Genomic DNA, 123,624 nt, shown 5'->3' with positions numbered 1-123,624 from the left:
TTGAAGTTTGAATAAAATTTCTAGTTTGCAGAATGTATTACTAAATAAATGGGTTGTCATCTTGTACCTCTCATTTCATCACTCTTAATCTGTCGGGGCCGTTTGTCCAAGTGTCGCTCTCCGCGACGGGTAAAATGCAGCTTGACAGAGAAAGCTATATCATCGTGGGAGGCGTCTCCTGACGGGAATATGAGGAGCAGCAGAGATCTGCAGGAAATGCCTTCATCTGTAGAGGCGTTGATAACTCATGCAAGGGAAAAGGCTCTGCCAAAACTTAAAAATGTCAGTTTGCAGAAGAATGAAAGAGACAAACTTATGTCTGTGTCAATTTATATGTGATAGTAAAATTCAGACACAGATTCACAGTATTATTACTTACCCATGTTAGCTCTTTGGAAATTTAGGGGACTTTTTTTCCCCATTTTCAAGTAAGTATAACTTTAAAAAATGCGTAAAAACTCATGTAATGACTTGCTGAGGGAGAAGCCACATTCTAAACCCTATTGAAGAAAATCTAAAGGATTTTGGAGATTTATAGAATGGCAGTGTTTTTTGGGGGGGATAAAAAGATACTCAAAAAGCCTCTGAATTCAGAGTTGTATCCAATTTATATTCAGTATGTGTTTTAAATAGTATTCAGCTTTGCATTGAATTTTAGAGACTCTTCATCCTCTCTCATTGCTATTACATAAAAAAAACAAACTTCTTGCTTTTTAGTTGTCATTTTTATGGCTTCAGGTTAAAAATACAACCATCTTCTAGAATCTTCAAATATTTTGAGATACTGTGGTCATGGTACAAACTCAAATTCTGATTCACAAAAAAAGGGCTTGAGATATTGGCAGCTGTGTGTGTTGCACGTTCAAATACAGTGAACTCATAAACCTTGTCCATTGTCAGTTTGTTTGATCCTGTGCTTCCGTAAAGACCTTGTTTCATCCTTCAGTCAAAGTCTGACTCCAAGCTCTGATGATTATTCAGCCGTATTTTGCATATTTAGTCTCAGTGGATGAATTAATGCTTCAGTTTGTGGATGATAATTAACAAGCCCTTTCATCGCTGCATGTTTGGAGCCGAACCCGCTCTTTAAAAACACAAGTGTGCTGTTGACTGATCTGAGTATCAGAGATGTGTGTGTGTGCGCGTCTTTTCTGCCAGTGTGTGTGTGTGTGTTGAGAGGATGGGTCGGGGCAGTCCACGGCCACTGGGATTAAGAACCGTGGGAGGGATTACTTTAAATGTCAACATAATGTCATGAGCTGTGCTAGAAGGTCAAACGTTCAAATGGTGCTCAGTGGCGAGCAGTTAATAGATCAGGTACGATTTGGATTGTTGTGGCGTCTGCGATGAATTGATGAGCAAACTGACTGATAATCACAGATAATAATGCAATCTTGGACTGTCAGTGCAGCGTGAAGAGGCTGAGGGCTGATGTTTTGTTGCTATAATTACTCATTGTTATTATTTTTTTAAACGGAGAATGTGTTATTAGTCAGCCCAAATTTTATAGATTAGTCTCTGCACTCAATTTCGAGCTGATCAATGCAGAAAAGCTCATTTCCAATCAGGCAGACAGGCAGCCAGAGGGGGGCACTGTTAATAGAGGAGGGTGATTAAAACACCAGCTCCAGCTTCCTCACTGACACTGCTGGAAGTTCATCAGTGGAAAAAAAACAAAAAAAACAGCTAGAATCTATTTGATTTGGTGCCTCTCATTAACCACATTCAAAACTTCTGGCTTTAACGTCGAACATGTCACAAAGCGTTACCGCAGCAGAATCGACGTGGAGGAACCCGGTGTGGTTTGGGAACATCTTCCCTAGCTAACCATTTGATTCCAGAAAAAAAAAAAAAAAAGAAACAAAAACTGTGGATGAGAGAATCACCAGTGTTATTAAAAAGAAAAAGAAAAAAAGAAAACCCGGCCGTTTCCAGGCATGTGCATCCCTCTCAGAGCCATTTGCACATTAGAGCTGCACTAAATGTGACTCATTAGATCTCGGGCCACCTGTGCACCCATAATGAATCATGCTTGCCCTCCTATTCCTCCACATGAAAAAAGAGGCCGCGGCGGCAGAGGCCATCATCAAATGGAGCCGGCTCGTCATCTGCCTGCCATTGTTGGGCGCATGTTATGCTCTGCTTCTCATGGCGGAAAAAAACCCATTTGAGCTTCACTAATGCAGCCGAGCAGACGCAGCGGCGGGGTGGGGGTGGTCCCCACACTGAGGTCACGCCGAGATCCACGTTTGCTAATTTCTTTCAGCGGAATCTGTTTTTTTTTTTTTTTTCTGGTTTTTTCAGGGTTGCTCGCTTTAAAGGGAAATAAAAAGAAGGAATTTTTCTTTTTTTTTTTTTTTTAATCTTGAGTCAAACACACACACCAAATAAAAAAAGCATTTGCAGGTTTGGGTTTAGATGTGTTTTGCATGGATGCAGCTTCAGTTTTTTATTTTTTTTTTTCCCAGTCAGGATTGAATCCATCAGCATTAAGCGTTTGTCCTCTGGTCCTCCTCCTCCCCCCACCCGCCATGCTTTCCTTCTCCATTTCCTCTTTCTGTGAGTGCTCTTGTTGCCCGAGGTCAGTTTGTCACAGAGAACACAAGCTTTTCTCACTTGGACGCAGCGATTCAATGATTGGTGTGTACAAACAATCATATCAAGCAGGGATGACATGCACCCCCCTCCCCCTCTCCCCCGTCCCTCCTCCCTCCTCCTGCTCACTGGGAATATGTCCTTCCTGTTCCTCCCCGTCTCGCTGTCCGTCTCTCACCCGGAGAGCGTCCCCTGCATGAGGCGGGTTACACAAGCGATTCCCGGTCCGGCTCATTATCCCGCGCCCCTGAGACACGGCTCGCCTCCACCGAGGACAGCGAGCCGCGCGGCTAACCTCGTCGCAGAGCCACAGATCCTCTCATTAGCATCAGCACCTTTCCTCGTTAGAGCCTCCCGTCAGTCTCGAGCTGTCATTCCTCTGCTCCGACTGCGAGCTTTAGGATTAATGTCACTTCCCGCCGGCGGGCCGCCGCCGATGCGGTTCAGATACGGGACTGATTGATCGGCGGTGGCGGGAAGCCGTGGAGTTTGTTGACAGCTGCCCACTATCCCCACCACTCTTATCCATATTTCATTGTGTGGAAAGGAGGCTGTCTCAGAATAACTCCCGTCTGGCAAGTGGCTGACGAGCTGTTTGTCACAGCTGCAGGGGCCTGACAAAACAAGTGTGACGCCTCTCAATACAACGCCGCCGTCCGCTGAGAGCTGTTTCTGTTAACTTCACAAGTTTCAAACAGGATTTATTGGCGCTTTTTTTGTTTAAAATTTTATTTACGTCTTTGCTGTTTGGGTTTCCCTCAACTCGCCTTCGTTTTGACCGACCTGTAACAAAGAGACGCTGAACTGCTGCGAGCGCCGATGTTTTCGCTCCTGTATGAATTCCCGCTCGCCCTTGAGGATGCGCTTCAACGTGCCGTTTGCCGCTGGCACACAAGTGGAGCTCAATACATCTGAGAGTGAATGCAAACAGCATTTTGGTTTTCGGCGTTCGCCCAAGACGGGGTCAAATCCAGGATGACCTCGCAAAATTAGAACTGAACAAAGAAAACATTAACTGCTTTTTTTTTTTTTTTTAAAGCAGAGTATAAAGTGATCCGTCCTGGTCATGGATGATCAGAAACATATGGAGATCTATTGAGTGAGTTCTGATTAAATATTTCACGATTAAAAAGGCAGTTTTGAAACCCTCCTGGTGACGATAACCAGCCTGACTGCTGCGGCTCAGTTAGCAGAGTGGAAAGTCCTTCAGTCCAAGGCTGGCACACCGATCCCCCTTCGCGCCACCTCCACGTGTCAAAGTGTCCTTGGGCAAAACGCCGAACCCCGAGCCGGTGCCGTCGGTGTGTGAGCACCGTGCACGGCAGCTGTCACCAGGAATGTGTGAACGGATGTGTTCATGTAAAGCATGTTGAGAACCGGTCAAGCAGTAGAGACCATTCAGACGGATGGTTCATACTCATCTTAATTGACTTAATTGCTTTGGTTTCTATATTTGTGGAGTTTAGAAATGAATAAATGATATTTAAGGTAAAGTTGAGCAGTCTGTAAACGAGCTGCCGCTTCGCTTTGCTCCTCCGGCTCGATTCACCACGTCGGAAGCTGCGAGCGGCTCTTCTCTCGCTCAGAGTGGATTTAACAGGAGTGTTTAACAGAACTAACAGCAGGAGCATAATCCTGCTAATAACTGACAGCTAACTCTGAATTTAGGAGCTCCTACCTGCTCCAGGAAACACACACACACACACACCCAAGTCGGCTGCTCACACTCTGAGCCAGCAGGTTTATGACATCTGACCAGTTCTAACTTCTCTTTTTCACTTAACTCATCCAGTAAACCTGGTTTGCTCACAGTTAGCTCTCCATGTTCACAACTATTTACTACGCCGTCATCAGCATACGTGGAGACGCATTTCATACATACAGAAGATACTGAGTGGGTTTTTTCCAGGAAGGGCGCTAAAAACAATTTCAGTCTTTATCTGTTTGAGTGGTCACATTATGAAAAACACCAACTAGTGGCCTGGCATGCAAACTACAACTTTTCATAGTTGGTAAACTCCTCGTGTACAGCGATCATTATCAAAACTTTTCCATCTGCTTCTGCAACTTTTTGAAATTAAAATGGAAACACGATGCAGTGTCTTGTGTAAAGAGGGCCATCATTGATAATTGTGCACTCAGCTGTGTGATGATCAAGTTTGAAACACTGGTTTAAGTTACAGTTGGTGGTAAACACTCTTTATTGTGGTCTGTTTGAATCGGTATGACATTATTAAAGTAGTAACATTGAGGATGATGCACTTGTTGGCATTAGTGCAGGATCCTGTATGTGAAACGAACAATTTATGAAGAAATGACGAGAAGAAGCAGCGACGAATCAAAGCAACCACCGACATGTAGACAGCGGCAGACAGGACTTTAGAGAGGTAAGTTTAGTTCTGCCAGGACTGCAAATCACAGCTGCTGTAGATATTTTCTGTCATACACAGAAAGTTTGGGATATTTAGCTTTCAGGTGAAAATGATGTCTGCTGAAGCATCGTTCTCTCCTGGAAGCCTTCAGCCCATTGAGGCTCTGTGTTCAGAGCTACTGGCCTCAGCATGGCCGCTCAGCTGATCCCACTGGTTCTTCAGGGATTCAGGTCTGGAGACAGTGCAGGTCACTCCGGCAGAGGCCTGCTGTGTTCATGCAGGGTGACGACGGCTGCATTAACGCTGTTCTTCACCTTCCAATCTTCTGAAGTAACGCTTTGAGCCTCTCACCTTCCTTCCGTATGCCTGGAGTTGAGTGTCCTTCATCATCCGGTTCCACAGAGCTCTGTTCACGATGGAGTGGATCAGTGTGGGATGTGGACAAAGGACGTCCACTTCTCTGTCTTTCTGTGACTCCTCCAGTCTCTCTGCATCTCTGTTCAGCCTGCCGAGCTCTCTCAGCTCAGTGGACTCTTTGTCGTTGTCTTAGAAGTCACATTAAGCTTATCTGTGAAGGTCAGAGTGCATCAACAAGCTCTTTACTGACTGTTACTGTCACTGCCACAGGTATAACATGCAATTCCCAGCACTGTCACACCATCCAAAGTCCAAACTTCCAACAGTTCCATCTCATATTGAAACCACCAGTCCTTCATTGGACCTTTCATATCAGCTCACATGTAGTATTAAATCCTTCTCAGACCAGCATTAAAGCGGCGGGTAAGACAGTCCATGAGCACACGGTTCATCATCTGTTTCCACTTTAAATCCAACTAGTGCAACAAGAAAATCATTGTGAGACACGTTCCCTCGGAGCCGCCAAATCTCCATTTCCATGCGTTGCTGCTTACTTGATTGTGAATTATGCCTAAATTGCAGCTTCGTTGGGTATAAATGCAGTGAAATTATGTTCCGTGGCAAAGTGGAGGTCTTAAAATACACGTGTGCATCTGGGAGAAAGAGAAAAGGTAAGTGTGGTGGAAAGGAAGAAAAATAGGCAGAAGCAGATCTCAACACATGACTGGAACTCTTTATGTTCTATTTACCACAAAGTCTTAAAAATGATTATTGATGTCTTGAGAAGCCGTTGCAGAATTCGATGCTCGTCTATAGACATAAAAAACAGAGGGAGTTCCATTATAACATAGGTTAAATACCCAATTATAAAGATTTCTTAGGTGTTATTTGTGAATGCTTAGACACAGCCAAAGGCGTACTGTATTCTTTTTTTTTTTTTTTCTCCATACATTCATTGCTGTTTTCTGTCGATCCACACTGGTAATTTTCTTCATTACTCCACTCATCTACGACCAACTAATGGTCTTTACGGTGAAAATATATCGCTGTGACTCGTAGCAAATTGTTTTCTTTTTGTACCTGTGCAGCCTTTTGTCCTGTGCAACATGCTTTCTCGTCAGACACTGGGCTGTGGTGGGATTGAATCGGCGGACCGTAGGGGTCTTGTCCTCGTGCTGTCTCAGTGGGCCCTCAACCAATAATGGCTTGGAAAAAAAAAAATCATAATGTGGCAAGCTTTTCTTTTTTTACCCCCCCTCTAACCGATCCTTTTCATCCTCTCTGCATGGCGCCTGACCTCTGGGAGCATGCAGTCAGGCTGTGATTGAGTCGCTCGTCATGCATGCCGTCACTTCGCTCCATCTGTAAACTTCAGCTCATCTTCATCCTGCTCTCCTCCTCCTCCTCCTCCTCCTCTCAGGATCCAGCATTCCTCTTCTTCCGTGGTTTCAGCTAAAACAAGAATTAATCAGGAGGCCGCCCCAGCATTTCTGTCACCATAACCAGGAAATCACTCTCACCCCATCGTTTATGAAAGAAATGACATTATTAGAGGTTGGAATGATGTGTGAAATACAGATAAAGAGGATTCCAAATTCTATTAATTCCAGGGTTTTTTCAAATCATTGACGATAAGCATCAAACTGAAAGTGAGACTTAATAATTTTAAGTTTTTTTGGAAATGTGTTGATGCCATCTAAAATGAGCAAACACAGAATTAGTAAAGAAAAAAATACGCTAAACTCCCTCACTTTCTGCATCTGGCCTGTTCGATTGAGAATAAAACGTGCCTGGTCAGGCTTGCATGATGTCTTCTTTAAAATTTGACACATCGTCCCAACTGCTTTGGAACTGAATATGTTTTCCATCCACAGACTCGACTCACACACTCATCTCTCAGACATCACGTCATTCCAAACACTGACTGAAGCACTAAAATGAATACTCTGCAAGATTGAAAAAAATCGTGTTGTACAGGTGTTAAGAGCAAGGGTGTCAAACATAAGGACCGTGGGCCAAAACCGGCTCTTCAAATGATCCAGTTAAACTCAGACGACTTTCGAAGTGGAAAAAAAAAATAAAATTGCAAACATAACTTTAAAGTAACACTAAGGAACTTTCAGTTTCCGTTGATTTTGGTGGTGCCAGTGGACAAAAGCGGTAGTGTTTTGCCTAAAGGAATACTACAGTTCCCATGAGGACTAGTGCGTGACGTCGTAAAATGCTGCTCCCGGTGGCATGCTGTCAGACTGAACTCGCCTACATTTGTTTCCAGTGGCTGTGTGAAGGACGGATAGCGACGAGGTAATGAATCTAATGGTGGCTAAACAATATTATATTATAATGTGACGCATGCCGTGTGCTGGGTTCCTACCACCCTCCTCACAGTTTCTTAGTCCAAGTGAAAGCAATACTGACGCCCTCAGCCCGTGACAGAGGGATCATTCAACCCGTTGTAAGTCGATGTGTCATCACAAAAGATATTAAAATGTTTTATTAAGGTTGAAAAGTTCCTTAGTGTCGCTTTAAGTTTGATTTTTGAAATGAAGCTAAAGTTGTGCCGTGGGATTAATTCCAGATTTGTAGATGCTGAATGCTGCAGAAATCTCCACTATAAAGGACAATTCACTGTATTTTACATTGTAAAAAAATTACAATGTGTGAATGAAATTACTTTTTTCTTGCTAAAATTTGCACCTTGATCAAGATTTTTGGCAATAAATTTTAACTGTTCATTACCTCTTTGAACTGAAACAAAGAGAAAATATTTGAATTGTCCTAAAATTTGAATCTAAATGACTAAACTACAGTTGAACTGGACGGATCTCCTGAGTTTGACACCTGTGGTCTAATCAGAGGCCTTTTACAATGGAATTACTTTTCCTAGAATGACTATTTCTCTCTCATTTTCAATGAAAAATGCAGTTTCAAAACAGAATTCATTGGAAGTTTAATGAAATCTGAAATAAGCATCAGAACAAAACACTGGCAGATTATCTTTAAAGTTAAAAACATCCAACTTGAACATGAAAAGTGATGTTTTTTTTATTACCTATTAAACATCAGCCCTCACAGTAACACCTTACGGAGTGAAAAATGTAAAGGAAAATCACACAAAGCCGAAACATGAGGGACGTTTCCTCCCCAGCTGGAATTAGAGCCGTTAAAGGTTGTGCTGCTAGGTGCCGGTGCAGAGATAAGTGAGGACAGAGCCGAGGCCCGGGGCTCACACGGAGAGCGCCCAGCACTACGAACTTGTGAAATTCATTTCACAGGTTGGGAGGAAATTACAGAAGACAGCATCAGCCCTGAATGAGGGGAACGACACCCACACGGGCTTAATTGTCTCTTCTTTCTTCTCTATCCCTGCACCAGTTAAGCGAAGTGCCATTAAATACATGTAAAACAGTTCTCAGAGGGTTTATCACGTTTGTGTAAATGCATTTCCAGTGTATGGAGAAGCACAGGTGGGATTTTCACGTCTTTCATATCTGTATTCGACTCTATCACGACTCAAAAAACCAGCTCGCACTTCGCCCATCACCAGAGCTCCAAGCTGGGAAATGTTTTCGCCTGCAGCAAAAACCATATTATAAATGATTTTTTTTTTTTTTTTCTTTTTCGCAAGATTTGTGTCTTAGTCAGGCAGAAAAAAAACCTGCTTTTCTCTTTACACTATTCTCTAGAAGCAGTAAATTGCACCTGCAGAAATCGAGCGAGTAGATGTAGCTGTAATGGTTATATTTCTCTCCTAACGATTGCAGCTACAGTCTTTTTTTTCTCTCTCTGGACCACTGCTATGAAGAAGAAACAGTGTATTCGATATGAGAATGAAGGGAACCGTGTGCTTTATGTTAAATGTGTGTGTGGAGTTTGTGAAGCAGAGGTGGACACTCCTCCAGGTCCTGCAGGGAAACACTTCTGCACCTTTTAGCGTTTCCTCTGTGCACGGCGGAGAGAAGAATCGAACCACATGGTAACTTCCACATTTCCTCCTGTTGTCCCGACACCGACCATGCTCAGCTAATTAAAATGGACATAAACTCTTTATGAGTTAAAAGAAGAATTTCAAATTTTGTAGATTCTATTTTCGATTTGACAGGAAGCCAGTGAAGAGAAGCTGATATTGGAGTGATGTGATCTCTTCCCAGATGCCATGTAAAACTCTTTCAAACTAGACAGATGTATTGCTATTGCAGTATTAACATGTGCAATATAAATTCTGCATAAGACTGACCAAAGTATGAAGAATCATATTTCCATGTAATGTGCATTCATGCTCTGGAAATTTAAAAAAAATGCAAATTTCATATTAAATACGAAAGAGAAAAATTAGATCAATTGTGATAAATTCACATAAAATGTGGGATTAACTAATTAAACATTATAATCCACTGACGGCCCTGATTATTTCATACCTGCTGGCCACACGGCAGAGGCCAGGAGCGGAAAAATCAAGGAAAAATGACAGAAAACACAACATGAACAAACCTCTTCAGTGTTTGAATTGACTGCAGTCCATTTCACTGTTGCATGTTTATATAATAGTGAAGCAAACCGAAGCCCAGTGCATTCAAAAAGCCATTCAGGCCACATAATATTGGACCACAGCAGCTCTCATTAATGTTAAAATAGGAAAGTATAACCTTTACCAGATCTCCAAAGAGTGTTTTTTTCCCTTTAGAAACATTTTAACAGTAAAAAACATGACATGCATTTGAATTTGGTGAAGTTACATCCAGTTTTCTCCTCACACGGCCGCTTCAAGCTTCTCACATTTTCACAAAAACACTGATGAGTTTCGTCCGTGTCTTTTTAGCACAAGGTCACATGATTTTTCAGACACCATATTTAATCACAGAAACCCAGGCCAGTTTATTAACCCCTTCCATAAATTACACATCACATGCAGCGTGTCCTAATTTTTGAACAAATAACACACACTGAGAAAGATTTGTTCCTTTAAGACGCCTCATGAAGTGCCAGCTTTTTTTTTTCTCTTTCTCTCTTTTTTTTTTGAACTGTCGATGTAATATCGCTCAGTGAATGTGAAACCCTGTAAAGGGTTGATAAGTTAACTAACACATCAGCCGCTGGAACCTCTCAGAACCAGGAAACCAAGAAAGGAGACCAACAGCAACAACTCTCCAAGGACTTCAGGTCTTTGTACTGTTGTTTGGGCCTGAATAACATTTTCCATTGCTTATATATTCATCTATACAACAGTCGGTTTAAACAGAAGAATCTAATTGAATGGAGACTTTTCATGAGAGCTGATATTCAAGTAAATCGCACTGAGACACTTTTTTTTTTTCTTTCTATGGCTCGTGGACTATTGAGGAACAAATAAATGTAGGTGCATGAGTCATTCAAATGCACAGATGAAGAAATGTTCGGGAAACACGGTTTAGAGGCGGCGAGCGCGTCTAAAGAAGTAAATCATAGTTTTTAATTTTATTGCTGATAAATACTATTATAAATAGCATTATGTGTGTGTTGTGTGTATTGAATGCCATCACTACTGGAATTATTCCCTCGTATTTACCACAACGTCAGGAGAGCGTGACCTCTGGGAGCTCAGAGAGCGCCGATCGCTCTCAACCTTCTCTTTATCGAGAAGCAGCAAACCGGCGTGCGTCTTCTCAGAGAGAAGAAGAACCCCTAAAACAGATCCAGAATGAATGTTAAAGTGAAGCCTGGATATTTAGCATGACCTGGATCATTAAAAACAGATTCAAATAGGCTTTTTAAAGTCATCCAGGATCGTTCGAACTTGATCAGATCTCTTAAACACAAACCCACATTCCTTAAAAAAACAATAAAAAAGAAAAAAACAGAAGCAGACTCTTTAAAAGAGACTTAAATTCCTCACAGCAGACTTAAAGTGACTTCAGAATCTCAAAAATAAACCTGAATTTTTTTGCTTTGGATCATTTAAACAGATGAATTTGTCCGAACAAACATAAAATTTGTTCTGATAAACGGTTGAGCAGCTTCTTGAAGGGCTGACAGGCTTTTCCTGCTGTGGAAGGAAACTGCTGTTCACTTCTTCTCTTCAGCCCACATTTCTATTAAAATCAGCTCCCTGCAGTTAATTACTATAGAAAGACAATAATTGTACAGAGAAGCCCGAGAGTCCACCTCTGTCTTCCAGGGATCCAGTCAGTCATCTGTTTTTTCTTGACACTGCGGTGAACCAGCCGCTGGTCTGAACCCTGAATCTGTACCAAGCGAGGACGGCCTGCCTGGTGTTTCGCCAGAGTGTTGGACCAGCTGCTGAAAGTGAAGGAGTTAACACGGAGCTGTACTGTACACCTTCGGGTCGAGGCCCGGAGGACCGCGAGGAACAACCGCTGGTGTGTGACTCACATGTAACGCTGCTCTGTGTGTAAATTTGTGTTCCGTGAATAAAAGCCCGAGCTGTCACTCTAGTGCCTGTTCTGTCACGTGAAGGTCAATGAAAGCTCTCTTGTCGTAGGTCATCGTGGAATTATACTATGTTATATTATGTGACACGGCAGTGATAAAAGTGCCTTAAGTCCCAGTTTTTTATCTCCCTCTGCGTCTCTCGGCCGACCTCCAGCGTCACTGCAGCCGATCTCGCTCTGCTCCGGCCGGAGTGGACAAAAGGCAAAGGTCAGGAGGCGTGAGCTCTGGAGACACGTCTCAGCGTCCTCAGTCGCCGCGTTTCAGTGGGAACTGGTTCAACAAAGCAGGACGTCAGACTGAAGGCAGTCTGCCTGCAGATGAACCAGATAAACTGTTTGCTAGTTTTTTTCTTTTAGCTGAAATTTTCCTCATTTGTCGTCAGAGAACCCTGAGCTCCACCCGCACAGGCGAGCAGTCCGTCGCACTCGGAACTGCTCTGCTCTATGTTTCTGTGCAAACATGGAAAACGCAACTTTCCTGAAACCCTTGGCTGCTGCTCCTGTGAGCCACGTCAGCGGAGAAGAGATTTTCGGTAACGATGGAGGAATTCATCGTGTTTCTGCTGCACTTTCTTTCAAATTTAACGGCGCTCCTCCAACATTTACTACGTCTGCTTCCTCAGATGCTGAATGAGCCACAGTCACATGGCTGGTGTGTTCAGAGAGAAAGCCATGCATGCACAGGAAGAACATGCAAACTCCAGACAGAAAGGTTTGCTCCTGGCTGGAAGCCACAGCATCCTCTCCAAGAGGCGAGATACAGCTCTGGTTTATTCCATTCTCTAGTCCATTTCAGACACTCAACACGTTTCTTTTTTATTTCAAACCAAAAATGTCCATAATTTTCTCATCAAGCTCCAGATGGGATTTTTAATACTTAAAAAACGAAAAGAAAAAAAAAATCTGTTCATTTGTCGAGCTTAATTAGCTTCATAGTGCAAGAACAAAGGCGAAGTCACACGCTGAAGAAATTGCTGAATAACCCACAACTATTCCAGTTCGTAGAGTTTTCTTTATCGGAAGGCTGCGTGCGTATCAGTATGGCTTCATTGTGAAGAGTAAGGTCACAGCGTACTTGTAGTTTCACGCCGTAGTACTTTTCAGCCTTGTAATGACAATTACATGTAATTGGAACTGCAGACAGCATCAGCAAGAGGCGCGTTTCATTCAGCACAAACCCCTGCCTCCTCGCTCCTGTTGTCTTTTCTTTGGTCCACATATCATCCTGGATGATGCGTCCTCAAGGCAGCGTTTGATATAGAGTGAAAAAAAGGGCAGTTTTAAATAAAACACCATTGATTTTCTTTCACAGGTGTGTGTGTGTGTGTGTGTGTGTGTGTGTGTATGTGTGTGTCGGTCCTCACATATCAACAGTGTGTATGTTTTGGAGATGCGGGGGGAACTTCAGGAGTTTGGCAGCGGGTGTGAAAGCGCCGGGCCGGCGGAGGGAAACCTGCCTTCCTGAGCTGCTCCTCTATATTGTGACGATAATAAAACTGCGTGGGTTCACGGCTGAGGGGGCAGCCGGTGCTGGCAGGGGATTGGGCACCATTCACACACCAGCCACAAAGCACAAGCAGCCTCTTTTTCCCCCCTCGGCCGTCATTAAGCCATCTTATGACTTTCCTGCCCTAACTGCGAATTATTTTCTGTTTGTCAATGACCATTACTCTAATTTGGCCTCAAACCTCTTTGCTGTGTGTGTTTTTTTTTTTGGTGAAAAGGGTTTCCCTATTCACCAGCATCCATGTGAGGAAACTACTATTTTGGTCCTGTGCGGCTGTATAAAGAGTGTGTTATCGCCCCGTCTGAGCCTCACACACACACACACACACACACAATTCATCAACAGGTGTGGGAGGAAACGTTCCTTCCAGTCTGCAGAGGGATGCTGCGTTTTGGAGTGTGTGGGAGAACAAAAGTGGCCAGTGAGGGACCTTTCCAGAGGAGAGCCGTGGTACAGCTGGCCCTGCGCGAGCATTTACACATCTCAATCAAACTGCACATCTCTGCTTTAATAAACATTAACATCTGACAGCGATCAGTCGCCTGAGGCTTCAATTCTGGGAGCGGGATGAATTTAAATGAACTTAAATTCACCTTTACAGGCAATATTTTTTCATGTTAGCTGCAGGATAATGTAATTCTCTCCGGACTTTCTCCAAACAGCACTTAACCTATTGTAAGCTTCTTCTAAGTGACTACAAAACTTGTCTTTTTACAATGAACAGCATTTAGAAAGGCGGAAAATGTTAAAGTACAGCATATGCACTGATCACCATTCATGCAAAAATGTTGAAATGTACTTTGAGAAAATATTAAAGTTGCAGCTCTGCCTTGCTGGTGTGACTTGAATTGGGAAGGAAGATAATAAGGCAGAAGCAGGCATATTAGCGGTATGTTGATTTGTAATGGTTTTTCTTTAATCTCTTTGATACCTTTCATTTGAGAGTTGGGATGCTTGGCCTTGCCATCAGCAATATTTTATATATTTTTCCAACATCATGCTTTAATCCCCTTGAAGGATGTTTTATGTAAAACATGCTTTTTGTGCCCTGGAAAGACATTTAATCAAGATTAACCTTGGTATTTTAGTAGCCAATGGTCTAGCTTTGTGCGGTTTCATAATGGAAGACAATTATAGCCCTACTTTCAGTGCTGAGGATCTGCTCTTATGGAGGGAAAAAAACACAACATTTATTTATAGCTAGATTTTTTTTTGTTGGGGGGGTTGAAACGAACCTGTGAAGATACATTTATTTATTTATTTACTGTTGTTGCTTTTCTTCAAAACATAAATTCCGCCTTTTATTTGCTGAATTTAAAAGTGAAAAGTCTTAATTTGTATGCATAAAATGGGAATATTACTCAGTAAATTTATTAAACTGCAGACATTTTGTGAAACCCTTGATAGTCTTAAAAAGCATAAATCCACACCTTTTTTTTCCCCCTCCTAAGATTGATGGATTTTGTATTAATCCCAAAGTCAGTGGGTATTAATGGGTTAATTGCGTTTTCATTTTTTTTTTTTTTTTTTTTACGCATGTGGAGCCTGGAAGTTTCTCCACCTCCGCCTAACTTCATCCCACAAAATGATCTGTTTTTGTCCGGAATACTTCACCTTTCTGTGAGCTCCTCTAATCAGTACTTCTGGCGGCCATTGGCCCGCCGGAGCCGTGGCAGCGGGGGAGCACTGCTCTTGTGAGGGTCCATTCATGCCTTTCAGAGCATGGCACACTCGAGGATCCGCGCATTGTGGCGCTCAGAAAGTGCGGAGGGGCGAGTTTTCCTGGGTGGTCCGACTCATTAATACACTCTGCACTTCTTGATTTACGGCTCGCAGTTCAACTGCTGCCAATTAACATGAAAACACACAACAACAGAGGAATGAATCAGGAAAACAGGAGGAGGAGGAGGAGGAGGCCGCACTCTCCTCCTGTTGGCACCATGCTGAGAGATGAACCTGTCCTCCACATCCAGGTAGGACACATGAAACTATTAACACCTGCATTGATTTCTGTCCGCCTCTTTTCATCTTCTGCTGAATTAAGTGATTATTGGCGCCTGGCATAACGCAAAATAACAGAAGACACGATTTCAAACTAATTTATAGTCTATAAAATGTTGTAGAAAATGCTTTAGTTGGTCGATTTGTATTTTTTTTTTCTCCAAAAAGGTTTCCTTTCATTTGTGTTCATATTTCGTTTGATTTGATCTGTTGAAACGCTGCAACCTGTCAGGTTTTTTTTTTTTTCAAACAAAATAATCCGACTTTCGTTCCTTTCATAAAGGTCACAAGAACTAAATATTCAAACTATTAACTAAGTGAAGTCATTGAAAATAAAAAGTAAATACAAGTTATAACTTTACTTAATCCATTCAAATTGTTTAATTCAACCGGAACTGAAGGTTAATGTCAAACTTTTACAATAAATTACAGAATCAGAATAAAAGAAACACTTTACTTTAAAAAAAAAAAACAGGCATTCCAAATAATTCATATATATTGATAATAGTTGCAAAATAAAGAAGACAAAAAGATATAAAGAGGTGTAAATGAATGAAGGAGTTTGGAGTCTCGACAGCTCAGAAACACTCCTGTATGAATCACCTCAAACTGACTTCAGCCTTTTTCTGGTCGGATTGTTTCTGAGGGTCAACATCCGTCAGTCTGAGCGCCATGCAGACCCGTCACCTCCCCGAGGGGTTTCAGCAGCATGACCCCAGAGGTCAGGCCCCCGTGACCCCTGCCACAGGCCGCTGAGCGCCGCCGCGGCCCCCCCTCATCTCAACACCTAATCTGTTTAATTGGGGTCAGAGTTTGAGTCCTCGCCGTCCCGGACGCTCACTTGTTGACACTTTGGAAAACAATATGAAGAAAGTTGTTGGTGTTCGTCACGAGAGGAGTGAGTGCCGACCCTCCACTCAACCCCCCAACTCACACACACACACACACACACACACACACACACACACACACACACACACACACACACACACACACACACACACACACACACACACACACACACACACCTGCACGGCCCCTCCACCCAGGAGCCCTCAGACCTGTAAGGAGGACATCTATCTCATGGCAGGCTGTCACTCTGAGGGTCACAAATTTAAAACTTTCCAGCTTAATTCAGACAAAATAAGATTATTATGTTATTAATTTATGCCTTTTATAGGAATATTCTTTATTTCAAACTACAAGAACATCCAGAATCTGAGGAGTATTAGCGAATCACACGAGTTCATCAGGTGACAGTATTTAGTTTTTAATGAACATCCTGTCAAAAGAAGCAATTGATGTTAAAAATATAGATTTCTAAATCCACATCTGAGCTCCCTGAACTCGTCCAGAACTACAGAATCCTCTCAGTTCTTCAAGGCAGACCTGGACTCTTATTCTCTGACCTGGAATATTAAACTACTCTTTAGTCTTTAGTCATCCTGGCTTTTTTTAAACCCGGCTCCTCAGACGTATCTGGCTCTTTACAGACCCGGGCTGTTTAATTCTTAAAACCATATTTGAAATTACAAAGGAAAACAAGTTAATTTTCATCATTCTGACAGTTTTAATGAGGTTTAACTGAAAAATATTGAAGAAAAAAAATCGTATCATCAATTCAGAGCAAAATAAATGCAACTAATGACCAGACTTTGTATTTTTTTTAGCTCCAAATCTGCAGAAAGGTGTAAATCTTCTTTATAGCAGTATTTCCATTCAGGTTAATTTTGTGAAGAGAGGATTTCTGCAGCCTTCGGCGTGTTTTTGTTAAATTTCACCCTCTCAGTGTGCTGCTGCTGCTTCCTATCAGCAAGCTCTGCATAGCGTTTACTGTTTGTTTGTTTTTGTCAAGGTCATCTCTGCGGCCAGATTGAAGCATCGAGCGGCCAGTATTTGGCCCACGGTCCAGATGTTTGACACCGCTGCTTTGAACATATTTATCAATGATAAAGATGAATTGTAGAAACGTTCAGTTTACCAACATGTGAAATGGTTAAAAAGAAAAAAGCACTTATTTTGTGTATATATGTTAGTCGAAGTGTCTTTAATCACTGAGCTGAGATGAATTCTAAACCTCTCTGTGCTTTAAATCATTTATCAGAAAGGGGAGGGGGGGCTACACCTCCCATCTGTAATTCACTCTCATCACTTCATGTTCCATTCATTTATTTATCGGTTTGCTTCACGGAGTGGTGGAAAACTCCAACACATTTCAGCACATTTCTGAGGATTGTTCCATCCTGACCGGCCGCCTGGAGCTCAAGGTTATCCAGCCGAACGATTCACAGCAGCGCGAAGCAGCCGGGCCTCGCAATTCATCACACTGCCCTGAAATATTACAATAATCAAAGTGATCGGAGCGTTTTTGTGCTTGTTAGGAGAGTCAGTGACTGAAGCTGTGGCGCTGGACAGATTTCTGTAGTGATATTTAGAAGTCATTCCAGGTAAAGCAGCAGCGCTTCACCGAGAAGGACTGCTTTACAGTAATATTACATTTGCAGGATTTTCCCATGAAGTACTAGCGGCTGTTTAATTCACTGCATTAGGTGAGCGGGGACTTCCTCCTCTGCTTTACATGTACACGTTCATCATTGTGTGCAGCTGGAACACAGTAGCCCTCGTCGTTTACACCGAAGAGTGACTCTCTTCAAACTTTACGGTCATTTTTTAAAAGCCTCTGCAAATCGCTCACACTTCAATTAAACGTGCTTCGCTGTTTTAATTCTCTGTCACATTTAAAATGTTTTTCCAGTGTAAATATTTGAGATGGCACGTGCGCCTGCTCGTCAGCCACCTCGGCTGGCTTTTCAGCCTTTTTTTTTAATCATAAATATGCAGGTTCATTAACATTTGAATTCTGAGTCCCTGCAGCCAAGCCTTCGTACATTTCCCCCCCCTATACGTCTTCCTGCAGCTGACTGAGTCAACTCCGTGATGGCAGACGGATTTCATGCCTCCCAGACCTGACCCCGCGCTGTTCTAACTGGTTCCTGTGTCACATTTTAATGCTGGAACAATGGTAAAAAGGATTTTTTTTAAACCTGTAAATCAATTTGTAATGTTTCCCGGAAATTAAATTGAATAATTTATCCACTGGCTCTATTTTAGCCAAATTAAAAAAATGTCCAACACACTGTAAAATTACCACAAAGCTAACATAAAGAACATATTTTCACTCAATAACCAGATTCAGTGTTGTTAAATGAGATTATTTTAGTTTTAAACTAAACTGGCAGCCAGGCGTTGCATGAGAAACTGTGCAATCCACTGAGTGAAGGTTTGAACCATATCATCGTTTAAATATACGACGATCCTCCAAGCGGCAGTGAAAGGAAGGTGAGCGTCTGTGTGAAAATGATGCTGAGAGATAAATACATAATTCTATAAATTCTATAAATGCCGGGAGATTTAATAACACGAGTCAGGACCATGAATGCCTCTCATGGTGCACCTGTAGAAAAAAAAAAAAGGTGTTCACCATTACCATCAGGGACACACAAGCCAACCTTCATCCAGTGAGGCCTCGCGGAGAGAAACCTACAGCTCCGCCTGAATATCAGTGAGCAGAGGTCAGCCGCGCTCCTGCGTACCTGTGACCTCTCGGCGGAGTCACGCTTTATGATTCCATTTCCTGGGGACAAGTGAAAACGGGACCCCAACTTAAACCAATTAAAGCGGTGAAAAGATGTCCATACGAGGGCTGAATGGGAACCTTGAGGGATTCAAAGACGCGTCAGCGGCTGACATAAATCATATGTAACGTGATGGAACATAAATATGATCTGGAGAAGGTGATGGAAAGCTTTTCTTTCTCACGGGACAGAAGCTACCGCGCAGGGCAGACTCATAACGCCACAATTAAAGCAAAAAGAGTGTTTTAAATGTTCTCCGCTCCGGGCCGAGACACTCACCTGAATGCGGTTCACCTTTGCCACGGCGGCGCCGTGAGCAGGGAAGGGGGGGGGAAGCCAGATGAATGTGGAAAACACACGTTAATAAAACAGGAAATTGGGGGCTAAAAAGTGCAAATAATCACTGGATGTGAATGTGTCCATTGAAGCACTCTTTTGGGTGCGAGCCCGATGCTCCCGCTAATGGTCTGCTTTACTGAAGTAGGAGCAGGAATGCTAACCTTCTCAATGCTTCACAACTCAGGGCAAGCATGGCTGCGCTCCCATTTGTGTGTGTGTGTGTGTGTGTGTGTGTGTGTGTGTGTGTGTCGTGCTGTCATTATCCTTTCTCTGTAAAAAAAAAAAAAAAAAAAAAAAAACAAGGCAGAGAGAAACTCATTCTAGCATACTCTCCCATCCTGTAATGAACAGAGTCTACATATTTATGTTTTTACCAGCGAACACTTGAAACACAAGAGGGGTTAAAGTAAAGAGTGGGGAGGTCTTTGGACCATTTTCAATATTTCCCCCTCCTGCGCCCCATAGGGCAAGTGAGGGGTTGGTTCTTTACAATAATCGGGTGACCAGAGGAAAATAGTGTGGCCTTAACAAGCCCAAATTAAAAAAGAACATCATTTTCATTATGCAGTCAAACACAATTACAAGCAAATGTTTTCTCTGTGGAGCTGCCCCTGCTTTCAGGGTCTTTGTCCGCCGCTCCTCAGTGTGTGCAGAGAAAGGCCCCGCTGGTCAATGGGCAGCTGAGTGGCGTGTTCAGCGGAGGCCCACATCCTCAGCCCCTCGTGCAGAATGCGTTTTGTTAGAGGAGCAGCCATACATCGGGAGCAGATTTGTTGAATTAGAGAGCGCTGCGGGAGCCGGGGAAGTGGGGGGTAAGTGATGGGGAGGACTCGTTGCTAGGTGACTGACATACAACTGCAGCATGCCAGTTTTCAGAGCCTGGCACTCCTTGTCTGCTTTCCTTTTTGTTTTGTTTTCTTCTTTATCACCTCCTCCTCCTCCTCCTCCTCCTCCTCCGCCTCCTCCTCCATCCTCCCATCAATTCACTTTTCCAGCTCCCCTTATTGCTGAAGTGTAGTTAATAAAATGAAGGGAAAACAGACAAAACAGGGTGAATCCTGGAGGATTCTCCACTACACCTCTAGTACCCGGCGAGAAGCTTGTCGTCAGCTCTTCAGCTGCGTCGAGGCTTCAGAACCTCGCTGTAGCAAACGGAAATTAAAAAAATGCTTTTATGGGCAAAGTAAAGGTGGGCCCTCGCTTTCTGATGTGCCAGTTAGTATAGAATCTGACATAAGGCATTAACCTCATGGAGACACTTTGCGCTATCAGCAAAAAAAAAAAAAAAAAAAAAAAAAAAAAAAGGGGGGGGGAAACTCTTTTCCCGTGGCTGGTAAGTGACACACAAGGACAGGCAGGATTTCTCTGAGCCCCCGGCGCTCCACAGGCTGCGCTGCTCGGGAGATTTGCCATTTGAAACTCAGATATTCTGGAGCATAATCCCACAGATGTGATAATGTACTGAGCTGTGTGTATATAAAGGTCTCATCCTTTCCTTTTAGACCAAGGTTATTATTGGGATTTTTTTTTTTTTTTTCCCCAGCAGGCTGGTTGAATTTTCCTGACCTGCAGTCTGTGGACCATCTCAGGCTCCTTTCAACGGACCAAATGCAGGTGAAGGGAGTCTGAGGCGATCCGCATTATCTCTGTTTGGAGTCAAAAGCGCCGTCTGTGTGCGAAGGAGTCGTTTTCCGCTCCTTGCTGCCATGAATTATTCATGTTTCGTAAAGGATTATTTAGGACAGAAGGCATCTTTACATCCGCAGGACACACATGCGGGCGTTCAGTCCTGACAGGCAAACAGCCCATTGCTTATGTATTTTTTATTGTCATTTATAGGTATATGTAGGCAGCACTTCTGTCTTCAAGGGTACGAGCGCATAAAGAGAAGTGACTGCGGCTGCTGGTGCTGCCGATTGTGGAGAGGCCTCACCGGCACACTCCGTCTGATAAATGTATTACACTGTTTTTTTCTCTCTCTCTCTCTCTCTCTCTCCATCAGTTATATTCATTCCAAGCCAGCATAGGGTGTAGAGATTCAGGGTCATCGGGATTTTTGATTTCCCCCTCGGTGTCGCATTTATTTGAAGCTCTGTCTGAAGGTCAAAACCAAATACACCTAAACAAAGGAGCCATTGTTGATCTGTTTCTCCACCTTGTGCATCCCGATTCCTTTTCACCAAGAAAGCATCTTCCTTTCTTTGTGCTGCCCGGGGCTTATGAGACTATCAGAGCACACCTGTGCCCTGAGGAAAATTCCCTTGCTCTCTCTAAAGCTGTATTATTCAGCACAAGGCCGTGACAGTCAGTGTTTCTAAAAGCATTTGGAACATTGTAAATGGTGATGCTAAAAACTGTCAGGAGCCCACCCAGGTACAAAAAGAGGGAAGATACTCTATACAATAGCATCCGCTTTATATGTGAGAGGCTTGCAAATCGTCAGGGAGGAGATCGAGTTCCCAGCTGATGGAGGAGGAGCGCCTTATATAGTTTCTATAAGAAAATGAAGCGTGTGTGTGCGTTGTGTGTGTGTGACCCACCTGTGAATGAACAGGTGTGTTGGATCGGGCCTCATCGATCGGCCGGCCGTGGCCTTGTGTTTCAGCCGATGGGACGAGCGTCGGCGCCTCGTTGGCCGGACTCCACGCGCCTCCTGAGATGAGGCTGGTGTTTTCCCGCCTCAGCCTCGCCGCCGCCGCCGCCGCCGGAGCCGCTGCGCCTCGGCGTGCCAGACGATTTGGCAGGACGTTAATGAAACTGCAGGCTGACGAGACCACAAACAAACTTGTCTCACATTCTTTAACACATACTTGACTGGCACACTCAAGCTTTATGCTGCGTTTATCTCCCTCTCAGGAGCAAATCTAACCTTTACATCTATTGAAAATCTAGATTCTTCTTTTCTCAAATGAAATGTTAATGGCACTAAACTCTGCTTGCTTTGCTTTCAGCGGGATCATTGTTTTGCCACATGCACAGGCTGCGAGCCAGGCTTTTTATTGATCACGTCATCCTCTCTCCGGTGATATGATGATTTTTGCCTTGTTAGAAAATCCACTGCTGAGTTTTCTGTCTTATATCTCGCTGATTTACATTGACCCCAATCCTCAGCATGCCTGTTAAATAGACTGATTTAATCTTCCCTGGCAGGAGCACCCAGAGCACCCCTCTGCTTACCCTCGAAACATGCATTTTTAATCAGTATATTAAGATGTCACATAACAGTCTGAGCTCATCAGCAGTGCCGCTGGCCATCGCAAATATGGATTCAGCTGTTTAGAGCAGTATTAGACTCCAGGCTGCCGGCTATCAGAGAGTAATCACTGAATGATGATTTGTAAAGTGCATTTTTCCTATATGAGCGCTATACAAAGAGTGACAGTCGAGCTACAAATTTAATCTTTCTAAAAGGTATTGGAAGAAGTTATATTTACTGTGCAGTGAAGAGCCGGATTGAGTGAGGAAATCATTTGACTCATCTTCTCAAGGTCTCTGGAGTCTCTGCAGGGCCTTGTCCTTGCAGCTCAAGACTGCTGATGCCACATAGTGCACCGAGCGGGCTGCGCACGGATAAATATTTGAGTATGTGTGAGTGGCGAAAGCGAGATGACTCTCGGCCTGTCAGTTGTGTTTGGAGTCGCGGCGCCGAGCGGGGACCTGCTCAGTGACACCCAGCAGCGCAGCGACGACACACACACGTACGCTTTCCCCCGTGCACCCCCATGTCCCCCAACCTCAGCCTGCCTCACACACACACACTCACACACACACTCCACGGGCTCGTCGGCGAACTGCTGTCAGAGTCGTCACCCTCGAGGTACGGCGCCGGGCTCCGTGCACGTTGTGACCAGGCGGCTCTGCCTTCTCCTGCCTCTACCTAGACGGCTGCCTTCATCCTAATGAGCTCTGTCAGATTGGCATTTGACATAATCCATCAATAAAGCACATCTGACAGACATTAAGAGTCCAGAAATGCAGGATATCCACCCGACTCCTGAGCCGCCTCCCGAGTTAGCGGCCGACTTCCCAGACACACCGTGTGTCGTCTAAATCTGGAAGCTGATCAGGTTTCTGCAAAAATGCACACGTTCCTTTACTGTTTGAAGATTGCTGCTCATCTATTAAATACCCCCCAAAAAATGTTTTTTTATGGGAAGTACTTACAAAAGTGTTTTTGAGGATTATACTTCAGCCACTTTTAGCACAATGACGAGTGCATCATCAGGAAAACATGAGTCTGACCTCAGGGAGGCGTCACGGCGTCTGAATGGCTCCCTCCAGCTAATGGACACGATCCCAGACTCTCTTCTCCGTTAAATCCCCTGAATGCAAGAACCTATATCAAAAATAAAGGCACAAAGATAATCCTTCCTATTATGTTCACAACTAAAGATCTTTGCTGCTGTTTTTTTTTTTCCTTCTTACGAGCTTCTTTTGACTCACATGCGACACGTTACAGCGCACGCATTCTGAAGAGATATGTGTAAAGGTCACTGTTGAAAAAGCCGTGATAGTGCAGACAAAAGAGCAAAGTATGTTGCTGGAAGAGACATTTATTGACAGTCAGTGTGTTTGTGTGTGTGTGGGTGCGTGCGTAATGTGTGTGTATTAGTGTACGTGTGTGTTTGGAGGCTCTCAGACAATGTGAAGTGGAGGTGAGGCCCGGGCGGCGCCGTGACCTGTGGCCTGACTCACGCATCGTGTAGCTCCCTGGTGCCAGAGGACCTCCTGACCGTGATGAGTTTTGACTCCTGTCACCTTTGGGTGTCGTCAAGATCCTCTGACATGGACAGTATTTTTATTTTTTCCTCTTACTTTTCTATTCGGGAGAGGCAGACCGCCTCCCCCCCCCTCCTCACCACACGCCACCCATTGGGAAGCCTCACCAGACAAAGTCAAGACTCCGAACAACGGCGCCTGCATTCACGCACAAAATCTGAATAACTGAAAAAGAAACTATTCAAACAGTTAAAAAACTTTTTTTTTTTTTTTTTTAAACCTTATGCTGGCTGTAATTATAGTCCAGCTTCTGTCGGAAACTTTCAATATAGGAAATCATAATGGACTGCGATATTATTTAAAATCCAGGTGCTCATTCTATTCTGTTGCAGGTCTGTATGTTGTAGAGTGTATTGGTGAATGAAGCAGATAAAGGGAGACAGGGATAGCGTGTGGGTGGCTGCAGAGGAAGGTCTAAAGACCAAGCATTCAATCAACCCACCTGTTTTGATAGCTTGTCCGTAGCTGTGGTAGTACAGTGAAAAGTGAGGTTTTTTTTTTTTTTCTTTCTTTATTGCAAAATATCTTTTCATAGAGATCCCAGTCTGAAGCTGGACCTATGCCGGGCACTTTACAACCGCCGAGTACACTTTGGACCGCTTTCTTTCATTCAACCATTATTTCTGATGGCTGTGGCTGAAAACAGGGAAGTGGCAGCAGAGAAACCCACACCACTGGATGCCAATTTTCATGTATGTTCTGTATGCGGAAAGTCACTTAGTGCTGTGTTCAATTTCAGTTTCACACGCAAACATACACACACACACACACACACACACACACACGTGTACGACTGTATAAGCAAAGGATTTACTGTTCATAATTACCAGGTTGGCGTTTTAGCTCTAACAGCGAAATGCTGCCTCATACAATCACTTTGTTGTACAAGTGCTATAGGTGATGCATCCATTTGTTCATTTGCAATTTCTGCTCTCCATTGCTCTGCCTCTTACACAAACACTAACAAACACAGGTTATATAAAGCGGTGCGCTGTGCACCGTGCACTCTCCCAGGTTTCATTTAGCCCTTTATCTGGCCAGAAATTGGCTGTATTCAGGTGTGGAATGGATGTAATAATTGCATGCACTCTATAACATGCTCTGTAAATGTGTTTTCGGAAAAAAAAAAAAAAAAAGGGTAGGTTTCAAGGTATTCCTAATGGCTTTCTACCAAGGATTTGAGGTTCACTCTCACTGTATTGTTTGTTTGCAGCAGCCAAATGTGGTCCCTTCACTCACATCTCCAACCTGTGAGGCAGATAAAACGCCGAGCTGCAGGAGGACCTTCGATACGCTGGAGGGTCAGACTTTTCTTCTGCATGACAATAGCAGGACTCGGTAACGTTACATGAACGAGCTTGTCTACGCTCGAGATTTAAACCTCTGAAAATCTCTTTGCCGGAGGTGCAACGCTTTTTTTTTTTTTCCATGCTTGTTCTGTTAGTAAAATGATTTCTTTTCTATTAGCATTAAGAATGTAGAGTCCCGTATGAATATTCAGGGCTGCTGTCATGTCCCTGCTCCAACACAGGCATTATGGAATTATATATTCCACATACCATGCTAGTGTGAATTGGCTTAGTGGTTATAAGGTCAAATATCATGTGTGCTGATTATAATAACAGTGGCCTGGCTGAGCTGCGTAGTGGATGCCCTGTGAAACAAAAGCTTGAGGGAAAAGTATGTGTGTCAGGGCAGGGCTGGCCATGTGTGTGTGTGTGTGTGTGTGTGTGTGTGTGTGTGTGTGTGTGTGTGTGTGTGTGTGTGTGTGTGTGTGTGCGCGCCCCCACTCTGCCTGCTGCAGTGTTCTGTCCCTCCTCTATCCGTGTCAGCAGGGCTGTGTGACTGAAAGGCGCTGTGGATTACGTACACTGGGGGGGCAATGGGTCAGCGGCTAAGAAGTCTTCTCTGTTACCACAAATCCACAGATTAAACGCAGCGTCGAGAGCCAGTGCTGCCCAGAGGGCAAATGGGTCTGAAAACACAACTCGGAGAGAGCTTTGGCTTAACCCCTCTGTCACCGCCGAGCCACGAGGCAACATATGAGCGAAGTGACTTCCCTTTAAGTCGACGCTGCACGAGGCAAGGCCGGTTAAATACATCCGGGTCACCCAGAGGTTATTGGTAGTGTTGCTGACATGATATCTTAATTGGAAAGTTAATCCTGTGCTGGGACAGCTGACTCCGAGTTAAAACAGTCTGCCGTGCAGAGGCGAGTCAACAGAACCACTACAACTGTGTGTGTCTGTGTGTGTGTGTGTGTGTGTGTGTGAGCACACACTGTATAATGTCTGCATCCTCATGCTCTGCCAAAAACATGTGCCTGCCCGCCTCCGGCAATTCACAATATACATTAGCGCTGTTTTACTTCGCTGCCTGCTTTCTCTCTCCAAGCTGTTTAAGTGCGTTGAAAACACACAATCACGATACAGACGGATCAGAGGAGCGTTACAGCGGCGGCGCATGTGAAGACCGTGGCGATACGATGGCGCTTCAGACTCAGATTTACCGGTAGCGCTCTGTGTGAGCAAACTCCCTTGGTCTGCTTTTATGCGTGTTTGCACACACCTCAGTGAGCTGCTGGATATGCAGAACAACAACAGTGGCGCTGCGAGGAGCAGATGGAGGGGGAAAGGTAGTGTGGGTCCGGATGAGATAGTTGCAGGATGGCTGTTGGTGACGGGCTCTTGTAGCGTCTCGTCTGCTCCACTGATCCCGGGGAATCTGGGTCATTTCCAGCCTGTTCGCGTGGAGCCATACCCCGCTCCTTCCTCCTCTCCGCCCGGGGCGAAACTACAGCCCGGCTCCATGCTAACGATGATGACACAAAGTAAATGCACTGGCCTCTCGCAGCGAGCTGGGGGGAGGCTGAGCGTTGGTGTGCAGCAGGGTGCACCACACCTCCCCGCTGTATCACTCCTCTCTTCACCTTGTCTTCCTCTTTATGCGTTGCTGCAATTCCACCCATTCACTTTAATTCACTTTTATTTGTATGAAGCCAATTACGACGTGGACATCCCATGGCACTCCACATTCAGAGAAAACACAAAGAAAACAGTTTCACATGAGCAGCAGGAGATAAAAAAACTTGTTTTACAAGGAGGAAACCTGGAGCAGATGCAGACTCGGGGTGGAATCAGAGGACGAAGAAAAGGACAGAAAACACATCAGGCAGTGAGATTTGATGGGAGAAGGGAGAACGGATCACAGTCTGAAACTCCACATTAAGATCCTGCAGGAGGGTTGAGAGGAGAAAGTTAATGACGGCTGCTCTGTTTACAGACAAGCATGAAACCTGGATGCAAAAATAATTCATCTGCAAATTTTACTTCATTAAAAAAAATACTTTTCAGTCATAAACTTCATCCTTGATCTCAGACACAGTGGTTTCACAGTCAGATTCCCTGCACACATCAAACACTTGAATTAGTTTTTATATTTTCATATAACTTATCTAATTAAAGTTAGTATACTGCCCTCTCATGCCTGCATAGAAGTGACAAATAGTCACAATAACAAGAACACACCGGAGTTGAATTGCACTCAATTTAACTCGTAATTTGAGTTTTGAATGACACTGTTGTAATTCTTTTTTTTAACCACTCAAATAATTTGAAATAGAAATAATAACAAAGCTTTTGTTGTCACATTATGCATGAGAAGAAAAAAGCATATGGAGGAGAAGGACGTGGAAGTCAAGCAGTAAATCCATGCATTAACATGTGTTAATAATGAAATGTTGGGATTTGTTGCAGCAGCTCAGGGATCGGGCTATGACACACTTGAACGAAAGAAGGAAAGAAAAGTGTTTGAATGAGATCCACTGTGTGGCTGAATGTGTGGAGATCTTGGTGTCAGGAGGCCAACAGTATATCTCCTGACTCTGCGCCGCGCAGGCCTGAACTCATTACTGAGGGGTCTGTGTCACTTCACTGGCGCTTTGAATACAATTCATACCCAAAGAATAATGGAGAAAAAAATAGTGCCAAAATCATTTAAAAAATGAGAGAGACTCCAAACATCAAACACCCAAAAAGGTAGATTATAGCGGGATTTTAACGCACATGACGCAGTTTATGTGCGCAATGTCGCCAAAGCAACAAAAAAAAAAAGAAAAAGGAAAAAGGTTCCAGACATTTTTTTTTCTCTCCAAGTTATGAATGTTTCAGGCGGACCAATAAACCAGACGTGTTGCTTACACAGCATGGCCTACAATTGTTATTTCCAGCCCTCCGTTTAAGAGATCCAAAACTCGCTGATGTTTTATTGATGCGCGCTTCCTCGAAAAAGTAATGCAGCCCTTGTAAATTTAGGTTGGGGGTGAAAAGCCTGCAGGAATGAAATATTTACAGGCAGCTGAATATTTCAGAGCGGCACCTTGTCGGTCGCCCTCACAATTTACTTCCACTGCTTCATGTGATGGAGATCTTATCCTTTATTTACCACGCTTGGTGTTATCTGGGTGAATGATGGGCGACCCCGACGCACCAAAGTTAAACCTCCTCCCTCGTTATCATAGGAAACAAAGTGGCATTTTAATAACGGGGGGAAAAAAATCATTTCTTTCTTTTTGTGAACGCGTGGATATTTCAAACAATTCATATTAAAATGTCATTTTAAGATCGGGTTTTATTTTTTTCTGTCTGCGGTAAAGCAGCAGGAACGAGCAGCTTCCTGTGCAGAAGGCATTTCATAACATCCACGGTCTATAATTCATGCAAAAGGATCCCGAAGGGGCTTCGGGGCTGAGTGTGTGCGGCGTGCGTGCCTGCGTGCGCGTGCATGGGAGCGAGAGAGAGAGAGAGAGGGAGGGAGGGAGAGAAAGGTTTTGTGTGTGCGCGCGCGCACGCGGGGTATCAGTGAAAATAATATCAGGCTTTTCCGTCAGAATGAACTTTACTACTGTACCCAGCCATGAAATAATCTGACCCGACACTTCAAACCATCTGCGCTATCTATCCGCCCTCTTATTTACCAAATCAGCCCGCGCACAAAACGGAGTGTGTCTGATACTAAACCCGAGCCGCCTGGCGGGGCCATCATAATCCTATATACACAAATATTTCTCCCCCCGCGTTGTTTTACAGCCTCCACACACCGGACGCACGCACGCCGCCGCGCATCCCTGGAACTGCGGCTGTACCGTGAAAGGGAAGGCGCGTAAAAAAGAGACTTGTCAACACACACAAGCGCACACTCACACACACACACAGAAACTATTTAACTTATTTTATTTTGAGGGGAATGCGTATATATTGTATATGACGGCTCGTGCGTCAAACTGACTTGCGCACTGATAAAATTTATTATGATGAATAAAATAGAGACGAGGTGGTGAAGCTGTGTTGGCTGTAATTTCATACCCAGGTAGAAATGCTGAATTAAACTCTACACCGTTTTTAAAAATCATTTCTGCAGTGAAGTGGTGGCATTAAATTCTCCAGTTACAAAAATATCCGCCGAGACACAAACGTGTGTAATGTTTATTTTTTTTATTTTTTTTATTTTTTTTGTAGTAGTAGTAGTGATAAAGGCGCAGTTTAGATTCAGATTTCGTAGAGGCTTCCCACAGGCCTCAGATATCATAAAATCAGACGAATTGAACACAATGCATCAGCCAATTAAAAAGTGAGGCTTCCTGAGGTGTGGTGCGTCCTGCGGGAGCCCCGGGCAGGACGGGCTGGCCTGCAGTCAGCGGGGATGTGTCATTTTGCCGCTCGAGAAGCTGTGAAGGGAAACTGGGCTGAGCCTTGTTTGTGCGCTCCGACACTCCACTATATAGACTGAAGAGTCTTTATTTAACACAAAGGCGAGAGGCTGCTCGGGAAGCACGGCGGGGCAGATCACCGTCTGAAGACGCCAAAGCAAAAAGGTCAAAATGTTTATATTATTTTTGAAAAGGGAGGTGCTGAGATCTCCTTTCCGCCTGATTGGCCGAACTTGACAGTGATTGACGTGCCTCCATGGCAACCGGGCAGCCAATCTGCCAAGTCCAATAGGAAATCATCGGAGGGGGCTTGACTGTCTTTTTCTCCCCCCTTAAAAATACATCTCAGCTCCGGCTTTAATTCTTTCCTATTCCCAGCCTACCTTGAAAAATACATCGGCGCTCCGGCTTCTCGTCGCTCCCCGCACCTTTCAGCCCTTTGCCTGCCAACTTCTCCCAGCCGGAGGATGCGGTAGCCGGCCCCCGCGCGCAGCATCGGCCCTCCTCCGCGACGTTTGGCGTTTGGTCAGACGCTGCTCAGACGATTGGCTCGGTAACTTTGGGATTGCCTTGTGTTTCTTTTTTTTTTCCTTTTTTTTTTTTAACCTTTTTCTTTTTGTGGGTGTCTTGGATTGCCTTGACGCACGGAACGAAGACGCGGAGGATCGACGCGGAGGAGAGGAGAGGAGAGGAGAGAGAGAGGAGAAAGGAGGGGGAGAGGGAAACACAGGAGAAGCCTCCATGTTTCAGCTGCCCATCTTGAATTTCAGCCCCCAGCAGGTCGCCGGGGTCTGCGAGACTCTGGAGGAGAGCGGGGACGTGGAGCGCCTGGGCCGCTTCCTCTGGTCGCTGCCCGTCGCGCCCGCGGCCTGCGAGGTCCTCAACAAGAACGAGTCGGTGCTGAGGGCCCGCGCCGTCGTCGCCTTCCACACCGGCAATTTCCGTGAACTCTACCACATCCTGGAGAACCACAAGTTCACCAAAGAGTCGCACACGAAGCTGCAGGCGCTGTGGCTGGAGGCGCACTACCAGGAGGCGGAGAAGCTGCGGGGCCGTCCGCTGGGCCCGGTGGACAAATACAGGGTGCGCAAGAAGTTCCCCCTGCCCCGAACCATCTGGGACGGAGAGCAGAAAACCCACTGCTTCAAGGAGAGAACCAGGCACTTGCTAAGAGAATGGTACTTGCAGGATCCCTACCCGAACCCCAGTAAAAAGCGGGAGCTTGCACAGGCGACTGGACTTACACCCACACAAGTAGGAAACTGGTTCAAAAACCGCAGACAAAGAGACAGAGCGGCGGCTGCAAAGAACAGGTGAGCCTGTCTGGAGATGCGCTCCGCACGGAACGCCTTCAGTATTATCATAAAAAATATTATTAATAGGAATAATAATTTGAGAATACAATGGAACAGTCGTCCTGCGGTGCATTGTGATATAATATTCGGCGGGTTTAATGGAGCAAAACAGGCCACAGAGCTGCAGTCAGTCCTGACATCACTTCTCTTCTTATTTAATCCATTTTTCTCCTCTATGTCTCTTTTCCTTTTCCTTTTTTAAAAATTTAAATAACAGACCTAAATTCCGCTGCCAGAATCTGCGTGATGGTATTTTAAAGAGGTTAAATGTCATGTGAGCCATGGGAGACGATAAGAAAAAAAAAGTCTCACAAATAACCTTGCAAAATCTTTTTAAAATTGTTGTGAATCTTGTTAACATTGGAGAACGCAAGTCGATTGTTGTGTTTTATTCCTATTTGTCGATTGGCTCCGTGTTAACTTTAACATCAGTGATAATATTCGTCGTTAATTCAGATGTGAAATCATTTTAAATATTGGTTAATTAATTATGAGATATTCAAAATAATCATAATGGTTTTAAAAAGGCCAAATATAGTGTTGGCCGCTATTGGTCATTTTTAATCAAGCTTAAGTATTATTAAGCTTTTAAATTATCCTCTAATAATACATGTGTAAATCGCCCCATTTTCTAGTTGAAATTGTGTTTTTATTATAAGGCTTTGTAAATGTTTTGTTTTTTTAATTATTTGAAACGTGGAAACAGAAGCAATTCAGTCAAAAAAGTGTTTGGTAAAGCAATTTTTAAAATATTATGTAATGATTCCAGGAGGTCTTTGTTTTGCTAATGCTTGCAGCTTTTTGTTTTTTAAACTTCAAATGGTTGAACTACTGCGTCTGACTGTCCGCGCGTCCTGTGCCCCGCAGGCTCCAGCAGCAGGTCCTGTCCGGCGGCTCGGTTCGCTCCCTGGCCGACGAGGACGGCACCGTGGACCGCCTGGGGAACTCGTCCAGTCCGGAGGCCAGTCTGTCCAGCAAGGCGGCCGCCTCGGCCATCTCCATCACCTCCAGCGACAGTGAATGTGACATCTGACGGCCGCGGCCAGGGTGTGAACCGATTCCAGACAGGGGAGCGAGTGAAAGACAATCTAATAAAACAAGTCATAGTGCCTGCGTTGAGTTACACACACACACACACACACACACACACACACACACACACACACACACACACACACACACACACACAGATCCACTGATATTTGACGGCTGCCAAAACACGAGGGGGATCTGTGATCTGCGGCGTCCTTCTCCTCTTAGGCCTATACTTCTGTTTTTGCTTTTTACCCACGCGTGGATAACTGAACTTAATACGGACGAGACGCGTTTCACGGACTAATAAACCGACGCTTCGAGATGAGATGTGAAAAAAAGAAGAAAAAAATGAAACAAGAAAAAAAAAAAAAAAGGAAAAGGGATGAAGGGCATCCAAACGCGCCTAACCTGCTGTTCTCTGTGGGTATTTCATGTTGAAAAGAACTGTGATATTTTTACTTTACTTTCAAAGTTTTATAAATAATGTTTATTTGCCTATTTAAAACGATCTGCTCTGTCTCTTTGAATTTCATATTCATTTGCTTGGTGTTTTTAATACTTACCTTGTACACAGGTAAACCTGTTGAGCATGCGCGCTTTAGTGACCATGTGTTTCAGTAAAAGAAAAAAAAAGTAAAGATAACTTAATAAAATAATTGTTGATCAAGATATTTGATAGTTTTAGTGTTATTTATTTTTGAACTGCCTGATGGGAACAGAAAGAAAAGCGATGAAATGTGAATTTTATAACATTTTTTTTATTATTCTTAAAGAAGAGAGCGTTTCATGGTTCTGATGGCTCAGCGCTGTGTTCTCTGACACGTTTTCGAGCGGGGCCTAATTGGCCAACATGCTTTGCGTCCTGTAATGCAGGGTGACAGCGAGAGGTCACGGTGAGGCCGGCTCACTAACCCGGATGATCTGCGAGAGAGATCATAGAGATCAAAACACAGCAGATTGGAGAGTCGGGCTTTACGCATGCAGCGCACGGAGGCGCAAACAGCGTGCAAGTGCTCATTTTCCCAAGACAACACTAATCTCAGCGCGCATGAATCTTTTAATTGCTATGAAAAAAAAAATAGAAGAAGGGTGGCAACATTTCTGATCACACTCAGATTATACAGCCTGAATTTATGCTGCGCGTTTTGCCCTTTCCCACTGTTCACTGCGTAAATGTGTTTGTTCTATTTATTTATTTTGGTTGAAAGAGAGAGAAAGAAAAAAGAAAAGTGCACAGAGATCATCCTCTTCTGCTGTTTTATCCTCTTCGACAGATATTTTTGCAGCATCTCTGCAGACGCCACTGTTCATTTCCATGTTGAACAGTGGTTTTATTAACCCTTTACCAACCCGTGGCATTAATTCTAACAGTGACAGAATATTTAAATGATTCTGCAACACTGGGAAAAGACGCAGCTTCTCCAGATTTATCAACATCAACACAGTTGTTGACTGTTTCGCTCCATTGACGCCATAAATAATATGTGCTGCACCAATTGAGCCCGTAAAAGTTTATTTCTTCTCAATTTTTAAACATTCATCCGACGAGTTAAAAAAAATCGTATTGTTTTTATTTCTTTTAAATACAGATCAAATAATATATTAGGACTCAGACTCATTTGTGCATTAAATGAGGAAAAAATGTTTGCCATTTAAAGACATTTGTCAGATATAAGGTGTGATTTTCGTATGAAATATAAATGTCACATGAAATGCCACAAAAAATGACCAAAAAAAAAATCCCTGGTGTTTTTACACGGTAAATATGAGTGCCAAAAATAAATGACTACTTTTCATGCAGCATTTCCATAAAATCGCTTTAATTCCGTTTTCATAAACAGGGCAGAAGTAAAGTGAGCAAGAGAAGACCAAACTAGAATTTAAAGTTCATTTTTTTCCACTTGATTGAGCAACCACCTGGTTTCCCCCCACTCTGCAATCAATTAGGCTACAGTAACTTATGAAGCAGACAAAAGGCTTTCAGTGCCAACAAAACAGAAGCTACAAGTCTGAGTTTGGAGGTGGAGAGAGGAAACAAGTGACGGGAAATCAATGGGATTTATTTGGAGGGGGCTTCTTTTCCTATTTCTGCTGCTCTTCTTTCAATCTGCGGCCACAAAATAGCTAAATATTTCCGTTTCTATTGAGCAGGAGTTGGGCCGAGGGGGGGCTGGATGAAAAGTCTTTCTGGCAGTCAATAAGGTTGTCAAACTGGTCAGCGGTAATCAGCGCTAATGATGGTCCGGGGGTCCCGGCGCGGACAAAAGGGGCCCTGCCGGTGTTTTGTGCGGGGAAGCGACCGCGGGTCCCTCTGCAAAGAAAAGACAAGCACAACTTCTGCAGGGTGTGTGTGTGAGAGAGTGTCAGGGTGTGTGTGTGTGTGTGTGTGTGTGTGTGTGTGTGTGTGTGTGTGTGTGTGTTCACGGCTTGGCCTATTAAACGGACTTAATCACCAGTTGATTGTTTTGTGACTTGCAGTATAGACTGCTCACAGGATCATTGATTATGCTTCAGCAGTTCTTTTAAAATAAACAATTTCACGCATTTTATTTTATTTTATTTTATTAATTTTTTTTCTGTCGGTTAAGGAAACAGGATGTGAGCTGGAAAAGCGTTTAATCTGGAGAAGTGGTGGCAGGGCTGTAGTGTGATGTGTGTGATGTGGAAAGCTGCAGCCTTCTCCTCTTTACGTCCTCATTGTGTTTGGATCCGTGCGCGTCCTTCAGGCGCAGCGCAGCGCACTTTGTCTTCATGAAAGACTCGCTGCACATCCAAGTCACCAGAATTCCCTTCCACCTCTCTGGCTGAATGCGGGTGTTTTCCCCCACACGCACATAATTTTTTAACCGTTTTATTTCATGTTCAGTTGTTTAAAACATGATCTTGAAAAAAAAAACAACAACACCAAAACCATAAATGCTGAATGATTACTACTAATATTGACCTCAATTATACCTGTATTTGAAATGGGGATTTTATATAAAACAGAATAGCGCACAGGAATATAAATTTACACCAGATTACCTGAAACTAGTGCTCTCCGGGCAGCTTGGATAACTGTGCACCACGATCTGTTTATCAGTAAATTTTCTCTTTTGTAGGTTTTGTTGTGCAACAGAAAGGTGGTGGTGAAGACAGAGTGGGACCAAATCCCTCCTTGGATAAACTTTGAAGGCACTTTTACGCAACAGTTGGGTAAAAGAGCTTCTGAGTGCTGAGAGACGCGAGTCTGTCTTTAAAATGTGCCAAACAGGCTTCTGTGTTTGGAACCAGCCAAGCTACAGATTTGATGAAAACCTGCTCATTTAGATGTGTGCATCACGATGGTCATTATGAAAAGACCAGAGAATTGCTCTGACATAGTATTAGGAGTCGTTTAGCTGCGATTAGTATTAAGAATATATTCAGATGATATTTAGAGAATAAAAAGATGTTTCCTTGTGTCTGAATTCCATTAAATCAGAGTTTCAGCTGTTTGAGACGAATCCAAACCAATCTTTTCTCAGTGGAAACAATAACATAACATAGGGACTCTCCTTTTTATGGTTTATTAAAACGACAGGTTTTTTTCTCAGTGTTGAACTTTTCAGATTAGTGTTGTTCTTCTTGTTCAGTCCTTTGGCTTTACAGGTAGGTTGGGTATGTTTCTTCAGTATTTGTGGATCGATGGGATCTTCTTGGACAATGTTCCAGTTTTCTGCAGATCACAGCTCTTTAACAAACTGCAACCTGTGGTCTCAACGAAAATGTAATCAGTAACTTGATCTAACGACCACAAAATTAAAGTAATGTAAGATTACCTTCAGTTACTGGGATTAACTCCAAACATATAAATAAAGACAAGAGAGTGAAGGAGATTCGTCACTTTCAGAGTATTTCTTTGAAGAAACAGTTCACTTAAACAGAGATACTAAAAAAAACAAAGTATTCATAAACCAGGTGTCACTATATTGATTTAAAAAAAGAGACAAATTTAACCATGAGCTTCTAAATGAGCTTTTTGAGTGAAGGACGAAGGACTGAAGCTCATCGTTCACATATTCAAATATCAGTCTGTCTACAAAACCCTGGGAGGGTCTGGTCCTGGTCCACATTCAGGGACCCTGTTCTGGTCCAATTTCAGGTTCTCTGGTCCCTATTCAGGGTCTCTGGTCCATGTTCAAGGCCGTGGTCCTGGTCCCGGTCGGGATCCTGGTCCTGGTCCTGGTCCTGGTCCTGGTCCTGGTCCAGGCTCGAGCTACTCGCTCTTCTTCAGCTGAGCGTCTTCATCCGTCAGAAGCAGGAAACTCTGATGTTTCCTCTCCAGAAAATACACGACACTAAATTACCCATCATTTAAACTGAAATATTGAACTGTTTTCATGAAACACGTGCCAGTTTGTAAAGATAATAATCATCTTTATGTCACAAACCCTCTATAAACCAGCTGGTTCAGCTTGAGATGGAGGATAAACAGTTTATACCTGTGGTAAGATTTACTGGTTAGTGCAGGTCAACCCCAGAAAAAGGACTGTCAAAAACTGAGAGGAAGGGATTTTTATCACTAGAAATGAGGCAATCTAACCTTGTAATGTTGCAGAATTGAAACTAAAAATGTAATTTCAAACATTAAGAATTAAGAGTGGCAAAATAGAAAACAGAAAAAGCAGAGCATGTATTAAGTTATTGAATGAATAAATAAGTGTAGAATACCATCGTGTTGCAGTGTCGGCCTCTGATTACTAATAGTTTCTTCTCTAACCAGGTATATATGTCAAGTTATTCAAGCAATGTGGCTAAAATAACCAGGAAGTGTCACATATTTGCGGTCCTTTTATCTCCCACTTTTCTTTAAAGGTCCCATATTTTCCAAAGTTCACTTCCTCTAACAGTCATCTGTGTCTGAGGCCCCAGAAGTGAAGACAGTCTGTCTCACTGGCTCCAATTTTTACAAAAGGTGTGCTCATACAGGCAAATCTGAGATTTTTCCCTGCATGACATTCACTGGGGAAATGACCCCGCCCTCTGGAAGTGACCCCTCCCTCTGGAAGTGACCCCTCCCTCTGGTAGTGGATACCCCCTTTGACCCTCCCACAGGTAGATCTAGCAGGCTCCATTTTTTTCTCTTTGCATATGTTTCAGGAAAACAGACATGTTAAAGGTAAAACGCTGTGTTGTTGGTGGCATCAGTGAGTGGGCGTGGCCAGACACAGCTCATTAGCATTTAAAGGTACAGGCACAGAAACTGCCTGTTCTCAGATCAAATCACCACAGGGACGTTTAGAGTCTAAACTTTAGACCATGCCTGATTTTAAGAAACACACTTTGAATACATTGTTTATGGACAAATGACACTTTGAAATGACCAAAAAAGCTATAATATGGGAGCTTTAAGTTTGGGATCTTGACAGTAGTTTGACTGTGATGTTGGACCCCGGTCCAGATTTGAAGTGGCTTTATTATTATCCAGTCCTGAAAGTGATGGAGGAGTGTCTGTCAGGTGTTGCACTGCCCACTGGATTTCTGTGTGGAGGATCGATTTGGATTTTAAAATGTATTCCCAGTAAGTAACACTTGTTTTCATGAAATAAGAAAAAAATGCCTGCAGTGGGATTACCTTGCACTGTAATGGATTACTTTTACATTTTCTTGTGTTCTAATTATGTAATGCTGTTCCATGTGATCCATTACACCCCAAGCCTTATTCTCCCTAACATTTTGGAGTCAGACCATGTTATATTATAATTCGCATGGATTAAATAGTTTTTCTTGTTATAATTTGGCTGAGCTTTAGCGGCACATAAACCAGGTTTATTCGTACCTATCCTATCAAATGTCTCCCATTAAAGCACAGTACTGGTGTAATGTACTGTCTTTACGTTTTATGAATGATTGCATTATTTAACCCTGAGAAAAAAAATTAAAAGGAAATGTATAGTAGCGTGTCCATATGTTGCTAGAAAACTCCAGTCCGGGTGTAAACTGTGTCTCCGGTTCCAGGCTCCTTGGTTTCCATCTTCCCTGCCCTGATGTCTCTCACCTGTACCTGAGTGTGATCGTCGTCACCTGGTGGCTTTCGCAGATGAAGGGGTTGTCTCATGTGCTCTGGTTGGTCAACATGTCTGTGTTCCCAGTGTCCTCCATGTATCTACACCTCACTGCGTTCCTGCATGTGTGTCTCTGCCCTCCTGAGCGGCAGCTTCTGTGTTTTTGTGAACTTGAACCTTGAGTTTTCGGATTTTTGTCTCAGCTTCGGGCAATGAGTTTTATGGAACAGTGACTCAGACATAAAGAAAATGTCTTTTGCTATTTTAATATATGTATTGGTGCAAATACTGGTAATACTAATATTAATAATGGAGTATATAGTTGGACTGTACAGAGTAGGTGGACGTCCTCCTCCAGAATTGATGGAGGCCACTCAGAGCCTTTTCCTACCCCCCTCCCTCCACCCCACCCCCTCAACACTCTAGCAACTTTCTTTTTTTAACCCCTCGATGGTTTGTTGTTTACAAGGTCAGCTCCTGCGATCTGTTGGGGGGAAGCGGCACCAAAATAGCTTAATCGGATGAAAAAAAAAAAAAATCCTGGAAAAGAAGGAAAAAAAAATCTGTCAGCTCATTGTGCAAAAGGCCATGAATTTATATGAAAAATAATTTGTTTAAAGCCACTCCTTCCCTGCCATCAGTGTTTCCCAACCTTGGGCAAATAACAGTTGGGAGGTGTTTGTGTTTGGTCGGTGAGATGTTTTCTTTCTCAGACAATAAAGGATGTTCAGCCTGGAAGCGTCAGCCCGTCTGGAGGAAAACTGTGGCTCTGTCTCCCCCTGCTGGTCATGTCTCACACGCGCATGAGCAGCTGAGGCGGTCAAAACATTTTCTGTAAAAAACAAAATGAGGAAATAAAAAACATTTCTGTAGAAAATGATGCGATATCTGCTGCATTTAAAAATGCACATTTTAGAATAAGTGTGAGAGACCCTGAAAACTGACATGTATGCTTCACATCTCTCATAACATAAAATGTTGCCCATTTACTCCATAATCGATGATGTGCACGGTACCCAGGGTACAGTATGCCTACTATCAAATATTTTCCAAATGTATTTAATGAAAATCTGATTTTGGTTGATTATTTCCAAAATCACACTATTTGTGGCTCAATGCAGTAAAATAAACTACAGTGGCAGTGATTTTAATGAAATATTGTGAGTGTGTGTGAAGGGTGACTGATTTCATGAATTTTCAACCTTTCATACATTCTTGGAGAACTCAGCTGTTTTGAGCCAGAAGTCCGGAAGTATCTGTATTTTAGGAGGAAACAATTCAACAGATTTAAGATCACTCAGAACATTTCCCCTCATCACACTGCACTTTTATCTCGTTTGTGTGTTTGTGTTTTCTTTAAACTAGCACACACACACACACACACACACACACACACACACACACACACACACACACACACACACATCTGTCTTACATGAATTCCTTATAGATCATTTCCTTATAAAACAGAAATATGATTTTTCCCAACAACCTCTCTTGAGATTAATGTTTGTTTAACTTAAATCAAAACCATGACTGAGAAACGTTTTTGGTGTCTTTGACCCATGAACGACCTTGTAGAGGTTTGAAGCAGATCATGAAATCAGAACATTTGTTTTCTCTGATTGATCTTTTGATCTGGATCCAGTCTCTGTGTTGAGGTTTTTATAATTTCAGTTAAATAAAGCATTAGTGTTTCAGAACCATGGACAGAGAAAAAACACCTGCATTCTACACAAACTAGTCAAATACATTGATAAAGTAACTGTTTTGCCTGTCTCATTAATCAGTATTCTTTAAACATATACATTTACTCATAGTTGAGTACAGTTAAAAATCGTAAGTTGATGATTTTTACCTCCTCAATTGTAATCATAAGATAAACATTTTCAATTAGCATGTTTGTAACCAAACAATTATGATATAAATGTAGATATTTTATTCTTGTAAAATAAATTAATGACTGGATGAATGTGGATATTAATGTATAATGAAGTTCTTACTATTTAAAATGCAATTTTAATCATAGTTCATGAGACTTATTGACTTTATACTTTCACCTGCATATTTTTGAGAAAAAAAAAACAGTGTTTGTTTTTTTCTAATAGTTGATTGCTAATAATTGATAATGTTTTACAGATTATAGACAAGTTCATCTTAAATAAACCTGCTTTGAATGAATATTTGGATCAGTCACTCACTAACACTGCACATTGTTTTGAGCCAAACACTGGAAATGAGACAACAAACAGCAGTGGTGCATTGTGGGAGCAAAAAACAGCTTTGATGACTGTCTCTCAGAAAAAAACTCTTCAGAAAACTTTTCTTTGTTTTGTTATTTTTTAGAAAACTCATTTACATGAGGCTGATGGAGCTTTGGTGTGCTCTATGGTGAAATGCTTGCGTTCGTCATATTTTTCCTATCATGCAGATGAAAGATTTGAAGGCCATAAGAACAGTAAATGCCCGTTTACCTCCTGATTAATTAATTAATTAATTATTAAAAAAAAAGGTTTTATTTGGGGTGAAATATGTTAAATTTTTGCTGAAATGCATAAAATGATCTAAAATAATTGACAGAAAAACTGTTAGAAAGAAAAAAATGGAACTGTGAAGATAAGAATGGCAAAGTTTGAGGTGCTGAAGAGGAAGAACAACCAAAACTGAGGACAGACTGGACGGTACAGTGATTCATTACACTGCAGTATTTGACTTTATCTCAGAGACATATGTGCATTTATCTCAAGAAATACAGTTGTAATACTGTATTGTGCCACAAGATGGTGTTTTGAGTCAATCTAATGTCTAGTCTATCTCTGTAGTCTTATAGATGAGTCTCTGTAGCAGCTAGTCTGTCCTTGAATCAACAAGAAAAGAAGAGACAAAATGTGGAAATGGAGAATGAGTGAGATTTCAGCAAGTACAGAGCGATGCTGTCGTCTCTGACTCTGTTGATAGTAGTGTGAATATCATCTGTGGCAACATTAAGTCAACAAGAACGCTACAGAAACATCCATCATCAAATATTCCAGCCCTGCTCCAAAGATCCCCAAAAACTTCATTCACAGAAATCAGCAAAAAAATCTAATAATGGAACAAAAACAGTAGTGACATGCAAAAAATTAAATGTTCCTGGTAGCTGGATTGAAGAGTGCTTCACCCATATGATTCAAAATTAGAGTAACCTTATTAATTATTAAATCTTTTAATTAATTAATTCAAAGATATCTTACATTTTACATTCTAGGAAACAACAACTATATCTACAGAACCCAAAATACAAATACAAGCAAACAAACTCTTATTCATTTGACATGAAGATCTGAAGTATTTTAATGTTTTAAAAATATTGTAAAAAAAAAAAAAAAAACCTCAATGAAGTTCTATTTTCAACCACTAGATGGAGCCAATGACCACAAAACAACACAATTTATCCCCAACGTTTAGTTTCACTGGCCACAAGCAGAGTAACAGTCGGATATGAATTACTCAAATAAAAACATATTAAACCTTTAGATAACCATTTCAAATGAGTTCTTGAAAAGAGAAACTATAACATTATGAAAAAGGTCTCCTCAAATTAAAATTTGAGCATTTATTTATTTATTTATTTATTTATTTATTTATTTATTTATTTATTAACAAAGGAAACTAAAGGCAAGATCAATATCACACAGTTTTAAAAATAATGAATCCAGGTGCAAAGAATATTACAATGTCCAAAGATAAAACAAAGCAATCCACAATAAGTTAGAGCCAATAAATTAAATTAACCTCACATCTATTTTATATATATGTGAAAGTATTGTAAATGTATTTTTGGACTGTGAAAGGAAGCTGGAGAGTTCAGAGTAAGATTGGGAAGACTAGTCATAATAGTCTACTGGTTAGTACCCGATTAGTCGGCTAATTTTCTACAAATCAACTCGTTGGGTAATTTGATTAGAATGATCTTTCAACACTTTAAGGTCAAGTAATAATAAAAAAAAAACCCTGTCGAAACTCTTCAGGTGCTGGATGTTTATGGCTTCCATGTTTATTTCTCAGAGAGAAGCTAATTTTTATATTTCCATCATGATTTGCAATTTATTCCTGCTGAATGCAGTAAAATTGATTTGCATTTCAGTGTCTTGCTTGATGTCTTGTTGTGCCACAAACATTGTCATTGCAATAGTATCATGTTCTCAGATTGCACATACTGTACGATTTTACTCCTAAATAAAATCAAATTTTCATTCTGAGTGGAGTTTGCAGAACATGCAAACTCCACTCAGAAAGGCCCTGCCAGGATTTGACCCTATGACCTTCTCACTGTGAAGTGACAGTGCGAACCACTGATGCACCATGTAGCCCTGTATTTCAATAGTAACATCTATTAACTGAAAACATAACAGCTTTCAAACACATTATCACTCTTTTGAAATGTAATTTTCCTTATTTATAGTTATTGTTTTAAAGATAAATTATTTTAGTTTTTATTTTCTGGTAATATTTTAGCCTTTTCTCTACAATTTGCATAATCTCTGTGGGTCTGTAAGACAATATTTTCTATTTAAAGAAAGATTTCCCAAAGAAAACTAGTCAGTAAAAGTTATTTTCCTGGTTACAAGAGAAAGAAGTCTGTAGTTGTAGTATCAGTTTTTAGCCACATGATGTCGCACATGAGTCACCATGGAGAAATACCACGACCTGTTTCAATACACCCAGAAAATAGACATGCTTAATAAACTGAACCGCTCTAAGAACCAAAAAGAAGAACAAGCTTGTTTTACTAGACAGCTGGGGGAAAAAATTTACATTTTCAGACACAAGATGAACATTTTTCAACCACACTTTAATTTTTTTTGTTTTAAATTTCAGTCCTCCTGTTCAAAACTATTCATGAATTTAATCCACAACATGACAGCAGGTCAGGTTTGTGTTTTGTAGACTATATTTACCCAGTGAGCTGCAGTCACACTGAAACACGGGGCTGCAGGTTCAGGAGTTCAGGCCGGAGTGTAAATGAGAGGACAGCGTTTAGTGACGGAGGCTGCCAGCCTACATGTGTAAGAAAGTGTCGAGGCAGAGTAAGGGCAGCAGTTGGGGGTTTAGGGGGGGTCTATATTTAAACTATCTGGTCTCCAGTTTCTGCAGCTGTCGCCAAGTTGAAGTTCAGCACCTTGGGCCTTTCTCAGCCATGCTCCTGGGTCAGAGTTATAAACCTGCCAAAGCCCGAGACGGAGAGGGAGGCCGACTCCGCTCCTCTCCTCCAGGCCTGGACGTGCACGTCGTCACAGCGCGTATCGGATGCACAGAAAACCTTCTCAGGACGGGTTTTTGGAGGGGTTCACATATTGGGAGGGGGCATTAATCTGTTTTTCCAAGGAAGTGGAGCCGCAGAGCCTCCTGTTACCCCTGATGTCAGCCTCTGCATTTACTCTCCCATGACTTTACAATTACCACACTCTCTGTCAGCTACCCTGAAACTACGACTCTGAACGTCTTCATCTGACCAAAAACAACAACAACAACAGAGTTTTCACAGTGCTTCCCTTTTCTAGAAATACTTGGGATCCAGTTTTACTCCTCTTATTTCTTTCAAACATGAATGCAAAAGGAAAGAGCTGCTGGGATACGTCTCCCCCCCGACCCCTGACCCCTGACCCCCAGACTCCGGTCCGTCTGCGCAGCACCTTCAAAACTGCTGATTAAAAGTCAATATGTTTCAACCGGAAGTTTATTTTTGTTCACACATACATCATGATGAATCAGTATCTGATTTTTTCATCACTTTCCAAACCTTTTGTTTATTTTTACAAAAAATATTAAAAGTATCTCGAAAAACCCTGAAATTATTGTGACCGAGTGAAAAAAACAGTTACATTTATCATATTTGTTTGTTTTCCAGTCATTCTCAATAAGCATGTGACACCCTGCCCTGCTGTTTGAGTGTGTGTGTGTGTTGAGTGTTGGTTTTGAGCGTAAACCTGGAGGCCGGGCAGTCTGACTGCAGACGGCAGAGCGTTGATGACAGGGACTCTTGTTTTACGTCCCCGAAACGTTCCACACTGTTCAATACAGCCTGAATGAAGATCTCTGGGTAGTTCTGCCACACGGCGAGACGACATCTCTCCCCTGCAGAATTACAGCCGCCGCATATAATAAACATGTTTCCTACATATGATGAAGATCCCACTAATTCGGCCCTTCAGCCTGTACTTTGTAGGACGATCAGTCATCCTGCTGACGGGCCGGACGGACGGAGAGTGCGACTGTGAGTCTGCTGGAGTCGGGCCTCCTGTCCGGTGGCAGCTCCGAGCCTAATAACAGAGCTTAGCTGGCATTCCAGAGCCGGTGGCACGTCGGTGTAGCAGTAACCCGGAGAGAGCCTGGTAATTACCGCCGCCGACTGACACCATGCTGCAAATGCACCAGGCGGCAGTGAGAGGACCAGCGGGGCTTTTTCCCCAGCTCCCGCTGCCGGGGCGGCCCGGTGGGGCAGTGGGTCGGGGCTTCGCTGTGGAGTTCAGGGGTCACGAACCGCCCGATTTCATCTGCAGTGGCCCTCAACGGTAAAGTATTGTGTCACGATAACCTTTGAATTTAAACTCTAAAGTTTAATTTTTGGTTGTGGTCTGGACCGGAGCCTCTTGAGGTCTGATCGCACAGCTGATGTGCTGTGAATTACATTTATCAGCTTCTGATGGTTGTACTGTAAGTGCATCTTAAAATCTGCAGTATAATATCAAATTGTTTCCAAAAGTTCTTTACAGAAACATCATTTTTCCAAACCTTTCATTCGATCCGTCCGTCCTCTTGTCTGCTTTAATGCTTTATCATCCTCATCGTCCCGGTACAGTGGAGTCAGTCCATCATAGGGCAAGCACAGACACACACACACACACACACACACACACACACACACACACACACACACACACACTTCCTCCTTCATTTTCCATTTAATTGAAATAAAAACAAAACATATATGCACAGGTAAAAGGTGCAAACTCCACCCAGAAGCCACAACGTGGTACACTGTTGTGTAAGTCTAATATTTTACCTACTAACTTCTGCTTTTCTGTCTGATTTCCTTGGTTTTGATCTGATCTCAAGTCGTCCAGATCCAAACATTTATTGTTCAGTTCTAGTGTTGCATTAAAAACAAAACAGTAACTCATTTAAAGAAACGTAATTGAACAAAACAAAACAATCACCCAGTGTTGTGGGCAGAGTTCTGTAGAGAACTCTGGACCCTCTGGTGTCCTGGATTTGGTCCTCGAGCCTTATGTTTGACAGCCCTGCCTGGAGCTGAGAAAAGTGATTTGAGTCATTAATGGCTGTCGGGGCCTCTGTGCTGCTGAAAGTCAGAAGTCGACATGCTTCCCCTGGTCCTGGACACACTTGACTGTTCCACAAGTAGTGAGCGCGGCGTCGTAAAGGCTCTCCCCGAGGAGAGGCCCTCCGAAAAACACGCTGCAGGGCCGGAATGGGAAGTTTATTTTGCTTGGTGCATGCATATCTGTGGGCTGCGGGGCTCTGCAGGAGCGCTCCATCGCTGCAGCAGCCTGGCCTCCTCCTGAAAGGCTGAGGAAAGAATCAAAGTTCACTTCCAGTCCGTCCTCCTGCGCTCTCATTCCTCTCCCGTCTTGATTTTACATCGTCCCGCCGTCTCTGTCGTCTGCAGGCCAGAACCGAGCCGGCAGCTTTTGTCCCTGCTCAGGGAGACGTTTGGCACACAGAGGATCCAGTTACAACTTTCATTTCCTGAATGTTTTCCTTTTTTTCTTCTGCTTCTTTTTTTTTTTTTTTTTTTTTTCACTCTCTCTCTACTTGGAACCAGGAAGGGTATTTCATCCTGCTCTGGAGTTTGAGGATGAAGGGGGGGTCGGGGGGGGGGGGGGGGGGGGGCAAGATGGCAGCTCAGATTCAGGCTGCTGTCACTCCAGCGTCACCAAACGGCTGCTGGCTGCAGGGCCTCGGGGCTGCTGTGGTGTGTGTGTGTGTGTGTGTGTGTGTGTGTGTGTGTGTGTGTGTGTGGGGAGGGTGGATCGTGTGTGTGTGAAGTCGGGGGGGCGGCTGGTTACCCGAGCTATCCGTGAGCCCCGGGATAGGTGAGGTGATGCCCCTCGGGAGTGTGAGCTAGATTTCATTATCCAGTATCCCACACACACCACTTCCTCTTGTTGTGTCTGCCACCCCGACCCCGCCCAGAAAACCCCCTGAGCCCGAGTGTGTGTGTGTGTGTGTGTGTGCGCGTGTGCAGTGGTAACAATCTGCAGAATAGTCAATTATTAATTCCACGGTGAAATCATCCTCCTGAAGCGCACTGGGTTCCGTCTGGCTCCCTCCAGGATGCAATCAGGCCCGGTCGGGTCCAGAATCTGTCTCCTCTGTGATGATAATTACAACTGGACTGAATCCCGGCGGGGAGAAGAATGACCGAGTTGTTTCTTTAACAATTTGTCTTTCACAATCGTCACGGGTCAACAAATGCCCAAACAGTACCAGAGCTAACTGTTTATGCTTTCCGCTCGTCTGCTGCTCATAGCGTAAAGTCACAGAGGGCTTTTTGAAACATGAATTCAGAATCCAAACATTCAGAACAGTCAGATCCCACTAGATATGATTTCAGGGAACACATACCGAGAGCAGCAAAAAGTTAACATGATGACCTATAAATAAAGATCACTGAACGTCTTGACCAGGAATCTGGGGTCGAGGCAGCCGAGGACGGGAGGGGGGAGGCTGTTTTCTACGAGACAGAGTGTAACATTAAAATGACAATATGCTGCTCGGAGCAAAACCATCAGTTTTGACAAAGTGTTTAGTCAAAAAATACTTCAGATTTTTCTGTCAATGAGTCCCAATAACTGTTATCAAAGCATCAGGAAGTCTGGAATATGAACAGAACGTTCTTACTATCAGATGACTGGTGTGTAACGTGAGAGTTGTGGTCGACACATGTTTAGGTGCATTTTATGAAATACCACCACCACACAGCTCAATCTGACGTCTCTGGCCTGCTTTTCTGATAATCCAGACACTTTCTGGTTCAGTCTTGTCAGGCCGATGCCAAGCAATCGCAGCGAGCTTTCACTGCTTCATTACTCTCGTTTCAGTGATTATTTTCTCTGTAACTTTAACGTTTTGTGAGTTTCGTCCTGCGGGCTGCTCCGGACCGCCTTGGGCCCGTTTTGCTCTGCGTGCCGTAAGTTTGACACCCCTCATTTGAAACTGGCTCTGTCAGGCTCTGGACACTGAAATAATAATTGTGGCTTAAATAAGTACATTATTTCTCGTCCTTATGATTTCATTTGTTGACACAAAAAGTACAGAGCTGCCTTTTGATTTAATCTGATTCCACTGACTGACGGAACCCTTGAATTCTGCAACTTCTCCATAAACATCAGTAAATGAAGCGGTGCATTTATAGTAAACAGTCCTTTAAAGTGACAAAAGTGACCTGGTTTGACGTTTTATTGGCCAGGTTTTAAAACCGTGCTTCAGATTCTGCTGGCCTGCATTATCTGCTCCGTCTCGATGGTATCTGCTGGGAGGTTTATGACAGGATCCCGTCTCCCTCGTCCCTGACGGCGACTTGAAACAGGCTGTTTTTGGACGTCCAGAAGACTCTTTATCTTCACCATCAGACAGTCAAACTGTCTTGCTTCTGAACATGGTAAAAGCAAAAAGATTTATTCTCAAAATCTGGAAAACATCAAGTCCAGCGTGCTTCCAAAACAGGCAACATGAACTTGTTTCTGTCATTCGGTCGAAGAAAATTAGTCTCACTGTCAGAGTGGGAGAGTTTTTATTGGAATATTTAGTTCCAGTTTGTTTTTTTGATGTCGATCAGACCAGTTTGTTGTTTTTTTAAACATATGGATGATATCCATCCTACATGAGCTACATTTGTGTTTTAATCTTGTTTGTTACAGTTTATGCTGCTGAAACTGTTTGAAAAATGAGTTTACTTAACAGATGCGATCATCAAAAGGTTCAACTACAGACTTATGAAGGAAATGTAGTGAGAAATTTCACAAAAGCACAGAAAGAAAATACGAGTTCCACACAGAAAGAGTCAAACCTGTTAACTTGTGCAAAACTTACCACTGCTCCACCATGCCGCCACACATTTAAAACACCTTAAAACACTAAAAAAAGGCTTTGGTGTTTCATTGAAGTTTTTTTTATTGAGAAATAAATGGACGAACAGAGCATGAATCAAAAATCCAGCTGTTAACTTTGAATAGGATGTTTTTAATGATGTGGCCGTCTGGGAGGATGAGCTGCTGCACGCAGCTTCTTCACATTAATGGATGTTATTATGGACTGTTTTTGGATTCAGAAGCAATAAAAATATTCCCACCTGCTAGTTTGACGGTTTTATTATCTCATAAATCTTCACATTTGAAATTGTTGCAGTTTTTGTCTTATTGCTTTGCTGCTTTCCCGACGGTATTTTTCCAGCAGTCAGATCAGTTCAGCCCTCATTCGTCCTTTTCCCTTAATATCATCCATCAAACCTGCATTGAAGGGATGAGTTTTGACCTGAAAGGTGTTCCAGAAATGTCCCAGACTGCAGCCAAACCTGCGACACCGACGCCACGATCGCCTTTCTCTCCCAGCTCCAAAAATACACATATCTGATTCTGAGCAACCAGAGCTGGCTTTGTCTCAGGAAGGGTTTGTTACATGAGCTCATGCCTCCTGGCCACTCTTCTTTTATACCAGTCCTGTTTTTTTCTCCATATTTTTTGCACGTCTCGTCTTGTCTTGTGCTGTTTTCCCTCCTTGTAACGTATTAGAAACCCCCCCCCCGTCCTCTTCCTTCTGTAATGTATATGATGCTGTCCTTCATTCGACACACAACATGCTATTTAACACCTTAATAGTCTGGGACTGTCAGCGGCGTCTCCTCCTCCTCCTCCTCCTGCAGTCTGAAGCCGGGTCATGCATCACTCAGACAACTGAAGGGAAGAGATAAATGTTTCTTTCAGCTCCGTCACATGGCCGCTTCCTGAACGGCTCCCTGCGCCTTGAGAGGAGGCTGTCTTCGGCTCGCCGCCGCTTCATCACCGATCATCACCATTAACATGCCTCAAACACGCTAATGTCTCCGTGCACGCTGGACGGACTGTAATCCTAATAGTCTGAAGCAAACTGTGGGTTCCTCAGCGTGGAACACCAGCGGCCGACCGCAGAGCTGTTTCCATCGCTCGCATCGAGCTACGTTTATTTCTTCAGTTCTTACTCTGTCATGAACCATGATTACACTTTTCTAGCTTCTAAACGTAAAACATGTCAACACCTCTAAATGCCCCATGATGACAAAACATTAACCTGCAGTCATTTTCCTGCAGAGTTACTGTAAACTCAACTGTAACAACCACTTGCTTAACCTTTAACCTTTAACCTTTAACCTTTAGAGGTGATGCAAATTGAAATGTTGTCCAAGGATATTTAAAGAGGTTAAAGTCAATGTAAAACACCCTGCATCCAGTATGGTGAAGACGGTGATAAAAATCATACATATTTCACTACTTCCTGCTTTAAAAGCTCTAAATTATCTACATTTGTTATTGAATTTCAGTAAAACATTCACAACATGCTGTTAAAAATCCCTGGTTTACAGTCTAATATACATCATTTTCAGAAGGATTACTATGAAGAAAAATCTCACTAGAAGCACTGGATATGTTAAAACATTCACTAGTTCTTTGTTTTTTATAAAGTTTTGCTCAGTATTTCGTCGTTTCTGATGTTTTTATGGATGAGGGGAATGACTGAAAGGAAAAGATGTTTCTCCAGCTCAAAAACGGGAAAACTAAACATCGATGTCAGTGTTTGGACTCAGTTCTATGAGGCGCTATGAGACGGCCATCAGCCTGCAGTGAGACAGGAATAGATCCTGGAGTTATCCACACACGCTCGCTCGGGGTTAACTTAAGCCTGACTCAACTGGAAGCGGAGAAACATGCAGGTACGAGAATATTTATAGATTTACTTTATGAGCGCGTTCATTAGTGTCCCCATGCTGACCCTGGTGTGCCGTCAGGGTGAGGCCTACACACACACACACACACACACACACACACACACACACACATGCTGGCACACTGCTGCTGGCTCCACCAGCCAGGAACATTGTCAGATCTATGCATCATTGGTAAGAAAATCTGTCTGCCCCCCTCCTCCTCCCCCCTCCTCCCCCCTCTGAGAGCAGACCTAAAAAGATCCTTTTGTCCCTCATCACCCGCCTCACCCCGTCCCCCTGCTCTGACACACACACACACACACACACCTCTCTGTGGTTATGGATACCTGGGACGCTCTCTGCCTTGCAGGCAGAAACACTTTTCCCAGCTTTTTGCTTTCCGTCCTCAGACGAGACGCTGGCTCTCTCCGGCCGACGCCAGAGAAAACACGAGGCCAGCTGAGGCCCGGGCGGCGCAGCCTCATGCGGGCTACTCTCCATGTTTATTTGCACACGTCAGGGCCCTTCCTGCTGCTGATTTAGAGCCGCTGCCACTTACGCCTTATGACAAATGAAACGGCCTTTTGATGATGGGGACTCTGTTTGCCATCAGCAGCTGTTGCTCCTGGCAGCGGCCGGCCCCCGGGCCGACGCTGCCTCCAGCCTTCAGGCCGAGCACGCCTTCACTCTGACACTTGTTGCGTGGCGGACGCAGCGAGGAGAGGAGCGGCCTCGTGAATGCAGGCTCTGTCCCCCCGGCCGGTCGGGAAGCCGGGGATCGCAGCCTGATTAGAAGCACTTTCCCAGTTTCCGTGTGGGATTGATTTTAGTCTGCTGCACATCCTGAAGGTGACTCCGATGGCCCGGCGCCGTCATGTGGCACAAGGCCTGTTTAATCCCGGCTGCGTCCGTACGCTGCCCGACATGTTGTTGTTAGATTAACAGGTATGAGGAGTCTCTTTACTGGCTTTGTGATCACCTGTTTGTTAATTTGTGAATATTTAGACGCACTGTGTGCCAAGAGTGAAGGACATTCACTGCAATCAGAATTCTACCTCTGCTCTCCGCTGACCTCAGATCAGCCACACAGATGATCAATAATCTGGATTAGACGCTGTTTTTTAAGGATGGAATTACCAATACATCACTAGGGTTCAGTCTTTTAATATTTGTCCATTTCTGAGTTTATTTGTTCAAAGTACTTCTTTATTAATACAGTTCACATAATAAATCTACATAACTATGATTAGATTCATAAGATCAATCATCAGTGTGCACAGTTTCAGTAAAGGTTTGATAACGTTTATCAGCATTTTTAAAGCTTCTAAGTTTATTATTTTATTTGAAAAAATTCCTGTTATCTGTCTGCAGTCGTTCACTTTTTCTGAGAACTGTGTGTAAAAGTTAATAATTCACACAGCTACACTGAATTACAGATTTATTATTGGCAGCAGTATTGAATTTGGTTTAAAAAAATAACCAGCTTTTAACACTTTTTGCTTCTATCTAAGTAGTCTGGGATCAATAAAATATTTTGAATTTCCATTGTATTGTGTCAAGTCCAGTGTACTTTTGCACAAACTCAAGTTCAGTCTAATGTAACAGCAAATATTTCAGCACCAAATATATTTTTTTCTGGGGCTATAAGACAACATACTGTACTGGAGACAAAAAAAACATTTTAAGGGCTTAAAATGAGATTTCAGTATAGAAATGGACTTATAGCACAGAGAATCAGCAGTCTGTCCACATACATCTATTGGTACCAATGTGCGGCTTCATTTTTCACTTTCATGTCAGAAATCAGCTCATTTTGAAAAGAACATTTTCCCAGTTGTTTGCACTTTCTGATCTTTTTCCTCTGCCTGTGTTCTCTCTCTTTCATTCTGGACTTTTCCTTATTTCACTGTCACCTAATGTCCAGTTTAAATGACATTTTGTATTCAGGTGTGTTAATTTGCAACCTCGTTACTCGACATTTACACACCTGCAGTTAAGATTCTGGAAACTACTGATGATCTGTTGGAAGAATCAGCTGCATTGTTTGGTTTTAAAACCAAACACTGGACAGAAGAGTTGGTCGCTGTTAAGGAAACCCGGCCTGAGGCTCCTCAGGAGTGTATTTTGGTTTTTGTGCGTGAATGACCAGAGTTTATCGTCTGACTGATTATAATGTAAAGAGAAAAATAACTGACCAAGCCCTGGTGGATGGAGAGTCTGCTGAGGACGCCACACACACCGCACACACCACACACACCCCCACACTCAGCCATCCCCAGGAGGCCGGAGGGGTGGAGGTCTTTCAGCAGAGGTGATGAGCTGAGTGGAGGACCAGGACTGGACTGAGGCCTAGGGGATGCTCAGCAGTCCCTCCAGGTCCCTCCAGGTCCCTCCAGGTCCCTCCAGGTCCCTCCAGGTCCCCCCGGGTCCTCCCAGGTCCCTCCAGGTCCCCCCAGGTCCCTCCGCCGACGCCGCAGCCCCTGCAGCGCCAATCTTCGCAATCAGGCAGTAATGCAGCCAGCGACTGTTTCAGATTATGCTCAGGAAATCCTCGGTGCTCTCTGCTCAAAACAATTTACCCTGACATGAGCCCAGAGCCCAGAGAGTGTGTGGGGCAGGGGGGGCAAGGGTGAGGGGCTGCCTCCAACAGATTCCTGCTCAGGGGCCAACAAACTCTGAGAAACACACACACACTATTATTATTATTATTATTATTATTATTATTATTATTATTATTATATTTCTGGTTTTATTATATTTTTAAGCTTTTGTACTAATTAAAAAAATGTGTAATTGTTGTTTTTTCAGTTTTTGTTTGTTGTTTTGTTTTGTTCTTTCAGTAGAATGAAATATCATCTCTCTATAAACTGCTTTTCCCCCCTATATGGGATGTTTGCTTATATTTTTCCTTGAAGATGCGGAGTTGGGCTGAGTGGAGCCTCTTTCCCATGGCCCGGAACCGACAGAACAAACTGAGAGAGAGCAAAGAAAACACGGCAACAAAAAGCCAATGATCCGCAGCAGTATGCCGGAAAAAAGTGGGAAAATTCCCTTTTCTCTCTCCCTCTCTCTCTCTCCCTCTTTCCCTCTCTCTCTCTCTCTCTCTCTCCTCCAGTCAGACATGGATCCTGAATCAGAGGGTTTGCAGGCTGTGTACACAGCAGCCTCCTGACAGACAGCAGCTGCTGTTGACTCACGTTCGTATAATTAAATTTCCCTTTATGCTAAAAACCAAAACGAGCTGCAGAGAAGGATTAAATAACTGCTGCAAAGTGACTCATTATGATTCACGTCCCACCAACGCAGTCACCGGACTTCATTTTTAAAGCCATTCAAATCATCTGCAATAAAAAAAAAATAAGAATGATGGCAAAATATTAGTGATTAATTTGCTTTAAGCGTGCACGCTAGAATATTTTAATTTGTGTATATTTTTCCTTTAATTGCACAAATAACACAGAGACGCATCCACTATTCCTTTTGTTTTATTGGAAACTAATTATCATGACTCTAATGAAAACGTTACCTCTTAGTTTCCATCGCAGGAAGTTGCTATAATTCTTTTTTTTTTTAATCTTAACAAAATATCATAAATTAAGCACGTGGGCAGTCCGGTTATTAAGTGTCTCGTTGAGTTAAGAGTTTCAAAAAAGGTCCTGTTTGGGTGTTTTCGTGCAGGAGCTGAGGAGCGCTCCTGCAGAGGGGATACACAGGCTAAGCGCGTGAAGGAGTTTTGTTCTAAACCAAATTTAACGACAGACAAGTCAGTCTATATTATAAGGTAGGCTACTATAGTGTTATTCCATACATGTTTTCAATCCGATACACTCGTCAGTCCTCTCCGGTCCCCCCCCCCCCTGTAAAGCAGAATAACCCGGCAGCCTCTTTAAGAGCCCAAATCCACGAGACTGGAGGTTAGAGGTCCCAACAAGGAGTCCTGCAGTTGGTGTGGGTGTCCGTGCATGCCGTGCACCGGCTGTGGGGCCCCCAGCCCGGACATGGGGTAAGCGGAGGCCCCGGGGTGGCTCATGGTGCCCTGGAGCAAAAGCGCAGAGTTCTGGTCGGGGCTCTGGGGTGGAGAAAACTCGTCCTCCGAGCTGGACATGAGGGACTTTCCTCCGTCCAGAGGGGACAGCTGGTTCTGTTTGTTGCCGCCTGCGTTGTTGTTTTCACTGTTCTCTCTGGAAATGACAGCAAAGAGGGGACAAGTCAGGAAAATGCTCACATTTCTACAGATTAAATACCTTTTAGGAAATTAAAAGAAAATGAGCAGAGAGAGGAATTATTTTTACAACAAGAAGAGGAATTTGTAGAAAAACTTTACGCGTGTTTTAATAAATTATAGATATTTTGCGTGATGGGTTAGCTGATGTGTTATTATTCCACAGCAACCTAATTTAACCTTTAACACACACACACACACACACACACACACACACACACACACACACACACACACACACAGACACACACACTAAAACAATTCCGTTAAAATGTGGTCTCGATGTTTTTAAAGATGATCCATGGAGAAAAAGTCCTAAACTTGTGTTTTCGGGATGTGTGTTTGCTCCGCAGCGTCGAGTGTTTCTCTTATCGTTTGACAACAACACGCTTCTGTTTACGCACCGCCGCCGCTATCAGGACATGGCTCATTTAGAAACACAAACACCTCCAAAATAATTATTACATTCACAGAACTTTTAAATCGAAACTTTTTCGCAACACAAATACTGCTATTTATTTTTATTTCCACGCGTTATTTGTCCTCTGCAGTGTGTGTGTGTGTGTGTGTGAATTCTGCTGCGTCCTGGAGTCACTCTCTCTTGTTTTCATGGTTTGCAGCCACAGTTTATTCTTTGATAAAATCTTAATTAGTCTTAAAAACATGTATGAAATGTAAATGCCGAATGTAGGAGTGTTTTGGGGCAGATTACAGGGCAGCTCGCGGGCTGTGACAGCTGCACGTACCTCTCCTTGGCCTCCGCGGCTCTGTCTCTCTGCCGTCTGTTTTTGAACCAGTTGCTGACCTGCGTGGTGGTCAGTCCTGTGGCCTCGGCCAGCTCCCTCTTTTCCCGCGGGGACGGGTACGGGTTGTGCGTGTACCACTCTCTCAGGACCCCCCGGGACTTCTCCTTAAAGCAGTAGCTGGTCTCCTCTCCGTCCCATATCGTGCGCGGCAGCGGGAATTTCCTCCGCACCCGGTACTTCCCCACCGCGCCGAGCGGCCGGCCGCGCAGCTTCTCCGCCTCCACGTAGTGCGCCTTCAGCCACAGCTGCTGCAGCTTCGGGTGGTTGTGCGGGGAGAACTGGTGGCTCTCCAGGATCTTGTAAAGCTCCCTGAAGTTCCCGCGGTGGAAGGCCACCACCGCCTTGGCTTTGAGGACGCTCTCGTTCTTGTGGAGGTGATCGCAGGCGGGCAGGGACCACAGGAAGCGGCCGAGCCTCTCCAGGTTTCCTCCCTGCTGCAGCACCTCGCAGACGCACGCCACTTGCTCCTGCGTAAAGCCGAAAGACGGTAATATAGACATGATGTCCGAGCTCTCTCCTCAGCCCGAAACGCGGCTATCCAAATATGGTTGTCGTCTGCTTGCTCTGTTTTACAGCCGGTTCTGAAGGCTCTCCTCGTAAAGCAATCCAGCGCGATGAGTCCGCGCAGCGCGGGCCTACAGCCGATCCACTCCGCTCCGGAGCCTGATGCGCGCAGCAGATTGGGATGTTGATTGTTGGGACAATTTGTTCCTGTTGGAGATATGTCGAGCTTAAAGGGAGCCCGTGCGTTTCGGTGATTGGCTCTCCTTCTGCCCTGCACCCTGTACAGCGGAGCAGGACTGAGTTTGCAGCTCCGTTTCCTCCCCAGAGGCAGTGCGTCAGGGGCTGAAATAGGAGCGCTCCCACCTCCCGCCCCCACGCACAGTCCCTCTCCCGCTTCAGCTGAGGGAGCACGGCAGCACCTAAACACTAATCAATTATTACAGACCTCTTAAAAACCGTATTAACATGTTCAGAATATACATCTCCTTTAAACGGTGCGTGGATAGACTTCCCACTGCGGGGACAAGCTTCAAGCTTCCACACGTCTTATCACAGCCGGTGTGAGATAAAGCCACAAAACACCAGACTTTTCTTTTTTGTGGAGAAAGTCTTTTCACCTGCTTGACAGCAGCAGGAGCAAAAAGTGAAGGTGGTACAGATTATTTAAAGAGAGAAAGAAAACTTAAGTTTTTTTTTTCACCAGTTCTTCGTTTTCCGTTTTTTTTTTAATTTACCCTCTGTTGTGGTGGACTCCCACCTCCTCCATAATCACATGCAGATTGTGCGTTTTGTTGCAGCCCCACTTTCCCAAAGTCTATTAATTATCAAAGCCGTTTATTTTATGAGGTGATATAATTTAATAAGTTCCTATGATAGCTGGGTCCATTACGTGCCATTACGCACTTCTTTTATATGAGGAAGGTATACTACCTGCCAAACGTGTTATGGGCCATATAGACCACCGGTCGGAAATCAGCCACTTAGGTGCGTGTGTGTGCGCGCGTGCGTGCGTGAACTTGCGCGCGCCACATGTAGAAGTTTGCCAAACAATGTGCCAACACAACTCCTGCCAACCACCCCGTGCGTAAATTCGGTAGCACACAATTTCAAATAGTTAAATGACGGGGTGTCAGAGGTGAAGATAAACTGCGTGTATATAAATACATAAATATGGTCTTCATATCAAGTGTTAGTCTGCTAAATCCGTTTATTCGTATGGACAATAAGAAATTCATTTCCCCCATCTATTTGTAGTTTTTGTGCGTAATTTTGCATCTTCACGTGTTCTGTGAAGAGATCCTTCCAGTCTGCAGCCTGCCTGCATTTATATTTCAAGGATTAGACGGGCACCGCGCTGGCTCCAGTGTTTTCTGCGGGGTGAAACACTAAACCAATCCATTAGTAAATGAGTTCTCTGTGACACTGGTTCTTGGTGGTGCAGTTGTTGGTTTGAGTCATATAGATCACATTTCTTTATCTGCAGAGTCTGAAACTGAACTCCCTTCCAATATGTTGTAGAGCGCAAGATTCAGATTAGAAAATAATACTTAACCTATAACACATTCATACTATCCTGATAGGGGCTGCTGCTCCTGCAGATACATTTTATTATCCAGATAAAATGCTTTGAACTGATGTTTTTGTGTAGCCGGACGACTGAGACAAACAGAAAATAAATGTCTGAAGAGCTTCACTGCGGAATTTCCCATTTTTCTTGTCCATCCTATACACTGTTATGAATCAGTACATTCTCTTGTATTCCTGAGTTTGGCAAATGATCTCGACCAGTTGTGAATACGGGCAAAAAAATATAAGTAAATAAAAACTGACCTTCTATAAAAAAAAATAAAAAAGTCCTCTCAAAACATTAGATTTTTTTTATTGTTGACTTTGATTATTTTGCATAAAATTAAATTTTAAGAATTTCCAGCGTGCCTGTAAATTAACTTTATAATACATTATGTGTGCAACACAAACATCATTATATTAATTCATTATTGATATTTGCAGCCTGCAGATCAGCAGTCCTGCCACTTCAAAGTGATAATTGAAAATGTAAATATCTTTATTCGCCGGTTTCGCACAGGTGGAGTTTTAATTCAATTACTTTTCAGTTTATTATTCCTCCTCCATCGGGGAAGAGATGTGCTGCGCGTCTCGGCGCAGGACTGAAGTCCTGTAAAATGTCGGGTGGACACACGGGCTGGGGTCTCCGGCTGCGTAAAACCTCAGTGCTTCAGTAAATGAGCTGTCTGATGAGCGGCTCTCGGGTTTCTCTAATATCTCTACCACATTGCGCCGCGCCTCCTCCTTTAACCCGAGCAGCCCGGGGGGCCAGATTATTTCAAGATGTGGACTCTTCGCCTCCTCCTCCGCCGCGGCCAGAGCCGGGCTCCCCAAACCCCGACAAGTAATGCAATACTTAGGTAGACTATCAGTCGTGACTGGTTCTTCCAGAGTGCGGGGACTTTCTCTTTATTTCTTCTTACAGACTTTTTTTATCCGCAGACGGAATCTGCATCTCACACCTTCAAAGCAGCCTCGCGTTTCTTCTGATCTTAGAGCTAAAAAGAAAAAAAAAAACATCCTGGAAGCTTCAGTCGCCACTTTTCTGGAAGATTTAGAATTAATCAGGAGATTTTCACCCAGAAAAACAAACCTTGGGGTATTTTTCGTTCCGCTGGTTTCATCTGAGGCCTTTACGCGCGACGGATTTTAAGGAGCTTTTCCTGCGTAAATTGTTTCATATCGTGATAAATTTTACCTGAACTCAAACATCTTAATTAACATTCAGGCATTAAAACCAAAACTCGTTTTGTCTGAAGTGGACTGTTTTCAGTCCAGTGTGAGAGGATGAGAGGAAGAAAGAGCTCAACTGAAAACAGCAGAAAACACTCCATAAAAATGTCATCGTCAAAAAAAACACCGTGTTTCCTATTGGAGGTTTTATTTTCTTGAAAATATGGAGGAAAATTGAAACGGCCACTGGCGCGCAGAACAGATGGTTTTCACTCTGTCTAAATCCAAAGTGCTATTTCAGCTGTATGGACTGGAACAAAGCCGATACTGTTTAAATTAAGTGAAAAATGTCAGATTTGGTCTCCGGGGGGTTTGTGCCATGGCCTTCTTTCTTCAGCATGTATTTTGTTTACTTAGCCTTTAAAGGAAGCTTCTCACTACACTAAGATACTTGATTGATTATGTGTTTATTACAAACAACCGACAGATTTTTTTTTTAAGTCACACAGCTCAAATCGTGGGAATTTTATTGTTTATTTCAATCAAATGACCTCAACGCAGGTTTCCTGTTTATAATGCAGACGGTTCTTTCATCGAGCTACATATTTAGTAACAAACTAATAAATCTAATTAATAGTTAACAGCAGGCTTGGAGTTTGAAGAAGTTCTAAATGTGTCTTTAATTACGCGTTAAAGAGGCTGAGTGTGTGTGAGGTGAGTGGCGGTGAAAAAAGGCAGCTCTTTCTCTCAAAACAAAACACAACTGTTGACATGAGTGAGTTAAATGAAATTGGAGCTGCAATTATCAGCTTAACAGAGTTTCCTGTCATGTTGGAAAATTAGACCTGGTACAAGTGCGCTGGGGTTAGCCCCCCTCCCTCCATCAAAATCATTACGCATTTCCTCTGAGGACCACCTCCACAAATATGCCATTACGGCCGAGCTCTGGTACAGTGCGCGCGGTAAACACACCCCGGGCGCGCGAGATCACGATTCTGCTTTGTTTTAGAGCAGCTCTGTCTATTTCCTTATTCTTGTTTTTGTTAGGTTGCGGGCCCCGAGTAGATAAACAAACACACACAAACAAACAAACAAACAAACAAACAAACAAACAGGAGGGAGGATTTGAAGGGACCATGTGAGCCTTCTGGCAGGGAGGGGGCGCCACCACAATACTGTCAGTGACTGCTGCAGGCATCACTCCTTTGTGTTGAAGTCACGCAGTTGTGCAGCAGGTGTGTGTGTGTGTGTGTGTGTGTGTGTGTGTGTGTGCATCCTCCCTGTGCCATGCCGGGTGATGCAGCAGGCGTGTGCACATACCTCCGGCTCTGCCAAGAAATCCACTTGGAGGTAAAAGAAAACTCCAGTCGAACTTTCATTTCCCCCTCCGTAGTTCATCTGAACAGTACCACCTATTTTGCGGAGTGTGTGTGTGTGTGTGTGTGTGTGTGTGTGCCAGGGGCCGGGCCGGGCCGGGCCCGGTGGGTCTGAATGAACAGGCTGGTACCCGCTGACCCCTGGCCTCTCATTAGTGGGACGTGGAGCAGCGGAGTACCACGCTCCCCAGGTCATGTTACATATGGCTTGCAGTCTGCTGCGCCGCATTAAATGTCAGCTTTGAAACCCTCTGAAAGATCAGAGGTCAGTGTTTTTAATAAGGCCAAGAGTTCTGGGGCTGTTCCCTCTTTTTCTGCCCCCCCCCTTTTTTTTACAGCACATCTAAGTGTGTTTTATACTGGATGTTTGAAATTGTGAGAAAAATGATCTTCTACGTCTGAGCAATGGAGATCTGCGTTTTACATGCAGTAATTCATGTATGTTTTATTCAATCTTTGTGGAAATGCTTTTTGGTTTTTTTTTCACTTCTTTTCTGTCCATTTCACAAGCACAATACACAAAGGTGGAATTTGGAGTTTTCGCTGCCCCTCCTTCTCGCCTTCCCGTGGGACCCGCAGACCATGGGCTCCGGCTGCAAATGGGATATTGTTCTGGGCTCCAACAAAGCTGTTTTCACCCTCTTCAATATTACAGGAGGAGTTACCCGATACCTAACAATCAGCTAATCCACTGCCCATGGCGACGGGGTCACCTGTGCGCAGGTAACTTTATCCCGCTTGCCTGCCTCTCCCTCCCCTTCCCGCTCGTCTTTGCCATTTTTCTTCTCGGCCTCTGTGCGCCTCGACAGTGAGCACAGACAAACAGCCTCTGTTTATTTAGGTCATCGGTTAGATCGTATGTAACTCCTGTGGCCGGGATCCACCGAGGGGGCCGCTCCTGTAATCCACCGCAGACACGCCGTGAATCAAATCAAATCCCCCCCCCCCGCTGTTCATCCATTTGTCAGCCTCTGCCTGTGTCTTATCTGCCTGTGCTGTTCTGATCAGGTTCCTACGGAGGGAACAGGGCCGGGAGGAAATTCATGAATTCAGGGAGAATCCCCTCAAGCCGCGAGAAGAGTTGAGGCTCTCTTCTGGATAGACGCTTGATCTGTGAGTGACAGATTCATTCTTCCACATGTTGGAGTCAGTGTGTGTGTGTGTGTGTGTGTGTGTGTGTGTGTGTGTGTGTGTGTGTGTCAGGGAAAAGGCCTCTGGTTTGGAGTGAGCTGCGGGGAGCGGCAGACCCCCCACCCAAAAGGAGCTTTACCTCTGGAAATCTCATTGCTGTTTATTTGAATTACAGGGCCTGGGATGAGAAAAGGAGGCCTAATGAACTCCAGGCTGCCAGGCATGTGCAAACGATCACGGCAGGTTTGCAAAGAGCTGCACCAGGATTGCTGGATTACACCGTGCCAGGTCCCTCCCTCCACCCATCCTCACAGTTTTGGCTACATGGGCTCTTCAGCCATGGGAGGACATGTGCTTTTCCTCTTCCATGAACCTCCTTTCATCACCAGCAGGCTGTGTCCCTGAAGTCAGTCCATCATCTCTGCGCTAACGAGGCTAAACTGGCCACAAAGAATTAAAAATGACCTGTTTTATGTTTTTATAAATATAAACTTTTATTGCAGTATGGAGATTTAGAAAAATACATTCACATAATTTCAGATAACAAACATATAATTCAAACTAAGATTTAAAAAACAAAACAAAACAACAACAACAACAACAACAAAAGACCATTACTTTTATTATTTGCCCACAGGTCATTTTTGGTTCATGACTTTAAAGCACTGAGGATACTTTCACTGAAATGCCCGTTTGGATTGATCGTGTCATGAATCCTGACGGAGGAAAACCTGACCGCTGCACGAGGCGTGACGACTCGCATTGCCCCGATCGGCGTGTGTCCGGTGTGAGAGTTGGCCGTGAGGTTGAAATGTTCTGCTGTGGTCGTGTCCGGCGGCGGCGAGCGCTCCGGACACGCTTGACGGACGAGCTCCACACTCTCCTGTCTCTCCCCTCAACTGACGGCCAGCAAACGTTCACAAGCTGCTACGTTCCTGCCGGCACGCCAACTTCCCGTGTTATCCACAAAACAAAAGGCAAAAGGCACTAGTGTCCAAAACATTGCGATGCCATGCAACCGTCCCCACCCAGCTGACAGGGGGGACATACAAAAAATGATCTGTCCTCTTTAGTCTTAGATGTTTGCATCTGGATTTTTAGAAAAATATCACTGCTGATCACAGACTTGTAGAGAGACACATTGAAATGAAAGGTGATATAGTACAGCATCGTCACTTCTAGTTAACAGACTATGAGTCGCAGCCTTATAAACAACAGAGGATGAGCCACGTGCGCGACCTTCCCGTCGTCGCTCACACATGCGGGTCTCACGGCTTGATGGTGAGACCTGAAACGGGAGTCGCTGCTGAGATAGTGTGCGTTCGCTGAGGTATGTCGCACATGACAAACACCTCCGACAGAAAGGCTGTTTGAAACGTGTCCATTGTAACGTCGTAGTGCAAATGCCGAAAACAGGCCGACGCCGTCCCGTGTTTTAAGAAGCAGAAAGGCACATTCGACTCCAACTCCCCTCGTTTACAGTTCCCACCGGTCCGTTTGGTTTAGTGTAAAGCACGAAAGCGGGGCTCTGCAGTGACTTGAGAGGCATTTAGAGATTTTAAAGTGCTTTCTGAAGGACACTTTTTCCTAAACCAGCAGCTCTTTGTGTTTCTTGACCTATTCTCTGTTTGTGTGCAGTCCTTCAGTAAAGCTGTTGCTCCTTCGCCATGGAGGCTCTCTCTCTCTCTCTCTCCCTCTCTCTCTCTCGCTCTTTCCCCCCACTAAATGACCTTTTTGGTTTGACCCAGATGACGCATTTAGTTTTGGAGGAACATCCTTGTCACATGACTGCAGGCATTCCAGCACCTGCTTCTGCGGATCAAATCCACTCAACAGGAAGTAGCAGGTGTTGTCTATAAAAATGCACATTTAAACATGGCTCGTACGCACGGAGCAGCTTCTTCTGTTTGCACACAACAGTCAAAGTGTTTCGTCTGGCGAACCGGGGCTTTTAAAAACATGTCACAGGCTTCTTTTTTTAAAACTTTTCATGATAAACTGATCTGGCGCTCCCCACCCACTCGAGTGCATCGTAAAACTCAATGAATGCAAATAATTTAACATATAAAGGAAATGGATGCTTTGACAAAAAAACAAAAAAAAAAAACAACAACACGCGCACACAAAAGTAAAAAGTTCTGACTGTTCGAGTGCTTCTGCGAATGGGGAGGTCAGAGGTTAAAGGTCGGCCATGTCCTCGTCCATCTGCACTGTCTGTAGTTTCGCCAGCTCCTTGCCCTCGGCCGCCTCCATCTCCCCGCACATCGCCCGCACCATGTCGTTCATGCCGCCCGAGGCCGAGCCGTCCGCCTTGCTCTCCGACAGGCTCATGTAGCTGCTGTTCATGCCGGGGCCCATCAGGTGCGAGGGCGGGGCCCCTCGCACCTCGTGGCCCCCGAGGTACTCGGAGGGCTGGAGGTGATGGCTGCCGGGCTCCGTCTGCGCCATCAGCGGCGTGCTGACGGTGAGGGTGGTGTAGACCTCCGGCTCGGGGCTGGACGAGGCGATGGCGGCGACCTCGGCGGCGGGGGCGGGGCCCCGGCTGGAGGAGATCTCCTCCGAGCTGGGCGTGGCGTAGCCGATCTGACCGCTGGGGTCCAGGTGGAGCCCGTGGTGGTACGAGGAGAAGACGCCGCCCTCCAGGGGCTCCTTCTTGATGGAGGGCTGGCTGGCGCCGCTCATGCTGTAGAGGACGGTGCTGTGGTGCAGGGGCGTCATGCTCAGCTTGTCCTGCTGCTGCTGGAAGGAGTCGTCGCTGGAGGAGCTCACTGCTACATTATTCAGAGCCATGGTACCTGCGGCGACACAACAATAGATCAATACATATAGTAAGTTCCCCTCCAGCCTGACGGCAGTAGATCGCGTTCCCACTGCCGGAGCCCCTCTCCACCGCCCACAGCAGGCCTCGGCCCCAAAACTGCTGTTCTGTGTCTCAAACACTTTGTGCTCCTCGAGCTCGACCTCTCAGTGCCCCTGAGAACAAATGCATTCGCCTGCCAGGACTCAACAGCAAGCTGCAATTTTCTCTTTTTTTTTTCCCTCCCTTAATATTCATCCTGCTGTAGATTGTCTGCTTTATGTCAAAGTAAGTGGTGTACAGACTCATTCCCTGCTGGAGCACTTCACGGACTCTGATTGAAACATACTTCCCCTCCCGCTCTGGCCATCAGGAGTGTAATGATGATGAGTGATGGTGACTTCAGAACTTGTTTTTATTCATCTCTGGGGTTTTAAAAAGACCACCATCTGTGTGTATGTTTGTGTGTGTGTGTGTGTGTGTGTGTGTGTGTGTGTGTGTGCGTGCGCCCGGTTGCATGTGAGCGTGTCCCTTTCCTTTTCCTATTTCTTCTGCTCTGTGTAATGTGCAGCAGCCCCCTGGGCCGCAGCCCAAACACAGACAAGCCAGTAAAGCAGCTCAGATATATTGGGTGGGCGTGGCAGAGACCTGTTGACAAACCACCAGGGACGCGGGGCAACGCTCAACGTTTCAGGAGGCCAAAGGGCAACACTGACCTGTTACCGAGTGCAGAGTTACCAAACAACCATGACTTCACCTGAATATACAACCTCAGGAGATTACAGACAATTCAGAGTCTTTTGACATCCTGTTTGACTCATTTCATGGTTGAAGTCTGCAGTGCAGCATAAAAGGAGTTCATCACAGCAAAATAATTAAGTATTTAAGACAATACCTGCGTTATCAAGATCCCCTTCATTCAGAATGAGTTTATGATCAGGATTTAAAACTGAACAAAGACAAGCATTCAAAGCAGCCCCTGAACCAACCTTGTTGTGTAATTGTTGAGGAAGAGGAGGCAGAAGAGAGCTGGAGAGGAGGAAGACCTACATCGCTGTTGAGTAATGAGCTGCCATCGCTGTCGGAGACTCCGCTCGGTACCTGGACCAGGCTGTAGCCCCCCAGCTGCAGGGCGCCTGACGGGGAGCTGAACGTCAGCACGGAGGAGCCTCCGTTCTGGGCCGCCATGGTGTGAGCCTCCTCCAGCTTCACCTCCGCCCCGTTGACGCAGCCGGAGTAGGAGGCGTACTGCAGCGCCGGCTCCTCGCCGCTGCCCAGTCCCTTTTCCTGCCCCGCCTGCATCTGCATGTCCGCCCCGGAGCCGCCCAGCAGCACCCCTCCGGACGGCCTCAGGGGGTTGAAGGCCAGCGGCTGGATGCCCAGGTTGAGCCCGTTGAAGAGGATGTTTCCAGGTGAGTGGAGGTAAGACGAGCCGCCGTTGTGGAACACAGTGGACGTGTTACTGGTCACGAGGTTTCCGTTGTAGAGGCCACCGCTGCTGGAGCCGGGGGGCATCTTGATGTCCCCGATCTGCTGGATGACCACCCCGCTGTCCAGAGGCCCTGTCTGAATGGGAAGGGTCCCATGGGTGATGACCCCATCTGAGGAATTGGAGAGAGGGCGAGGAGACAGCTCCTCTTGGCCTTTACTCGACTCATCCTCTGTGCTGTGATTGCCATCAGATTCACTGTAAATCAGAAAAATGGCAAATATATCAAAAACCAAAAAAAAAAAGTTGATATTATAAAGTGACTTTCAGCCAAACTGGAATCAGTCGTGCAAATCAGTATGTTCCCGCTGTAAAGACATTCAATATTTTCTCCAGTTTATTTATTTATTGGAACATTAAGCCCACATTTATAAACATTGTTAGAATTACTGAGCATAAACTTGTGCAATGACATTCAGCCGGTGTCCACCCACATGTTGCCTGTAACCCAAAGGCAGACAGTCACATTTGTTGCTGTTGTTGCCCAGCTTTGAAGAGCAGCCTGTGTTTGTGCATGTGAAGCCCTCACTTACCTCATGGAGAGCTGCTCTGACAGCGGCCAATCAGCAGCCATGCGACCATTTGGCGCAATAAATTCAGGCGTGACAAAATGCCAGCGCTGCTGGTGTGACACAACAAATGGCTCAGAGGGGTCTATTTGGGTTTCAGTGTTAAATTAAAACCTTATCTTTTCAGTTGGTAGCATCAAAATGCATTGAAAACCACGTGGATGCAGCGGATAGGTCAGATTGTGTGTGTGTGTGTGTGTGTGTGTGTGTGTGTGTGCGCGTTTTTTTTTTTTTTTTACTTTTAAAGATTGATCAGAACAGCTGCATCCAGCTCACTCCCTCCACACACACACACACACACACACACACACACACACACACACACACACACACACACACACACCAAACACTCCACTTGTGGAAAAATATATGAAATAACTTGAACTTTATTCGAGTGATCCATTGGCTTTAGAGCAGATCAACTATTCCTCATGCGTAAAATCCGAAATATAATAATAAAGTTGTTGTGTGTATGCGTGCGCGCCCGCGCGCGCGCGCGGCTGAGAGGGAAAGACAGAGGGGTCACCTCCACCAGGTGTGCGTCGTCTTTGTTCACACAGAGCGAAACATGAAAGAATAGTCAACACTTTGTGTTTGTGTGGAGGATTATGAGGCGAGGCGCAGGAGCTGCTGGAAGCTCCCTGATCCTTTTTACTCAGAGAGAGACAGAGAGAAATGATCATCAAAATGATTTATGTGCTGGGCTGAGGGGGGGGACACGTGCACGCGCGTGCACGCACACGCACATTCCCGCTGCTAATAAATAGGAATAAATTAAGGGAATGTCTCTGAAGCTGACTTATTGGATCATTTCATCACTTTCGTGAGTGGTGGAGTTTTTCTGCTGCTTGTGGATTTCGAGCCTCTCGGCAGCAACTCACTTGAAACCGGATCTGAAAGGCAACAGCTTCATATTTCAAAACATTAAAAGCGTGCTCCAAACCCTTTACGCAGACTTTTTTCTGTATTAATTATCTGCAGTTAACGACTCACAGCGTCAAGTCTCCGACGTGAGAGCGCCGGGGATTATGAACGACTCAGAGTGTTTCAGTCATTGCACTGAGTGTGAATTATTGTATCACAATAATAAACAGCGTCCTCGCGTTAAAAAAACTTGAAAAAGGATTCTCTGGAGTTAACCGCGCTACGCTCTTAATGCGCTTTTACGCACGACTTTCATTCAACGTTAGTTTTATAAAGTACAGTGAACTGAAAAGTTACTTGGTGGTTCTTTTGTTGTCTCACCTTTTGGATTGTGCTTCAGACGGATTTCTGTCTCTCTGTCTTCTGTTCTTGAACCAGTTGCTGACCTGGGTCAAGGAGAGTCCTGTTATCTTGGCCAGGTTTCTTTTCTCGGCCGGAGATGGATACCTATTCTGATTATACAGATCCTTCAGCGCGTTTCTCGACCTCTCCTTGAAACAATAAACAGTCTCCTCGCCGTCCCAGATAGTCCTGGGGAGAGGATACTTTCTCCGGATCCGGTACTTGTCCACGGCGCCGAGGGGTCTCCCCCGCGCCTTCTCCGCCTCGGTGTACCGGGCCTTGTACCACAGGTCCTGCAGGAAGGTGTGGTTGGACGGACTGAAGCTGTGGTTCTCCAGAACGCTGTACAGCTCCTGGTACCGAGCCTGGTGGAAAGCGACGAGCGCCTGCGCCTTCAGGATGCTCTCGTTGCCGCGGAGCAGGTCGCTCTGTGGCAGGGACCACAGGAACCTGGCCAGCCGGTCCACGTTGCCTCCCTGCTGTAATGCCTCGCAGACGCAGGCCACTTGCTCCGGGGAGAAAGCCAGAGAGGAAGCGGCGCTCACCAGCAGCTCCGTGCGCACCGCCTCGGCGCTGGGAGTCGTGCGCTCCATGGACAACTCCGCCGCGTCCAGCGCCACAAGCTTGATGCACTCCCGCGTATCCACCTCCTTCACATTTTCCCTCTTGATGTCATTTGCTGTTGTGACTTCTCCGGCAGAAGAAGAAGACATTTTTTTTCTGAGCCTTCCCTGGTAAAGTCACTCCTCCCAGCTCGATCAGGTTACCTCCTCGCCATGCGAATGCGATCGGATATCTGACAGCAGCTGTAAGTAGATATCTCTCTCCCCCTTTTCCTCCCAACGTGACTTTTACTCTGCGGGGACTGGAGCTGGAGGGAGACACACTGGGGTCTATCTGCAGGAGAGACACGCCATTGGCCGCCGAGGGCCCCATAAGGGAGGAGCGAGCGGGATGTTTGGTTTCCAGCTGCCAGTCATTTCACTTCCAGCAGGCCTATTTTCCCGCAGCTCACCTGTGCAAGGTGAATGCTGCCGGGATCGTGGGAACGGGATATCCTTGTTGTCTGCATTGTCAGAAGCTCCTTTGACTGCAGTTGTGCTCATAACGGCATTTTTACCCTCATATCAAGATTTGAAAGCCAAAGGGGAAAACAATCCCTGATCATTGTCTCCATGATGAATAACAAGGTACGATAAGATCAATTTGTGGGATTATTTATTTTCTTCAACTCAAAACGCAGAAGCGGTTTTATGTCCACATAGTTCAAACTGCGCTCTAAAATCCTGTAACTGTCAGACACATTGCTGGAAAACTTTCATTTAGGTGGGAAAAAGTTCAAATAATAATCTTAAATCTTGACAATTATCTGAGTGTTTTTCTCAAACTGATATATCAATCATAATTAACAGGAAGAATAAGGTCTGATTAAAATTCAAACAAATAATCAATGTAACATCTCTATAGTTTAACAGCTAAATGACACAATCTCCTCAAAGTCCGAATAAATTAGTTGTAATTACATTATATTAGTGAAGACATCCGTCCAGGCATATTGTGAAAGTGAACTCACTTACTTGGTTTATTTACTGGAGATTGTACAAAACTATATGTATTTATTTATTTGTTTATGTATTTATTTGGTTTAACTGAAGAAAAAAAATACCAACTTACCAGTCTGGGAATGTGTAATTAAACAGTATTAGGTTTAGAAAAGATTCTTCAAATGAAGCTGTTTGTCAAATTATATTCACATTTTTTATATTTCCCATGTAATAGTAGTAATGTAATAAAGTAACTAAAAGCAGTGACATGTGTGAGCACGTGTGATGAATTATTTTCTCCAAACAGACGCGCGTCTATCCAGAGACGTGATGACGTCAGCGTCCGCGGGGAACATCTGGGTTGATTTTTGCTCTAATTAGGTTTCAGATCATGGAATATATGTGACTGGAGTCAAATCTGTAACCGAAAACAGCTATTTGGCGCACTCAGTCTTAAACACGGCATTTGAATGAAACAGATGAAACAGAATAACTCAGTTTTTAACCTCAAACCCCCCTCGTGCTCGCCGCTGAACCCCGGCGCGCGCTGCACCAGTCTGACCATCCAGGAACGTTTTATCGGTGACGTTTCCCAGTCGGAGCGCTTTCTGTGTGACGCAGCGGTTAGCATGTTAGCGCCTGACAGCAGACCTGCTAGTTGTTGATTTTTCTTCTCTCTTAAGGTTTGAAAGTTTGCCTGGAAGAGACATAAACATGGACGACCAGGGATGTCCGAGATGTAAAACCACCAAATACAGAAACCCGTCCCTGAAGCTGATGGTGAACGTGTGCGGACACACGCTGTGAGTACTCCATCCAGACTGCACAGAGAAGCCAGCAAAACATCACAACACTGACACATTTTCACCTTAACCCCCCAAAAAACTCCATCAGACACGGGCATAAATGGTTTGTGATTTGCTTTAACTTTACTGAACGTGTATGTCTCTTAAATTTACTGTGCATAATATCAGTAGTAATTTTTCCAACTTGCATGGATGACAGGTAAATAATAATGGATGTCGAACTGATGCAACCTTTTGTTCTCCTTTGTTTTGGATCTATTGTTTTATTTTGTTGTAATTTGTCTTGTATCTTAATTCTGCACTTTCAAATTCTCTTGTATTAAGTTGCGATCTGTGCAAAGCTTAAAAAAAATCAAAATAAATGCATTTCTTATGCTAATAGACAGAGCAGCACCTGTAATCCTACATTTTTATGATTGATCTATTTGCACATGTTTAGAAAGACTTGAGACTGCGACAGTGATGCTCGTGTGCAGAAAGGTTTTCCACGAAACTGTTCATTTTGGAAACGTATCACTCTGGAAGCTGGAAGAGTTTATTCCAGTGGATAAAACACAATGGACCTTTTCTGCATTTACTTGAAAGTAATGATCATGAACACAGAGAAGCAGGTAAAAATGAAAGCAGAAAGTTGTAGAGAGGAGCCGTTCTAAAAAGTGATGAAAATGAAGATTGATAAAGGTGCTTCTCTGTGTTATTTCAACTTTAAATTGTTATTAACAGTTGTAATTGTTCAGTTTGTGTGTGTATCTTCATATCGCATTTCATTGCTAAGCTGCTTCATCTTCTTAAAGCAGCTGTATACAACTTCTCGTTTACTAACAGATTGTTAAAGGCAGTGTGGTTTCAAGGCATTTGACTGTTTTCGTGCATAGTGACAATCACACAACCAATAAGGGTTCATGTCACTAATCTAACTATTTTATCACTTTGGCTTCATGTTACTGCTGGTAAAAATGGTCCCCAGAGTTGGTTTCCACATCTGTAAATGGAAGATGTTACTCTTCCTGATAAAAAGTGACTTTTTCTTCATTTTAAAGTGTAAACTTTGTGTGCTGAGGTTTTCACTTATTTTGAGGGATGTGTGATATTGAAAGCACATTATTGGTTGATATAAAGTTTGCCAAAACATTTAAATATTTGCATAATTAGCATTTGTGTCGATTACAGCCTAATGAGTTTTAGTCATGATTATAAAAACGTGCTTTGCGCTTGACCAGTATTTGAAACTATTCCTCTTTAAAAGCATGGTCAGCTACATTGTACCACAAGACCCAATAGAAGCATGTAATGTGAAAACCACTCAGTGCCTGTGACAGGATCTGTGTTGGTCTGGGTGAAGGAGAGCTGGCTGATAGTTAATGGGTTTATGAACTTGAGCATTTTCAATATACATTCACTTACACCCTCGTGCACTAATGGCGACGGATGACGTGCGGAGTGCTCACACTTCATCTAAAGCAGGCTGAGGTTCACTTCGACACTCTGAAAGTTCAAGATGTGGATCAAACCACCCACACCTCACCAGGCTAATTCAGCCGATCGATATGAGCTGGAAGTGGAGAAGAGTTCTGTGCAGCGGTGAAACATGACTCAGTCGGTCCCAAGAAATTCTAAACAGTGGAACACTTTTTTTTTTTTTTTTAAGATGGCAGTGGTGCTGGCCACTGACCAAAATCAGAATACAGTATCTCAGAAATATTTGAGATAATAATATCAATTGTTTTTCCTTGTTGTTGTTTTTGTTACTGGAGGACATGGTGATCATAATCAAAATGAAAAATAAAATGCTTGAAAGAGTTTAGTTTGTATATTGTGACTGCAGAAATAACTGATGGAACATTCTTAGCTTTCAGTTTGTTTTTTTGTCGTCTGAATTTATTCAGAAGTCATGTAGGGACGAGGCGTCCCGTCGGCCGCCGCGTTTCTCCTCCATCTCTTTGAGAACCCCAGAATTAGGTTAAATTTAAACATAATTAGTTTAAATCACCTGATCTTGATGCTGTAGTTTCTGGTCCTCTTTCTACATCAGCTGACACTTTGCCATGAATCCTCTTTATTTTCACCTGTCGCCTGTTTAAATGGGAGGAACATCTTCTCCGTGAGCATTATGCAGCGCCGCCGCGAGCCTGATGAGCGCATCTTTTCGACCCTGTCTGTTTATTGACCGTGCCGTCAGGATGTGGTCGTGCTTTGTCATCAGGTCAGCCGGCTCATAACTCACCGCCTGCGTCTGAATGCAGAGCTACACACAGAAAATTAAAATGATTCTGCAATGAAGCAGTTCGGAGCGACGTCCTCGCCGGGGTCACCTTGGATTTGTTCCTCGGAGTCAGTGCGACGGTGAATTTATGCACCACTTGAAAACTGCTGTACTCTCAAACCGTATTAGTATTTCCATCACAGTTGTTGTTTGGCTTTTTTGTTTGCAGCGAGTCTGGCTGAAGGATACGGAGGCCTGTGCTGCAGCTACAGACTGCCTTTCAATTTCACACTTACTGATTTCCCATTTGGTGTAATCAACAACTTTGCTCAGCAAAAGTTAGCAGAAAAAGATATTAGAGAAAAAAAATTCTGAGAGGGAAAGATATCTCTATACATACAGAGTTTCTGTGCACACACGAATCACCATTCACCAAAGCGCAAGAGATTGATTTTTTTTTTTTAACTTCTATTGATCTCCAAGGATACAAGGAGAGACGATTATCACGCTATCACATTGTTACCAAGCAAGACATTTTAAAATACACATATAAACAAAAAAATATGTGCCTGAGTTAGTATAAAAGTATGTAACCTGAAAAAAAGTTTAACGAAACGAAGAAATTTATGTTACAATCAAGGAAACAGAAGTTTTGAGGGCAAGATGGAGCCTGAACACCAACTCTGTCTGCCAGTGTCTCTGTTCTCCTCATGGCACTTAGGACTGATGGTGAGAAATTTCAATAATTGTCTCCAAAAATATCATGTGCGTTAGGGGCCATTTGAAGACCTTAATTACATTTTTCTTCAACTCTTATCAGATTTGAGAGTCTGCTGAAGTTGGAGGCGCCCTCCTCCCTGCTGTACTCTGGAGATTAGCATTTAGCATTGTCCTAGCTCGGTGCATTCAGACTCCTCCAGTGACTCCCAGAAGCCTTCGGAGCTTCAATTAGTGAAGTGAAGCAGATGTTTGAGCTCTCTGTGGTGCCGGGCTGTGTTGAGAGCTTCTACACGTCACTCGGTGCAGGTTTTTATGTGTTGATATGACTGTGCGTTGCAGCAGTGGAGTGTTTGTGTGCCAGTTTTTCTCTTGTTGTCATTGTGTGAGGGTTAACTCTGCAGGCGTAGTGAGACAGCAGCTCTTTTTCTCACCTCTAAAGTAACTTTACTCCCGCTGCATTGGAGTTTCTGAAAGCTCGGCTGACCTCTGAGGACCTTTTTTTTTTTTTTTTTTTTGGACAGTTCGCTGAGTCCAGTTGGACTGTCTGTTCTGCTTCATTCGTTTCAATAACTTGATAAGCTCATGTCTTCCTGCGCCCGGCGGACAGCACGGTCCATTCTGGGCTGACCAGCCTTCGGCGGTGCGTTGCATTATTAAGCTTCTCCATGCATCTAAATTTAAACTCCAGCACAGCACATTTTGTATCCCTGTCACCAGGGGCATTCGATGTGCGTTATTTATTACCTTTGCACAATGACACTGGGCTCAGCGTCCTTTGGCATTTGACACTGGGCACAGGCAGAAAAAAAACAAACAAAAAAATAACAGTTGTGGTTTTTGGTGTACGGTGGAGATGTGGTGGAGCAGAGAGAGGCTGACAGGACAGACACACCTCATTAGATACAAGTGACAGTTGACACTGTTCGGAAATAGTAGCAAGGCATGATGGCGCATGTGTGCCGATCGTAGGCTGCGATTCAGCTTGTTTTCACCGTGCAGTCTGCACGCAGCAAACTTCACGCCGGGCTCAGTGTTCCTTAGATTCATGTTATACAGTGTAGCCAGCTGTGAATTTAGAAGATTATTAAAATCGCACAGTTTTGAAGCCGTTTTAAGCGACGCCGCAGAGCTTCCACACCTTTCTGGAAGACATGAAGGTCAGTACATGGAGAACTGAGACAGTAGATCACAATTCACGTCATTATTTCAACAATACATCGAACCTGGTGACAACTGAGCGGAAGGCAGAAGAAGTTAGAAAAGTGACCAAAGTTAAAAGTGTGCACTTTGTGAAGAGGAGACTGCTACACTCAGCAGTCACCAGATAAAGAATCTTTCTTCATGGTTTTGTTAAGTTCTTAGTAGAAATTAGATACATGAATCTGATCAACTGGACCTGGTTGTTTGTGTTGGAAGACTTCCTTCCTCCTATACAGGTGGTTCATCTCATTTCTTGTCCACAGCCACTTGTGATTCCTGCAGGTTTACCTGGAGAAGCTCGTACTGTGGCCGAGACCTGGGTCGAGCTGTACTGCGAACAAACTCTGTCCAACGCTGCAGCTTTTTTATGGGGCAAGAAAAAGATGCTGGCAATGTCACTGGGGGACGGTGGGGGGTGGTGGCAGAGTCTCTTTGCTGAGCCAGGACGCTGTTTACCTTCCTCCCACCGCCCGCCCCCCCCTCCTGTGACCTGCTGACAGCTGCAGATGGGAGAGATAGCAGCCTGGAGCTCGGAGTGGGACAGGTGAGAGAGGGAGGAGCCGGGAGCAGGACAGCCCCGGGACACGGAGATGCTAAGCTGCTGGAGATGTGTCAGATCTCCTCAAGGTGCGATCTGTGTCTGCCGTGAAGTGCCGCGGCGATGCCAGGGAGTTCCTGGGTCCCTTCTTTGATTAAAAATGACAAGAGGCACACAGCGCGGGAGCCGGGGCTCAGAGAAATCGAGCCTCAGAAGGCAGACAGCAAATTGACTCTCAAAGTCTCCTCCCTCCTTTTAGACGGTCACCACTTGGCTCTAGAGTTACACAGGATTTCCCCTTTGGAGAGTTCTGTTGTGTGGTCCATTTATGGGGCAGGGGGCAAGCTACGCCCCAATCCTCGCCCCGTGTTGATGAATGGGCTCTTTGTGGGCCTGTGGAAACAAGCTGAATCCTTCCATCTACCTCCATATGGCGAGGCCTATAGATCTCCTGTAGCCCGAGGCCGCGGCGAACATCTGCCTCTTCCAGGGGCTCCTCGTGCTCCGAAGCACCAACTGGACAGCGCAGATGTTTCTGCCCTTCATTCAGCGTGCTCTTTCTTTCTTTCGTTCTTTCTTTTTTTTTATCGTTCTCTGCTTCTCGTAAGCCCGAACGGCCAGACCGACGGCGCGTCGAGTCTTTGTTGTGAAGCTGTGAGAGCTGTCACACCTGGCAGGTTGGGCTTGTTTTACCCTGATCTGAGGCGCCGGGTGTAAACAAACAAACCCCCTGCCTCTGCAGTTTCACCTCAAACTGCCTTCCTTCTCCTCCCAATCCTGCTGATGAAGTGAATCATCGTTCTGATGCACTGGTTCCCAGACCGCGTCGGTCCTGGCAGCCGTGTCTCCAGCTCAGAGCTCAGTCCTCGACTTCTGGAAAGAAATGAGTCAACCGCACCACCGGTGACTTTTGGTGAAATATTGGTCTCTTTCCCCTCCGCTTTGCTGTATTTTATTATGAGAACTGTCAACACTCGCAAGCAGATAGTGCCATTTGGAAACCAGATGTCCAGTTTTGTGAAGCCGGTCACCAGCAGGAAGGTGGATTCCTGTGGAAATAAAGCTCCACAGAGACTTAATTAAAAGCGCGGACTGTGCAAACGTTTATCCAGGCCAGATAAAGCAGCACTCCCATTGTCCTCGGCACCCGGCGTGAGTGATGGGTAAACGCCTACCTGCATGGAGGTGTGATTGATGGCTCGGCTCAGGATTGTGCCCTCAGGTAGGCCTGCCGATCGGTTGCCGTGGCGGCGCGTGAAGCCAACCTTCCCGTTTGAACCCGCGTCCCTTCCTTTTTGTTCAGAGCGGGTCACGGTTGGGGAGACGTGCTCTTTACCGATGAGAGCCGGCGATTCAGAGCTGTGTGTGTTTGAGGAACTAACGGCCGCCTGAAAAAGTCATCATGACTGCGCCGCGCTGCTTCATATTTTATCTTGGAAAGTAATTGTATCATTAAACAGATTTATAGTGAATACTTTGATCAGCGACCGCCTGGATTCCCATGCTATGTAAAAATGTGGTTTAAACCTCTTCATAATAAAGCCTTCTTTCATTTAGGTACTACATCAGGAATAATGATGACATTTTCTGCCAGGAAAGGAGGAAGAAAAAACAAGACTTTGCTAACATGCTGTTGCTTTTTTTCTAGCTCCATTTCAATAAAAGCCTTGAGCGCAGATGACGAGTTCGCCTAACATGCTGTAGTTTACAGTACAGTCGTCCATTTTTGTGCTTTTTTCCCCCTAAATGACATGACACTCAGTGCTCTCTTGTAATGATAGACTTGGCTGTGAATTAGCGAGCCGGTTTTTATCACATTATGCAGCGCGGCAGAATGACCGGGGTCTGTTGAAATAACAGTCATGTCACTGCTTCTCCAGTGCAGACAGACGCTGCGCTGATGGGGTGTCAGACTAATTTCCTCTTGTTTCAGAGCCTAATCGACATTCCAATCATAATCCCGGCCGTCTTTGAGCACTCAGAGGAAATTATCATGCGCCCCATTATCACCCTCCCGGTCTGATGTTGGCTTTTAAAAAAAACACACTCACACACACACACACACACACACGATTTGGCTTTTTCTCTGAGGAAAATAGTGTTATAGTAGGAAAGCTCTGGGGCTCACTGAGGAGGGTCACCTGTGGACACTGACGTCCCTGCTGTCGTTCACCCCCCCCCCCCCCAGATGTGAGAACTGCGTGGAGATGCTGTTCGTGCGCGGCTCGGGAAACTGCGTTCAGTGCGACACGCCCCTGAGGAAGAGCAACTTCCGCGTGCAGCTCTTCGAGGACCCCACCATCGACAAGGAGGTGGAGATCCGCAAGAGGGTCCTGAAGATGTGAGTCGGGGGGGCCGGGCCGGGCCGGGTGGGGTGGGGTGAGGGTGCCGGGTGCGGCTCTGTGTGTTTGAGTGTCATCACGCCTCCTCCCACTCCTTAAGCTACCTTTGTCTTTTCTCATTACGCTGTTTGTTTTGTAGACAATGAGCCTCCCGGGGGGGGGGGCTCGAACTGGAAGGCTCTTTCTCTGCCAGATTTTTACTCCTCAGCCCCTCCCCGCCCTCTTTCTCTCCCTCTTATCATTTCTTTAATAGCCCCTTAATTGACATCTAATGCGTGTCTGTTAGCCGGCATGCAGACATGGTTATTATAAAAAGCTTGATTTAATGGAAGCTATTAATGTCGGTGAATATTCGCTCTCATCGGGTTTTGCTGTTTGCACCATCATTTCTCTTCGTCCTCTGCAGATACAACAAGAGAGATTTCGACTTCCCCAGCCTGAGAGAGTATAACGATTACCTGGAGCAGGTGGAGGACATAGGTACGAGCTGGGAATGAGCTCCGGGGGGGTTTTGCAGGATCGGACCGGAGACTGTCTCTGTTGAGGTTTGCACATCTTGACTAGTCGCCCACCCTGGACGCCAGTGCTGCCTTCCAGTTCCCCGGGACGCCAGAGCTCTGAGTATTTTGCAGTTTGTGACACTTTGAAATGCTCGTTCTGCAGCCTGTGTGTTTGAAGTTCTGAGTTTTATTTACACTCAAGAAGAGCTAGTGCCACATGAGCCCCACTGCAACCAGCCATGAAGTGAAAGCCTGATTTTTCCAAAGGAAATTACGTCATTCTAAGTCAGAGATTCTCACCACTGTAGGCAACAGGAAAGCAGCATAAGTAGCTTGGATGTATTAAGAAAGCGGGATGTGATGTGTCCAGTCACTCTGTTGTTGCTCAGTTCTAAAATATATCTTTTTTAATGTTTTAAAGCATAAAGCCTGACGCAGTCTTTTAAGGAATCATCTTGTAAGCAGTGTTTATCCTCTCATCTGGATGAACACGTGTATCATAATGATAATAGTTCAATAATCAAAATCACTTATGCTTTTAGGCTTTCTTTCCCCCATCAAAAAAGATTTAATGTAATTGTTTGATTTACAGATGTGATTGTGGGCTGGCCAAATTTTTCTTTACTCATATTGAAGGATGTGCTCATTTTGATTACTTCCGTACTTCATGTATTTTCTTCTCCGTCTAGTGTTTAACCTCACAAACAACATCGATGTGGAGAACACGAAGCTGAGGATGGAGCAGTACCAAAGAGAAAACAGAGATCTCATCCAGAGAAACAAGGCGAAGCTGGTATGTTCTTTATACTGTATTTTCTCGTGATACTTTTCTCGTGATACTCCCATGATGCTTTTACAAATAGCAGTGTTGGAATAAACAGGGATTCTTTTGGGAGGCCGGACTATGTGCTGTAGTGCTGCAGTGTGGTGTTGTGGGAGCCTCCCTGGCTTCAGCGTCTTGTTTCCGTGCTTCTCCTCCTCAGACGCGGGAGCAGGAGGAGCTGGAGGAGCTGCTGCTGCAGGAGCAGCAGGGCACCGAGCAGCGCAGGCTGGTGGCGCTGCAGGAGGAGCAGCGGCAGCTCCAGGCCAAGAGGAAGAACAAACAGGCCCTGCTGGACGAGCTGGTGAGGAAGACGGCGAGCGACAAAATGACAGATGCTCCGTGTTTTACACGCATTCTCGGAGACGCAAACACACGGCTGGCCTGAAGGTTCATGACTGAGATCATTAAGAGCTTATTAGCGCTCATTGTGCTGCGGGCTGCATTGTTCTCATTCTGCGATTCCAAAGCCCGTCGGCTCCATTGTGTTGAGCTGCGGCTTTAAAGCGATTGTTCCCGCAGCGCAGGCTGCTGAAGGACCATCACAGATAGCAGCTAAGCTGCGTGTTTATTTGTTTAAGGCACAGGGCCTGTTGACTGTAGGCAGATGAGATCAGCTCTCAGATCTCCCCCCCCACCCCCACACACACACACACACACACACCACCTCCACCTCCACGCCCCCCAGGGAACCTCCTGAGCTCCCACATCTGTACGTCACAGCGGCCGGGGGGGGGGGGGGCAGACGCCAGGTCATTAAGATAATGCCGTTTTATAGAGTAGAGGCCTTAATGTTCCGGAAATCACATCAGCGGGGAGTCGGTGGGTTTTTATGAGATATTTGATGATGGACGCTTCTACATTCATTCCGGTGCTTCTTCAAGACAAGGTTGTAAGAAGTCAGAAGGACGTACTGACATGAGCAGCTGGTATTTTGTTGAACAGTAACAGCTTATAAAGTTAAGAAAAAATGATGTGAGTTTCTGATTATTTTATGAAGTAGTTTTATGGATTGGAGTTGTTAATTATAACGTGAAGGAAAATTTCAACTTTGAAATAGCTGTGTGAAGTTACTGCTTAGATTACAAAAGTTACATCTAAATCGATGCTCGGATATGAAACCAGTTAAAAACATATTTGAAGATTCATTCAGAATGAGTCAAAGTGCTCAGACTGTCCCAACATGGCCGTCTACCCTGCCAGAAGCGTCCGACCTCTCCGCTGGACGATGTGTCCAGGCTCGTGTTCCTACACCTCCGCGCTTGGCAGCGCTCCACCGGAGAAAGTGAAACGTCCGACCTTGCGTTTAATGGAGGTGAAGGCGGCGCGGCGCTCTGGAAGCAGCGTCTCCCCCCCCCCCCCTCCTCCCCCCCCCCCCCCCCCCCCCCCCCCGTCCCCTCCTGCGCCGCCACGGTTTTCTTAGTATGGCTTTCTTTACTAATGTGGCTGCAAGCCTGAAGCTCCGAGCCGATGGTGATCGAGTTACACACAGATGTCTGCTCGCGTTTTCATCTCCTCTCAATATTCGCCAGCGTCAGCCATTTTTGTGCTTTCTGGGTGAGAAGTTCCTAATCAGACGTTTCGTTCCGTGCGTCATAAACCTGGAATAATCCTGTTTGTTTGTGCAGGAGCAGTCTCAGCTTCCCGCCACCCTCTTACTGGCCCAGCACAAAGTCCGAGCTGCGCAGCTGGAGACGCAGATCGAGCAGCAGAAGCAGGTCGTGAAGCCCACCAGCATATTTTCAACTGGCATCCAAATGGTAAGTGGCACGCCGGTGTGTTGGAGCCAGGGTGGGCGCTTGTCATTCCCCACTGCTTCAAACGAGAAGCAGAACCAATGTGAAGCACTTCCGTCGCATCCATCACGCACACTCATTTTCTCTTGATTCATCATTTCGGTCAGTTAAGGACAACCATATGTGGCCTGCAGGCCCCATTTAAACTCTCAGTTCTGCTCATGAAGTTATTCCTCCATTCCAGAATGAAAAAATCCTGAGAATTTTCAGGAACATGAGTTTTCGGTTTGATTCGGCGGCAGAGACTCAACAGGAAAGGTGGCAGCCGCACAGAAGGAACATAAATGAACGATTAAAAGACCTTCAGTGATATAACAACTTAAATACAATTCTTAGCTTAATAACAAACTGACGGAGGGTGAAACTGGCAGTGCGTCAGGACTGTACAAACAGAAGAATTTTCCAGAGGTTTACAAAGACGTCTCAGCAAGCAAATATTTTTTTAAGAAAAACCGCTTTCTATCACGAAATACTGGTGAAAGTTCAAACACAAACAAACCCGGCTCTGAAAAACGCAAATATCCTTTCCATAAGAGAAATAATTATTGTTCATGAGAGTAGAAGTATTGCTTTTATACTACTAATACTCACATATAGCACACGTGATGCGTGCAGACATGCAGTGTTGGATGTATATTCACTTTGCAAAGCTTCCACTCTTTCTACAGCTGCTGTTTTTTTGTTTGTTTTTTAACAACAAATCTGCTTCATTTTGCTTATTAAAAACTCGACAGCGCTGTTGTAAAATCTATGGTGTATTTAAAGTCATGAAGAAGCTTGTGTTTCAGAGCTAACTGGAGCTTTATGTGGAGCTGCTGTTGACAGTAGAGTAGCGAAGGCGTCCTCTTTGCGGGACCAGACCCTCCATTCGCCGCTCCGATGCGAGAGCCTCGGCTCGCCCAGGGGAACATGGGGGCTCGGGGCTTTAAGCACGCCGTGTCTTGAGAGACCTTTCCGCTTGGCCGTCGTTCAGCTTTTCAGTCGTTTATTTTCATTTTACTGTGATGAGATAGGCTGTGTCATCGTCCCCGCCTCCCCCCCCCCCCGAGCAGCAGCCCTCATGAGGTATGGTTCCCTTCCCACAGTTCAGTGGTGCGTGGGAGAGATATCTGCTTAGTGCTTACCTAAACTCAAGACGGAACTTGATTTCCATGTGCTCAGGTAGAACTGAACTTTCTCTTTAGCAGCCAGGTACTCCACTAAGCAGCTCTGACGTTCCCTCCTCGACATGCAGCGTGAAGTTAAAGTTGCTGATGGGGGGAGAAGCGGCGGGATCGTGTTGCTCTTGGCTGCTCCTGCAGCTGTTTTTCCCCTCGCCTCTTTCTTCACTCTGCTCTTCATCCTCCCCATCCCCGGGCTCCCGGCGGTGGAGCCCGGCTCTCGCCATGCATCTGCTCCGGTTTGGACGCTCCGGCCCGAGTCGGGGGAGCGTGCGGGTTTGGATTTCCCTTCGCCTCACAGTCCATAAGAGTGACTTCTGTTTGACTTGGTGAGGTTTCAGCGCAGAGCGGCGGATTCCTGCAGATTGCTGGAATTCATTTATCTGCTGGGTTGTGGTCCCTCCATCCGAGCAGAGGTTCAGTTTTCCCTCAGCAGAAATTACAACAGACAAATGTAAAAGCACTTTTTAAAGATGGGCCACGCTTTTTACTATTGAGCTGATTCCCTTCAGTGACGATGATACAACATAATACTATAATATTTAACCACGCTCAGAAATGAATGTGGCTTTAACGCCTACATTTCTGTGTGTTATTGTGCAGAAACTCAATAACATCAGATTCGTAAGATTCCTTTGATTTCAGTGTTGGGTGTTACTCTCAAAACTCATTAACTCGTTAGTATCAAGTCACCTCTTTTGGAATTAGTTAGGTCAGAGGTCAGTCACCTGCATGACTTTCTCACCAAATCAAATGCAAGTGGAGCCGCAGCACACGTTTACGCAAAGTTTTGATGTTTTTACAAAAATTTGCATTCATAAAGTTTCAATTTAGGATTTCTTTTCTTTTTTTCTTCAAGCATTTTAAGGTTTTGCCATTTTGGCTCTTTTCAGCAGTTGTGCATGCTTTTTATCATTCTTATGCTTCTTCTTCCTTTTAGTAATTCTTGGTATTTTCCTCTTTTCCAAGCTATTTTTGCATTTTTTTCCATTTATGGTGGTTTTTGCCGTTTAAATCCATTTTTAGCCAAGAATTAAGAGTCCTTTGGAAAACATCTAGTGTGAAAATATGCTACAAACATAAGCTAAGATGTTGATTTACTTATAATTTTCACAGATTGCAGATCTCTTTATTCCTCTGATCCATACAGTGCTGAAAGCTGTGAAATCCCAGGATTACTATGTGCACTCTGTGGAAATAATAAATAAAGGGGACGGTTCGTATAAATCTGCCCCTTCTTTAAGATCTAGTAATTGTATTTCAGTAACCTGGCCGGTGCTGGTGTTTGTAAGATTTACTAGTGATTTAACAGCTTTATTGACTAGTAAACACCCAGGAACGCCTCGTGAAGTACAGTCTCAGGTTGTGACAGTGATGAATGGATTCCAGGCTGATTTCTGACCTCTTGTTTTTTGTTTTTTGGTCGATGATCAAGTTCCCCAGCTGCCTCGACCGGGGCCAAGGTGAGCCGCCGCTGATGGGATGACATATCTGTTTGTGCCTCCCGGAACGCGGGGATGCCGATTCCTCCTCAGCTTCCAGGCCGTTCCGGGCTTTATTTAAAGAGTGATCTAACGTCCGCCGCAGCCCCGATATGCTGCCGAGTGGGAAAATGTGAGCGCGGACGTCTCAGCTGTGCTGGCGCAGCGCGCTGCCAGGGTGGTTTTCTCGGGGGTTAGTAAGTGGGCTTCCAGGCCCGGAGCGGGATGTTTCCGATTGAACGGTAACGCCGCCGTTGAATGGATGCTCGTCAGCTCTGAGGGAAAGTTGTCCTCGTCCAGGTGTGATGGGAGGCAGAATAGGCCTGGTCTTGCCCGTGGAATGGTCTGAAATCACTCACTAATCCGTCACTTTGTAGGCGCTCTATTGAACCTAGACACACACACACACACACACACACACACACATGCCCGTGTGTGGGTGAATGTGCACACACCCACACACATGCGAGTCCCCCCCACCCCCCGCCTCCGCCGTTCTCACCCAGTCTGAGTAAACATCCTTTGAAGAATAAAGTGTCTTTTTAAATAGATGTCCGCTGAAATCAAAGGGACGGCACTGCGTGGGAGTTGGACGACTTTTCGCTCTTTAAACAGGTTATTTGTTGACGTCTGACACATAAGAGCCGCCGCCGTGCCAAACATGATGACAGGGCTCACTGCGGGGCACCTGCTCTCATCACGGTTCTGCTTAATTGGCATCTGAACCGCATGCGGCGGTTCCAGCAGGATTTTGTTTGTGTCAATAAAGCGGCTTTCTTCCTCCGCTCTCGCCGGCGTTTGTGCGGTCGGGGATTGTTCTCAGCTGCCGCTCGCCGCCATTCCTGAGCGCCCGATGACCGATGGGGAATCTCTCCACCTTGGGGCAGCTTTCAGCGCCACCTTAAATGAAAGGTCCCGGGCTCAGGGACCCGATCCGCTCCTCGCAGGCGGCGGAGCAGCTGGCATACCTGACGAGGTCGGCCTGGGCACCGAATGAAAGCGGGAGGCCGTCGCACACGTAAACAAAGTGCTGCTCGCACAATCGGCCAAATGTGGGTGGAAAGTTTATCCCTAAACATAGATGTGTAGCATGCTGAAATAACCTCGGGTTCTCTCTGGCGTTCGTCCAGTCTGCACTTAGACCGAGGTATTTGCCTGCCACAGAAAAACACACACGCACACGCACACACACACACACACACAGTGTTTGCGCAGGCCTGTTTTGCGAGGCGCAGTCGTCCTCTTAAGTGACCTCTGGCTGGGTGGATGTGCCTGTCAGTGCAGGACAGGCTCTGCCGTACTGTACAGGCAGACTGGACTAACCTGTTCTGCTGGAGCCTTTGTTTCCACTGCAACCCCCACTCACTCTGCTGCCGCCTTATCTTCAAGTCACGTCTCTTCACTCGAGGAAAAGCCTCACCGACACACACACACGTTCTTGCGGTTTCACCAAAGCCGGCCCGTTTTATTTTGTGAATGGCGTGATGGTTGCCCTTTGACATTTCCCCTCCTTGCCGGCCCGCTGGCGAGCGGAGAGAGGGTGACCTGAGGGAGGAAGGAGAGGCGTCAGGCCTGATTGGCACCAGCACATGTGGGCATTCACACCTCTGCCTCTACCTCTGGCTCGGCCCTGTTTAGGTTGGCCTCAGCAACCCCGGCCGGCCCAGCACGGCCCCGCGGAAAAAGGAGCTGTCAGCTTTAGGGGCTTTGCGCCGGGGCAGCTGCCACTGGTCAGGCAGATATATTTAAACTTGTGAGGCGAGGGGAGGCACTGAGCGGACGGCGGTAGTTTTTACACTTGCTACTTACTGCTCAGTGGGCCAGTGGGCACCCCAAAGCTCTTTATCCACACAGAAGCACCGGCAGCGCCAGGCCAGGAGGTGGAAGTGAGGGCCGAGGACGGGACGGCCCCTAACTAGGCCCATTATTTTTATCCCCCGTACAAAGCAGACCACTGTTCCCCTTTTCTTTGTTCTCATTATCACCGAGTGCATTAGTGACGAGGGCCTCCGCCGCTCTGGAGCTGTGGCTCCCCAAACCCTGGGGAACCCAGTAAGTGTTTGTGGTTTTGTGTGTGCGTGTGTGTGCGTGTGTGTGCGTGTGTGTGCGTGTGTGTGCGTGTGTGTGCGTGTGTGCGTGTGTGTGTGTGTGGTGGGAGGTGCTGATGGAGAGGTTAGTCTCTACAACCTTGCTGTGTCCTGCTGAGCTGCAAAGTCAGAGGAGAGACGAGGGGGTCGTCTGGGGAGTGCTGATTGTGCTCTGGTCGTGTGTGTGTGTGTGTGTATATGTATGTGTGGCATGTTCACGTGTGTGTGTGTGTGTGTAGTGACCTACTCAACTTTTGATCATGAGTGACCTTGTGTGCTGTTCATATGACCTTCACCTTGTTGGACCACCAAACACTCCTGTTGAACGTTCAGGCTACAGCATCTGTTTTGTCAATATTTACTCAGCTGTCGAATCATAAAAGTAGCAGAAGTATCACGAATTCAACATTAAATGGCTGGTAGATCAAGTATGACCTGAGAACATCTTACAAGTTAGTGAAATTTACTGAATAAAATACTTCAATCTAAAATCAGACCCAGCCTTTCCTCGTTCTTTATCTAGACTTGTCAGTCGGTTTGTTTCTCAGTTCAGAGGCCACACACATTCCAGAGTGATCTAGAATTGGTCGTACCAGTAAAATGAGGAACTGTTGCTTTCATTTTGGTGTAAAGAAGCAGGGGGGTACATTATGAAAGAAAATAAAATCTACATTCAGTGTCTTTACACAGCACCTGAACAAGCATGAACATCTTTAAATTTTTCAACTTGCTTCCTGGTGCAATATACAGTTATACCTTCATAAACACACCCCGAGCCACAAAATGAAATTCACCAGCTTATAAATTGTCATACTCAAGTGCAATAAATCTATTTGACCAGCAGGGGCGCACAGTTTAGTCTTTTCAGGTGATCACAACGCAACAGAGGCGTGAATTTTGTTAAATTTAATTCTTTTATTCAAATTTCATGTTTTTCGTGTGTTGTTAAAGGATACATTATTAAATGTGAACCTTTTGATGATATGCTGATGCTTTGTTGTTTTGTTTATTTTGGTGAAGCCTGTTGCTTTTCCAGCATCTCGGTTTGTTTCTGCAGCCTCCGTCATGTTTTCACAAACTCAGCACCACAGCGTGAATTTCCATCCTGACGCTACTTTACTCAGAGTAAGGTGCCGAGCCACAGCTGCATCATATTAATGTTTAGTTCTTTGCATTGGGGTCCTGGCGGCCACTTGGAGCCTCTGGAGGGGACGATTTTGGTCCGCGGGCGGCATGTTGGACACCAAACATACGACCCCGGTCAGAGACCTCTCATACCTCAGAAGTAGTGACTTTTATGAGACCGCCTGTCCCATAAAAGGCTCTTGAATGTCTGTCATGTCGCTCTGGGACGCTCCAGCCCCGTTACTTTCCCAGATGGCAGCGCTGAGACGGACTGAGGCGACGTGACGCTTCATCACAGTCTGGATGAAACTCGCCACACCTGCCACGTCGACCGAGACGTCCGTTCTTCCTCTGCATGGGAAGTAACGCCGGCCAGACCGCCACGGCTTCCCGGATACCTGCGGCAGGAGCACATCTGCAGGAGGAGCGGGAACACTCCCTCTGGCGCAGCGGTGATTTCCTCACATCGCCCTCCCCCGTGGTTTTATTAAGATTGACGAGACCCAGAGTTTCATTTTAGTGCCACTGGGGTATCATAAGAGTCTTAAATACTGGTAACATAGACAAACTTGGGACGCGCACGGCGCCGTGCACGTGGTGGGATGGACCTCCTTGATGATTAGAGCAGATGTTTGCGTTGGCTCCTCCTGTGGTGTTGTTGCAATGGCCCCTAGTTCCTCGGCCATTTCTGCTCCACAGGGCCTGGCTGGGGGTCCCCCCCCCCCCCCCCCCCCCCCCCCCCCCCCCCTCGCTCCAGACGCTTTGTTTCACTGCAGCGTTTGGAAAACAACATCGGTGTGCTGTAATTCACGCAGGCTTTTAATCGGAGGTGATGAGTTGATGAGTGAAGGATTCAGCGTTACTGTGAGATGCGGTGGAGGAGTTCTGTGAGGACACAGCCCCCCAGATTCTACATTTACTGATCTTGTGAATGTATGAAGCCTCCCGGAGTGTGTCCCCCACGCGTTCAGGAGCGTCTGTGCCAGTTTTGAAGGTGCCCTTGCAGAGGAATGCAACAGAACCCTCTCCAGTCTGGGGGCTGGGTCTCCTCTGTCTGTCACTTAAAAATCTGATTTACTGCTCCTCAGTCATCTGCAACTCCCAATTTACTGCAGTCGCTCCCGAGGACTTTTCTTCTCATGCCTCCCCCCCCCACAGCCAGGCCCTGCGCTCCTCTTTGACGGCCGCACTCGGGGAGTCTGCAGTGCTGAGAGTCTGAGGGAAGATGGATGGCGAGGCTGACGGAGGGCGAGAGAGGGCGGCCGGGCTTGCCGGCCTGGGTTTGATTAGCCTGTGGCGGGGCCGCTCCGCGTCGGATGAATGGATGAGACGGGATAACGGATCGCTGGCACCTCGGGGTTAAAGGTCGAGTGAGGACCGTGTCTAAGTTTTTAGGCTCCACCATCGACTCTGACGGCTTTAAAACGGTTGTGGACTAAAATATCATCCGTTTTCATGAAACAGTCAAGTGATTATAAGGTTGAAGTGATTCCAGTGTTTTTACACACTGTCAGATTCAAACAGACTCTGACTGTCGTGGACTTGCAGCAGAAGTGTAAACGCTGCGATCTGAACTCTGGCTCACTCAAAAACAAAGCCAGTGGGTTGGAAAAGGAGGTCTCGGTTGGGTTCAGAGCTAACTGTGGTGTGGTCCATTGACCTTCACTTGAGGACTAAATGCATCACGGACCGAAGAACTCCAAATGGTCCAGACAGAACCGACAGGCTTCAGAAGCTCCGGGTCTTTACTGCGGATCGGGAAGGATGTGTGTGTATGGAAGAGGAACTCGTCAGTGCTGTTTTTGCACTTTTATGATGATGGTGAATTTTTGTTTTGTTTTTTCTCAACACCATTAATCCATGCATGTAAACCCAGAAAACAGCGTCCTTCCTGTGTCTGTGTGAGGCCAGGATACACTCTGGACTGGTCTCCAGCCCATCACAGGACAGTGAGTCCTCGGCCTTTGCGACGGCCGACAGTTCAGTTCACCTCCTGGACCGTTCTCGTCGATCTGACGGATGCAGCCTTGCTGGAATATGCAGATCTTCCCTGAAGCAGATGTGAGCAGATGTTGCTGTAAAACCTTGAAGCACTTCTCGGCGTTGACGGAGCGTTTCTTGTGCGAGCTGCCCACACCTCGGGCACTAATGCAACCCCACGCGCTCTTCAGACGCTTCGCAGCCGTCTCCAGAAAGCCGGTCGGATGGTCCCTCTCCTCCCTGGTCTGCAGGACGCCACGGCCACGCTTCCAGCAGGATTTCTCATCATGATTCATCTGACCACACAAGGTTTCCATGTTGCCTCAGACCGTTTTAAATGAGCTCTGAGACGAGTACCTTCTGGATTGGCTCCACAAATGGCTTCTTCTTCGCGTGATGCAGCTCTAACCTACATACCTTAACTTTTTGTTGGGTTGCACAGTGAAGTGTGGAAGCGATAAAGAACCGAGTCGTACCTCAGACGGTGTACTCTGGAGTGCAGTGAGGAAGATTTATTTCTGAATTGTTCAGGAGTTTGTAGACGTCTGCTGCTCCTCTCTCTGTCATTTCACTGAGATGTTGCGATCAGCGAAGGCAGCTCTATCTGTCCTATTTTACTTATCAATAGATATTCTAGTTTTCAATTCATTTTTCATGGCTTTTGTGTCGCCACACAGTTCAGTCCGCTAATATTTTCCATGAAACTGTAAAATGTCTCCGTTTTAAATGTCTGATTCATTGTTTTTGTCCTATAAGTTTTGTGTGGTTTGCAAATCATTGCAATCTGTCCATATTTAATATGAATTCCCAGCTTTACTGTGGAACCGTGGCTTTGCAGCACATCGTCTGTCTGACATGTGCTTTGTTTACATGTTGTGGTTGGATTTGAAATCTTGGCAGTCAGAACACAGAGCGACTGGGACGACGGGGCAGTCCGTCTTTCCTGCGGACACGAGCGCTTGAACACTTCTCCCTCAAACCAAGGCTTGAGGACGGTGCCTGAGGTTCTGCTGTTGGGAGCGTCACGAACACGCGTTGCCGCGGCGAACCGAGCAGTGACTCCACTTCTAATGACTTCTTTAGTGGAAAAACCCTCTCTGACTGTAAACACGCTGCCACTGTCGCCATCCCCGCTGCTCCCCCGCCTGCATGTGCAGACCTCTGCTGAATGCAGCAGGTTCAGACTCGCTCGCCAGTGGAAAGTTGTTCTGGGAAGAGCAATTAGGTAATATGGACAAAATCCTCTATCGCTCCCAGAGTTTAAAATCCCAAAGTTAAGCTGTTGAACGTCTGAGTGAGTCAAATCTTAGATGATGCACATCCTTAACAACATATTAACGGTGGCGGACTGTGTGAGTGTGTTGTAAATGTTTTCTTTTTGTCCGTGTGTGTCCTGTTAAGTGTAACAGTCCCACACACTGACCTGGCAGTGAGTCGCCCCACGCTGTGTTTGGCTTCATAACTCCCCATATTTTCCCATCAGTGTTCATCTCTCTGGTACTTCTGTCACTTCCAGCTCAGCTTTGGCTGGTGTGTGTGTGCGTGCTCGCCTGGGCCAAAGCGTGCATGAGGACAGGCAGTCTGAGGCCGCAGGGCACATGTTCCTCGTTTACTTTGGTTTTCATCCCCTCTCTCTCTCTCTCTCTCCCTCTCTCTCTCCTCTGTGCTCTGATGTTTATACTCCCTCACTACTTCACTCTGCCTTCACACTTATCTTTTTATCTCCTCTTTGTCTCCGAGTTCCTTTACTACCTTCTGAAATAGTCGGTGTTTGTTCAAACATCAGCTTTTTAATTCCAGGCTGGTTTCATGGCTCGTCTTCTGAGTCTCATCACTTTAATGCTGGAGACAACACAGCGGTCTAACGCCGCCTGGAAATTCCCTCTCTGATGGCAGAGCCCCAAATCGAACAATCCTGCAGCGTCCTTAAAAAGTCCCCGGCTTTTCTGTCCATTTCAACAGTCAAGAGTGGAAGAAAATAAACCTGGCCGGCTCAAGTCGCGGCTTTCAGTCCGGTGCTTTTGTTGGACCGTCCGGGTTCCGTGTCGGACGCAGCAGGTTTTATCAGAGCAAAGCTTCTCACAGTGAGAGGCTGAGCGGACCGGATTATTTTAGGTGAAGCCAGGGAAGGATGAGGGAGACGGCGAAAAATCCCGACTGAGCCCACAAACAAAGCACGTCCCGATCGCTGCGCTCGTACGTTCTCACTTCATTCGTCTGTGGCGGTTTAATAGAAATCGTCAGTCGCCGTTTTTCATCCAAAGCACACTTGCTTCATTACTTGGAGTTCGGTTCGCCTAATCAAGCGGACCACAGTCCTCCGGTTGGGCATTAACGGCTCTCTCCTCGTTCAGATTTCCGTCAGGGGAAGCTGTTGAGCTGCCAGCAGTGTGTTGGATGCTGAAAACATAAAAACATGCCCAGTCATTGTCCGACCTCAGTGTCTCCAGCGAGCCGGCGGAGCCTGGGGAAATGTTGTCAGACTAAACTTCTGCGTCCAAACCAGTCGGTCCAGAACGCTGCAGGTTGACTGACGCTAAGCTCACCCTCAAATATCTGTTCTGTGCCATCGTCATAGTTTCCACCACCAGACAATGGCCATTGTTGTGTTAATTGTTCCTTCTTTTTTCTTCTTTTTTTCGTTTTTTGTTTTTTTCCCCTCTCCAGCGTCAGACGGTGTCTCTCCAGCCGGCGCCCAGGTTAGAGGAAGCCCTGTACCACTACAAACCCCTTCGAGTGGAAACCTACGGACCCCCAGTGCCCGATCTGGAGCAGCTCGGGAGATTCGGGTACAAACTTCTACACTCACAACAGAACACATCCATCTTCCAAAAAAAATCCAAGATACAAAAACAAACAATGAGAATCACGATTAAGTTAATTTGATGGGAGAAAAGTAAAGATTTGGTGTCAGAGGTTTGACTGATGCTCAGAAATTCCTGTGAGGCGATAAAGCAGACCACTTCACCCTCAAACAGTCGTGTACTTTATATAAGATTTATTTCAAATGAGACGTACGGCCAGGTTAAATGATAGAAAAACAAGACTGAGAAGCAGATTAGGAGTTTCTTTTTAATGAAACAAGTCTTTTAGGTTCATATGGACTTTATAGGACGATGTTAACTTAGTACAACTTTACTTAAACTCAAGTAAAACCTTTTTTCAAAATGACTAAATCTTCAACTTCACTGTACTAACTTTGAAACATTTGTATTTTTTTAAAAGAAAAAAGTATTTTGTTTGTAATGAAAGTACACTTCTATAAAGGCTTCAGGTTATGTAAAAGTATAGCAAAAATTGAATATCAAAGTAAATGGCAAGTGATTCTTTACCGATCAGTTTATTATGAGTTCATCTTTTTGTTGTCAGATAACTTGGACTCACTGAGGGAGTAAACCTGAGTTTGGTCACTTCTCATTAATACATGCAGATGTTTTTGATGGTGATGTTGGGATGGACATGAAGGAACACAGGATAAAAGAGCGATAAATGGTGTCGAAACTGTAAAAATTCAAGGCGATAAAACATAAAAATTCATGTTAGAAATGTAAATGCAAGATCATCATAAAGGTTTTAGGTTTGTCAGTAAAAGCATCTGAGTTGCTCTCATTTCTATCTTCAGTTTATTTATTTTTTTTAAATAGAAAATCTGCTAAACTGTAAATCAAACCCGTTTCACTGTGTGTGAGCTGAGACGGCGCTCGTCTGAATCTCAGCCTCCACATGAGACTGATAAGTACGTTGTGATTTTAGAAATTTATTACAAACTATTTGAGAGGAAACCCTTTTCAATAAAAGCTTTTGCGGCAGAGCGCAGATCAAACCCCAGAAGTCTGGATGGTTTCACGTCTCTCATTACCTGGGAGAGTGGGAGCAAACGGACCGGTTAGAGTTCTGGAGGAGAGAGAACCAGCCGTCTCCGTGCACGAGCCGCCACAGTGCATCTGCAGGAGCCTCCATTAACACACACAGGAAGTGCTTTTCCCCCCCCCGACGGCCCCTCTGGGCCAATCAATCCACGACGCCATCGGTCCAGTCCGCACCCAATGTAAGCTATCCATCAGACAGGCCAGCGCCCGGCCGTCTGCGCCGCCCGGCTGGCACTGCAGCCTGTCGGCACGCCGGCAGGGCCGGCTCTTACCGGGGGACGGCGGCAGACGGGGGTCAGACCGTTTCAGGGCCAGCTGGGTGACTTTGAGCTGAGCGGCTCCCGGACCGTAACCTTGGTCTGGCTGAGAGCTGCACGTTCTGTCAGCGTGTTCAGGACGGGAGTTTTCTACTTCCCTTGTACTTTATTCTTCAGATAAAAGTTCCTATTGACTTTTGTTGCACAGACACATTTACCTAATGAGCTGAAAAAGCACCGACTTCAGGTGAAACATTTCAGGAGAGTTTAAGCAGAATAACTGGAGCTTATTTACATTATGTATTCAGTGAAGTGCTGAGGTCCGGCTTCTTTTGGCCGGGCTGATCAATATGCAGATGAAACACATCTCACAATTTTTGCCGCATGCTGGAGCTGAGAAGACGAGCGGGGGAAGAGGAGTTACCCCCCCTCCCCGGTGTCAGCAGTTCAGGGGTCCAGGAGGACCGACGCTGGAGAGGAAGGACTCTGCCACAGAGATAAATGAGGCTCTGTTCAGTGAGGAACACCAGTCCCTTTGGTGCAGCGACACAGACCGGCTCATTCAGACAAACCACAACTCCCAGGATGCAATCTGCCGCTAAGTAAAAGCGGGGAATAGTGCTGACACTTCTGCGCTGTTGGCAGTTTGGGATTCAGCTAAGTTGGAGGTTTTGTGTTATACATAGACAATCAGGCTCGCATCTACACACACACACACACACACACACACACACACTGTCACTTAATGCGCCGTACATCTGGTGTCATACACTCCCGTGCTCACCCCTGTTATTGCAGCTCCAGCGTTTTGGCCACAGCAGAACTTGTGTGATGTGGTCAATATTCACAAGTGTTTCTGCAGAGGGGGGAGAACGCAGACGGTGTTGAGAGAGCGAGGAGTGATTCCCGCGGCTCCGGTCCTGCGACCTGTGAGGGGAGTTTCGGCTGAAGGTGTGAGGAGACGTGGACGTGGACGTGTCTGCGCGTGGACGAGGTGGAAGGGGCCGTCAGAGGGCAGGCACTTATTTTAAAACACGGCTGTTTGTCTTGGTCAAGGCTGACGGTGACAGCAGCTCCACTGGTGATTTGTCTTGGACGCAGCCGTCAGGAGGAGCTCACACCGCCCCTCCCTCCCCGGCGGCCCCGGGGCCCTCCGGGGTCCGTCTCCTGCACAGGACGTCCAGCGGAGCCGTGCTTTCTCCTGCACCGCCACCGGCCTCTGTCTCGTCCTCCTTGTCCCTTTGCCCCCCAAAAAAACCGCAGGAGAGCTGCACGGCTGCCAGGGAAAATAAAAAAAGACAGGCCCCGCCTCTTCCACTGTCTCTCCCTCGCCGTCAGCTGAACGTGAATAAATTTGGGCGAGCTGAGCTCCTCTATTAAAGACAGATGCTTGAGAGCCGCGGCTCTGTAAAAGCTGCATGTTGAGGCAAAGCGGGGCCTCCGAAAGTGCTCATTCAGCTTCATCTCAGCATCCCCCCCTCCACACACACACACACACACCCAGAGGCCCCTCCCCTGATGTGCATAGGTGTGTATGATTTGCCGCAAAGGATGTGACCCCGACTGTGTGAGGTTTCCATAATGGCCGTGCAGCGCTGCCCGTCTCCGTGACTGGCAGATGCTCCGAACTGTGCGTGAGCCGTAGGAATTAGGAGAGCACCGAGTGCGGCGCTCCAGAGGTCCTGCCATGGCTCCCTGCTTTTATGTCGAACAGTAAAAGCCTTTAATAAACAAAATCAAAGTAGAAGTAAATAGTGCTTTGCAGGCACAAACAGAACCACACGGTGTTTACGTTGACATGGCTGTGATGTGAATCCCAGCACACGGCACCCGGAGAACCCCAGCGGTAGCTGCAGCGGCCGGCGGACCCAGAATCCATCCGTCAGGGCACACGTTGAAAATGAGTTCGTCCCAGGAGCGCTGCTGGGCTGACAGGAAAAGAAAAGAAGAAGAAAAAGAAACGAAAAGCTATTTCTGTTGCGTTTGCGTATGTGGACGATCATCCGAATCTGTTCCTGAGCCGAATGCTTTCTGAGCTCTTGACTGCGCAGGCGATGAAAGACCGACTGGGATCTCGGACAAGAACAAATCATATGGGGGGAAAAATAGGGGGAAGAGAAATTGGCTGCGGAGCGTTGAAAAATTCAACTCAAACCTCAAGTGCTGACAATGAAAGCCAGCCAGAACAGTTGTTTGTGTTGGCACGGGTCGCCCTGAAATTAGCCCATCTCTCTCTGACAGAGGTTGCTCAATGCGCTGCGCCAAATGCCAGTGTGTGTATAATATTTAGAAGTCCCCCCCCCCCCCCCCCCCCCACTCGGCATTGCTTTCTGTAATTGGTGGAAAAAGTGAGGTTTTCTGTTGGGGGAGCTTGTCAGGCATCCGTCTCTTGTCGGCGGGGCGAAGGGGGAGCAGCTGAATGAGCTGTGTTTAGTCTGGAGCTCCTCTCCTGGGGGTGCACAAGGAAGTCGTCATGAGAGCACTTTCTCTCACCGAAAAAAGAAAAGAAAAAAAGAAAACAACCCGAGTCGGTGTCCACGCGGTTAAATATCTATGGGTAGTTTGCTCTTTGACCCTCAGCATAGCCTGTCCTTTTTTCCCTCTAAAACCTGACCCGGGGCTTTTATTTGGAGTGGATCGGTGTTTTTAGGGCGGCACGGACACGGAGAAGTCGGACATAAATCACCGGTGCGCTCTCATGTAGGCCGGCCATGTTTAACATGTACTTAAAGGATCCCGGCTCACTGTTCTGGTTGGGAGCCAGGGGTTAATGGCTCTCTGAGTGATGCTCGCCTCCCGCCGGCCGGCGTTCTCCGGCTCGCCACGCATCCCTCGGCGTCGGCGTGTTTATTTGAATGGTGTGTGCTTCTGTTTGTTTGTTTGTTTGTTCGTGCGTGTGTGTGTGTGTGTGTGTGTGTGTGTTGGCTCGTTCTGCATGTTAAGTGCTTTTGGAGGGGAGGGAGAGATCCAGGATCGTCGGCGGTGCCGTCTCAGCCCTCGCTTCCTGGCAGGCAGCTTCGCTCGCCTTTTCCCTGCTCGCTTGGCTCCCGCCCAAGTCTCAGCTCTCCATCTTTCCAGTCCCGGCCCCGCCGGCCACCAGCGCCACCGGTGGCCCTGCAGCCGGCTCGGGGAGGACCACGGTCCATGGAGTACAATAGTAGCCACCTCTGCCATCACAGAATTGGAATATATGAGGTTAAAATTACATACAGATCATTCTTTCCGTCCCTCGCCTCCACGTCTCGCTCTGTGATGAGAACGCAGCTCAGCCATGATATTGTTCTTTTTCTCTCATTATGCAGCTGCAGCAGAGGAATTCCTAGAAACGGCCGTGAGTGCTATTTTTCCCCTCGCATTCATCCCTGCGAGGCAGATCTGGGTTTGATGGGGCTGCGGGGGGGCTGGGGTGGGAGGGGCGACGCAGGTCAGAGGTCGCTGACCGCGGGCGACCCGAGGTGCAGCACCAGGACGTCGGAGTGCCGGGACTGACGGGAGCAGAGTGATGGCACCTCGGAGAGACTCCTCTTGTTTTCTGGGCCACAAATAGCCGTGCACTCTGGCACTCTCGCTCACACAAACACAGCTTTGATGCTGAAGTTATGAGCGGGAGACGGAGGCGCCGTCCCTCTGACCTCGCGTGAACTCTCTCCAGCGCTTTCATCTTCTTTTACTACTGTTAGATCACTTCTAAACTCTGAATAATCTGTGAAGCCGTTATCTCGTTTTACGGGCGATGATTGGCTCGTCTCTTACATAACAGTGGTGTTTTTCCTGAAACAGTTCGGCGTTGCCACCATGACCGAGGCCTACAGCTGAACTTGGTTTCTCAGATATCCGATAGCCTCCATTCTTCCACACTACACACTCGTCGCACGTGCCGCTGTCTTGTGTTACGGGATCCGGCGTTGCCAGCAAGAGCAGACCTCAGCGCTCTGCTGAGCGCTTCTCCTGGATGTTAAAGGCTTGACCGCCTGTTTGGTGGACGCAGATTTAAACTTTGCATAGACAAAAGAGAGAGCAAGCGCTGCGAAGGTGTGGAGGCTGTAGGGCAGATATTTGACTTGCAAACCTGTCTGTGTCAACAGGATGCCCCATGCAGCAGCCACCGCCTTTTCTTTTTACCTTTTACTGTACGGATGCTCGCGCTCCTCGTTACTAACCAGATCAGAAACTGAAAGAGCAGCGCGGCCTCCGTCTGATTCCCCGGCAGCCAACACCCACACCATTATCCCGTCTGTCTCAGTAAACAGACCATTAACAGGCAGCGCTGGCGGAGGCCAGATCACTATTGTTTTCCCTCCCATAGATCTGTGCAAATATTGATCTTCTCTTGAAGTATGACTCAAAATAAGCACGCGCTGCAGTTGACTAGAAGCTTTTTACTTGCGGGTGAGTCATTTCTGACCTAAAGAGTAGGGCGGAAACATTACAGGAGGGCAGAGTGGGAGGTTCATTTGTCTTGTGTGTATTCTGGTCATCTGAAAGAGGCCTGCTTTTAGTGTTATTGTTTTCTGTGTGCGGGCCGGGTGCCAGACAGACCAGCAGTCTCCTGCCGAGATGAACCCGGGCCAGGCCAATCCAGGCCGCTGCCAGTGAAGGAGACACCGCCGGCCCGGGAACTCCAAGGATAACGGCGTCTCTTCCTTCCAGATTTATTTGTATCGCGGCCTGGAGGCGGCAGGGTCGGCACCCGGCGCAGGGTGAGGTGATGTCTCCCCGACTATTTTAACACACAATCATCCCGGTCGAGGTTTACGGCCGTACCCTGTCTCCAGTTGCAGGCTTTGATTGTGAGCCCGCTCATAGCTATGTGGACACGCAGAGCGAGCGTGTGAGGCAGGAACACCGGCACACTGCGCCTGTGCCGGGCTCGGCCCCCCGGGGGCGCCGGGCCCAGCTATGTACAGGGGGATTAGCCGGCTCATTTTCTCCTCTTAAGAGCTGCAGAAACAAAACAAACTCCCGTCATGTGGGGCTGGGCCGTGGGGACTCGCCGTGCACACCTCGCCGTGGGCGGGGCCTCTCCACTATGATGTATGAATTATGGCCCTCCCCCTGCTCTACCTTCCCCTGCTCTTTGTTTGCCTCCCCCTCCTTTCCAGCCAACTCCTTTTCTATTTCTCTCTCTAATTGAAATCTCCTCCGTCTTTTTTCCCACTGCTCGAGGTGCTTCTGTAAGCGATACCCGCGGAGGAAAATCCCCCCTGGGAAGAAGTCCATTCTCCCTCTGTCGGGCTGATCTGTTCCCCGAATGTTCCCTGACTGTCCCGGCTCCTCGGCGCTGTGGAAGCGTTGGGCGTGTCTGCTGCGAGCGGCCGTCCACTGCTGGGCATATGTCCTCCCATTGTGCCGGGCCCCATTCGGTGAAGGATGACACTGATGTCATGTCATTATCCTCCGTCTCCCGTAGCGTCCGCCGCCCTCCGCCGCCCTCCTCCGCCCTCCTCCGCCTTTCTCTGAAGCTTTCCGGGGGGCAAAGCGATCAGGTGGCGGCTCGGGAGACGAAAGAAAGATGCTTTTGTGTGTCAGGTGAGCTGAGCGCTGTGTGTGTGATGCCTCCCCATCAGGTGTGAAGTCAGTGGCTCAGTCAGTCAGCCTCTACTGCCCCCATCAGGCGGCACCGGGGCGGTGCAGGGGCAGAGCAGGGCCCTGGATGAACGGTGACAGGTGATGGAGGAGCAGGAAGTCGGGCTGAATTCGGCCACATGTTGCTCAATCCCCCTTTATCGTGGACGGCGGCGTTTTACTACGGACTACACAAGTGCAGCTCTCAGTGCTCACTGATACCAACAAGCTGCCATCTTGACAACAGCTTGCAGATTGTCAGTCACCCGGCATGAGAATGTATTTCTATAAGCGTGAATGTCAAGTGTCACCCGGAGCCTCTGTTAACACTGTGAGCGTGTTCTCCCCCCGCAGTAAGTAAGTGTCAGCGATACCCGCTCCGCCGCTCGTTCAGGGTACAGAGAGACAGAATCGACCTGTCAGCGGCGGTGATAAGGCTCGTGACGCCGGTCTGAGAGGATGTGATGTAACCAGGTCCACACACACACTCACACACACTCACACAGGACGACTTGGGACGATGTGGTGGACAGTGGGCAGGCTAATGGCCGAGGATCTGTCTCACACTGCCGAGCGTCCCAGAGGAAGCTGAGTGCGACCTCTGACCCTGTGTGATGAAAGACTGCTGTTGACAGATATAGTATACCTGTGAGAGTTCTCGGTGTCTGCGGGAGATTTGTCTCGGAACCAATTCACACATTTCTTTTTGAATTTATTTATTTTTCTCTCGGAGAAGGAGCTGGATGGGTTGGCGTTTGGTATTGATGGAAGCAGCTCCTGTCCTTAGACAAACATATATCCACACACTTGAATTGTGTGGACACACACATGGGGGGCACACGCACACATGGCCCGTCCACACAATGCGCTCAGTGTGCTGTGTGTCTCACAGGGGTCCGTTTTCTCCGAGGGCAGAGTGTGAGAAGGAGGGGCAGATGGAGCGGCGGCGCTGCCCGTGAAACCGGAGCCGCCTGAGGAATGCAGGGGGTGTTTTGGGAGGGCTGCAGTGGAGTTTAGTGGGTGAAGGAGGGAGGGGGGGGGGGGGCGACTTGAGGGGTAGGATGGGTGATTAGGGGGTGACAGCTGAGTGCTGACCCTTCTATAATGACAAATCATCTGGCAGGTGTGTGGCTCTGTAAACCCCCCCTCCCTCCTCCGGCTCCCCATCATTCCCAGGCCATGAATCCTCCATCGCTGCTGCTGCAGCAGCGCTAAAGGAAGACTTCCGGGCATCCTCGCTCTCATCCCGCTGGCTCTTTCCTCAGACGGAGCTGGCCCCGGGCTCGTCCGCCGCCCCCTCTGTGTGCTCGGCGCACCGGTCTGAGCTCCTTCACTTTAATAAACATAGCTAATGAGGCCTCGGTCCTTGAAGCAAGAGAGGCTTTATTGATTTCCCTCTGCAGGCATCATTTTTTCCCTTCCAGCACTGCTTCAACTCAATACAGACAGTCTGAAAGCTGAGTGGCAAATAACCTGGAGTGTCTGTTCTTCCTTACTCTGCTTAAGTAGATCCTTCAGGTGTCTGACCTGGAAGACTTTTCACTGCCGGCATTGTGAAAGTAAACACTGGAATTCTGATTTTTGTCATTGCTAATGATTAAATTAGTGACCGTACTTTATACTTTTAAGGTTATTTATTTATCTTTCTGGATTATTTAAAAAAAATTATCCCTGAATCAGATACATTTTCTAAAACTCAAGGAGCTGCTGAACCTTTCTTTTGATTCATGCAGAGAAATTAAAACGGCTGTAAAACATCCTCCTAGCTTCTCTTTGAACCTGGACCAGGTATTGATCTTTGCTTCGTACGCCCCCCTCTGCCAGATCACCAGGATGTACAATCGGTTTCTGTTCGGCACAGAGAGCCGGTGCTGCTCCTCTCCAGTGAAAGCTGCTTGGGCGACTCTGCACAGAGCCATTGTTTCAGAGGGATCCACATTGCTCCGCTGTCATGTGCGTCTGCTTTGTGGTTTGTGTGTTGATTAAGTGTCTGCTTGCCGAACAGCCACTGCAGCTTTACAGGCCTCTTTTCTTTTCCGTCAAGGCCAGGCTCCCGCAGCCCGTCTTAATCCAATTCTCGCCGACACATGGAGTCTAGACGAGAGGCCCGGCTCCAGCCGGCACCTCCCTCTGGTATCCGCCGAGTCCCAGCCCTCACGGCCTTTCCCCCGAGGAACCCAAACACCCTTCACTCCGCGGCAACAAGGTGGATCCAAACGGCAGGAGGAGCCACACATTCTCAGCTGGAAATCACGCAGAACCCGCCGGAACGCTGCGCCACTTATCTTTTCACTTCGAATTAGAGATGGGCCGCGGCGGCGTTTTCCAGGCAGCGGGAGCCGGGAACGCTTTCAGGGTCCCGTCAGGAAAGTCGGTGAGCGTTATTAGCATGAGCAGGAGACACTGAGCAGGTACTCCAGCTCCAGACCCCGGTGGAAAAACGCTGTTAGCCGTGAACAGTTTTGATCCAGCTGCACGCGGTTTTGGGAAAGCAGCAGATGGGAAGAATAAGAGGTCGAAAAATAACACAAGAACTTGATCATTATTATGATTTTGTGGAATTAGGAAAAGGCATATTTTGACATTCGTGCTGCTGTTGATGCCAAAGGAACGCCACACTGCTATTTCACATCAAGCTCAAAGAAAAAAAAAACAACCCACCATACATTTGTCTCTGTGTTAATGCAAAGCAACTGTCACCGTGCACGCCGTGCACGCCGTGTCAGTCAGTTGTCTTCATCACCTGCACCCGTCTTTTCCCGCTCCCCCTAAGCGACATAATGGGCCCGTCCAAAGTGACCCATATTTACCCAATAATACGAAGCTTTGAAAAGACCCGGGTCGGGTTGCAGCTAATGCTCCAGTGGGGCCCGGAGAGTGAAAGATGTTACCGGCCGAAACGGCTTGGGTTTCAGTGCCCCGCGAACAAAAGGCAGTCCAGTCCTCTGAGGGGGGGTGTGTGTGTGTTAATACACACAGTGTGAACCTGCAGTGCAGTTTGTGTCGTTTCCTGACTGAAGGCATTGAAATGATCCTCACCGTGCAGCACTTTGAGTTTTCTTTTCTTTTCTTTTTTTTAATGCATCTGGTGTTGTTGCGCGTCTCGGACGCGCCCTGCTCGTCTTTCGGCGTCCTCGGATGCTCGTAGGCCGCTCGCCCTTTTACTGGAAGATGCGATCGCGGCCGCTGAGTTAATGGAGCAGAACTGAGCTAACCCGGAGTGTTCGGGGTGAGCGGAGGGCAGACAGGGTTGGTTTAAGAGGAGAGGGCTCGTCATGATGATACCCAAAGGTGATTTCACCTCATATCCTCTACTCGCTTTTGACTTCCCAGCCCTCCCCTCCCTCTCCCTCCCTCCCTCCCTCCCTCTCCCTCTCTCCTTAGGGGCAGGCAGGTATAAAGTTACACAGAGCTCTCAGCTTTCTTGGAAGGAATGACCACATGAGTAGCTTGGGGATTAGATTAGCAGGAAGAGCAGACTTAGCCAGGCTGTAAATAGCCCACTTTTTTCACCATTAAAAAGGCCCAGTACAATATAATCAATAGATAGCACTCATCCGATGCAGGAAGCCATACGAGAAGGCCTCCCTCAAGTGCTCTGAAGGACAGGCTGCAGCAGCTTGGGCCTAATGAAGTTATTATTAATCACTGGGCCTCCTGTTTTGAACTTGTGTGTTGTTCCTCTAGTGGCTGATGAGTGGTCTGATTGACATTACGCCTGGTTTTCACTTTCGCTGGCTGCTGTGGGATGAGCTGTGCTCCTGCTTTAGTGCTGTGTTCGTGTCACCGGCCGGCCAGCAAGCATGTTTCACTCTACATTTTTTTCTTTTTTAATTAGGTTACGGGGAAATGGCGAAAGCGCGTCGTGCAGCGTGATCTTTTCAGTCTGGCCGACACCTCTCTGCTCTGGTTCACACACGCCGGGCCCCGTCAGCCTCTCTCCCAGCCTCCCCACAGGTGTTGGGTTACTCTGTAAAGCAGCTTGAATGGGCGCAGAAATCACAGAGTGCTGTCTGTGCTCTTGATTCCCATCGCACTTTGAAGTTTCCTCAGCTCCCAGGAACAGGGGCCACGGAGCCGGACTGGTGTGAGGGCTTCAGACCGCTCTGGCGGCCGTGTGGGAGTGCAGCGGGAGGGGGTGGGGGTGGGGGGGTATTGATGGGCAAGGCTGCGTGTTGTCTCAGTTGCTAGAGGACTTTGCTGTTTTAGCTTTGTAGTAAGAAACGACAAGAAAGCCGTTCAGAGCGCTTTCAGAGAGCACACAAACACTGAGGGGGGATTAGAGTGGCTGAGGACACAGGTCTCTCACACACACACACACACACACACACACACACACACACGCACCGCTATCAGAGCAGCGACAAGATGTGGAGACTGCATTAACAACTTCAATGTTTTCTTTGTTGGTGCGCGAGCATAAAGATAAACACCGACTTTCAGCTTCTCCTAAGAAGCTGAAAAGGAGCTTTGGCAGGATACATCTGTAAGCACTTAAAATATAAAAGACACCTATAATACTTTAATAGAGGCGTGCTGGAGAGCCGTGTCGGCACAAGGTGCTCCACTGTTGGTTTTCGGGTTCGTCTGTCTCCACTGATCTCATCAAAGGGCCAAAGGGTCCCGGAGAATTTACCTCAAGTGTGGATTTAATGGAGGATAAACTTAAACTGAAGTCACACTCACAGGAACTGCTTTTAAAGGCAGAACTCCGGCTGCCAGTCAGCCAAGTTATTTACTAAATACAGTGTGTGTGCGTGTGCGTTCTCAGGTATCTGAACCACGTGCGAGCTGCCATGCCTCAGGACACCGCTGGAGGATACACCTCAGCGCTGGCGTGCCACCGCGCCGTCCAGGACGCCTTCAGCGGACTGTTTCCTGCCCGAGGCTGAGCGGACTGCGTGGATACGCCCGGCTGACTCTGTTTGTGAAGGCGTTTTACCGTTTCTGTATTTTATATGTAAATAAATAAAAAAACAGTGTTTGTACATCCTTTACAGATTTATTTAAAAATGAAACACTTCATGTTGTGTACTACTCATTATGTTTTTTTTACATGATGGAGCTATTAGAGCCCAGTAAAAGAAAAAAAAAGTAAAACTGTCAACCTAAATGTTTTTCTGCAGCAGTGTAATAATAATTATGTAGATTCTTCACATTTCTGTCTTTTTGGGGCCGGTTCCTCCGAGGACTCTGTGGAAACAGAAGAAAAAAACTTTTATGCAAACAGGAAAAAGATTATCTGAAAATTACTCAAAGGTATATTTTGTTACCTCTAAATTATGGGTTTGTGGTGGAAGGTTTTTTTTTTTTTTTTTTTTAATATGGAACTTTCTTTTTTTTTTAAGAAATCCTCCAAATATTTCACATACAGATTTTATATTCATGACTTTTCAACTTGAAAAAGGTTAAAGATAAGCTATAAAAACTAACGCAGCGATCAGCCACTGCATTATGACCACCTGCCTCATAATGTGACGGTCTGATAAACTGCTCTGATCTACAGCAGCTCGTCTCCTGGTTCAGAGGAGACGGATCGGGTTTCCGTCCTCACATGCATCCACTCGACACGGTCGTCCATCACCTGTCAGCCACTTGTGACCAACAGAAACTGTTTCCCCACCTGTCTGCTCCTCGCTGCAGTACAGGACCTCTTCAGGCAGAGTGAATCTCACACACAGCATGTCTTTGTTGGGCGCCACGTTGCGCACGAAGTGCACGTCGCAGCGGTTCTCCAGAGGGACGCCGAGGCTGCGGGACGCCCGGGCCACCACGTCGGTGGAGGGGTCGTCGTCCTTGGAGAAGCCGTAGCAGTGCACGGTGGGCGGGTCGCGGCCGGAGGGCGGCTCCCCGCGCAGGAGGCCCCTGAAGGCGTCCAGGAAGTCCAGGGCCAGCGCCGGCAGGTTCATCACCATGTGCACGCCGGCGGCCCCCCTCAGCAGGGCGGGCAGCTCCTGCCTCAGCGGGCCCCGGATGAAGGCCCTGCCGTCCAGGTTGAAGCTCCGCACTCTGCCCTCCACCTTGTTGAGCCTGCAGTTGTGCTGCAGCCAGCGGTACGACTCCGGGTTCAGGTCGTTGGCCAGCACGTTGGCGCCGCCGCGGGCGGCGGGGATGGCGAACGGCCCGACCCCGGCGAACACGTCGAACACGGTGTCGCCGCGCTTGGTGAGCTGCACCACCCGCTGGTGCTCCGTGCTCAGCCGGGGGTTCCAGTACACGCGGGAGAAGTCGAACTCGTACGCCACGCCGTTCTCCTTCACCTGGAGGACAGACAGAAACAACAAGCAGCTCTCGATCGCCGTCTCCACTCCGTATCTGTAAAAACACGAGCGCTGAATCACCGCACGCACCTTGGCCACCATGTTCTCCTCTCCGGCCAGGACCTCCATCTTGAAGTTGCGGTAGGTGGAGTCGATGATGTTGGTTTTATTGACCACGCACGTCACACCGGGATTTTTATCCATGATCACTTGACCTGCAGAGAAGAAGCAGCAGCCGCCATCAAGTTCAAGTCAAACTGCTACTTTCTTCTAGTTCTTTGTGTCACATCTTAACACCTTGGTGCAGGTAATCAAACTGTTCAATATTCACAAATCAAGCCTACATCTGTTGACCAGTGGCGTTCCTCTCACCGATCAGGTTTTTGTAGGGCAGCTGATGGTCCCTGAGGTTCATGTGTGCGATGTGCCCCACCCGGCTGAACCCAGAGGTCACGTCCTGACCCTGAGGGAGCACGGCCTCCAGCACCTCCTCACTCTTCAGGTTATCGTAGGTCAGCTTGAGCTCGTACTGATGCAGCTCGTCGGAGACGCTGAAGGACCTCAGCGCCTCGGCTTCGGCCTCGCTGAAGGAGCCGGCCGTGGTCACTCTGTGAGGGTCCAGCAGGACCAGGCGGAACTCGCCGCTCTCCTCTTTGTCCTGGACCACTCGGGGAACCCCGGGCCGCTGGATGCTGCACTTCTTCAGGCTCTTCACCACCTTGTTGAGGACTGCGGTGGGAACTCGCAGAGCTGGGACGGTGATGGTCTGTGTGAAGGCCTCTCTGTCCAGGGCGGTCATGCCTCGACCTCCGGACGGGGGCGGTACAGTGTTGGGCTCCATGACGGGACAGAGTTCAGAGCTGAAAGAGCCGGATCGTAGATTTTATCTCCAAAGACTCAAGACTCTGCTGAAGAGCCTGGAAGAACAACAAGCTGCATTAAAGGGACTTAAAAGAGAGGAGACACACCCACACACTGTCTGTAACCCTGATGTTCAGGAATAGTTGACTCAGAGTGATGCTGGGAAAGTAATCCATGTATCTGTTATTTCCAGACTGGACGACTGTAATTCACTATTATCAGGGTGTCTGAATAACTTAACAAGTCTTTAAACTGATTCAAATGCTGCAGTGACGGTAGTGACAGGAGAGACCACAAACTCCTTCTCTTCACTGGCTTCCTGTTAAATCTAGAAGAGAATTGAATAATAGTCTTTTAACTTATAAAGCTCTAAACAACCAGACTCTATCATCTCTGAAAGAGCTGTTAGTCTCATCTTATCCAGCAGAACACTTGGTTCTCAGAGTCCTGCTTACTGACTGGAGGTTCCTCGGGTCTCTGGCAGTAAGACAGCAGTGAGGCAGAGCTTTCAGCGACCAGGCTCCTTCTCTGTGGAACCAGCTCCCAGTTTCACTGATGGAGGCTGAAGACCTTTCTGTCTCAGACATGCTAGAGTTGGACCTGGTTCAGGCCACTCTGGACCATTTTGTAATTATAACTGCTGACAGAGCTTTACTGCAAGGAGCGTCTTCTCTTTCTCACGATATTTCACTATTAAATGTCACGAGTGTTTTGTGGTCTGTTCTCTTCTGGTTTCTCCCTCCCCTCCGCCTGTCTGCAGCGGGTGGATTCATGTCTGTTTTTCTCGTGTTGCTCTCCTCTGTTCGATCCTTCTCAACCTGTTTCTGCAGAACGTCTTCATCTCTGAGTCTGGTTCTGCAGGTTTCTTCGTTTAAAATTGAGTTTCTCCTTCCCATCGTCTGCTCTGCTCGCTCGTGTGTTATCTTCTATCTGTCAAATTGCCTCGAATAACCGTGTTGTTTGGCGCTATGAAATAAATAAGCTGAAATTGATTCCTGCTGTTGTGATTATTTGTATCCGGAATCCTAAAGCTAAATAAGGTTTTAAGTGTTAAAAGTCCTGAAATCGACTCACCTCACATCCTCCGGCGCAGACATGCTTCATCTACGTCATCATGGATGGACCATAGCTGGCTTCTGATTGGACGAACGGTGGAAGAGCCGGTTTCTGATTGGTCATATGATTCTGTGACGTACACGACGCGACCGGAAATGAAAACCATGTGATGAACACAACACAACAAACCAGTAGTCAGCTGATTGGATAAAGAGGAGCGTATTAACTATGTTATCTTCATGACGGTGCTTGTTTCACACTTCATACGGACAGACGTGTGTGGGAGTCTGTCCCGGGAACTGGTTTTTTATAGTTTTATCTTCCGACAATGAGCAGAAATTCGGGTTAATCCTCAACGGACCGAAGGAGGAGAAGAGGCTGAAACTCTCCTAACAATGTAAGGTCAAAACAAGCTCCTAAAACTAAATGACAGCTAATAAATCATCAACAACAGCAACAGAGACCATTTGTGAATTATGCATTGTTTCGTTGAATTAGATGAAGTCCATAAAGGTGTTTGTTGGTGTGTGTGTGTGTGTGTGTGTGTGTGTGTGTGTGTGTGTGTGAAGTGGCTGATTTATGATTATCTGCATAATTCACCCTAAATGTAGAGTCTGCCTTCTTGTGAAAAAGTTTATGACGTGTCACGTGCATCACATTCCTGTTTTCTGCTCTGTCACCACCTCATGAGCAGTAACTGATCACACCCACACACAGGTGTAATTAATGAGAGAAAGACTGAAGATTAAATTCTCCCTTTATATTTAATTTCAGCCATGCTTAAAGAGCAGTGGTTGCCAACTTTATTATTGAGGGATGCACATTTTTGCCATTGTAAACCAAGGAGACACCCAGGAAACCACTCTCATTGGTCACAAAAAAAAGTTGAACCCACGGTAACACTATTTTTACATTTTCTGATATAGACAAGCATCACTAAATACAGTATAATTTATATTGTGTAAATAAAAGATTGAAAAGGAAGAAGCTAGAATAAACAAACATATACGAGATTTCGTGAAATAAAATGATTTCTCTGGAAGTTTAAAATCTTCTACAACAGTGCAAAGTTTTGCTACTTTCTTTTTTCTTCAGGCATTTTCAAAATTGTAAAATGTTGAAATAGTTCTTTATGAAAAGCAGGAACATTTGGCTTTGTCTTTACATGTCTATTTTTGTGTATCTGGAATTTCCCAGCAAACGCAATTGTGTTGATGGTTAAATCATGTATTCATTTTTAACAGGTGTACCAAATAAAACATGTTCTTATTGAGGTCAAAATTTACAAAATATCCAGTCTCCCCAAAAATGTTACTAAATTTCCATTCAAAAAATAGATGCTCAGTCGTTTCGATGTTTTTATCACAGAAAGAACAATTGTTGTAATAAAAAATCTCAAACATTCAGCAAATGAGTTTCTGTCAAAAGTGATATAAAGTGAGCGTCCTTCCCTTTTGGTTAGGAAATGTGAGCATTAAAGTGAGATCTTAACTAAATAACATCTTATAGATCATGAATACCACAGGTACTTGTAACAAAGGTCATTAATACACAACAGGAAGTGGAAATAAAAATTCAAATGAAATATATTATATCCAAGTCATGATATAAAGCTTTATTTTTTCTTGCTGCAAAAGTGGTAACTGTTTGATTTGAATTACATTTAAGTTCATAAAGTTGTTTTTTCTGTTTTGTGAAGTTGCTGATGCATGGTTATCTGCAGGAATTTACTCTTAAAGTTGAGTTTACTGACTTGTGAAATGTTTTGTTGCGACACTCATCACACGTCTGTTTCTAGCTCCGTCAGCAGAACAGATCACACTCACACTGGTGGGACTCAGACTTATTTTACGGTACTTGTACAAACTATTCCCCATGCAATCAGTTATTAAACATATAAGTTTATTGAACGTTGAAGCTTAAATTCTCCCATTTTATTTGCTTTCAGCTTTGCTTTAGAACACACTTTATTGTGATTGTACACGGCTGTAAAACACGTTTGTCCATGTATTTTCAGTTTAGTACATTTTTATGAGTTTAATTGCAAATCAGTTGTTATGAGCATGAAGTACACTCAGAAATTCAATTCCTAAACAAGTATCCCACATTAAAGGAATATGATGCACAATTTAGCGTTTTTTTTTTTTTAAAGATTATTTTTCTGCCTATATTCTGCTATTTCCTGTGAAATGAATGGAAAGATTTGTTCGCTCTTGCTCAAGTATTTTATTCAGGCTGCTTCCTGCTTCCATCACAGACTGACTCATAATAATGAAGTGTAAAGTCCCTCCAAACTTCATTTTGTTCACTTCTCCGAGTGGTCATTGTACTGCGGTGCTGGCTTGCCTTTCAGCCACACATTGCTGATGTCAGTATTGGTTTTGCTGACGCGGATTAAAGATTGATCATATCTGGTGTCACCGTGAAGCCCGACAATTCATATTATTGCACATATGGCCGTTAGAGGGTCAGAGTTCATTTTAAACCTCAAAACAGTGGTTAAAAAAAAGGAAACTGCATTAGTATGTAAATAAAGAGGACATCAGAAATTGATGGTGAGTTTTTACACACAGAAATTATATTTTCAATTTTTCATTTATTCTTGTTAACGTTCTTAAACAGAGGTGCCAAACATGTTTTAGATTACGAACCACAGACAGCCCAGTTTCATGGTGAGGTGCGTCGGACTGGGAAAATTGTGGCATAATAACGTTTAAATTTAAAGTTTTTCTTAATTTTTGTGGTGAAAATGTCACAAATGTTCACAAAACCAAACAGCTGCTACAGAAAATGACAACAATCTCAGCATAAAGTCAATTTTAATGGAACTTTCTGTTGCGAAACACAGTCAAATGTCTTAAAAAAAAAACCTTCTCCTCTCGCTGTTGCATTATGGGTGTTTCTCGAAAGTCACCCTGACAGCATGGCTTGAGGCTAGCGCTGGTTTGCTAGCTTTCATGGCAGCATCACTGATATCTCAGCTGTCATGATGCGTTGTCTGTTAAGCCAGGTTTACACCTGCACGACTTTTTGCCACCATGTTGTCGTGGCAAGGCGTGCCAATCTGGAGTCACGAACCGGCAGGCTCCCGCACCGTTCACGACTAGTTCACGCACAGTTCACGAATGCGCACGAATGCGCGCCCGTCAGTGTCACAGACTGGCACGACGCATTCACACATAGTTTGGGCATAGTTTACGTGCTTCCCGCATTGGCACGGCGTGGTTGCGCAATTCGACGTGGGCTGTTCCTGAACTATTCGTTGCAGTGCGTGGCAGTGCGTGCCATGCCACGACTGGCACGCATCCTCCTGCATTGTCCGCGACGCGTTCACGAGGAGTTCACAAACAGTTGGCGCATAGTTCACGGCCCGGTCGCGATATTTTGTCGTGACCAAAAATTTTGAACATTTCAAAATTCTCGTCCCGTCATGGCACGCAGTCACGACGGGTTTACGCACACTTCACGCCACTTTAGGAGTGGTTTGCGACTCGATTCGTGCCAGTGCGTGCCACAGAATCGTGCAAGTGTAAACCTGGCTTTGCTGTAAGAAATTTAAAAAAATATAAAATCTGAATTTTTTACCCTTTACTTGTTGGTTGGGCGGACCGGATTGCAGCTTCTTGCGGCTGGTTTTGGCCCACGAACCTTATTTTGGACACCCCTGTTCTAAAATCTGAGTTCAGAAACTCAGAATGACCTGATGATACATCGACAGCATGTGAGGCGAATTTTAGTTCATGAAATGTTGAAACATCATTTTATTTAATAGCAGCTAATGAAATAAGAAATTAACGTCTTGACAAGCTTCAGATATCTGAGCTGAGCAGAATCTTTTCATTTCAATAATAAATTGATACTGACAACGATATAAACACAGATTCCAAATACACAATATGTTGTTAAGCAGGATGTTTTCCATTGGCTGGTGTCACCGTGTCTTCATATTCAGTCTTCCTGATATCTCGCCGTTATTCCCAGAATCTGCTGCAGGATTGATCGTGACGTTGCACATTACAGGAAAGCAGCAGAGTTAAAGCCACTCTGGATGTTTCTGGATTCATTAGTGCTGTGGAGTGAGTGGCTGAGCAGTAAGCCATCGTTTCGTCATTTACAGTCTGAATATGAGCAGAAACACCTGCTTTAAGGGAGAAGTGGTTTGTTTTATGCCGCGTTGCCATTTAAAGCATGCTGTGATGTTCTCCGCCTCAGTGTGACCCTGCACCGGATAATCTGGATTAAAACACATCCTTATGTAAACAGTCACGTACTTATATTACATGATTTGTTTGTGAAGACGCAGTGTTTTCTAGAGTTTCAGTATTTATATCTGAGCCCCCCCGCCCTTCACTTCCCGTCTGTCGCTGCAGTACCGGGCTGAATGGCGCTCCGCAGCCTGCAGGTCAATCCCAGCGTGTTGTGACACTGACACCGGAGTTGCCGGCCGTTCTGTCCAGGATATCCCCCATTAGGGAGGTCAAGCAGTTTGGGCAGCTCCCCTTATCCTGAGCTCAGGCAGCTGTCCCTCGGCCAGCGGCACAAATCCCGGCCCGTCCATTCCCGTTTCCAGCGCCTGATCCGGCGTGCCACCGCGGCGCTGCTCCACCTCATCCATCATGGAGGCCGGCCAGCTGCTCCTCACGCTGTCATACGCTCCTCTCTGCTGCTGATTCTTTGTCTTCTGATTTCTCCTTGCTGGATATTTGATCTGGGTGCAGGCGGCAGAGCGCCCGGCGGCCCGAGGAGCCTCCTTCGCCTCCTCTGTCTTCAACCTGATGAACGCCATCATGGGCAGTGGGATCCTGGGCCTTGCCTACGTGATGGCCAGCACAGGAATAGTCTTATTTTGGTGAGCTTCCTGCTAACTCACCTTCCACCGCGCTCCTCCTGAAATACCTGTCAGCGCTTCAGAGAGACGTGTCCTTCGTTTTGCAGCGTCCTGCTGGTGCTGGTGTCCAGCCTGGCTGCGTTCTCCATACACCTCCTCCTGAAGCTCTGCGACCAAACCGGTGAGCCTCAACACCTCCTCACACACTCACACACTCACACACACAGGCAGGGCTGTGCAGTCAGATGGCAGCTGAATCACCTGTAGAAAGAGTACATCATGAGAAAAATCCACATTTAATCAAAAATCAACGATCTTCAGTGAAGAAAAAAAAGGAATTTCAAAGTTATACAATTTTGAAGGTGCGAGTTAAAATCCGTCAAGTGCTAATGTTTCCCTTCAGACTGATGCTGGTTGGAGTCTGTCGGATCCCAACATGGGGACGTATTTTCGCTGATTCACAGTTACTCTGTCTCTTTGATGCCAAGGCGCCGTTTTACACGACAGTGTTTTCAAGTGAAAAGGAAAGCACGACAGCCCTGCTCCAAACCACCGAAAATGCGACTTTTTGAAAACACTGAGACTCCGTCGTCACGTAAATGGCGGGAATGCTGCTCCTGCGTATGTGCTCCACGGCCATCGTCAATAGAAGTTCTGCACATGCTCAGCAGAAGGACAATCAGAACAGCGTTTCCCTCCAGAGCGTCCTGCTGGTGCAGATGTGGTGAAGTAACCGTCCAGTGAAGGTGACTGATTTGTAGAAATTGGTTTGTGGGCTACTAAAACGGCGACTGTGTGGCCCGGACGCCGCCTGCTTCCCATGTCCAGGTTATGAAAGAGCACGTCTGGGACCACCCGCCGCTGATTTTCCTAACTGCCAGTGTTGATTTGCCTCCAGGTATTAATTCATACGAAGATCTGGGAGCGAAAGCTCTGCAGAAACCAGGGAAAGTGAGTGTTGACTTTTGGTCGGCTTTGAGTTTGAGAGTTCACACGTTTATGTTTTCAACATGATCAGGAAGCGCGTTCTCACGGCAGCCTCTGAAATCCTCTCTAGGTCCTGGTTGGAACTGCAATCCTCCTCCAAACATCGGCGGTGAGTGGGCCTGCTCTCACAGAACACTGACATCCATTCCTCCTGACACGTTGGACATGAAGTATTTTGTGGTTTTCAGAGAAGCAGAGTGCTGAGGAGCGCTTTGTTTTAGAGACCCGTAGCGCCGTCTGCTGGTGGTCCCGGGGCTCAGCGCCCTCCCCTCCTGCCCCGCCCCCATCCTGCGAGAGGCTATTATCTGGATTCCCTGATAACCTCTGACCCCGCAGGCCGCTGTCCTCTCCCAGAGCCTGAAACATGACTTCTCCTCTAATTGATCGCTGATGGTAGACCCCACCCCCCCCCACCCCCCCCACCCTCCGCCTGTCGAAGGACCTAATGGGAGCCCCCCCCTCCCTGTTTCCCCTCCCCCCGTTCGGCCCTGCCGCTCCTCCTGCCGCCGTCGCCGGCTGCTCCTGCTCCTCGGAGCTGAGGTGATGGCTCCTCTGCAGTCATTAGTGGCACGGCTGAGTGGATTATTGCCGTGCCCTCTGGTATGTTTGTGGTTTTCCCGGCGAGGGGCAGTGTGTGTGTGTGAGAGTGTGTGTGCGAGAGTGTGAGAGCCGGCACTCCAGCATGCATCTGCCTGTACCCCCGGGCCCCTTTTATAAGAGTGCAATTAGCCTCACTCTGGGTAAACATTCATCTGCACTGCCAAAGGCTGATGGGCCAATTGACCTTAATTACTGAGCAGCCCGGGGCCTCAGCCCGCCGCTCCCCGAGCTCTTAATGAAATGAAAGCAGCTCTGTCTTACGTTGAACACTCTCCACCACACAGAATACACCTCATTTCATCTTTGACCTTTACATACATGCTTGTTGTCAGTATATGTTTTCTTACAACGTGCTGAATAATGACCCTTTCTCTTCACTCAAGGCTTTTATTGTTTAGAGATGTAAGTATGACCCTCCCAGGATTCCCAGTAGAAGTGTTTCTGTGCTAACTGCATGAGGCCGAAGCGTTGCGTCGTGGCCGCTGTGTGATCCCCGTCAGCGTGCCTTCATGCTTTATTTGTGTGGCTGAAAACAAAAGAGTTTCTTGTTGTTTCCGCGGCTTTGCTTGAATTGATGGCTGAACCTCTGCAGGCAAAGCTTCTTGGCTGAAGCTTGAAAGCGGCTGTTGCCTGAGAATAACCTCACTCTGACAGATTTCAGGCCTTGGAAATGGCTTGCAGTTATTCTCAGGGAGAGATTGTCCTTGTGTCTGTGTGGGCTGAGGGGGTTATTGGAGGAATTTTCCTTTATAAACAAATACAGGATCTGAAGGATTATGGCCAGGCTTATTTAACGGCGAGTGCAGGACCTGCCCCGGGGCAGTAAGGTCCCAGCTAACCCTGGCTCTGCCTGGCTCAGATCTAACCCCCCCTAACGTTGTGTCTCTTCATGACTGACCACACACTGAAACGTGAACCTCCAACATGTGCTGCTCGCTGCTTTTCCACTTTTTCCTCTCAAGCTGGTGTGACTGTCAGGAACCGACTCCAATCCTCTTTTGATTGGCTGCCGGAGCGCACGAGGAAGTATTCTGTTTCCTAGCTGGGTGGAGAAGGGGGAGAAGTACCTGGATTAGCGTCAGGGATCGTTATTGTTAGCATTCCTCCCCCCCCCCCCTCCTCCTCCCTCCTCTCCCTCACCCCGGCTGCTGCTCGTGGACGAGCCGCTGTCTGCTTCTCTACACCCGAGGCTTTGCTCATGATCCCCCTTGAGCTGCCTGCCCCACCCATTTTACATTAACTGGGAGCAGTGGCGCCCCCCTTCACCCCCCCCCCCCCCCCCCCGGAAAGCTCGCATCATGCTCCCTCAGTGATTCCTGATTGTTTGTGGCAGCGTTATGTGTCTGCTGTGGCCTCCTCTGTGTGTTTATGTTGAAAACAGCCATATTCTGAAGCTGTCCTCTGCTCTCCTCTGCTCTCCTCCCAGCCATGTCATCCTACTTGTTTATCTTGAAGTTGGAGCTTCCTGCTGCCATCAGCGGCTTTCTGAGCCCGGACAGCCCAGGGTGGGTACATTTCTCCTCAATCCGCTGCACTCGGATGAAGAACGAGCCACTTCTGTTCCCATGATGTTGTAGATTAAAGCTTTTGGCCTCCGAATAAGTCAAATCTGACACTTCTGCGCCACAAAAACACACTCTGTCCAGAATTAGTCATGCAGAGAGAATTGTATGAATAATGCAACGGAGGGGAATCTCTCCCAAACCGCAGCGCACACCACTAATGTTTATCCTGTGAGCGATGGGAGGAGGGCCGTGTGTCTGCAGCGCCGCGTGAGGCAGGCCCGGAGGACGGGTGTTCATGACGGAGAGCCGTTCACGGCCGATCAGCGGCGCCCGGCGTGTCTTTCATTGGTCTGCGCGGACGAGTCTGCAGCCTCTCGCCGAGAAGGTCCAGCGGCAAAGGAATTAACTCTTATTGGCCACGCCGGTTCAGGCGAGCGCCGCAGCCGCTCTCCGCCCCATCCGTCAACATCTGAATCTTCCGCACGCAGCTGCTTTGTATTAGCGCTCTCCCTTCACCCCCAAATCTCTCACACATGTTCCCCGGAATCAGACTGATACAAGAGGATATCAGTTTTGCCATTCTAATTACAGCTCACTGCTGAGGGAAACAAAACATTTCTGTTAATGAGAGGCTTTGGGACATTAACACACACACACACACACACACACACAGGGAGTCCCACTGAAGCCTGACGAAGCGAGGTGTTTTATATTAAAATGTGTTTCTTTCTTATCTGGCTCATTAATCAAAAAGCGGCGCTCGGTCTTTGTGGTGTGTGTGTGTTGTGTGTGTGTGTGTGTGTGTGTGGTGTGTGGGGCGTGCTCCCTCATCCTGTTTAAATCCAGTTAACAGGCACTGGGCTGTGGATGTGGGGTTTTTTTTGCTGTCGGCCACGTTTAGCTGATCCTCGGCGCCGTGCGGAGATGGACTGACAGTCCGACTCCGCTTCCTCACCGAGAGCTGCTCTGCGTCTTGTTATAGCGTGAAATGTTCCACATTTCATGGGTCTTCTCGGCATCCTGCGCCTTTACAGTAAGCCCGGGGCCTCCTGGCAATTTGTCCCGATAGTGATTTTTCTCTCGAGCTCAGCCGCGGCGGAGAACTTCATCTAAACTTAGATCCCGGCGGAAGCGAGCGGTCAGGGGAATGCCGGAGTCGCCGAGGTCTCTCCAGCGTTCGGTAGCGGAGACGCAGAGACGGATCCATCAGCGCCGGCCGTAATGCCACAGCTGTGAAGCTGCCAGGCAGGGGTCGGCGGGTGTTGACGTGGCCGGAGCAGGTGCTGCCGACTCTGGGAGCCCCATAAAGAGCGCTGGAGCCAGTCCCCCGTGACCCCACGCTGCGCTCAACATCAGCAGCGCCAGGCGGCACCCTCCCCGGCCGACCCTGACCCCGGCGGGGCCGGCATGCCTTCCACATGTGTCACCTCCAGCGCCGCCCTTCCTCCTCCTCCCGCGGCTCCCCAATCCCGAATAAACCGCCAAGGCTATCCCCCAGCAAAGGAAAATATTATTCCCCCTCTGCACAAACCCAGCAAGTGAAATGTGGCCCCATCTGATGGAGCGACACGACGTTTGCATGTGAATTACATAATTGTTATGGTTTGCAAGAGCTAAAGCCTTTAACTCGTACCACATGATGAATCTGTCACTCTGTATTTGAGCTCGAGATGGAGACAAATTTCCAGAGCTGGCTCACCTTAAAGCATGGACGATTAATCTGTGCTGCCCCTGACTCTTCAGGATAAAGGAAATGTTGCTTAGTTCCACACTGACCTTCAGTAACGGGCGTCCTTGCTGTGTTCCTCAGAGGTGCCTGGTATGAAAATGGCAGAATCCTTGTGGTCCTCATCGCAGTCCTCATCATACTTCCTCTGTCCCTGCTGCCCAAAATCGGTAAGCTTCTGGATTTTCTGCTCATTCAGATTTGGACGGCTGCGTCTTGAACCGATCTTTTCTCACGTTTGCAGGCTTCCTGAGCTACACCAGCAGTCTGTCCTTTTTCTTTATGCTCTACTTTGCGGTTGTGGTAAGCTCTGGCAGAAGTATTGAAGCGCAGCTCTTCCCCTCTGTTGTTTCTCTCATCGAGTTGACTTGTTTCTAGATTGTGGTGAAGAAGTGGTCCATCCCCTGTCCCCTGCCGCACAACGTGACCACACCGTCAGGTGCTTTCCAGGTAACAAACCACATCCTTCTGTCGCTTTAAGCTTTCACACACACTGGAGACGTCTATCAGGAAGAGTTACAGCTCACAGCAGGAGGTAAACCCCTCATTCACGCCGCAGACGCTTCTCTGCCTCACTGGCTTTCGTCATCAGTCTGTAACACTGAAACACTGCGAAACCCTCATCCACAAAACCTGCGTGCGTCCACAATGATGCAGTTTTGAGAAAACCTGAACAGCCTGAAGCTTCTTTTTCAAAAACAGGAATTTGAAGCTAGTTCTGCAGCCGTCACTGTGCATTAGTTCACAAAGTCTTTCTCACAATTTTCAATTGTTCAAAATGTAATTTCTCCAGAGAACGAAGCTAATTTTTACTGCAATCAGCTGTTTAGTTTGTGTTCTCTTGTGTTAATTCAGCTAATCTAACTGAAACAAGGTAGTTTAGGTATTTTGGACAACTAAAGTACACACAATAAAAATACACTACAGTGAGAGTCAGAAACCGAAAAAGTTCCCAAACAACAAATATCCCAAAGCTTCTCCAAAACCAAAGAAAGATTACAGACAGTTGAAAAGTGAAGTGGAACGTTTTGGGACAACATTGCTGAATGACATGCTTGTATTTATGTGTGTTCCTTGTGTTTTATACTTCACTGCAACATGAACTATCCTTTGAGGACACAAATGAAAACTAAACACAGTCCAGGAATTAGAAAAAAAACACTACTTTTTATTTCACTCTTCATTTTAGTTGTTGTCTTTTATGTATTGTGTAATCACTGAAGGCCAGCTTGTGCCCTCTGTGCAGCCAGTTTTGGGCCGCAGACCGTAGCTTTCACTCCCCAGCGTTATCCTTTGCAGACACACACTCTGGCCTTGCTGGCAGGACCAGACGGTCACGGCCACAGGATCAGGAGGAAAACCCCACAGATTGAATTTACTGGTTGTGTCAGCTCTGTGTGAAGCTGCGATCGGTGAATGAAGCCAGTCCTGGAGGGAAGGAAGTCCAGGTGACCCTGTCTGATCCTGGAAATGACCTCTGACCTGTAGGAATCAGACAGATCTTAGTCAGACCTGGCATGGGTTAACTGGGCTTCCTCTCTGAAGCCGGACTGGGAAACTCAGCTTTCACTTTTCTGCAGAAGCCATCTCAACTTTCTCTCTCTTCCCTGCTCGTTTCTCCAGATATCAAATTCCTCCGACCCAGAATGCACGGCCGAACTGTTCGTCGTCTCCCGTCAGGTACGTCTGGGAGACCGGAGGGTTTTTTTCCCCGCGCTGCAGAAGCTTTGAGGCGGCAGTGAGAAGTTGTTGAGCGCAGGTTTGCTGCAGTTGTCGACTCATGAGGGATCGGTCTGCGCTTGTGGAACCTGAGCGCACTACACAGCTGCCTTTCACATTTTTTGCTTCATGCAAAGGCCATATGCACATCTGACACACCGAGTCGCACTGAGCACATGCGCTGGGTTGTTTCTGTGTGCGCATACTTAAAGTAAAAGATATAGCTAGAATGAAGTTCACACTTTGATACTGCATCATGACTGTGCAGCCTGCAGGGTAGTTACCAGCTTGTGAACCAAACCTTGGCCCACCTGCCCTCTCGCCCCGGTGTAACAGTGTAAGCTGACAATTTGCTAATGATGGCGGTGCTTTTATCGATGTGCGTTGCAGAGCGCCTACGCCATCCCCACCTTGGCCTTCTCTTCCTGTGCCACACGGCTGTCTGCCAATCTACTGCGAGCTGGACGGTCAGTCCCGCCGCTCGCCCGCCTCACCTTCACGCCGCCGCTCACACGTGAACGCCGGTCTCAGTCACTACGTGCTCGTGTGTTTCAGGCCGACCAAAGCCAGGATGCAGAAAGTTTCCATTGTCAGTATTAGCCTCAGCTTCCTGCTGTACCTCATCTCTGCCCTGTTTGGCTACCTCACTTTCTACGGTAAGGGACACATCTGTTGTTTAAAATTTAATGTACTTATTTTTTTGTAGTGATCGCAGTAATGTTGGGATATTTTTGGAGGAGAAATAGAGTAAAGCTTCTCATCATGCTGATAGAAGCTCAGAACCTCTGTGGTGTTAACTGTTCTTGCTGATTCTTTGACTCCAGACACCACCTAGTGGTGCAAAATGGTACTGAGCAAGGCTACACGTGCCGAGGCGAGAAACTCACAATATTTTATCATCCTGACTTTTAAGGGACTGAGCCTGAAAAGGCAAGAATTCCTCAAGCAAAGCTAGGAGAGTCCATGCCTGGAGGGCAAGGAGTCTATTGTAATTATAGAGTTTCTTTTGTTAACCCAGATTTGACCCACTTAGCACGCTCAAAAACTCACCAAAATTTGCATGCACATCGCGACTGGTGAAAAAAATTTAACAAAAGCCTCAAGCGGCGGCGGCGCGCTGACACACACTCGCCTCTGGATAACAACCCCCCACATCACTGACATCTGTGAACCGGCTCAACGTCACTGTGCAACCTCTCGACTGACAACATCCCAGGACTCCATGTGGAGGTAAGAGAACAGCTGATACACATGACAGTAACCAGAATGCTTTGCTACCAGAGCCCAGAGGTTTAACCTCTCAGTTGTTTTATTTTAGCCTCTCTGCTTTAGAATCATTTATTTAAACCTTCCATAAACTCATATACAGTATGTACCTGCTAACAGACAAGTAAGTCTGTTCGCTGATGTCTTAGCCTCATAGAGAGTAGTGTTTACTTTGTGAGCATTTCAGAGCAAGATGCTACAAAACAATCTTAATATTCACTCATTAATTAAAATACTTTATGCAGCTCTCTGCGTGTGTCTGGGTTTTTTGCTGTTAATGCATGTTTAAATTGAGAATACTACAATATTAGAAGGTAAGATTGGTTCATTTGTAATGGTAGAAATCACATCCTCAGAGTTTTTGTCAGTCCTTTTGAGATATTCTGACCGGTAATTATTACTGTATCATATAAACTGTCCCATTCTTGAAACAGCTGAATATTTTAATATTAATAAGTTAATTGTTAATTTTGAAATATTTATTTTCTACAGGAAACCTGCTGATGACTGAAGAAGAACCTGAGCCTAGATCTGAACCAGAGTCCCAAATCCTGTTGTCTGGCTGCTCTCATCTAAATGAATGAGGAGAAAAAATATCCGAGGCAGAGAACACGCCCTGATCAAACACCTGAAACGAGTGGCGAGTGTGGCTAAACCGTGACTCCAGCTCAGCCTCACTCCTCTCACTATCAGCAACCATCAGCAACCCAGAGCTTTAGATCGTCAGCAGCACCAGGTTCCTGGAGCTGCAGATAACGGACTCCTTGAGCTGGTCCAAACTTATTGGAACATTTGGAAAGAGGGCCCAGCAGCTTAGGCTCCTTCTCTGCCGGACGAGGAGAGTACACCTCCTGGCTCCCATCCTCACCTCCTTCTCCAGAGGATCAACAAGTTCAACTACAGTTCTTCTGGAAATTCATAAGAAATATTTCCCCACTGCTCACCCAGCTGCATCACACAGGACTGCTCCACCAAAGACCTCGCATTGCCAGGAAAGATGATCCTGAAATTGACTGTGAAGTGGTGTTTTATTCTCTTAGCATATTTTACTAAAAAGTATTTTTGTGTATATTATTCTGTTTTTCCATGCACTGTCATTGTCAGTATTCCTGCGATAATGCGAACCTTTTCTGAAACCGAAATTCTAAAACAATGTGCTTCCGCTTGAAACTTCGTCAGTTGGGCCTAAATCCAGAAAAGCTTCAAGAAAAAATGCTGCCAATTTAAAAATGAATAGTATTCTGATCCTGCCAACAGCAGGATTTGGGTTTCTGAGGCCTAATGGTCCAGGACGTGTTTAATGAAACAAACTCCAGCATGGTCGGGGTAGTTTGGATTACTTTATACTATTATGTTGTATTATAGTGTATATTTATCGTGTTTATTATTAGTTTGTTACATTGTTTTTGTTTTGTTTTCTTAATTAAAAAAATTAACTCACAATCATGAATTCGGGAATTTGAACAGTGTTTTTTCCACGGAAACGCTTCCAGTCACTTGACAGGACCGATGACATCACATCACATCACCGCAGAGAGCAAAGGCAGGATTGAAGCCCATGGGGCAGAATCTGGTTCAGTTGGGACACTCGGCATAGAGAGAGCAGTGGAACTGTAGCTTTGACGCATTTCTGGTAGACTTGGTTCTTCAACCAGGACGCAGGACAGATTAGAACGCTTTTCACACACGTTTCAGTATCGAGGTTTTTTAACGATCGATTGTGACAAGAACACACAGGGTTTGGATATCATGACATCTGAAGGAAAGAAACTCGTGCACGCCTACATCCCCGAGTCCTACAAAATTATTGGGCGCCTGGGTGATGGTAGTTATGGTGCAGTGTACAGGTGCCTCAAACCAGGGACCCATCAAGAAGTGGCCGTGAAAACACCCATAGAGGATCCAAATGATCTGGAAAATGAGGTAAGACAAATATGATACATTTCCACAAATTCTACTTTATATAAGGTTACAGTAGCCCTTCTAGTAGGGTCTGAGTAGCTCTAGTAGGTTTATGGATGTTACATTTAAAGAAAGGTTAATTTGATCATGTCGCTCATTAAAACATTTCTTTACAGGCTATAATCATGAGTGTATCATGGCCGAGAAGCTGGATGAGGCCAACATTATTCAGTGCTACGGGGAGCTATCTGTGAATGATGCCGTGAGTTTGGAGTTTGAACTCCTGGATGTGAGCTTGGAGGAGTGGTTCTTCCGCCGGGGCCGGGCCATGTTCCTGGATGACATCCGCAAAGTCATCCAACAGCTGGCTGTGGCCTTCAGCGGGATCAAGAGGGTTGGTGTGATCCACACTGATTTAAAGATGGACAACGTCATGTTTGTGGATCAGGCCCGTCAGCCATTCAAGTTAAAACTGATTGACTTTGGCTGCGCCATCCTCACATGTGAAGCCGTAACAGGAATCCAACTGCAGGTGGAGGGACTGAGGTAAGAGCTGAGGAGATGACCCTGATGACACCTGCCTCTGTGGGCTGCTCTCTCACATCAGTGTGATTCAGTTTGTCCCAGTTCAGGTTTCAGTTTCGATCATTCGAGCTGACAATGTAACTAACGCTTTGATTTCTTCCTTCTTTCACAGAGCCCCAGAAATTATACTTGGTCTGCCCTTCTCCTTGCCCATTGACATCTGGTCACTGGGGTGCATGTTGGGTACCATGCTCCTTAATGTGGATTTTTTTGATGGCAACAATGAATGAAACGGTAAGTCATTTATTTCATGTGCATGAAGCAGAACCTTTTCTTTGAAGGAACTCGGCATCTACAGACTGGAGGGATTTGATATGCAGTGGCCCTCCTCTTCTGCTTGAACTCATTGTTGGAAACTAAATCTGTGGTTCATTTTTTTTTTTTCTTTTGCAGTTGCAGTACATCATGAAGGTGCTGGGACCGCCACCAGGACACATGCTGGATGCTGGGATGTGGACAGACGTGTTTTTCAAGAAGAGAGGGGATTCCTGGACATTAAAGGTACCGTACTCGTCTCTAACATTTTTCGGTCATAGTTTTATGGCTGACCGTGAAGACACAATATTTTCGTTCATTAATTTTCTTTGCATCATTAATACTGTGACTATTTTTGTCTTTTAGACACCAAAAGAGTTTTGGGAAGATGAAGGGAAAAGCCAACCACCAACCACCAGCCAGAAAAGAGCATATAAATACAAATCCCTGGATGAGATGATGACGGTATGTCTGCAAAAGCCAGCAGGCACTTTGTTGAATTTCCTCCATGATTTGACAATTTGGGAAGGTGACTTAAGTTTTCATGTTGTATTGTTTTCTATTACAGAAACGGCGTGATATCGACGAGGACCCGGAGGAACTGAGGGAGTGTGTTGCTCTGTTGAAGGCCATGCTCCACTGGGACGCCAAGGAGAGGATCACTCCTGAAGGGATCCTCAACCATCCCTTTATAACCCGGAGCTTTGCTGAAAACAGGTCGCACTCCAGTCAAAGGTAAGATATATGCAGATTGTGTTCATATGTCCAAAAAGCCAGTGGAGCGAACCCCGTTCTGTTTCTGATAAGAGAGAGTGAGGCTGAGTTCTGTGCTGGTCTTCAAAACTACGTCTTCTGTCTGACAGAACTGTGTAGAACAGAACAGTGGTCTGGATTTGTTTGTAACGTCTGTGATTAACTGTGTTTTGGTTCAACAGTGTCCCCCCAGCTGAGCCTCTACAAAGTCCAGCAGAACCTCCAGGAGAGGTGACAGCTCCAGAGATTGGTGAAAGGTATGATCATCATCCGAAACGTTCCAGAAACAATTCTAGATCAGCATCAGACAGAAGATCAGCTCTGAGCTGTATCACCCTCCCGTTAACTCTCTGCATTTCTCTGTTCAGGCCTGACAGTTCGACACCTCTGGAGCCCACCGGCACAGCCGAGGACGCAGAAAAGCTTTCCTTCAAGGAGGAGGAGAAGACGGCCGGAAAGAAGGAGATGAAGAAGAACTGCTTCCGTCGCTTCATTTCCTGGATCGATGGGTGTTTTCCTCACAAAAGCACCAAGGAGGACAGTGTCCCCCCAGCTGACCCTCAGACTCCTGCAGCAGTACCTTCAGGAGACTTGACAGTTCAACATAACGATGGAAGACCTGACGGTTCGACACCTCCTGCACAAAACGACTGTTCTGAGTCTTCAGAACGTTGTGAGCCTCAGGAGTCTGAAGCTCTTGCGATCGCTGACTGTTCCGTGGAGCCTACTGACGGTGTTGAACCCTCCGGCATAATTGTTCCTGTGAAGGACGAGGAGATGATGACTCCAAAGATGAAGAAGAAGAAGAACTGCATCCGCCGCATGATGTCATGGATCAGGAAAAAGCTACGTGTAGCGGCTCCTGAAGAGAGATGAGACTCTCTCTCTAACTCTCTGTCCTCTCTCTAAGACAGAGGGAGGTGTGTGTGTGTAGGTGTGAGCTTTCAGCGTTCATGTTCATTGTGAGCTCAGAAATCACAAAGAGTCAGCAAAACCTGAAAGAAGGTAGAAGGGTTGAAAACAGCTCCAAAAGGTAAGAAAAAGTTAGCAAGTTGAAACAGCTGAAAAAAAGACCCTCAAAGTTCCCAAAAAGTTGAAAGAAATTGAAAAGTAGAATAAAATCCGTCACTGAAATAAAAATGTGAGTAAAAAAGTATCAGTAAAGTTGTATAAACAGTAAACCAGCAGTAGAGTCCTGTCAGAGTAACAGAGGATCAGCAGAGCTCCAGTCTCAATGGAAAAGGTTCAAATTGACAAAATTTGTTGGGAGGAGCGTGCCACAAACGACGGAAGAAGTCAGAGAAATAAGAAATGGAATCTAAAGGTGTGAATGCATCAGCACTCTCTACCCACTCTGCATGCCGGCCCGGCTGCCCACGCCCCGACCCCTGACCCCTGCTCTGAGTCCACACCCCATGCTGGAGGACAAACTCAAGACTGCACTTTGGACTGAGTTTCATTGATTAGTTTCAATGATTAAAATATCGTTAATAGGAAATATGTTGATCCTGTCTTATTTTAACTTTTTGACATTTGTATGATGAGTGAGTGTGTCCGAAAAGATTTATCCAGTAACAAAAATCCATCACATGGCATGTGGGGGGTTATTGATGACCCACAGCTATTGTTTCGTTAAAATGCACTGATAAGTTAAAGAACCAAAGAGAAGAAGAGAAGAACACTTTTATGAGATGGAAGCTCCGGCATTATTTTGACTTCACATAATCATTTAAGCCTCTCTGCTCAAGTCTCATGTTTATTCAAACTTTCCATAAACTGACATATTTGTCTGCTAACAGACCAGTAACTTTAATGAGGTGTGTCTTCAGCACCATCAACCGTAATGTTTACTCTGTGAACATTTCAGGTCATCAGCAGAACTTTCAACGGTTTATTTATCGAGATTAATTAGTCGTAACTTATTCAATTGAACTTAATCTTTTAACACAAGTGTAAGAAAAGAGAACTCTTCATTATTTTGCATTATAGGAGTGTTGACTTCAGAACATCATAAAAAGATCACATTTTAACTCATTTTCATTTCATTTTCCTCAAGTAATATCAAAGTCTCACATTACAAAATGTAAAGATACTCTGTGTGCTCATGATACCTGATCATATAACAATGCTGAACCCAGCAGTGGAACCACGTTGCTGGAAAAGGACAATGTTTCTCCTTTTAGTTGACAGCCTCTATAGTTTTCATTGTGATACAGCTGGGAACCGTTTAAAGTGACTCTACAGTGTTTAAATATATGTTGCATTAAAAATGCTGTGAAATATAATTGCATTGTGACATCAAGATTTTAAGGGGGAGAATTTCACAGTAAT

General features: G+C 46.1%; 6 protein-coding genes across 9 annotated transcripts in view; 3 read left to right on the top strand and 3 right to left on the bottom strand.

Moving 5' to 3' along the window:
* The first annotated feature begins 30,091 nt into the window (after positions 1-30,091).
* six6a (SIX homeobox 6a) lies at positions 30,092-32,772 on the top strand. Its single transcript, XM_030116908.1, has 2 exons — positions 30,092-31,033; positions 31,943-32,772. Exons 1-2 carry the CDS (start codon positions 30,462-30,464, stop codon positions 32,106-32,108), a joined length of 738 nt encoding a protein of 245 aa, XP_029972768.1. The 5' UTR covers positions 30,092-30,461; the 3' UTR covers positions 32,109-32,772.
* Positions 32,773-53,567: 20,795 nt separating this feature from the next.
* Positions 53,568-55,948, bottom strand: six1a (SIX homeobox 1a). Its single transcript, XM_030116900.1, has 2 exons — positions 55,067-55,948; positions 53,568-54,279 (listed from the first exon to the last, which is right to left on the bottom strand). The coding sequence occupies exons 1-2, from the start codon at positions 55,624-55,626 to the stop codon at positions 53,985-53,987; spliced, it is 855 nt and encodes a 284-aa protein (XP_029972760.1). The 5' UTR covers positions 55,627-55,948; the 3' UTR covers positions 53,568-53,984.
* A 6,909-nt stretch (positions 55,949-62,857) lies between these two features.
* On the bottom strand, positions 62,858-67,743 carry six4a (SIX homeobox 4a). The gene is made up of 3 exons (XM_030116874.1): positions 66,977-67,743; positions 64,663-65,360; positions 62,858-63,671 (listed from the first exon to the last, which is right to left on the bottom strand). The coding sequence occupies exons 1-3, from the start codon at positions 67,708-67,710 to the stop codon at positions 63,055-63,057; spliced, it is 2,049 nt and encodes a 682-aa protein (XP_029972734.1). The 5' UTR covers positions 67,711-67,743; the 3' UTR covers positions 62,858-63,054.
* Positions 67,702-102,033, top strand: mnat1 (MNAT1 component of CDK activating kinase). Of its 2 annotated transcripts, none has more exons than XM_030116897.1 (9): positions 67,702-67,805; positions 69,225-69,344; positions 76,197-76,349; positions 76,757-76,830; positions 77,540-77,643; positions 77,834-77,974; positions 79,299-79,430; positions 89,967-90,088; positions 101,762-102,033. In XM_030116897.1, exons 2-9 carry the CDS (start codon positions 69,256-69,258, stop codon positions 101,880-101,882), a joined length of 936 nt encoding a protein of 311 aa, XP_029972757.1. In that variant the 5' UTR covers positions 67,702-67,805; positions 69,225-69,255; the 3' UTR covers positions 101,883-102,033. The 2 variants fall into 2 exon arrangements, with proteins under 2 accessions (XP_029972757.1, XP_029972756.1); XM_030116896.1 differs by lacking the exon at positions 67,702-67,805 and adding an exon at positions 67,877-68,187.
* Positions 101,979-105,212, bottom strand: trmt5 (tRNA methyltransferase 5). Of its 3 annotated transcripts, none has more exons than XM_030116890.1 (5): positions 105,186-105,212; positions 103,623-104,167; positions 103,341-103,465; positions 102,614-103,250; positions 101,979-102,183 (listed from the first exon to the last, which is right to left on the bottom strand). In XM_030116890.1, the coding sequence occupies exons 2-5, from the start codon at positions 104,089-104,091 to the stop codon at positions 102,131-102,133; spliced, it is 1,284 nt and encodes a 427-aa protein (XP_029972750.1). In that variant the 5' UTR covers positions 104,092-104,167; positions 105,186-105,212; the 3' UTR covers positions 101,979-102,130. The 3 variants fall into 3 exon arrangements, with proteins under 3 accessions (XP_029972750.1, XP_029972749.1, XP_029972748.1); XM_030116889.1 differs by having other exon boundaries at positions 102,162-102,183; positions 102,545-103,250; XM_030116888.1 differs by lacking the exon at positions 101,979-102,183 and having other exon boundaries at positions 102,249-103,250.
* Positions 105,213-109,548: 4,336 nt separating this feature from the next.
* The window catches only part of slc38a6 (solute carrier family 38 member 6), a 17,920-nt gene continuing 3,844 nt past the window's right edge, over positions 109,549-123,624 (top strand). Inside the window, 14 exon segments of the mRNA XM_030117440.1 lie at positions 109,549-109,569; positions 109,886-110,016; positions 110,103-110,176; positions 110,894-110,946; positions 111,053-111,095; positions 113,009-113,087; positions 114,898-114,983; positions 115,058-115,116; positions 115,192-115,263; positions 116,437-116,493; positions 116,923-116,950; positions 116,953-116,970; positions 116,973-117,003; positions 117,088-117,188. Of these exon segments, the coding sequence (XP_029973300.1) occupies positions 109,549-109,569; positions 109,886-110,016; positions 110,103-110,176; positions 110,894-110,946; positions 111,053-111,095; positions 113,009-113,087; positions 114,898-114,983; positions 115,058-115,116; positions 115,192-115,263; positions 116,437-116,493; positions 116,923-116,950; positions 116,953-116,970; positions 116,973-117,003; positions 117,088-117,188 (853 nt within the window).

The sequence above is a fragment of the Salarias fasciatus genome, chromosome 19 (genome assembly GCF_902148845.1).
Source record: "Salarias fasciatus chromosome 19, fSalaFa1.1, whole genome shotgun sequence".
Lineage (NCBI taxonomy): Eukaryota > Metazoa > Chordata > Actinopteri > Blenniiformes > Blenniidae > Salarias > Salarias fasciatus.
This window is presented reverse-complemented; position numbering and strand designations above follow the sequence as displayed.

Coding starts and splice junctions, on each gene's coding strand:
- six6a (XM_030116908.1), top strand. CDS start 30,462: ATGTTTCAGCTGCCCATCTTGAATTTCAGCCCCCAGCAGGTCGCCGGG. Junction 31,034..31,942: donor GCGGCGGCTGCAAAGAACAG/GTGAGCCTGTCT, acceptor TGTGCCCCGCAG/GCTCCAGCAGCAGGTCCTGT.
- six1a (XM_030116900.1), bottom strand. CDS start 55,626: ATGTCTATATTACCGTCTTTCGGCTTTACGCAGGAGCAAGTGGCGTGC. Junction 54,280..55,066: donor GCCGCGGAGGCCAAGGAGAG/GTACGTGCAGCT, acceptor TGTCATTTCCAG/AGAGAACAGTGAAAACAACA.
- six4a (XM_030116874.1), bottom strand. CDS start 67,710: ATGTCTTCTTCTTCTGCCGGAGAAGTCACAACAGCAAATGACATCAAG. Junction 65,361..66,976: donor TCTGAAGCACAATCCAAAAG/GTGAGACAACAA, acceptor TCTGATTTACAG/TGAATCTGATGGCAATCACA. Junction 63,672..64,662: donor CTCAACAATTACACAACAAG/GTTGGTTCAGGG, acceptor GTGTCGCCGCAG/GTACCATGGCTCTGAATAAT.
- mnat1 (XM_030116897.1), top strand. CDS start 69,256: ATGGACGACCAGGGATGTCCGAGATGTAAAACCACCAAATACAGAAAC. Junction 69,345..76,196: donor AACGTGTGCGGACACACGCT/GTGAGTACTCCA, acceptor CCCCCCCCCCAG/ATGTGAGAACTGCGTGGAGA. Junction 76,831..77,539: donor GGAGCAGGTGGAGGACATAG/GTACGAGCTGGG, acceptor TTCTCCGTCTAG/TGTTTAACCTCACAAACAAC.
- trmt5 (XM_030116888.1), bottom strand. CDS start 104,091: ATGGAGCCCAACACTGTACCGCCCCCGTCCGGAGGTCGAGGCATGACC. Junction 103,466..103,622: donor GCCCTACAAAAACCTGATCG/GTGAGAGGAACG, acceptor TCTTCTCTGCAG/GTCAAGTGATCATGGATAAA. Junction 103,251..103,340: donor AGGAGAACATGGTGGCCAAG/GTGCGTGCGGTG, acceptor TCTGTCCTCCAG/GTGAAGGAGAACGGCGTGGC.